The 144,179-nt window shown below is 43.2% G+C and overlaps 1 protein-coding gene across 1 annotated transcript; it reads right to left on the bottom strand.

Moving 5' to 3' along the window:
• Nucleotides 1-45,714: 45,714 nt before the first annotated feature.
• Nucleotides 45,715-129,554, bottom strand: ABCB7 (ATP binding cassette subfamily B member 7). The gene is made up of 16 exons (XM_090059711.1): nucleotides 129,359-129,554; nucleotides 102,625-102,702; nucleotides 99,705-99,791; nucleotides 92,148-92,267; nucleotides 77,933-78,065; nucleotides 77,187-77,455; nucleotides 74,843-74,931; nucleotides 74,660-74,747; nucleotides 73,492-73,666; nucleotides 71,934-72,091; nucleotides 71,256-71,419; nucleotides 69,800-69,929; nucleotides 69,167-69,338; nucleotides 58,023-58,126; nucleotides 56,315-56,422; nucleotides 45,715-50,060 (listed from the first exon to the last, which is right to left on the bottom strand). Exons 1-16 carry the CDS (start codon nucleotides 129,521-129,523, stop codon nucleotides 49,842-49,844), a joined length of 2,259 nt encoding a protein of 752 aa, XP_089915837.1. The 5' UTR covers nucleotides 129,524-129,554; the 3' UTR covers nucleotides 45,715-49,841.
• Nucleotides 129,555-144,179: the final 14,625 nt, after the last annotated feature.

The raw sequence follows: 144,179 nt of genomic DNA, 5'->3' as shown, positions 1-144,179 counted from the left end.
GTACAGAGAAGCTATGTAACCAGGAGCCCAAGGTCACAGAAGTCAGTGTTACAACTAAGACTGAAATTCATAAGTTTCTGGCTCCTGTGTTCAGACCACTAATTCTATAAACCTCATTTCAAACCACCTTACATTTTCTCCCTGCTCTGCTTTTTCCATGTTTTATCAAAAGGCCAATGCCTGTCTTGCTCCACCAATTACACCAGCTTTCAATGCCTACTTCTCTTGGGCTAAGTACATAATCAAAAAGTCTGAGGTTGAATCAGTTCAATCTTCACAGGTGTCTGAGTTGCATAGATTGAACTGATAAGCAAGTGAACAGACACTCACTTTTGATTCTGGAAATACAGCCGCATGCCTGCAGTGGGCCAGGCCAGAAGCTGGAGGGTACTATAGCATGCAACCCTGCTCAGCTGCAGCACACAGCTTGGGTGAAAGCTAGCCTGCCCACCCTCTGAGGGTGGGGTTTGCAGAGTAGGTCCAAAGTACCTTGGGATGCTGGGGGATTGTGAGTTAACTTGAATGTGGAGGGGATCAAAGACAGCAGTTCAATAAACGAATTTAACCTAAATCAGTTAAGTCTGATACTATATTAATCCAAGTTTATCTTAAACTGGTTTTGGCCATTTTGAAAGTGGTTCATGTGCACTGAACTTTTGTTGCGTTAGAGTTGAACCAATTTCTGATCACTTATACTGGTTTGTCTGTAATTTCTGTCCCTAGCCTTGGAGGCATTTCTCTTGCGATTCTCCAAGAAATTGCTACTGAGGTGGGTGATGGAGAGGTGGTAGAGCTCCCAGTCAAAATGCACACAAAGCCATCACTTCACCTCTACTGAACTTTCACCTCTTGCTGTAGCATATGCTGAAAACTGCAAATTGGATAGTAATCTGTGATCACTGACCAGTTACTCTCTATTATACATATGGAAGAAAGAACTAACTTAATATATTTATAGAATTTTTCATATTTTTTGTACATTGTCATTATGTTTGTTACCCCAACCCAACCTGTTTGCTTGTTTCACCTAACCACAATCATGTCTTTTGTATTACTGTTTTCTATTCTATTTGGTGCTGGTTTTTATACTTCACTCATTACTGCAGTATTGGAGCACCTTCCAGCCTATATTCAACAATGTAGTTAATGTCCGTCATGTGCTGCTTGTTCTTTCATGCTCTCCCTAGGGAGAAGTATGTGCAATAAAGTCTTTTGTCTGAGATTTTTATAAGTATGTTTACACAGCACCTAGTGTTACAGAGCCATGTCTGTGTCCAACAGTAATATAAACAATTAACATTTGCATTAGGTTAGGTTTATGCTACCTTGCACAGTAGAGACAATGCTAAAAAAAGGTACCCTCCATTTGGAGCAGGTGATAGGAAGCTTCGGTCCTCAGTTCCTGAGGAAATGTATTAATCCAGTCCTGGGCTCACCCAAGAAAATGCTTCCCCTGACACACATGAACCTCAACATAGAACGTTCCTTTGTGCCAGAAGAAGGAAGTTACTAACAGAGGCCTTATTCTGGAGCTCTATGAGATCTTGCTGACATCCTGAGCCCAGATACCATAAGCCTAGACTACGCCTATATAATACACAGCACTGAGTGGACATATCCCACGTGAACTCCACATGTGCTAGCTCCAGAACTGACCATAGTATAATCACATTAGTGCAGTGTAGCACCAAGGCAAATTTGATCTGCTAACAAGTCTGTGTGTATTGCCATGCTAAAGCAACTACTTCCATTTCCAAAATAGCACGTGCAGAGCTAGCTCAGGTATCACTGTATGACTCGGTGGTCTACTGTCATAACATAATCCAAGCTCCTTGAAAGTAAAGGACTAAGACCACTTGGACTGATTTAATATTCTACAGGAAAGTCAATAAAGAGATGCTGGGGAGCCCTGTGGCATCAAAGACTAAGTTTCTTAAGTGTTACAACCCAGATGCACTGAACTGTTGTAGACCATCTGAAAGGTGATGAAGGCATGAATAAGTGAGACCACGTCAGCATTCACCAGGATGGGACAGAGGCTCCTAGCCAACCGGAGATGATGACAAATGCTGCTTGGAGGTGTTGCTATGGAGAGCATTACATCAGTGAGGCATCCAACAGTACTCCCAACCAGATAAATTTAACCAGCTGTGGGCATAGTTTCAGCCATGCCAACCAGTGCCTCAGCTGGGAATTCTTCAAAACATTCTCCTGCCCATCAGCATAAACTCTTGCTTTTGCCTGGGTTCAACTTTAACCTCGGAGGCAGAGACTGGCATATATAACATGCCTGGCACAAACTGGTTCAAACTTGTTTGTGCCTTTAAGGTGCTACTATAATATAAATGTTTAATGAACAAACAGCAGCAGCATCTTACATAAAAGCAGCAAACTCCTAACGCTGGAAGTAGGATAAGGCCTCAGTCAGTTCCCAACAACAGTTGACGACACTTAAGTTACTGAACCAAGGGCAACCCTAGAATAAATGCATGACACTAACTGGGATTAACCTGGCCCTTTGCTAAACAAAGCACATGAAAATTGAGAGATATGTATGGCACATGTAACACGTGCACACATGCACTCAGACATACACACACACACATTCAGAAAAAGAAAACCAAAATCTATCAGAAGAAATAGTAAACAGATTTGTAGCAAGTGTTACCAGTTCTGATCAGCTGATACTGCTGATGAATAATACTACTGAAACGGATAAGATCGCCCACCAACTATGATCACAGTCTTCCTGTGTCCAGAAGCCAAGATCCTTTTCAATTAATTATTAAAAATTAATTGTCAGATATCATTTTCAGCCAGCAGTTATTCTCATATATTTTCCATTTGCATGCACTCCCAACAGAACCTAACTGACTCAGCAACTGTTTCTCACTTCTATACATATCCATCCATAATGTTTTAGACCTAATCCCACCACAGAGCTCCTAAGGCAAACTCTGGAAGCAACTGCCATTTAAATAAATTCTGTGTGGATCACTCTACTGCTGTCCCTCATGCCAGACCCTTTTCATCTTCCTCAGGCATGTAGTCCTATTCAACGCAATTAAACTATTTATAACAATAAAGCCCAGAAAAGTCTGGTGCGAGAAATCCATCAAATCCTTTGCAACCATTGGTCCCTTAAAGAAGGTAAGATGTGGACATATATTTTCAAAATTACTTTTTTAATTAAAAGTTGTATCAGTTTAATGTGAGTTAAAGGAAGTTGACACATATATATATGAAGAGAAGAGGACCCCACCCATATATATTTCATTACATCACACTGAACTAGTCTGGATCTATTAAGATAGAAAGAAAGGTTTGCCCATATCTGCAGCATAGTTTCAGCTGATAGCAAGACCGTGAACTTTCCTTTAACTCACATTAAACTGATACAACTTTTAATTAAAAAAGTAATTTTGAAAATTGCTTGTGCAGTGTGTAAGGTGGTGTACAGACAGCATCTCTGATCCCTGGAGTTCTAGAGCCTTGAGTTTAATAAACTGAATTTTCAAAAAGTAAACACAGCCTTGCATCAGCATGAACTTTCTATTTTAGACAAATATTTTCCAGCTATTTCTTTTTAGCCAGGAGACAGATTTCTCACTCCAGCCCTCTGCCACATCCACACCTTACCAGAAAGCTGGACCTTATGGCAGAAAAGGGGGTCTTTTTAGTAAAAGGCTGTCAAACTACTTCTGCCCAGTACCAGCAAGATAAGCCTTGTCCTTATCAGAATAATATACACAATCCATGTTACCTAAATGTTGTACTGCACCCAGTATCATAACATTGACACAATGTTCAAATCTAGCCATACAAAAGAAAGCCCACCGGGAAACTGGTGTCTCCCTGGTTTGCGCACTCTGTGGGGACAAACTATTTCCGGGGACTTACTGCTACAAATTAAGGTTTCTATTGCTTCAGTTCTTGTATTCAGTAGGAAATAATTTAGTAGGGGGGGAAACAAAACAGAAAAAGCAACAACAACATATTTTGCTTCAGGTAGAAACCAAGCAAAAATAATTCCAGCTCAAAAAAGAAAAATTGCTACTTTTGCTCCTGTTTGTTTTGCTTTGAAAGTATTTTTAAATAAACCTTCTTAAAGACCTGTTGTACATCAAGAGTATAAAATGGATGTCTACTGAAGGAAGCATGTGGCTTCTTTGCCACTAATTTATCACAAACAATGCTCAAATAAGCATTTGGGGTAGACACTGTCTTATACATAGGAGCCAAGTACTGGGAGTTTAGGACCCATAGGTTTAATTCATATCTACATTCTGGGCAAATCACTTAATGTTGATTAAATTTGATTGCAATTTGATTCTCTTAGCTATATACTTGGGTGGAGTGGGCTGTGAAGCTTATATAATTGATCCTTATAAAAACAAATTCTTTGAAAACCTGCAATGAAATATGCTGAACTGGAAATGCCATACATTTAATTACAAATTCATTGTTAATAATGATAAACAAAACATTTATAATTTTTGTCAGATTTTTTTAAGTTTTAAAATTTTAGTGCCATCAAAATGCTCATTTTTTAGCACAGGATTATGGAAACATAAACATTTGAAGTGCTCTGCTGAGTTGGGATATTAAATACAAGCAAAGAAAGTGCTGTGAAAACCCTGGAAGATCAAATTAGACAGAGTAGTAGTATTTTAACAGTTCCAGGCTGCAGACTGACCCAAAAGGCAGTCGTCTCTTTCAGGAACATAAGCATTTTAGTATGTCGTGCTCTTTAACTAGTTAAGCCAAAGGATACTTAAGTCAATTTACCCTTTCCCAGAAGTGTATCTTCCTCCCTTCCTTTCCATTTTTACATGTGGCAGAAATATTGAGAGAACTGATGCCTGTGGGGTAAGGCTGTGCGAAGCTTCGGGTGGTAATTCAATTCAGAGGAGATTCAGCGGCCAAATCTCCAAATCTGCATTGAATCAGGGGACCAATTTAAAAGTCCGAATCAATTCAAAGCTCTCTGAAGCTTTGGCAAGGATTTGGAGAGCTTTGATGATTTTGGGCAGTCCCTGGTGGCTGCACCAGGGAGCTGCAGCCACACTGAGCTGGTAAGTACTGGGGCGGGGGGAGATGGTGGGACCATGGGGGGACTGCCAAGCTGAATCGAATCGGGACAATGATTCGAATCACAGAATCAAATCACTGTCCCCTGAATCGGGCGAATCCGAATCCAACGCGAATTTCAGCCGCTTCGCACAGGCCTACTGTGCAGTGCTCTTTGTAGTAAATGTTACTGTGTACTGTGCTGCATGCTGTTAAAAAGGGTGCAATTTGAACTCATGCAATCCTGCAAATTTTCAGTTAATCCAGTTTTTTGCTCATTCTCCAATCTACCTTTTCTGCTGCCATCATTCATTGCATTTTTAACAAATACTCATGTAAAGTTAGAACACAACCACTATATTTAACTTACTGGCAGAAGCAAACTGACTGGTGGGACCTTGAATATTCTGCAACAAGGAAATTATTTAGAACTCAAATGATATTAACATTAATGTGGTTTTTTACTGAAACAGAGTTTACAAACAATACCACATACATTCCCTACAATAGTATAATTTCTACTGTCACAAATATAGATCAATTGAGCTAAATTCTACTGCTCCATTACCAGCTCCTCTAAATGCAAATATAAATTGAATTAGAAGAAATAAATTAAAATAGTGTATTTCACACTACTATATATCTAGCTAAAGATACCATTTGTATTTGGGCCAGGAGGAGGGGGCTTAAACTCTTGTCATTTGTCAGACTACAAGGAGTTCTTTGTTGCTCTTACATCCCCTTGTTTTTCAGATTTTGCATTATTGTATAACACAGAACCTTGTGCAAGAAGAACCAAGATGTGGAATTTTTTGTTGACAAGTTGCAAGTCATCCATGAGAGCAACACCCAACATCCCATAATCATACATACATCTGAAGAATACGTATCCTGTTCTAAGGTACCCAGGTCGTAGCTGTATTGGTTTAGAGGAAAAGGCAATCAGGACTCGTAGTAGAGAGCAGATGAAAAACTCCCATTGACTTCTCTGTCAAATCCTATGAAATATGAACTTTCATTTCTATCCAAGAGAACTTTTATAATCTTTTCTCCAATGCCTGATGAAGGGTATTTGTGCTTGAAAACTTGCAATTGAAGATTTTTTTTGCAAAAATCTAGTTGGTCTAATAAAAGATATCAGCTCTACTATGAGTCCTGATTGCCTTATCCTGTTCTTATCCCTTCTCAGCAGTGCAAAGGCAGAAAAGGATCTTGAAGTCATCACTGATGCCAAGATGAACATGGGCCGGCAGTGTGGGGATGCAATCAGGAAGGCCAGCCATACCTTGTCATGCATCCACACATGTATCTCAAGCAGGTGATACTTCCCTTCTATGTGGCACTGGTCAGGCTGCAGCTGGAGTACTGCATCCAGTTCTGGGCACCACACTTCAAGAGGGATATGGACAACATGGAGAGGGTCCAGAAGAGGACCACTCACATGGTCAGGGGGCAGCAGGGCAGCCCCTATGAGGAAAGGCTACGGGACCTGAACCTGTTCAGCCTCCACAAGAAAAGGCTGAGGGGGGAATCTAGTGGCCATTTACAAACTAGTCAGGGGGGACCAGCAGGCACTGGGGAAGTCCCTGTTCCCCCAAGCACTACCAGGAGTGACTAGAAATAACGGTCACAAGCTGGCAGAGGGTAGATTCAGATTAGACATCAGGAGGCCTTACTTCACTGTCAGGGCGGCTAGGATCTGGAACCAACTTCCAAGCAAAGTGGTACTGGCTCCTACTCTGGGGGTCTTTAAGAGGAGGCTAGATGTACACCTTGCTGGGGTCCTTTGACTCCAGTACTCTTTCCTGCCATGGCAGGGGGTTGGACTCGATGATCTGCTCAGGTCCCTTCTGACCCTACAAACTATGAAACAATAATACACTCTAAACATTTCAGAAGTACACAATGTTCTATGTACATGACTTCAGCCTTTAAAACTACCACCATAAATGTTCAAAATATAAGGGCTAATAGCCCTTACAGCCTGTAAAGAAGAGGTCTTTTTCAAGATACTGAAGTACAGTTGTAAAGTAATACAGGTTTCCCTTGCTTTATGCTGTATATGTGTTCCTGGAAAATAGCACATAACTCAAATTTGCTTAAAGGGAACCCACTTTACAATGTAACAAATATGGATACGTTCCAAGCCCTCGACTGCACTGACCCCCAGACCAATTTCTACCACTTTTACAAAACAATTTTGGTACTCACCAATTGCAGATAGTACACACAAGCACAGGGTACTATCATAATGGGGATGGCAACTACAGAAATGTGTCACAGACAACGAGCAAGAAGCACGGTTCCACACAGGAGACTATATTTTGGTGCCTGTCACTCCCACAATGCACTGCACAAAGCAGCTGACTGTGGGCTTCCACCACACCCATCACATAAGAGTGAATTTACCTCACACATGATTAATTTTTGGTATAGAAAGAGTCATTGCATAAGAGTGAATTTGTACATACAGAACTCGCATTAAACCAATGGAAACTGGTACTTAAAGATGAAAAGGTTAGTTATCTTGTATCCTGAGATGCAAGCGGGATTCTGCCATGTATATTCAGCAAAAGCACAAGCCTAACATATAGCACAACATACCACATATCCTTACATCCTCTTTGATTTGAATGTCAATACATATGATACCAGTGCCAAATTCAAGTCTGACAGCAGCAAATTTTATTTATTCAGGGGCTTATTATAGCGTATAACTGGGAACATAACCCCTCCACTTTCACATTAAATTTAAGGCACTTGTACCATCATTAAGCACTTGAAATAGGAAGCCTGTACTCTACCAAGCAAAAATGGATCTACCTGTGCGCAGATGAAGCCTTTTCCATCCAACGTTGTAGAGTCAGTTCTGAGGCACATGACAGAATTTCTCTTTCCTCCACTGTCACCAACACTGAACTTCTAACCTGCCATCTCTTGTAAACAATCTTACTTGTCCTCTTCTGGGAAGTGGGGGAGGGGGAGGGAGAAGGAAGTGGGGTGGGCACAGATACCATCTTCGTACACACCTATTCTCATATCTTCCTCCAGCATTTAGAAAATGCCGGATGTTTAGTCTTGAATGCCCATTAGCATCACGGTTAAACTCAAAAACAAAAAATGGTTTTTTGGATGTTCATAGTCCTTAGGGTCGGAAGGGACCTAAACAGATCATCCGCTCCAACTGCCTGCCCCAGACAGAAACAGGTGCCCCAGCCAAATCTCTGTCCAGCCTCCTCTTAAAGACCCCCAAAGTAGGACAGAGTTTCCAACCTTCAAAGTTTCCAACCTTTTTTTTTTTTTTTGAAGAAATAATGCACAAAATATGGTACTGTATAAGCTGAGTGCTACAGTTGAGCTGTTAACCTATGCCCCTAATTTGTCCACAGCAAGCCTCTGCAGCCTCTGAAATTCACAATTATGTGTTAGGGGAGGAAAACAAAAATTAAGCATTCACCAACACCCTGATTCTGATGGAAAAAAATTCAGAGGGCCAAACTGGGGGCTTCTGGTAATAGTGATAGAACATCTACCAGGGGTTATTGCAAGATATTAGGATACTGCAGAGTTTGCTCAATACATTAATCAGAAGTCAATAATTCCACACACCAGTCACTGTTTACTGGTCAACATGCCAGTCACAAGCTAATGCTATTTGCAATTCTGTATCACCATTAATAGCTAGCTATCTTCCAGAAACAAGAGATGCTGGGGAAGGACAAAGCTAGCATCACATTCTAATGGCCATTAAGCACTTTATTCTAATCAATTTATAAAGCACAACTAAAAACGTATGCAAGTAGCACATTTCTACAAAGTTGACACCGCATAAAATTCTAAACTCGTTGTAGGGGCACAGAACTCAGCAGTGCATTAGGTCTACAATACTGAGATGAATGAATCTGTTTAATCAAAGATTTTGCCCTCTTACCAATCCTGCTAAACCATGCCTTTTCTGGAAATGAATGGGTTATGTAGGCACTCATTTAAACTCAACAAATGCAATATTTATTATAAACAAAAAAGAAAAGAGCCAGGATTCAAGCATGAAAAATAAATGAGGGATTAATATAAATTAAAGAAGCGGATGGGCATATTAAATAAGAATCATCTTACTGCAGTACAAGCTCTCAATCAAATGACAATCTAACCAGACAAATAGGACAATTAGATAGATGAAGGTTACTGGGATGGGTGAAATTATTTTTCTGTAGAGCTGCTGACCAAGGAAACTCTGTGAACTTCATCTTATGAATCAAGGAGACTAAGATTTTGTTGCTACAAAACACGTATACAGCTGTTTCAGCCAATGCATTTTTAATACATCTCATCATGCTCAACTGGATTAACTATCTGGGCTTTTTATTTTAGTTACTTTTTAGATGTTCTAGTTTTTAAATGTAGAATACTGAAACTTGGGGCTATCCACTATTTTACTGGTACTGCTACCATGTCAGCAACACATGTTGCATATGAATATTTATTTAATTATATCACAAAAATGGCATACACATCCCTACACGAAGCACTGGTTTAAAAAAAGAAGAAAAAAAAAAGACATGAGAGCTTTGCATAATACAGGCCCTTCTTTGGTAAAAGTACCCAGCTACAAACTGTAAAGCCAGGACACATTGCTCCTTACAGAAAGAGACAGCCACCACTGGGTTGTCAGGATACCAAAATTATCCCCCTAAAACTAAGTACCATTGCATCTTTCACATTCAGCAAATTCTGTCCTCCAGATCACTGGTGACACACTAAACAGAACTCCCAATTCTATCCAATCTCTGGGTGTGATCAGTTCAGGAACTATCAGCAATCAGCACACACACACACACTTCTGCCAAAAATATTCTCTCTCTCTACTTCCTTAAATTGTCTCTATGAAAGGAGACCACTCCTTGAAGTGAGCCCTGAATTTTTACCCACTTGGTTAGCAGAGACAGTCAAGAGGTTTTAAACATCCTGTTTAATACTTCACCTGCAGAATAGCATCAAGTATCCATCTGCATTGCACTGAAATGTCACCATAAGCTTTACATTCTGATTTAGGTCTATAAGCCGTGACCTTGTGGTCTTGTAGAAAATAGTGCTATCAGGTAACCATACTGACACTTCATTTGTTTCAACTTTGTCAATTCCCAGACACACCTCTTGTTTTACTGAAGCAGTTAAAGAATTCGACTATTCAGCTATTCAACAACTATGAAGGTCAGCTGTCCTCTAAACACACACACACACACCCCTTGAAAGGTTACATGCATCCTGGCTTGTTTCAAGTACCAACTACAGAGTGGAATCCCCATCAGTCACAAGGAAAAATGGCAGCTAGAACACAAATTCAGAGGAAATCTGACTGACCAAGTCAAAGGCCTGCAAATTCAGGCCAGTAGATCAGATGTTGAAGAACCTGTTCTTGATGCATGAAGCCTTTACAATTTCAGTTAAAGTACTAAAATTAAAACATTAAAAAAAAGCTTCAGCAGCACTTCTGAAGAATAAAAAAGGCTTTGGAAGCTTTAGATTTGAAGCCTCACAAGCTTCTTATAAAAAATGCAAGCTTTGAAAAAAACTTCTGAAGATTTAATATTCTTTCTTTGGGCTTTCACTGCCAATGGGCTACTGAATGCTTTAACTAATAAAAATAATTAATGCCAATAAACAGGCCTTTCAGAAAGGAACAGCTCCTCTTCCCCATCACAGGTTGAAGTCATTCACTTGTATACTATGCAAGAAACAAGATCTGTGGCATTTTTATTCTCTGCTTTTCACAATTTTGCACTATAATTCATTAAAAAGTTCTCCTGGGAAAAAACCTGCTAGGGAGGGAACAGGAATTTGCCTTCTTCCAAGTTTGTGGATTCAAATGCAGCTGTGATGCACAGTATGACCACTACCAACAAGAACACACTGTAGTTTGTACTGATCAGGATCTTATGGGCTACATTTTCAAAAGAGCTGAAGGTCCCACTTAATCAATGACAGATTTTTCTTAAGTGCTCAAGACTCAGGGTTTCTTCACCTTCTGATGGGGAAGCTGTTGTACACTGGACCTTTTTGAAAATCTGGCCATTTGATGCAGATATATATAACATGAAATGAGCTCTTTGCAAACCCTGGGTCTAGATGTCTGCATGTCCTTGTAACTAGCTCTCTCATAAGAAACACCTATCCTCTGTAGGCTTCCAACAGTCTGGAAATAATGACTTTGTGACATAAAACTCACACACGTGTAGAACTAATGAAAAGAAAGAATGAAAGCATCTCTGAATACTAATTATATTTCCAAATGCTCTGTCACTCCCTTTCCCAACATATATTGTATAACTGCAATAGTTAATATTTGAAGCTATAAAAAATATTCACAAAACACAGTAAAGACCACCATTGTAAATGTAAACACCAGCCTCACCGAGGAAGCTCCTATGCAAGATGAAAAGCACATAAAAAAGGTTCTATGTAAGAAGGGTAACAGCTTTCATAACCAAAAGTAACCCTACACCCAAACACTACATACATAACCTCAGCAGTACTAACCAATCCTAAGAAAAATTCTAGGATGCAGCTGTGAGACCAAATTTTCCAAGTCAAAGTGTAATAAGCCAAATAGGAAGCTGAAACACAAATGCTTCCACACTCCAAGAAAGTTTCTTGTACCTTTAGTCCAAAGCAGCTGGTATTGGCCACTACTGTAATGGGACACTGGACAAGACATATCATTGGCATGTTATTCCTATATCAGTTATATCCCTATATTCAAAGAACTGAAGCAACAACACAACTTAGAAACAAAACAAATCCCACACGTCTAAATTAAGAGACTTCATAACCATGCAGCTTTCTAAAACCATTTCATATAGCAGATATGCTGATACACTTTTGATAAGCAAGCAACCTAAAGACTGAAAGATCTGACACATACTGTAGATGAAAAATATCCTACAACACATTCTCTAAAAGACTACAACAGAAATATGAGACCTACTGGTCTAGAGCCTTTGCTTCCTGTCACTTATTAGACATCAATCTGCACTAAATCCACACAAATGCAACCTTACATAGACTGTATTGTGCCCATGGAATCTCAAAGCAAAATATAACCAGAACTACTCTCTAATGGTCCAAAGTGTTAGTCACCTAAAGGAGCCGTACTTCATGGTTTGTGGGAAGGCCCATTATGTATAATTTATGGGCCCAGGTTCAAAACTGTTTTATCCAAGTGACAGGTACCTCCATAACTTTCACTCCAGCTCCATGTTTGTTAGATATCAGCAAATCTAGTAACATCAGTGGGTGTGAAACTGATGATATCAACACATTTACAGGAATAGCAAACCAGCTTATTCTACCTTTGTGCAATTCTTATGCAAAATCCATGTCCGACACCTGGAAACTTGAACTAATTAATTATCCAAGGCTTGTTAAGCTTAGCCACTCTCTACAGGACAACGCAACACATTATAATAATTATTTAATATTTAAATTGCTATAGCAGCTACCAGCCCGAACATCAGGGAGCTGAGGCCCCACTGTGCGATGCATAGTGCCTATGTGGAATAGATTAGCCAAGTCTCTACTCCAAATAGCTTGCAGTCCTTACATGATGACACGCAACAAGAGCATATAGATAGGACAATGTGCCAGTGAAACAGTTTGCTTGGTTTTATGTAGTATGGCTCACTTATTCACTGCTGGCCAGTTCCCCAAAATTAAGACAGCCAAGCAGCTAACTACCTAGACTGATAATGATTAAAAAACCAACCCCAAGCTGGGATAAAAGCAGAATCTTTTTCCAGAGAACACAATCTTGAACATAACAGCTTTACTGTTTCAGAGCTATTAAACTTTCAGTTCTGATTTTCAAAATATTCTGTGATAATCCCCTCAGACTGGAAATTGTCATTACTAAGCAGCAAAGGCAACTTCACTGCATTTTGCATGCAGATTACCTACCTACTGACCTTAAGGTTTCATAGTGCTGCCAACAACTGCAATACCTGAGCACCTGCCATATAAATTAGATGGGTGATAATGATAACACAGTCCTAGTGTGCTTCATGAAACCCCTAGCTCTTCTTTTTTGGCATACAGGGATTCTGTCTGGAAAGGAGCCAGAACTGGTGGTTGGTTGACTTGTTTCCTCAGGATCTTTTTTGCTGTCCTTCTTGGGAGTATAGGATCTTTGTGGGGGAGAAGGCAAGGGGCTGTTATTTGTTGCTTGTTTGGTCCTGAGGTTTGTTTTGACTGGTTATAGGGAGTGTAGAGCAGGGGTAAGCAACATTTTTTGGCCAGAGTGCCAAAAAACCCCCCACACTATTTACTTTGGAAGGTGCTCGAGTGCTGACATACCCGAGCCCGGAGCAGCTGTTTGCAGCCTCCTGGATGCAGCCAACCCACGGAGCACAGTCTGCTTGCAGCAGGCCTTACAGCTTCCCAGCCGCCTGCTGGGAGCAGCCTGGGCTCCATGGCTGGCAGCAGCTACTTAGAGCCTGGGCTGGCGGTGGTGTGCAGAGCAAAATGGCCTTGCATGCTATGCTCAGCACACATGCCGGGGGTTGCTGACCCCTGGTGTAGAGGGTAGGTGTCAGCACTATAAATGTCATTTACACAGAAGAAGGTTTTTCAGCATTTCCTAAAAATAGCTGGATCTGGGATCAGACCACAGACTCCTATGAAAGACCATCCTAACTGCCAGTTTCCTTGCTTGGAGAATTCCATGTGTCCAGATTCTGCCTGGTTCATTTTGGACAGGCACCCACATGAACACACACCCACACAAAATTTTGCTTAGATTTCTATACAGACTTGTTTTGAAAGTAATACATGTGCACACAGGTGTGCAGTTTCCACACACGTATCTATTAGTTGTTATCTTGGGAGTGAGTATATACCCTTAGAAAGTACTGCCTTATGTTTATACACCAGTCTAGGACACTGTCTCCTTTGTGCCAATTTGTAAAAAAATAAATAAAGCCTATTGGTCAAAATCTTTTTCTTTAAATCTGAATAGACATCTCCCAGTCTTGAACTCAATAAATTAAGCACACCAGCAGAGCTACAAAAGGGCAACAAAAAACAACCTGGCGAGTTTCAGGGATGGAAGCCACTTAGGTTGGAGGAAAAGAATGAATGGTGAAGCTGACTGGTCTGCTCCCCTTCTCCATCCTCCTTTTATTTCTGTTGAGTGTAGTAACACTTGAACTGGCTCTCTTTATTTTCAGCCGGATACACGATTTGAAAGATACTGTACTACTGTGTAGGCCAACTAGGGACTCTCTTTCTTCCCTTAGAGCTTTTGGGAAAATAATTATTCACAAGAACTGCCATCATGAACTGAGAAAGCTAAATCAATGTAGCTTTGTATGGGCCATTGCCACTGCAAAGCAAATACTCAATCAAGACATGGATCAGTGAGAATTTTATCACTAGGACTCCTTAAACACATCTTTGTGTATTTTTAATATTCATCTTATCATTTGCTGAGCTGGCCGCCCCCGCTCTGACACATGCATGCAAGCACACACACCCCTTCAAGACTTCTCTTTTGAGTAGAGGTTATGGGGTTTAGCATAAGATGCATACACACAACAGAGATCCTAAATGCACCACCAGGCTTATTCCCTTTAAAAAAAAAATAAAGCACTGGTGCATAGCAGATTTATTCACTGAACAGGTTGATTTATTTAACAGACTTGACATACGTCAAACCCTGCCATGTGCTTACATAATTGTTATCCATTTAACGGGTCTGTTCTTTTGTCAAATATTTGTTTAAAAAGTGGTTCTCTGAAAATTGCTGCCTTACGCATCGTCCACATTTTTTAACACAACATATTCTTGTACGAGGCATTAGCTGAAGTGACTTTCAACTGCATCCTCCCCACCTGAGTGCTGTCATTTGCTCCCCCCACCTTAGTTCCCCCCCCCTTTTTATTTCTTTATTTTTATACCCCTTGCTAAACTAAAATATATATAACGTAGGCACAATCCACTTTCCAGCAGAGAGACTTGGCTGTCGGCACAGCGGTTACTGCATTACCACACCGCTCGAGCGAGAACAGCAGGTACCTCAAACACTGGGGACGCAAACCCGAATACCAGGATGTTGACGGCCGTGAATGGGTTGCGGGCGAGATGACCAGAGGGACCGACCAGGGGCCCCAAAAGGACGCAGCGGCGCCCCTCGACGAGGGCGAGGGCAAGGGCAGCTCGGAAAAGATACCGAGGCCCAGTCTTTTTCTGCCCGTTTGTCGAAACACGACGGGCATCGCTCCCGGCTTCCCCTACGTGCGCCTCGCTGCTCCATCCCCCCAAAACCCTCCGACAGCGACGGCGACACAACGCGGGGGGACATCCTGAGGGGGAAGCCGGCGAGCGGCAGGGGGTTTCCGTCCGCCCGTCCTTCCCCCCGGCTGGCACCGCTCCCAGACCAGGACGAGGAGGAGAGTGGCGGGTGAAGCGGCCACAACCAGCCCCCGGGCCGGCACCGGCGAGGGCCGCAGGGCCCAGGTGAGCGGGGCAGCGCCCCCCACACAGGGCCACGGCCACGCGCGGCTCCCTCAGCCCCGTCCCGCCCGCCCCCCGCAGGCACTCACCGGAGGGGCCGGGCCGGGTCGGGCCGGGGTGAACGCCGCCGCCGCCGCCGCCGCCGCCTCCTCCTCCTCCTCCGCGGCCGCCGCCTCCGCCGCGCCCCCGCCCCCGCCGCCGCCGCCGCCCGGGCGGCCGCTGCCCATCCAGGAGGCGCCTACAGCGTTGCCGCCGCCGCCGCCGCCGCTGCCATTGTTGCCGCTGCCGCCGGCCCGGCCCGGCCGCGCCTCCCCCCGCCGCGCCCCGGGAGCGCGCAATGCGCGGCCACCCGGCATAAAGGGCGCGCTCCCCCGCCGCCTCGGGAGCGCGCCTGCCACCCCGCGCACGCGCCCGCCGCCGCCGGCCGCGCCCCCCCCCCCCGCAGCCCCCCCGCGGGGCCAGGGGCGCCCCATGGCCCGGGGCAGAGCGCCGCAGCGCCCCCTGCCGGCCGCTCCCCCAGCCGCGGCCTGCTCGGCCCTCAGAGGGTGCTCCGGCACCCGCAGCCTCAGGCCCCCCACGCAGTCTCCATCTGCACCCCTTCCCACGCCCACCCGAGACCCCGCACCGCGCCGTGAGGCGTGGGGCACTTGCAGTCGACTCCCCGTGCTGCGAAGGACAGATGAGCCGGGGGAAAAAGGGCACCCCGCGTTGGCCAGGTGAACACGATCTCGGGGGTCCTGCTCAGTCGTTTACCAACACACACTGGGAGTCTACACGTGCACTTTAATGCACATTCAAGTGTCACCGAAAAATGCTGCCTTTTCCCTCTTGCTGGTTAAAAGAGGCTAACCCTCCTCTGCGAGGTACTTGAAAAAGGCACTAATACATTTAAGGCGCATTAGCAAAAACGCATTCATGAACATGTCCACGTGCCCACTGATGACTTTTCCCTAGTTCCTGGCAGATGGCCCCGTGTCCTCCTCGTACAGAGGGATTACAGACAATGCTCTTCTGGTTAGAGCAGGGGCAGGCAATTTTTTTGGGCGGAGGGCCACTTACTGAGTTTTGGCAAGCAATCGAGGGCCACATGACAGACAGCCAGGGGCAGATGAGTGTTAATTTTCTAAAATGTTTAGGGGCCCCACAGGCCAGATAGAATGGCCTGGTGGGTCACATTCTGGCCCACCCCTGGGTTAAATAGTGCCCCTCCATGAACCAAAGCAGCCAACTGTGTTAAGTTACACTAAAGCATGTGACGATATTGTGTTTTTCCCTACAACTATACATTTTTAGGTCTCTATACTTTCAATGCAAAATCATAAGCCTGGGTATAAAATTTTAAATTCAAGACTACCTACATAACAGGCAGAAGACAGGGCAGGGTGGCACTTTTAAGACTGACTTATTCAGAAAGGCATAAGCTTTTCTAGGCTACAGTTAGTTGAGGATAAAGTGCAGAATTGACATACGAAAGGAGGAGTCTTAATTATCAGCCTAACAGCTGCTTCTGTGCAGTCACACCAGCCTGTCAGAAATTGGGCCTGGAGGGACCTCTTTTTGGGTGGCCAAATATTTCATTCTCTATGCATTGGCCTTTTTGCTGAGCCTGGCAAAGGGGCAATGATGAGGATTTCTGTGATATGGACACGAGTTTGATGGAGAATTTTGGCTCAGGACAGCATACAGCTTATGTCAGCAAGGCTAGGAACAGATGTTGCATTCGTCATTGGACAAGTTGTTCCTGTAATTGTCCCGGAATAGAAATATCCCAGGATTGGCTTGTACAAACATCACCCTTTTGTTCAGGGTTTAACAAGCTGCTGAATGCACTGCTGCTTTTCTGACACTGATTTGGTGATGCAACCCCAGGATAACCGTTCAAATGCACTCTGCAATATCCCAGGATAAACTGTTAGTACTTAGCCCGTGAACCGTTTTAGAATGTATCCCAGTAGACATCTGAATGATTGCAATTTGGCCCAGGTTCAAAAAGATCATCCCAAGACGTATGCAATATCTATTTTATAGTCTGAGAACTGTGGAGCCTCAGCTTAAGAAAGAGACCTGTTGCTTGTACCTACCTCCTGCCTACCTTGTATGGTTAAAGCTGTAGACTCAGGACTTAGCTTTGTCCTTCACCAGTTGTAACATCTTGATTCAATTAAATTATTGATAGTATCAGATTCATACTGCATGAGATCTACGCATAGCATCACTGAATATGGATAGAAAGGAACCTAGAAAAAAAATGCAGAAAGAGTGTAAATCAGTGTTTCAAAAAGAAAACACAAACCTCTACACAGTAGCCACAGCTGTGGGTCTCCCATTAAGATAATTTGGATAAAAAGGGATCTGCAAAGGAAAATCCATTAGTCTACCTGCCCAAATCAGGAGGGACAACATGTTCATGAAGATAGATTTGAAACTAAATTAGGGACCTCTTGAAAATCAGGAACAGCAAATTGATGATACAATTATTATGGTACTTCTTGAAAGGGATAGGAGGGTGGGAAGAGCAAATCAGTCACTGAAGAAATGAAAGACAAGCATTATATAGAAATAGGTAGGGAGGTCAATATTTCATTTGTACAAGTCAGCTTCTATTCTGCAGTAGTGCTTTTGCAGGAGGAATTAAAGGACACATTGTCAGGTGGTTTACAATGAAAATTGAAGCTTTCCAAACATCTGTAAATGGGATAGGGGAAAGTTATCTGATAGAAATAGAAACATTGTATAGTCTTTTTTTAAGATTTAAACATTGCCTTGTGATGTTGTGAACCCAAACAAGAGCATTATGTTAATTCATGAGTGCAGACTGAAACCGACTACAAAGTGAAATCTATCAGTCTAGTTTAATTGTCTAAAGGGTATTACATGCCAAGAGTAAAAGAGGAAAGAAGTGGAAAGTACTTACTATTTTAAGACAATGTATTAATAATTAGCTAATTAAAATAAAAGACTTCTGCAATATTTTACCTTCACATGTTCATTAAAATATAAATCTGCCTCTAATGTTTAACGTGTGTCAAGTGTAAGACACTGAACTGCAATCTACTTTGTTCCCATGCAGATAGATTTCTAATTTACCTGCTTATGTTAGGCCAACATTTCCTAACCTTTGTAGGCTCAGTGGCACCCCTTGTTAGACTCAAAGCACCCTTTGGAAAATACCAGCTCTTAGTTTTCATTCCTTTCTTGACTACAGAAAATAATAGAGCAATTTTTCTGTTGCAAAGAATTCAGAAAGACCACAGAAGGCAAGACTGTTTTTGATGCTATAAAATCCTATTTGAAAGTTCCAGGTTTATCTTGATAACCACATGTACATACTCACACATCTACCAGTGCTAATAATGCACAACACTCTTTAAAATATTTCACAATCTTCCAGTTGAGAATCACTGGGTTAGGAAGTACCTTAGGTAGTAAGTGCAAGGACACACGGGTGTCACACCAGTGCCTGCCACTGCAGTAGCAGGGAACTTGTTTATTTATATATGCTCAGATAATCCTAGGAAGAGGACCTGTGCTACAAACAAAGGCAGGATAGTAGTAAAGCAATAGCACTATTAATCTGTATGGTACTCATTGTCTTCAGAATGCTCTGGAAATCATTCAACCTCTATTATCTTTATCAAGTTGGGAAATATTATCATTTGTTACTTGCTTCTGGTAGCAGCAGCCAGGATATGCCAAATGCTGTACATACATAAAAATGACTCATTTGCTATCCTGCAAACCCACATTCAAAATGTTTTCTCCATTTGTAGAAATGATGTCAGAAGTTGAATGATTTGACTAAGGCCACAAACCAAGTCATTCTCAGAAGCAGAATTAGGAAAATTGGAAATCCTAGCTCCCAGTCCTCGCTTCAGTTATGCCTCCCCCTATAGTATTATTGCATACATTGATCAAGAAACAGTTACTGTGGGAAGCATACATTTTAATCCCCTACACCTTGAAAATTCATAAATCAGCCATAACATGACCCTTCCCCCCACTTTTATTTCCTTGATGGAAAGATTTAAAGAAATTGAAATATGAGTACTGTAATTAATCAGGAGCACCACAGGGTCACATGAGAAAGTGACAGTGCAGCTGGTAGTACTCAGTAAAGTAAACACACATTTGGATGCGTTTGTTAGATGGCTCACTCATTTCAAAATTACATCAACTCTGGGGAGTTTTCCTCTCAGTCATGTCCCTCCTCCTGCATGCTTCTTCCACTTCTCCCCACCAACACATTCACATATATGCTACGATGCTGTGACCATCAAAGTGTTATAGAAAAGAGACAAGCAGATCTAGTAGCATCTCTGCTAGGCCACATTGCCAGCAATTTCACCCAGGTACAAAATGAGTGACACCTGCCTGGATGGCAGCACTACAGAGAAGGATCTAGGAGTCTTGGTGATTCTCAATACAAGTCTGTAGTGTGATGTAGCTGCACAAAAGGCATATGTGTTTTGGGGTTGCATTAATAGAAGCATTATATGTAGAACCTAAGACACAATACTACCTCTACTCTGCACTACTTAGGCGTCATGTAGAGTATCGTGTACAGTTCTGGACTGCACATTTTAAAAAGGACATGGAGAAGTTAGGGTCAAGAGGAGGTGACAAAAGTGATAAGAGTGCTTGGAAGGCAAGTCATATGAAGAGAGGTGGAAGGAAACGGGCACATTCAGCTGGTGGAAAAGTTGTGAAAGAAAACAGCAGTCTTCAAAATACCTGAAGGGGAAAAATACCTTTTCTCTCGTGCTGCAGAGAGCAGAATGCAGACCAAAGGCTTGAACGTTGCAGCAAAGCAGGTTTAGAGTGGATACAAGGGAAAACGTCCTCACTGTCAAACAGTGAGGCAGTGGAATAAACTACCTAGGGAAATTATGCAATCTCCATCATTGGAGGTGTTCAAGAAGAGGTTGTACAAGCACTGACTGGGCAATCTAGGCTGGGCAATCTAGGAGTAGCTATGCCTATATGCTTTACTATGAGTAAATCCCAATGCTTCCAGGCTTTGCTGGTTGACACATGGGGCCAGGAAGGAATGTTTTCCTCTCCTGTTACTATGTGTGTGAGGGGAAGGGGGCTGGAGAAGGGAGTGTTCACCTTCCTTGGAAGCATTGGGTGTTGCCTGCAGACAAAGCTAGGGATTTTGACTGGCCTGGCAATGTGTCTGCTGAGACTTAAACCCAGAGGTTCCTGGCTAGAGTGTCTTGCTCAGGGTCAGGAAGGAGTTTTAGGTCATGGTCAGAGTAGTACAGACTAGGGTGTTTTGCCTTCATTAGTTAGTGTGGGGCATGGCCCTCTTCCTTAGATCCGCTAAGCGTAATTTAACAACCCTTGTGGCAGCAGAATACTGGCCACCACAATCCCTCTGCCTCACCTGTGGCGAGTTAGGCTGCTCGGCCTCAAGGCTGTGTCAGGGTTGACTGTACAGTTTTACCAATAGGTTAGACAATAGATTTGTATCAGTTGGTCTGGATAGGGATGATCCTGCCTCTGGCTAGGGGTTGACCTCTGAAGGTCCCTTCCAGGCCTATTTTTCTATGATTCTGTGTACCACACCAAGAATGAAACACTTGTGACTGGAAACACTGGGTAGACACTAGCAAATTTGACAGGCCTACAGGATTCCTTCTGATGCATTTAACAGTGGCATTATGTATGGGAAGGTAGGTACTACAACAATCAGCAGAGCATGGCTACTGACTTGAGATTAAGACAGAGATGTGGGGAGAGCCTTCTTGCAGATAAAGAAATATGTTCGATTAAATAAACATCCTGCTTGGATCCATCTTTGAAAAAGACAGTTCAGGTATTTGTTTAAGTGGTTTCTTTTAGCAAGAGCACAAATACAAAGCTCAATGATTATCCTCACGGCTATGGATTCAGCATAATATTTGGGTTTCACTTATCTACAGGCAATTCCTCTAAGGTACTTCATTTACAATGTTACCATAATATTAACATATCAGCAGCATCTAATTCCATACAGCAGTATGAACAATCTTAAAAATTAACAGTCTGCGGACTCTGATCTTTTATATACTGCCACAAATGGATGTAAAAAGTGCAGTGACTTGCTGGAAGCACAGCTACATGCCTTAGCTGGATATTAATTTTCCAGACTGTCAAATGAGAGACTCACAGGTATGAGAACAAGGTTCTAAGAAAACTCCTCTTGGCAGGAAGAGATCAACAAAACCCTAAGCTAAGAAAGATTTCAATGCTATTTGCTGCTTTCCACTACCCTTATAACCACACTGGATGCTTTTCTGACTTTGTCAATGCCTCAGAGTTGCAATGCGCATCAAAGCCACCTTTCAGGCAGTAAGGTGCAGCAGGTCAGGCTTTTACCTCAGTCTTGGAATAGTGAAAAATATTATACTATTTTAAGTCTAGTAATTTTCTTATTCATTCAAACTTAATTGTAATTGAATGCTATGTACATGACAAAGAAGAATTAAATATGTTAAGAGGTTTAACTTCTGTGCTCACTCTAAAAGGGTGGTGGGGTTGTTGAGACTGCACTGAGTTTGCCAGCCTACTGGAATGAATTATATAGTATGGACAGATTTTTCTACATCATGGGTGTTTAAAACTGTTACAGTGACAAAACAAGGAATTTATCTATATATCCCACATATTATACATATAAAGGGAAACATCTTGGAAAAAAGCACTCAGAAGGCATGCATACATGCATGCTACAGCAGTATATATTGCATTTTTCCATATGGGTCGCTTAAAATGCAGCTATATAGGTGTGCAAGGAACCTCTGATTTCCCTTGATTCTGTATTCAGCACATATAAGTACAAGGGCAATTTTAGGTTTCTTGTACCAGGCTTGCAAACCATCAGTTTTGAAACTGCTCCTGGCAAAAAATCTTGTTCTTACCCTCACAACAGTTGAGTATGATGTAGCCTGTTGCAATATGTACAGTTTTGGCCACTCTCACATCTATGTTGCATCAGTTTCTTGCAACTGCTAAGCATCTTGTGTGAGGCGCCCTCATGTCAGGGTAGTTTCCTGACCCTTGGTGATAGATGAGAGCCAGCCTCCTTTAAAAACAACAGTGGGCACAGCTATTCATGTTACTGGGAAGGAATAAGATCCTGTTTTGTCCCAGCAGGGCAATGCCAGATCTTAATACATTGGAATCACATGCCTTGCAAGCATATCCCAACTTTATGTTAATTTACCTCCTCCTTCTTTTGGTGGACAAACTATGGGCATGAGTGATGGCCCCAGTACACTATGGAAATCCCAGTCTTCCAAAGCCAGTTATCTCAGGCATATTAGCAACATTCATGTCCCCTTCTTGACCCTCCTCCGCACCCACCAAGAAACCACAATTAGCTCACAAACCTCCACTGTAATAGTTCTCACAACTGACTTAACAACCACAAACTGCAGTCATAGAACAGGGGTGTCAAATCCACCCCATGCCCCACCCCAGCTCCAGACCACGATCATATGTTTTTTGGTACCCCTGACTAAACCAATAACAGTCGGCTGTAGCTCTCAGATGACAATAGTTACTCACTTTCTGGACTGGCATAGCTTCTCCGGTGTGCATGTCTTGGCCCTGGGGACAATATTTCACATAGTGCCATGAAGACCAGCTTCCTTATTTGGAAGTTCTGGAGTCAGTGCTGGTCATCCCAGGTCTTTGCAATAATATGATTCCAATATTGAGTGCTAGTTTGCCTGGCAGTAGAAGAGCCCACCCACATACAGTGAATGCACGGCCTGGTAGAATACAGTGAGGGTCTCCACTTTGCTGTGGTGGTACCTAGTATGAATGAGCATCTTTTTGCTTCTGCTTTTGAAAGCTCAGAAGCCACTGCTGAACTCCCTTCCGGTCTTATACTTCTTCCATCCTCATCCTGCCACAATGTTACAAGCAGACACAGCTCATCCACCTGTGCTGGGTTCTTGCCTAGGCTCTGGCTATAAGAGACTGAAGTAAAGAATGTGCACAGCCAAAAGTCTCTCTGGTGGGGTCAAAACGCTTCTGCAGCAGGGCCTAGGAAGAGCAAATGAGTTGTCCCAGTCTTTACTGACCATTGCTTAAATTGCTCAGCTTTGTGAGACACAAAGAGCTTTGGGATCAGAGGGGACTTGTGCACACGATGAAAATGTCACTGTGTGGCTTGATGGTGTCACGTTGTATATGTGCAAGAGTTTTGGGGATTTGAAAGGAGTTGGCATTATTGCAAACTGTCACAGGGAGCTATTAGACCTGACACCTTCTCACACTCAGGCTCTCATTTCTCCCCCACCGGTGTGTTTTGCCCACCATGTCTCAATGAATCTATTGGAGGCTGGAGAAAAACTATGTCCTGGGAGGGGTTCTGAGGTGTGATTTCCTCTTCGGTCCTAAATTCTTTTACTTTAACTGTCTTTCACAGAGTGCAGAGTATATTTTTTGTCTGGGGCTCCTCTGCCTTTACACCCTGGTCCATCTCTCACCCCTTGATCTTAATGGTATAGGTTGTCCTATAGGAGGCATAAATCTGTTTGTCTCGCAATACATTCCCAGTAGGCCACAATCAGGGACAGATCACAGTTCCTATCAGTCCATTGCACACAAACAAAATTATATAAACTGAAAAATAAACAAAACAACCCCAGGTATGGTAATTCATGTCCTTGGTAATCCTTCTGCTTATGTGGACCCTCTTCCCTCAGAGGACCATCATCAGTTCTACTCGTTACTCGGTCTATAGAGTCTTCAGGGTTGTCTCCACTCAACCCCTGCTCTGGATAGGGTCTTACCCCTTTTCTCTTTCTCCTTCCACTTTATTTTGCCTCCTCACCCAAATTGCAAGCTGCGGGTCACATGGGTCTTTCCACCTTGTAAAGTTCACAGTCTTTCCCGCACAATCAGACTGCCAGCCAGAGGCATCTTATTACTGTCTGCAGCAGCTCTGCAGATCATGGATGCTGTTTCAATTATGGCCCCTGCAGCCTCCTTCCCCTCGTTCTGTTACTAAGCAAGGCTCTAATTCCACTTAAAGTGGGTAGTTCTCCCTCCTGGTGTCAAGTTCTCGGTATTACTCACAATTTCTTCCCCGTCTCTGTCCTCCTCTTGTCTCTCACAGATCACCAGCTTCTTTGGATCACTGCATTCAGTGAAGAGAGCACCAATGGCTTCCTCCAGTTCACTGCAGGATGTCTGGTGCTGGCCCCGTATTTGGTTTGCCTTTGCCTTCACGTTGACACCCGGTAAGTTTTCCACCCCAGTTCTTTCCCCATTCCAGGATCAACTAGTATTCCCTTTCTTATAGGTATTTCTACCTTCCACTGGCCTGGAACTCCAGAGTCCTAAGTTTCTGCTTCCCTTTCTCAGTCTTGGGAAATGCCAGTTTTAAAGAGCCTGTGCCCACAGCAGTGGGATCTTGCAGTGGAACTTCCAGTCCCAGCTCAGCAGGGAGGCTAAGCATAGAAGCACCGAAATCTGGCTCCCTGCTACACATCACTAAACTACATCCCAGTGTAGTTTAGTTTGCAACATGGGAAATTGCAATGACCTGTCAGCTTGCCCCCGGGCTGTGGAAGAGGTGGGCAAGCTCCGCAGAAAAAAATGTCTGGGCCCCTCACCACTTCTGCCTTCAGCAGGCTCCTGCAGCTAGCAGGATGCATAGGGCCACCCAGGAATGGGCTGGCTTGCCCCTGGGGCAATGTAGGAAGGCAGCAGGAGGGTGGCCAGGTTTGCTGGTGGTGGGAGAAGGCAGCAGGGATGGTGCATGGGCTGCTGGAGCCCTGGGTGGGCTGCTAGTTGGCCAGGTACTGCCCCAGCTTGGAGGCCCCTGATCCAACACTTCCCCGAGCCCACCTGAGCTTCCAGTGCCCTGTACACCATCCCTGCCAACTTCTTCAGCCACCCAGCAAGCCCAGTCACCCTTTCACTCTGCCCCAGGGACAAGCCACCCCGTTCCTGAGTGGCCCCAACTGTCCTGCTGGCCGCAGAAGCCTGCTGAAAACAGAAGCAGGAAGGAGCCCAATCCTTTTTTGTTTTTGGTGGAGCCTGCCCATTTCTCCCATGGAAGGGGGGTGAGCTTCCAGCAGGACGAGTGGCCCCTGAGCTGTGGGGGGCCCTAGTCTTTCCCTCTGCAGCAGTGGTGCCCCCCCAGGGCCTCCTGGGTGGGCTGCTCATGGGCCAGGTGCTGCCTCAGCTCAGAGGCAGCACCCAGCCCAATCCAACTCTTCCCCAATCCCACCCACTGGAAGCCCACTGGGTGCTGCTCCCCCGGTGGGCTCAGGGAACAGTTGCATCAGGCTGGGTGCTACCTTCAAGCTGGGGCAGCACCTGGCCCATGAGCAGCCCACATGGGTGGCCTCGTAGGGTGCTGTCACCATGGAGGGAAGGATCAAGGTCCCCTGCCACTCAGGGGGTTGCTCAGCCTGCTGGCAGCTCACCCCCTGGCTCCAACAAAAAAAAAGAAAAAAAGAGAGGATCAGGCCCTTCACTGTAACATGATGTAAAAATTGAAGCAATGAGTTTCAATTAAAAACCCACCATATCAGTGTAGCAAGCATAGAGTAAAACCCTGAGGACTAAACCCCCATCATGTACATAAGTGCCCAGAAATCCTAGTACCACAGCCTAGTAACTGTGGGGTCATGCACAGCTCTGTAGCATGGACACCTGCAGGCAGACGTGACAAGTGTTAGGGTGCTTGCCCAGACTTGTGTATGCACTGCAGGCAGATACCCCGGTGATCAGAGCAGACAGCATCTCCATCAGCAGGGGGTGCTATATGTTTGTCTGACAGTCAGCTCTCTTGTTTTATGTTCTGATGTTGCTGCTGCTATAAGATGGGACTAGAAGAAAGTGAAGTCCTGTAGGCATGCGCTGAAGTTGTCCCCGGCTCTGTTCTCAAGTCAGTAGATTTCTATAAGCAGGTATTAAAACTGGTGGCAGCAGCTTCAGGGTGGCAAAAGCACTTTTGTAATGTATTGGCCATTCAGATGAGACTGGAACCTGCGTGGACTTGGCAGACTTTGAGCTATTGCTAAACATGACTGAGTGGACTGATGAGAAAGCTGCACAGTACTAGCAGTGATTTTGGAGAGCAGTGCCAAAACCTTTTATCAGCAGCCTTCCAGTGCAGATTGTGGGTCTTACAGTTAGGAAAAATAGTTACATGACTGCTGTGAGAAGGAGGGGCATATTGACCCTTTCGAAACCTCAGAAGTGGCAGCAAAGGATAGGCTAGTGTTGTTTTCTGTGTGCACTGAGGAAACGGGTTAATGGGGCTTCCCTCGCCCCACCCTGACTGGGAGTTGGCTCCTGCACGGCAGAACCTGCTGGGTCAGACGTGGAACTGGCTCCGCTGAGAGATGGCAATAGCAGGCTAGATAAAGCCATAGGTGAGATTTTGTGCAGTTATAAATATGGAAGAAGAGACTGGGGTTTCTTGAAAGTTGTCCAGAAGTTAATTCCCACCCTCTCATTGGCTTCTTCAGTCCAGATGCTGCTCTTGAACAAAAGCAGCTAGAAAAAGGGCAAAGAAGGAAAAAACCAAGAGGGGAAACACCCCAGACATAAGTTATTGACAACCTTTCTATGTAGCCATGGTCAGGTCCAGGATTTTGTAAGTGGGAGCAGTGACTGGCACTGCAGTGTTCATTGCATCCCTGCTCTTAGCTTTCCCTCTGCAACCCTAGGGGAGGGGAAGCAGCTTACAACATGGGAGTGGCAGCCTGGGACTAAGTCCCTGAATCAAGTAAGATTTCCCCCTCCCAAAATCTGCTCTCAGCACTCCATGCTCAGCAACATGTCCCCTTCCCCCCCTCCCATTCACTCCCTCCCCTGCCTGCTGCTGCCACCTCTGGCTGCCCCAGGGGCAGAGGGCTTCCAGAGCTGACCAGCTGGGAAAGGGGAGCCTGTTTGTTGCTGCCGCTTCCATCCCTGGCTGAGCCTGGCTCCCCATGCAGCCCGACTGGAGCAGGGCAGGAGCAGCTCTGGAGCTCCCCCACCTCTGGGGCAACCAGAAGCAGTGGGGATAGCAGTAGCAGTAGGCAGGGGAGGGGAGGGGATGGCATGTGCCACTGAGCATGGATGGGAGAGGAGGAGGTGAGAACAGGAGGTGTGGGGGAAGAGAATACACTTACTTGATTTGGGGACTTAAAGTCCCTGGCTGCTGCTCCCACTATGTGGTCTGAAAGAGGACCGTGACCACACCACTGCACCCCATCTCAATCCAGTCCTGCACACAGCAAGCAAGACTGTTTTCCGAGCAGGTCTCAGATCAAAAAGACGTGTGCAGGTAATATGGAGGCAAAGGCCAGTAGGGATAGAGTTCCCATGCAGAACAAAAGTAGAGCCAGGGAAACTGGGTGTGGTGCTGCAGCAGTTACTTCCATCAGCATGTCTGGAGACATCTATGGCTGTTGTTGGACTTTAACATAACTATGATCCATGGAAAAAGCCTCACTGCCAAGGGGAAGAAATTATATACTGTAGGAGTTAAATTAGTGATAATTCGTAATCAGTCCCTACAGACAACAGCACAAATCCAGCTGCCACTGGAGGTTTTTGGCTGGGAAATGGATTTGTGTTGTGGCGCCTGCTATTTTTAATGGTGTGCTCTAGTAGATTTCAGCTGAAGATGTCACAACTTGGGTGTCAAATGAACAAGTGCTCCTGGACACTATTGTGCCAGATGAGCTTAGAAGGAAGTGTGAATCCTGATGGCAGCTCATGGGGGCCTTAAAGGTGCCTCTCCCCATGTCTTCAGGATGATAGGTAAGAATTGTTTCACATGATGGCTTGGAATAAAGTTGTAGTGAGATTAAGCCATCCTGCAATACCACCCCAATGGAGAAAGGACTACTGCACTGAACTTGGACTGTTTGAACTGGCAAATGTCCACTCAGGTTTGTTATTTAGCAGATCTCTGTTTCACATCTGGACCAAAGAGGGAATCTTTGATCAGAGCAATTACTGTGACTGACCAGGAGGTGAAGGTAGCAGGAAAGAAAAAAAAGAAAGAGAAAAAAAAAATCAGCTCAGCACAGCTGGTTTCTCAACTGGGCTGAGAGGACAGGAGCTAGGGTTTGATTTGACATCAAAGAATCATAGAGAAATAGCACTGGAAGAGACTTCCAGAGGTTACCTAGTTCAACCCACTGCCTGAGGCAGGATCATCCCTATCCAAGCCATAATCTAAACTGTTCGTAAAACTGCCATCAACCCTGACACAAAAAAAAGACCTAACAATCAAACCTGCCACAGGTAAACCAAGGGAACTATGGCAGCCAATTTTCTACTTCTGTAAAAGGTTGTTAATGTATGGTCAAGATATCCCAGGTAGAGGGCCATACCTCTGCTGCAGAGGAAGGCAAATGAGAATGCAATAAAAAGTAGTAATACGCCACAAAGCCAGTCTTGAAAAAAGTAGATTTAGACTGGGGTTGACACAACCTTACGGGGTCACAAGGGGCATTTATACACGTGCTCCCAGAGCCGCTCTAATTAAAGTGTCTGGAATGTCTTGTGTATCAGTGTCCCCGTGCTGAAAAATGGCAGTGGGGCACTTTAACTAAAGCTTGAATGAGTTTTAGTTAAAGCACCTCTGCTGCCATTTTTCAGCACATGACACTGCAACTATTAATCAAGTTTGCTCTGAAGCACTGTAGAGCAGCCTTGCTGCACGTGTATGAGCAGCCAAGGGAGTCTAAACCTAAGGTGCTTCTACTGAAAGAGGAGTGACACCCAGGAGCCTAAAGTGCTCCTACTGAAGGAGACCCAAAGTGGAGCTCAGGAATGACTATCCATTGTATCAGCTACAAAAATGCTGGTGTAGAACAGCAGATTTGCCACATCAGGGAGCTTATAAAGAATGCTACTGCAATGTCTTCATGATAAAGGCAGCAGGCCAGTTGAAACACGGGAAAATGGTCATGTATGCAACAGAGTATTTTTCTGGCTGGGCATGACCGTAAAGATTGAGTACCCTTCCATCTTGCCTGTCAAGAAGTAAAAGTGCAAGCAGGAGCCCTTTAGAGTTAATGTCTTGGCCTACTAAGATGTGTGAATTCATACAAACCAACTTGAAAGGCTGACTGACCTCCAGGTAACACTAGCAGGAAATGGGTATGGGCTGGTAACTTATGACACCTTCTTAAATGGTGTAGTGGTGCAGCCATTGAAATAAAAGTATCAGGTAGTTATGGAGGCACTGAAAAAAGCAAAGTAGCATTGCAAATTGGTAACCACGCCAATCCTGCCCATTGCATGAGATTTGCTGACAACTCCAGAACACTTAAGTGAGAAAAAATGTTGTACGCCTTACAACAGTAATAGGGGAGTGTAAAGTGCACAACTAGTCTTGACTTTGCATCTGGATGACAAACCAAGCCAAAATATGGGGGGAGGGGAGAGGGAGAGAATGGGAAGTGGGGGGAGTGGCTTCACTTATAATTAGTTCAAGGGTGGGCAAAATATGGCCTGCGGGCTGGATCCGGCCCACCAGGCCATTCTATCCAGCCTGTGGGGCCCCTAAAAAATTTAGGAAAATTAATATTTATCTGCTCCTGGCTGCTTGTCAAAGATGACAGGAGCTAGGGGCAGTAGCAGCCAGTGGCAGAACTAAACAGCCAGAGCAGCAAGTTGGGGCCAGGCCCCATCCCCCCTCTCCAGCTCCCCCACCCCAAGGCCCAGCTGGAAGCCTCTGCCTAGCAGGGGCTGCTGGAGACTTCTGGCCTGGGGGTGTCTCTGGCTCCCTGCACCGAGGGAAATACAGATATGGGGCGGGGGGTAGGGAGGCAGGGGAGGACCACAGGCAATTGCCCGAGTCCTCAGGCCTGGCTGGGGTGGCTTCTGGGGTTCTGGCCCCTGGCACCATGGCCCTGTGCTCCTGCTATCCCACTTTGGGCCCTGCCATTGTTTGTCCCTGTGCATCGGTGCAGGCCACATGCTCCTGCCCAGCTGTTGCTACACTCCATGCCCCTGCTCACTGCCCCTTCCCCCCACCTGCTGCAGCCATTTCCCCTCTCCTGCCTGCTGGCCAACACCACGTGGTTCCCAGCTGCAGTGCCAGGACCGCAAAAGCAGCTGGGATGTGGTGCCAGAGCAGGGAGGGTGGAGGGGAAAGTGGTGGCAGACAGGGGGGCAGTGGTGGCAGACAGGAGGCAAGTGGCAGTGAGCAAGAGCACAGGGCCTGCATCAGTGCCCCAGGGCCAGGAGTGGCAGGAGCATGAGGCCTGGGCTTGCAGGAGTGCTTGCGGGGGCTCTGCCTGCCGGGGGGGGAGGAGAGGGCGGGGGGAGACAGGTTGTGGGCAAACCCTCCCCCACCACAACCCTCCCCAGCCACCCTCCCCCACCCACTGACAGCTCCCCACAAAACCTATACCCACCCACACCCCCATTATCTATCCACTCTCCCACAGATCTCACACACACATACCCACCTTCCTCCTCTATACCCCACATACTCACAAACCTATACCCACCCTCCCACAATATTCAAGAGTTCATTTTAAGCTAGTATACCATCACCTCTATGTACACTACACAAACACATGTAAATCAGGACAAAAGTATTTTTTTTTAAATAAAATTAATAATGTAGTATGTTTGATTTTTAGAATATAATTTGGTATTTTTCTGGTTCAGAGATGGCAAAACCCCTTGCTAAAAGGAGTAATTCAGGGGGGACAGGGGGAGGGACTTCTGGTGGCAAAGGTCAAGCGTTAGGGGATGGGACATCCGGTCCCAAGATGGCGACTGGGGGCGGGGCACTTGTCAAGGGGCGGGGCTACTCATGCAGCCCTTGGTGGCTTGCCAAAACTTGGTAAGCAGCCCTCTGCCCAAAATAAATGACCCACCCCTGCATTAGTTGCTTTATAGTAACTGTCCTGTCCTATTAGTAAGTGAAGGCTAAACCAGGGCTACTTTATACCTGAAAGAAAAAGGGCTTACGTGACCATGATTTTGCTTCCACTTACCATGGAGCAGACACACAAGTTACCACAGTGCAGCTCATACACAGTAAGTCCTGCTCTCTCCTGTGCTTTTTACTCCATGAAGTTTGTTCACCATCAGTGAAGACTAACAAGAATGTCTTTGTCATTTTTGCACATACCACCAAGCAGCAGTCAATTATCAGTTCTTTACTATGAGAAAACTTTGAGAGAGTACAACCTCATGCTTCTCTATGAAGTGATGCTCAGGGAGCAAGAAGCCTCCTGCATCAGAGGTAGGGAACATGACAAGGACAACATCCAGAAGGTGGAGGAGTAGATGAGCTACAAGTGAGCATGCCAAGCCCAGGATGCCAGAAACAGGGAAAACAATGTGCCCAACCCAGAAGGGGAGAAGGTGTGCTTATGCAACTGGAGAGAGCAGCCAGGATAAATCCTGAACTTAACCCTTTTTGGAAGGGACCTTCAGTATCAATTAAGCAGCTAAACAGCTATCCTTGCTGGTGCAAAAAGAGGTGCTACTCATCGCTTTGTAGTGTCCTGAGAACTGGTGCACAAATTAATTGAAAGAAAAAGAGAAGAGCAGACATCAAAAAGCCTTATCCAAAACCTTAGGAATGCAGGAAAGCAGCCTGAGTTCAGAACCCAGTAGGTTCTTATAGTTTGGAATCAAAGACTGGTTACAGAAGTGGGATCGCTGGCAAGTCCTTAACACCTCAATACACTAGCTGTCAGCAGTCAGTCAGTACTCCCATAACTACTGGGCCAAGGGAACCAAGCGCTGCAGTCTCAGATAATTTTGAACCAACTAAGAGTTATGTTCCCAAGGACTGAGTGCATGATTCAAAATGTAGAGCAATGCCATCATGCTATGGTGAATAGCATCTCCACCATTACATGGTGCCGTACTCTTATTTTAGCATTGTCTTATATCATGCTGTTACCTCTGATTAGAGGATGGCAGCGTGGCAACTACTAGAAAGTCAAGTTCTCCCTTCTTGTGCTAGAGTTCTTATTTGCACTGCTCTAGTAAGCAATTTAATTTCTCTAATCAGACACGACAGCACCCCAGAGGCAGATCTGGGCACTCCTGCCATTTGGGTAGCAGCAGGGCCAGCAGCACAGTGGCTGCTGTTTATGTGTTTCCTCCTAACTGTTGCCTCTTCCTTAGCTATGCTACTACAGCACTCTTCTGTCCAAGACTCATCACATCTGGCACAGGTCTACCAGTAGTGCAGGTGCGGCTTGTATGGCCTGGCTAGCATACCTCCATGAAAAAGTTGTCATTATCCATGTTTTTCCAATGGCATGGATGGATCAGTAGCTTAGCTTGACCGGGCTAGTAGGAGTACAGCTTACAACAGGAAGGCTTATTTACAAAACTCAAATCTAATTTTAGTAATCAGACACTTATAGTGGTATATAAATGGAAACCCTTTCAATGAGGCAGTTCTCATAGTATTTATAGAAAGGCCCGTTATAAATAGTTAACCTGCAACACTGGGATAAAGCTCAGTTTACTGATTTCTGAGCGAGGCTGCAACTTCCCCGAGCGCTGGCCTCAAGAATCTGTGGAATTCAGTCCCCTTTGGCTCCCCTCTCCCCCATGCTTAATGCAGGTCACAGCTACTTAAATCTCACTGAATCAAGCTACTTAACCAAGGTGAGCAATAAGAGTCCTGGATTGGTTCAGAATTCAAGTCACGGTCTTCATTGTCTTAGGTGGCTTTTCTTTCTTTTTTTTTTGGTTTTACTTGAAAGCCTGATGTTCATACAGAGGTTGAATGAGGTGCAGAAAAGCTCAAATGTCTCTGCTGTACATTTCAAGATGAAGAACCCATTTATCTGTCATGCCTTGAATGTGCCCATGCCTAATTGAAGAGAGGCATACACCTTTTTGATTCCTGCTACAGATTTTCCTCCAGAATCCCAGTTCATTAGCTACAGAAACTGTGGTTTCACTTGTGTGCACTAGCCAATAAGCTTCACATTAGTAATTCCCACTATAGTCTATAACTAAGGGCTCATTTATGGAAAACAAGGGGAGAGTAAACAACATGGTCTTTTGTCTGATTTAAGATTACAATCCTGACAGTACAGTTTACACCCTCAGCCTTATAGTTTTATGTTAAAGTATCATCAGATATTACCACATTTTTAAATTACTATTAGTGACACTAAATACTGCAGTGCACAGTGCCAGATGGCTAGTATTCAGAATAAAAATAATTCAAGGCCCATATTAGAAAGGCTCAGTGAGACTAACAGGATACATTCATCCTGCTTCCCTAATGCACATAGTTAAAACATTAGCAGACTTAAAATATGACTTTCCACTTTAGAAGTAAAATAGCATATTGTAGAAATTATTTATAAATTCAAATCAATTTTAGTGCTATTTGTGTGTTTCTAGGATCCTGCCATAATAGAAGAGCAAATATTCTTTCACTCTTTGGAAGGTTATTTTGCCTGTTAGCCTCAAGTAAAGAAAACGTAATGCATTAGGAACAGAAGCAAAAAACCGTTTAAAGATATTTTTATTGGTGCAAGATACATACACACACACACATTATATATATAGATATAGATATATATATAGAAAGAATATAGAGAGAGATGTGTGTGTGTGTGTGTGTGAGTGTGTAAAAAAAAAACAAAAAAAACAAACAAAAAAAAAAAAAACCCAACAGCTTGAGTCCTAAACTTAACCAGATGGAAACGTGCCTACAAAGAATTGGATCCAATTCAGAAGAGACTGACAGCCAATAGATGAGCCAATTTAGACCAACATATGCCAAAAATGGTCAGTCATGTTATCTTATGTGCAACTCCACTGAGGCACATGCCAACTCTATCCAAACAACTTTAAGTATTTTTTTGGAAGACAGGATTTTACACATACTTAAAGATTCATAACAATGCTTGATTTTTTTGAAAACATTCCACTTAGTTTCAGCATTTTCACAGAAGAAGGTTTTCTTTTTTCAAGAATGGTAAATCCTCTCTTATGGACTCTTAACTATATAAATACTTTTCAATCCATCAAAGGCTTTTAAAAAAAATAAATCATACTTTAGTGACAATCCCCAATTTATTTTAATGTCTAATACAAGAAAAGCTGTGCACTTGTACAAATCAATTTAATGTCCTACTTAAAAAGAAATGTTTATTTCTGAAAGCCTTGAAAACAGAAAGAAGCACTAGTGAGATAATGGTTAGTATAGTTTAAGTACGCTTATGGGCTCACCAAAAACCAGAGGCCAATGTCAGAAATAAAGGTCACTCAAGAGGAACGATCCAGAGCAGAACACATGATTTCTTTACATAATTAATACCTAATCAAGAGACCATGTTTACTTTGGAGTCAAATATTACTTCCCACACTTGCTAAGGTATATTAGCAGGCATCCTGTTCATTGTCTTAACCCTCTTTAATGACCACACTCCCTCTGAGTGCAGGACTTGCATATTTATTTTCCTCTTGTGGCATCTAATCTGAAGCATGCTAGCTAAAAAATGAGATGCCAATTCAGTCATTAGTCCATCCCGACAGCACAGGATTGTTCCGAGTGTATTTTCCAATATTTTTGTAGTCTAGATTTCAGCATGATCTGCACCGTAAGTCAAACCACGTTAAGGAACTCTGTTAACATCTCAGCTAATCCCTTAACTTTACAAACTTGGTTTTCAACTAAAAACATAATTTGGATTTAAGTTGCTTGATAAAGCTTGACTACAGCTTGTGCAAGATGGTTTCTAATCTGGTGGAAAAGCAAGAAAACACTAAACAATTCTAGCAGGTCATCATCTTCTTTGCAGCAACTTGAAAAACAATGATAAAAGTTAATGTCCAAGTTTGCTTTCTTTTGTATGGTTTTCATATGTATAGAATGAATTGCAGCTGTTCCTCCCAAAAAGGGACCTTGGAAAGCTGCTTCTCTCTAGGGTGTGTCTACCCAGTATAATATAGTGTCACATAGATGTTTCTGTGCTAGCTGTGGGCACTAACATGCAGTCTTTTGCTTGGAGGAAGGTTAGCATCATTACAATTACAAACAAGTTTTCAGGCTTTGCTGCTTGAGTGGCTGAAATCCAGGCTCTGCTTAGCTTTTGCCCCAGTTGCTCTTATTCAGCAGAGTTCAGCAATTTCAGGAGCACTTGTAATAATAGAGCTACCTGTTGTCCTGTTTGCCTTTAAAAGCGCCTCATTGTTTGCTATCCTGCAGGAAGCATAGCCTTTCCTGTAGCAGTGAAAATGTTCCTATTTGCTACCACTTTGAGGCTGATGAACCTGCTGTCATTGGCTACATTTGCAACCAGTCAGCAAAACATTTTTTTCTACAGCTTCTGTGTAGCTGTTTCTGTTTAATCTAGAAAGGTCTGATGCTGCATTTGTAGGGATATCGTTAGTGGGGCTTGACCAGCCCGCGTGAGTAAGATGGTGCTGGCTATGCAAGAAGTCACTGAGGGCAGTCCATTCCACTAAGGACCCTGCATTTGGTCACAGAACATGTACGTACAGCGAGTAGTCTTCTCTCTTTCTGGTACAGTGGAACACACCTGGTTGCTCTGGCATTGAACAGATGTTCCTCTTGGTTTAAGTCACATTCAAAATTGCTCATTTGCTACATTGACACTGTATCCCCAGGATGTGGGATAGCTACTTGATAGAATTGGTGTAGACTAGGCAACATTCAATGGTTTGCACACTTCGGTGATCATAAGCTCAATATTTGTTTGTGATGGCATATTGTATTGATGGAGCTCAAGATGGTTCTCATGACCATTACCATGTTGGATTGTGTTGACTTACTGGCACCCCAGAACGTGGCATTTCTGTTTTTTCTTTGTGCGCTAAATATTATTTACTGTGAGAACACTCACCTTGTTTGTGTAAAAGCCAGGTCAGGCAGTGGCATTTTGCAGACTGAAGGTCTTGCACAGTGAGATGACAGATGGGTCAGAGCCTCTGCTTGCCTGCAATATTGGCACTATTTCCAGTTTAAGCAATGTTTATTAAAAAGGGCGTGACCCATATTGAAGGATTGTCACTGGAACTTCTTTTTTCAATCGCGAGGCTGTCCATTGGTATTCAACTGCCATACTGATTGCTTTGGTCATATTTAAGTACTTACTCACTGGGAAAGACTGGGTGGAAGTTGTTGTCTTCCACTCAATTCTTCCTACCAGGTTACACAGGTGAACCAGTTTCCTTTCATTGGTCATCTCTTCTTTTCAATTCCAAGATAATGTTGAAATGTTGAATAACATTTTTGAATGTGCCTCAAGAAAAGCCTCAAATAGTTTTGTAGCTGTCGAGAAGGTAATGACTCATGTTTAACATACTGTTGGGTGCTCTGGTAATCATTCTGGCTCTTTCAGTCGTAAATGGCCAAATACTTTGGGACCATGGCTGCTGCACATCCCTTGATGGACTGCTTCTCTACTGTTAAAATCAACAGGGGAAAATGTACTTCACATATATTTTGTGCACACATTCTCTGGCTTGGAGCCTCTGCCTAACATTCACACAGGTTGGTTACTATTACAGGATTTCTGTACGGCCACAGGGGAAAGTGATACAATCCATTATTCTGCCCACAATGATCCTCATGATGATACAAACTACCAGATTGCAAACGCAAGTTAATCAAACCACTCAGTTGCAGGTCCAGTAAAATATCCCGATTCCCTTAAGCAATATCTGTTTATCTATACTTAAAGCAACTGGCTGAAAAATTGATTCTGTAGGCCATGGGGCAGTTCAAACTTCCCCACTCAAGCTTCACAAGTAACTCCACTGCCAGAGATCAGAGGGTACCATCAGGCAGGTCTGTATGTCCTTCCAGACTTTGACATGAGACTACTAGTGGGCAGCTACCTCTGGTGGTTGCAGGCATCTGGGGTCTGGGTCAACATTTATTAGGCATTGATCTATTTGTAGATGTGTCCAATCATTAGGTAGAAGCGTCTGGTCATTTCTGCAGTTTTGACCCATATATTTCTATGATGAAAGGCTCATTGGTCCTGTCTAGTCTGTCACAGAGCCACTCCAGGAGCACTGCAGGGAAGAAGGCTGTGCCTGCTCTGTGTACACTACCCCTAGATAGATGCGATGCAGCCAGCTTGTCATGGTGCAGGCTAGGCACCAAGAACACACACTCAAAAGAGTTATACTGCACTTGTTTCAAAGTGTAGTGCATATGGAAGGGGGGTTGTGAACTTCACTGTATCCTTCTCTAAGCACAGTCCTTTGTCAGCATAGGCATGAACATTATCCTGATAGTCTCCTGAGCTGTCCACTCCTTGCATAATTATTTTATGCATGCCCTTGTGCGCCTCTAGTTATGGGAACTGACATGCCTTAACCATGTTAACCCAATGGGTCTGAGATGCACAGACTGAGCAACCTAAGTTACAATTGGCAATATATTCAGTAAGGCATTCCACCTCCACCTTCCTCCTGCTCTTCCTTTGCTTATACAGTAAAGCACAGAGACCACACTACATACACATGTTCAATATTCATGATGGCAGCGTACAAAAGAAGTTTTTATTAGCGTAAGCTACGGAACAGGTGCATTATTCACATGTGAAATATATATATAGGCCATCCCACACGATAAAGGATAATGCTTTATCAACCCAATGTTATTGTGTATGCTATGACATATAATTTACAGGGTGTTGGGATAAAAGATACATTCAGGATTGCAAGGTGCTCATATGCTATGTAACATAAATCACCAAGTAGCTCAGATAGACACAGGTGCTTTATTACCATCAGTCCAAGAGTACAGGACACAAAGGAAACCTTCCTTAAAAAAAATTTCTAAAAATCTAAAGGGAGTTTTTAGTGCAAAATGCGTTACGAGTCTAATATCTTATGGACGTTTTTAACTCCTTGACCCGCAAGAACAGAATTAAAACAACACCAAGTGCTTTTAAAAATTGCATTCTAAAACTCATTCCTGACTGCACTAACTCTTGTCCATCTTAAGACTCAACCAGCTGTAATTTGGGGCTAATATTTTACAGAAAGATCTCTTTGGCAAACTGCTTCCAATATTTTGGTTGTTTGGAATTGCTCAGGGGCTAGAATGGAGAAATGAATGCCAGAGAGATGGGCTAGCAAGCAAAGGCTGGTGAAGCGGTCAAAACAGCTTATTTAAATAAATGGAGGCATGTTGTTCTAAAATTAATTAAAACAGATACAACAGCCACAGACGCATTTGAGCAAGATTGACACTTGGCAAAAAATGTGGTCTTCTATGCAAAATTAATTGTCATGGGGGTCACAGCTTTAGCAAAATGATTTTTTCCTTACAATAAAATAATTGTGTGGTTACAACTGATATATGCACACACACAACAATTGGCCATTCTGATGCTGCCACTTCAGTAATATGATCCTATATGGAAAGGCTGCTGAAAATTAGGTGCCTGTAAAGCCCTAACAATGGATAAAACTTAGCATACAAGCACTGAGAAAGCTTCAATAATTAGCTGCCTCATATTTCAAGGTATCTGCCTGCCCAAAATGGAGAAGGCAGACAGCATGGCATAGCTCATTGAGCAGCATTTCAAAAAATACAGCTCTCTTCACAAGTGCAGAGTCTGCAACATGAGAAGTAGAAACCTCAGACAGAGCCCCTATTGTCCAGTGTCCCTTCACAGCCAGGTCACCTTAAGTAAATTTTGAAAGAGAGCATTTTTCCATAGAAGGCTAGGCAGAATGAGCCCTGGGAAAGAAGCTCATAGCATTTTTTGCAAGTTTATAGTGAGGAAACTTTTCAGGGAGAATTACTACTGTCCAGGTACAGAGAGGGAGAGAAAAACTAACAAAAACAAAAACAGGAGGCAGAGTAAATGCAGACAGAGCAACCATCTTACCAAATGCAGTAGCCTCAAGGCAAACCCACCACTGATCGTGTCAAACAGATAGAACTAAATACAAACATGGGAGCCTGTGCTCTGTTTAAAACCTGTAAAACTCAGTTAAAAAAATGCAAGAAAAGTTTTACAATCTTTTGAGCTATTAACCTTCAAATTAATATTGGTATCTTTGCAGTTATAGATCAAATTAAGCAAAGCAAATGAGGATGAAGAAAGCACCGGGTAATGTGGGGCCCCTGCAAGATCCTCTGGGCAATCTGGTGGTTGCACCAGAGGAGAAAGCAGACCTCTCTAACCAATTCTTCACCTCTGTTTCCTTGGGCAGGGACTGGGACTTCCCCACCGTGATGCAAGACTGACTCGAGGGGAACGTCTCCAGACCTCAGGTTGGGGAGGACCGGGTTAGAGAGCTTCTGGAGGGGCTGGACGTGTTCAAGTCAGTGGGTCCAGATGCTCTCCACCCCAGAGTGTTGAGGCAGCTAGCAGGAGTTATTGCAGGGCCCTTGGCATGACTTTACGAGTGCTTGTGGTGCTCAGGCCAGGTGCCGGATGACTGGAAGATAGCCAATGTCCCCATCTTTAAAAAAGGGAGGACCCGGGCAACTATAGGCTCATCAGTCTTACCTCAATCCTAGGGAAACTCTTTGAGAAGATCATCATGGAGCACATCTGTGATGGGCCGGCCTCAGAGATGATGCTCAAGGGCAACCAGCATGGTTTCATTAGGCGCAGGTCATGTCAGACCAACCTGATTGCCTTTTATGATCAGGTCACAAAAGCCTTGGATTCAGGTGTCGCCATGGACATAGTCTTTCTGGACTTCAGCAAGGCCTTTGACACCACTTCTCACCCCATCCTTATTAAAAAACTAGACGACTGTGGCATTGATGCCTACACAGTCAGATGGATTGCAGATTGGCTGAAGGGTCGCACTCAGAGGTGGCGGTGGACGGGTCATATTCGACCTGGGGAGAAGTGGGCAGCGGAGTCTCCCAGGGCTCGGTCCTTGGGCCTGCGCTGTTCAATCTCTTTATCAGCGATTTGGATGACAGGGTGAAAAGCAACCTGTTTAAATTTGCTGATGATACCAAAATTTGGGGTGAGGTGAGCACGCTAGTAGGGAGGGAAAGACAGCAACAAGACCTGGATAGGTTACAGGGGTGGGCTAACAAAAACAGGATACGCTTCAATACTGACAAGTGCAGGGTGCTGCACTCGGGCAGCAGTAACCAGCAGCACACTTATAAGATGGGAAACTCCCTTCTTGAGAGCACGGAGGCAGAAAGGGATCTTGGAGTCATTACTGACTCCAAGATGAACATGGACCGACAATGCGAGGTCACGGTTGGCAGGGCTAACCGCACCTTGTCATGCATCCACAGATGCATCTCAAGCAGGGCCAAGGAGATGATCCTCCCCCTCTACGCGATACTGGTCAGGCCACAGCTGGAGTACTGCGTCCAGTTCTGGGCGCCGCACTTCAGGAGGGATGTGAACAGCATTGAGAGGGTCCAGAGGGGGGCCACCCGCATGATCCAGGGACAACAGGGCAGATCCTACAATGAGAGACTGCGGGACCTGAACCTGTTCAGCCTTCACAAGAGAAGGCTGAGGGGGGACCTGGTGACCGTCTATAAACGCACCAGGAGGGACCAGAAGGGTTTGGGAGAGACCTTGTTTCCCCTAGCACCCCCTGGCATAACAAGGAATAACGGCCACAAGTTGTTGGAGAGGAGGTTTAGATCAGACATCCGTAAGAACTACTTCACGGTCAGGGCGGCGAGGATCTGGAACCAACTTCCAAGGGAAGTGGTGCTGGCTCCTACCCTGGGGGTCTTTAAGAGGAGGCTTGATGCCTACCTACCTGGGATCATTTGAACCCAGTTTTTCTCCTGCCCAGGCAGGGGGTTGGAGTTGAAGATCTACAAGGTCCCTTCCAACCCGACTTTTATGATTCTATGAAGCTTGATGTTGATTTTCAAATAGAAATGAGCTTTTGACTTGTTCTCCTTTAATGTTTAATAAATAGCAGGTGAAGAGGGATTAACTGTATGCATCTTAGCTTTGCATTTTTTATGTGGCAATACTGCATCCAAACAATTTATGAAATACTAGGCATTGTCACAATTTCTTAACAGTTTGTCAACAGAATTTAGACACACTACATTAAAAGGACTTGAATTTTGAAATTGATTCAGATGTTGAGTTTGTTCTATCAGGATACTAGATTTTTAAGAGCGCCCCCTCAAGTGCCACTTTCATAAATAGAAAAGGCCCTGGAGATTCCTGTTTGTGCTCAGATTGTGCACTTGCAGCCAAAAGGCCAACCACAAATATGCACCTTTTTGCCATTCTCCCATTTTTCTGCACATGGTCCTGCTCACAGCCTTTTCAGCATCAACTCTGCTATTACAATCAGTGTATTGGTGCTGATACTCCTGAAAAAATGGGGAGCTTCTCTTAGATTTATGAAGTAGCAAACACATACATATACTGCAGTATGAAACATTCCCTTTTAAACATCTTAAGTAAGATGTTACAGTCCTGTACCTGGGCTTTCAAATCTTGCCACCAATTAAAATCATGACAGGTCTAGATACATGAAGGTTAGGTTTGCACCACATAAAGCAGGATGTAACTAAGGTCTGAAAAATGCCTTAGTCTCAACCCCCCCACAACCAACCAATCCTAAAAAACCCACCCTAAAAACCAAATCTTATCATTCTTGAACTACATAGCATTTTCCAGTATCAATGAGGCATGGCATTACCTACCTGTTTTAAAACCCTGCAAGTGTTTGTTACCAGCCACTCATTACAAAATCTGACTTCAGATTATATAAAAAACATCCTCCTGATTTTTCCTTTGACTATGCAGCTGCTATGAAAAGCCATTAAGTTCTTCAAATTATTGACTAAAGGAAATCTACACATTCCCATACTAATGCATGAAAAATAGGCAAACATACATTTTCACTGTTGTTATAAAGCTACTTATTTGATTTTTTTATAAAACGAGCTATGCATTGACCTGCAATAGGGTCTTAAACACAATTACCATCAAGACTGATCTTCATATTCCATTTTCCTTAACTATCTGAAAATGAAAGACTGTCTTTTCACCATGTACTTTTTCAAAATGTTTATTAATGCTACCACAAGGCCAGTAAAATCTTCACATTACACTTCCAGAACACTTGACAATACATTTCAAGGCTGCAACACAAGCTGATGTACAGAGTGTACAACCTTGTTTTTTCCATAATGGAAGTACAACTCCCCTGCAGCATGCCCAGGATATTAGAGCTAATAGCTTTACGGGGCACATGTTCAATTGGGGTGACATAAGTAGTTTACTTGACAAACTTAGAGCAAAGTACTAAAAACTAGAAATGGATGTGTGAGGAGCTACAATCCTACTGTTGTTCTGCTTTAAGCCAAAACAAACAAAAAAAGTTGTTCCTCCATGCCTCTCTCCCTTTTCTTTTATCACATTTTAAAGGTGCTATGCAGTTTGGTACAACTGAGTGTCTCTGGTTTGGAGACCCAGCGCTGGCTGTATCACAGTTAAGACTAAGACCCAGTTCTTTGTGAGAGCTTGTACACGATCTCTGGAAACAAGAGATTTCTGTAAGGGCTCAAACAAGTCCTACTAGTCTCCAACTCAGGGCTCACAAACATCCATTCATGACCTGCACAGGCCTCGTCTTGAAGACCATTTGGAAAGTGCTGGTGAAGCTCTGACTAGCACAGAAGGCAGCCCCCTCCTTGCTGGGCAGCCCAGACAGCAATATGCAGGCTTTCCATTTGTTTTCAGTTGCAAATAAAACACTGACCAAGACAGGGTCTCGTCTTCCATACAGGGCCTTGCAGTAGATGTTTGCCCCTCTCTCTGCTGGGCTCTGTTGGACCATACAAGCTATCAGAGCCTACAATAACCAATCACCTGTTGTTTAAATGGACAAACTTAGCTGGAAGATCCTCATCTCTAGAATTAAGGCAGACCCTGTTGTCTTTCTGAGCAAAAGACTGTTTTGTTTTTGGAGATTATTGCCAGACTGTCTAAGATATGATTTAGTGGTTATCCCTCCACTGTTGAAATTGGTCAGCACATTACATTATTCATAGATGCTACGGTCAGAAGGGACCTCAACAGATAATATTGAGTCTGACCCCCTGCCTAGGCAGATGACCCTAGCCAGGTGCCTGTCCAGCCTTCTCTCAAAGACCCCCAAGGTAGGGGAGAGCACCACCTCCCTTGGAAGCCCAGTCCAGATTCTGGCCACCCTCACCGGGAAGAAATTTTTCCTGGTATCTAGCCTAAATCTGCTCTGTCAGTTTGGGACCATTGTTCCTTGTTCAAATCTCTCTCAACTATGGTCTAACCAATGCTGCACAGAGGGGAAGTATCACCACCTTGGTTCTGTTTGGCATGCATCTGCTGATACATGATAGTGTGGTTAGCTTCACTGATGATTGTCACACTGAAGACTCATGTGCATCTTGGAGTCCACTATGGACTGGTTGCCCTGCTGCATCATTTTTCCTGCTGGACTCCCACAGATATGGTCCTTCATAATCTTTTCAAAGACCTTTCCAAAGATGAGGTAACAGTACATTACATGAAGCTGTTTCTTCTTTAACATCATTCGGGGCTGAGGCATATGTGGATCTTAAAAAAAAAAAAAAAAATTTGCAAAGTTTTTTTGTTATCTTACATGAGCACAATGAAAGAAGTGATGAATTACTGCCAGTGATCAGAACATCAGTATTATAAGCTTCTCGGTGCTGTATATTTTGCCATCATATTTTGGTGGCACTTTGTGGTAGGCCTTCACATAGTCGTCCTGCTGACTGTACTTCGTAGCTTTTGTAAGGAAAATTCCTACTCCTCTGCAAAACACTGGACCTTTCTAACAGCAAGCAACAAAGATACAGACTGTCAGACTCCTAGGGAAATCTGCGTGCACAGCCTCAATCATAACCTCCAGCAGAATGGGTAAGAAAAAACAAGAGTGTGTGGACTTTCAGAAGCTCCACTGGACCAAAACGCCACCTGATGAATTGAATGTGAAGGACACTGGGTTTTTTCCACTGGGGAATAGGAGCCAATCAACAAAGCACCAAGCTGTCACTCCTGAGACCACTGTTTAAATGCAGATGGGATTCTAAATGAGAAGAGTGTGGTAACCTCAAAACAATCCTTAATTTATGTAAAAATCCACCAGTTTATGATCTTTAATTACTGTTTTCTTTGCTGCACACATGCAACTCAAATTACAATTAATGAAAGATACGTGCACATGTGGAGAGAGAAAAAAAAAATTGTCCTATTTGCACTCATTCCCTAAAAACATTCAATGGCAGCATTTTGTCAGTCAGCATCTATAGAACATTCCTGCATAATATCATTAAGAGTGAAAGATGTGGAAAATGAAGCTCTAGAAACAACAGCTGGAGGTTCCTATCAGACTCAAATAGGAAACAATCTGTTCCAGGATATCTCTTTCACTCCAGTAATACAGCACTCCCTACAATACAATGGTTAAACACCCTAGCTATATAATGATGTGCTAACATGAGCTACAGCTACTGCAGTTTAAATGAGCCCCATATATTGCATCAGTAAAACTATCACAAGTTGGGTTGCATTAAATGTCCTTCACACTTCTGGTTTCAAAAGGAAATACTAAAATTACAGAGACTGAAATTTAGTTTCAGGAATGAGTTGAGTTATTCCACTACAATGGCTCCTGTAAACTATACAAGTGAGTGCTGGGGATAAGATGGGGCGGGGAAGACTATTGTATCAGCATGTAAGAAATAACTACAAGCAATATTTTAAACTAAAGACATTTAAGCTTTATGAAGAACATGAAAAAGCTTTAATACCATGTAGATAATCTGAATACTCTTCAAATGTGTTTTTGGAGCTAAACAAATATTTATCACCTTTCTAATAATAACCAAGAGTGTGTTTGGGGCAGGAGGGGTGGGGAACTAGAATTTGGGCATATAATATGAATTTATCTTCCTCTGATTGATCATCTGAAGTTTGATTGCCTAATGCTAACCCAAAGCACTATAATTTGTTATCAACTTCACTGACACTAGTAAGCACTGCAAACAATTACTTTTGCTACGAAACAATTCAATGCTTTTTGGTTTGGGTGGATACAGAGCGATATTCCCATAGCTGCTATTAAAATCATCACTATTATTCTGTGCATGTGACTGACAAAATATCTGTTTCCCCTGAGAACTGCTGTAAAACTGGAAGAGTCATTTCAACAGGACACCCATTTCTATTCACAAAGAGATAAATCCTTTATTTAGTAATAATTATCTATACACAGCTTAACAACGGAGTCATGGTAAGAAACCTCTCCAGCTGAATGTTTACACAACATGATTTTAACTGGTGTTTTTTTGGACACTTGTTGCCTTTACTGTACAATTTACATTCCTATCCTGAAAAGAAACCTTGACATAATTTAAAATCTAGATTTCATGAATTGTATATATCATAAGTGTTGATCCATAACTGTGCAGCCAGGGGCAACACTATCAAGGCATCTGCAGTAGAGACTTCTACTTTCACCTTTGTAAAAGCCTTGGTAAAAGCCTTGGGTTTGCAAACTCATACTAGAATAGTAGCTCAAGCCATTTTCTTTATTTATCCTTATATGCTTTTTCACAAGTCCCCCGCTCCCACCCCCCAGAATTAAGAATACATACCTAAATTTGAAACGTTTACAGCTGTTAAGGACAATATTCAGTGAAGCAGCAGCTGTTTTAAACTAAAGACCCATCTCAAATAAATATACATGTACAGAAGTAATGAGAGGTTGAAGTTCTTCCAGGAACAAGAAAATGTAAATAAAGATTTAATCCAGGCTTCACTACAACATAATTAATTTTACTGAACTGGTTTAATTTGGACCAGAAGCATGTCACTGGTCAAAGAGACTTCCAAGCATTATGGAAAAATTACAGTTCAGAAAGAGTGAGGTAATATATTCTGGATTTTAGCAGAATTTCCCCTCTGCAGTCTCAGAAGTTGGTGCCTCTCTACTTTTATTCAAGTCCTCCAAAGCTATGATTCTCTAGGTTGGCATGTACATTAAAATGTTTGCATCGACTGGTCTAGCAGAAGCTGTGGTATATGAACACAAGCCAAATCTTAACATAGCCAGAGCCAAAATTTTACCTTCTAAGTGAACAAGAGGTTCACTAGGTGAAGAGCTACTACTAGTCTGATGATGCCTGCTGATAGGACAAGATGTCCTACTTGTAATTTTGGTCCCACACTTGTTTGTTACCACAATGCAAAATAGGGGCAACTGCAAAACTAAGTCCATCTGTAACCCTTCATTTCCAACAACTGGATCCGCTATCTGAGGAGGTGCTTCCTCTTCAACTACAGGAAGAGACACATGACATGGAAAAATTATCATCTTATTACTAAATTACAGAAACTTCCTTCCATCTTCTATGTCCTGCTGCCCTCTTCTAAAGTTACAGTAGCGATGTGTAAAGCGAACCAAGGAATCAGACAAAGAGGCAGGATGAACATTCAAATACAAATGCAAATAGTACTGCAATGTTTATCTGGAGTCTGCAACATGGAAAAGTTTGACACCTCAAAAGAGGAGAAACACTGCCCAAAAGGTCATTTCAGTTCTACAGCCAAAGGTTGTTTCCTACACACCTTTTTTGAGCAGTTATTTACATTATGGAAAGACCTTTAATTAACCCTCACTCTGCCCTCACCTCATTAGTTTTAATCAGTGATGACACACACAAGCATTTATTGTTGAGATAAAATCTTTAGAAGGTGCCAACCAGCACAATTCTGCATCAAACCCTTGAAAAAAATTAGCTGTGTTCATGTTACTTAAGGCTGAAAAAAGATCTTCCCTCTCCTGCAACAGTAATGACATTCACTGTATAGTACATGCAAAAACCAAAAAAACCTTACAGTAATTAACTGCATAAACTTTACTTCTCCATTTACTCAGCTGCAAAAGCATGTTTCCTACATCATAATATTCCAGCATTGAAATCTGTATTGCTTTCAAGTCACCTGTAACACCAGAGTAGTGTTAGATCTTTCATTCAGCAACAACTACAGTTGATAAGTCAGGCAACAGGTGGGCGACTCTCCATTGAGAAAAACATATCTTGATATTTTGCATTGTTCATGTAGCACTAAATTTCTAAAACTTGCAATGCTCAAGTAACGTGTCAAAGGAAACCATGTTTAAGATTGAAATGCTACTAAACGCAACTTTCGTATGCCACTTGGCATATACAGCAGTAGATAAAAAGAAATTCATTCAACTGCATTTTTCTTTCAATAATAAAGGAAAAAAAATTGATTTAGGAAAAGGAGGAGAAAAGGCTCCAAAGTGGCTTTTATCAGCATTTTGCTAACTGTTTTTGGCAGTTAAAGATGATACTATTTTTGGGGTCGCTGTGCTGTTGTGAAAAATTTAAGAGAGGCGTATTCAATTAGGGAAAATAAAAGGAAGACCCTAAACAGAAATAATTCTGAACTGTCACCAGAGACTAGCAAGATTTTATTTTGCCTTAAAACTACAAATTATGAATGCCATAAAAAATCCTTGCACTGTGACATACTTTTTTACAATCATTCTTAATTGGGGGGTTACTGGCATGGATTACTTTATCCTTACACAATTAAAGAGAACAACAGACTAGCAACAATGAAAGAAATTTAAAGCTCAACTTCTAATTTAAATTGACACATTTTCATCAATAGCTGATGATAAATTCAGCTGAATTAAAAGATACTACACCCCTGCCTGCCCCCCAACAAATTCAATTTGTAGTCCAATCTTCAGAGATATTCACTGATTAGAGTGCTTCACTTTCCAAAATGTCAGTCCTATGGCATCCTGCATCTGATTTTTCAGAGGAACTTAGGTTCCCAGTTACTTCAGAAGGCAAATGGGACCTGAGCATCCAGAATTAGTGAAAATTCCTGAAACCTTTGGCTTTTGTCTTGTCCTTTCACTTACTTTATTTCATTTGGAAGCAAACAGAATAGCAAATAAATGTTTCAGTTCACTAAAAATAACTGTCAAGACTTGACCACAACGTTCAAGTGCACATCTCCAGCAATTAATACCACAACTAAGGACAAGTTTACACATGAAGGTTTACCAGCATAATTATACTCTTCTGGTTATACTGATATAACTCCAACTAGTGACATAAGTGAACCAAAATTGCATCTTTTTCTGGAGTAAGAAAGTCTATGCAATACATTATACCAGAATAACTATGGCAGTGTAATTATGCTGGCACATTTCCCCATGGCAATATCTTAGGACCTATAACCAGAGGCCAACAAAATCCTACAAGTTGCATGGGGATCTGAAATTTTTCAGCACAGGTGTAGACCTTGGGTTTAGAAGCCCACTGGAGCAATTGGCAGAACAACATTTAGGTCCATTTCTCATACACTTGTGCAAATGATTAAATGCATCGCTCCTTCACACGCTGGTTTCACTTGTCCATGTCTGAAATTAAGTTGATGACTGCATTCTCTTTAGGTATTCTAGCGGATGCCAAGGACACAGACTCTTGAACTACACATTTGGCAGGTAAATAGTGGAGAAGCTTTATAATTCTAATATTTTGCTTTACAACATTTATTGATAAATGAAATCAACATTATAGTTTCTTAATGTAGACTTGCATCCAGTTCTTAAAAATACATTTAGCTCACCTTTAAAAGGAATGCTTTGATGTTTTATAGAGGGGCAAGTACAAAAGCTATTTTGGAGGAGTAAGCGGAGTGGTTCCAGTTTTGACTCTGCAATCAGAGGTTGTTGTTTTTTTGGGTTTTTTTTGCTTTGTTGATTTTTAAAAAAGAAGCAAATTATTCCAAACCAGACAGACATTTAAGAACTTAAATTACACCTTATTCATTAGTGAATATATTCAAGTTAACTGAATTACATTAAAAATATAAAACATTGTTACCAACCATCAATGATGAAAAATAATATAGGCTAAGAACAAGCCTGTGTACCACTTAATAATACATCTTCGGGAGTCCAATCTTTGCCATGTGAAACAGTAGAAGTCATCTGACAAATAGTTGTCAGTGAAATGTACAAATGTCTGAAACTGCCATAAAAATATACATTGTTAATTAGCAATAAGTTGAGATTTCAAAAAAAGTTCAGCTCTTGAAGATCTTAATAAATATTAGAGATTCTCAAAAAATGTGGAAATAAAATCCTTTGGTTAACATTATGCTTCACTGAGAAACTGTAAAAATAAAACAAAACCAGGAACTGTATGAATTATTTGATTTTTAAAACAAGAGCTGTGCTTCAGTGCAATATTAAAGTTGCCATTTAGCCTGTTGTAGAAAATTATTCCTGCACCCCATTTAGCATGAGCAGTTTCCGCAGCCTTTCACACTATTGATAATTTCTTCTTGTAGTTTCTTCCTTTCCTCCTCTTTGGACATATGGTTATTTTGCTTTTCCCATTTCTGGTTATTATTGCTAGTCTGTATTCTGCTGCTCTGTGTGTGCCACATTTCATAGTAGAGACTGTTGGGACTGGTGAGAAGATCAAAATGGCTACCACGTTCAGCAACTTTACCCTGTAAAATATAAAGTTAGAGATTAAATCTTACCAGATCTACTGAGCATAAGGACAGCATGGCCCAGAGTCTTAGTGTGGTTCCTGGCAATCCCCATCTTTAATAAAGGGGTGGCAGGAGTGCAGAGCTCAGGTGGGTAGGCTGTGGGTGGGAGGGAGGGTGGGAGGGGTATAGGGACCCCCCCACCACACACTTCCTCAAATGGCGTGAATCCCTTGCTGACAGCAGCAGTAGGCAGGGGTGCTTGTGCCCTGTGCTGACACCTAGCAACATGGGGCCCTGTCCACTGCTGCACATGGGGGCAAGGAATGCAGCCTGCCTTTATCGTGGGGGCTCTGCACAGTGCAGCACGCCTGCAGCTCCCACACTCATGCAGCACCAGGGGAAGCCTCATCCTGGAACCGGCTGCCTTTGCTGTCCCCTGCTGTGCAGGTCCCAGGACTCTGTGGGGAAGCAGGATGTGGCAGAATGCCACCTCTGTCTCTCCCCAAAAACTCTGCTATGTGCAGACATCCCTCTCTCAAGTGACACTAAGTTGTAACCTGAGCTGGATACATTCCTGAGGGAGGGGGGAAACCTGTTCCCTCGGCCTATGTGACTGCCATCACATATTTGGGTGAGGGGCTTACGCTCCCTATTGTTCTAAGCAATGCCAACCTGACTGGGAAGGGGCTAGAGACCCTGCCAGTCTACCTGGCAACCAGTGATACATTTCAAATTAGTTGGCTGGCAGCCAGCCAACAGGTGCTGGCCTCCATTGGACCAGGTAAATGAGGTCATAAGGTCTATATAAAGTTAAGGACTGCCCAGGAGAAGGGGCAGTAGCCATGATGAAAACTCAGAGAGAGAAGAGCTGGACCATCTGAAACTTGCTCTCTCTCTTGAAAAAAACTCATGATCAATGAACTGTCTACCTCCAGAGGGAATCTCCACCTGCCTCCAGATAATACTTGTGAGTAAGCTACTTGAGATCTAGCTAGATATATAGCTTGCAGTAACTCAGATACGTGATCAAAGGCTACCCAGCCATACCAGTTTGCTCTATGAGATTTCTGATATTGCTCAACCCTGTACCCTATTTCAAACCTACTCCTTGTAACCAATAAAGTTCTCCTTTGTACCTAGTGTGGGAGACTTATTGGGAGTGGGTCTAGATTATGCCTTGGGGTCCCCTTGGTTCGGCTGACTAAGGGAGACCACTATTTGTGCTTCAGGCTTGCATTTCCCAGGGGGTACAGAGCCAGGATCACTCCAGACCCTAGGTGGTGGTGGCGTTACCCAGACTAGCAGGTGTGCTCCAGGAAGGGGGTTGGCCAGATGTGAGGTGCCCCCAGGGAGGCACTTGGAGCCTGGAAAGTGGTTGGGTACAGTGAGGTGGGTGGCTCAGCACAGGAGCACTCCCTACTGACCCGCCACACAGGGCTCCCTCCAGTCCTGGCAGAGTGCTGGGACTTGTGCAGCAGGAGGCAGAAAAGGTAGTTGGCTCCAGCATGGGGCTTCCCCTGGTGCTGCATCAGTATTAGAGCTGCAGGTGCGCTGCGCGGAGCCTCCACAATAAGGGTGGGCTGGGCAGGCTGAATTCCTTGCCCCCATGTGCACCACTGGACAGAGCCTCACACATCCAGGTGCCAGCAAGGGGCACACGTGCCCCTGACCACTGCTGCTCTTTGCAGTAGAGGGTTTGAGGGGGCCCCCCACACACTCCTACCCTCTCACACCCGTACTCTGCCCCCCACAACTGCCCCACATATACACACCCGCTCAACAATCCCTAGGGCCCCCCCACCAGTTAATCATACACACACCTCCAACCCCCCCACAACACACTATACCAAGGTAAGACTTTATTTTTGAGTTATTTTTGAGTTCTATATACAGTATACAAACACAAGTCATGACAAATATTTTGTGCAATAAAATTAAAATATATTATAGTAGATATATTTGACTTTCAGTGTGTTTGGTTTTTTTTCTGGTTTTAAGATGGCAGTCCTTCCCTCCAAAAGGAGTATTTCCAGGGGGACAAGAGGAGGGACTTTCGGTGGCAAAGGTCAGGGGGTAGGGGTGGGACTTCCAGTCCCAATATGATGACCGGGGGGTAAGGCAATTGTAAAGGGGCAGGGCTACCAATGCAGCCCTCAACAGCTCACCAAAACTTGTTAAGCAGCCCTCCAGCTGAATTAATTGCCTGTTTAACTGTGTTAAACAGTTCTGGAGTGCTCTCTAGTTCTGAAAACTGAATTCTGACCAGGGTCTCAGTGTGAAAAAACTTAAAACTTGCCTGCCTGCCAAGTTTAAAATACTACTAACATGCTATTTAAAATGGGTTAGTGCTACATACAACTGCTAGGTGTTGTTACTAGTATTCCTGTAGAGTATAGCCCACGTGAATGTGCCAGAATGAGTACGTCATATATATTGGCTTAGCTTAAGTTGATTAGGAACAGTTTTAACTTAAAAGCCACTCTTAAGCCTCAAATCAAAATACCTACAGAGAGATCCGTAGTTAAGCCAGAATTAACATGATCAAGTTAAACTGGTGAACTCGTATGTTTAAAACTCCCCAGTTCGTGACTGCACTTTCCAAAGCAGTATTGAGACCATACAGCATCTAGCTGCATCCTGTATTCAATGTGGGTTAGAAAACTGTCTTATGAATTGTCTCTACTAAAAACTACAGACAACCACGCTACCTTTTTTTAATAGAGAACTGTGTAAGAGACATACTTACACTTGCTTCAAAAGAAAAGGATGCATTTGTTTTCTCTTGCTGTTCTTACAAGTCATTTTGGGAAAAATTGGCATTTATATGCACAACTGCATAGATTTTGTATTAGTTCCAAACTCTGATCTACAGTTAAATTTACCTCCTTGTGACAGCTGCTAATGAACATGCTGGGAAACAAAATTGGGTCTTGTCACTTTTATTACTTCTCATGCTGGCAAAATGTTAACAAAGATGCACTTTGCCAACTTAACTATGGAATTTTGTAAAATTCCAAGTGATTAATTTAGAGAGTTCACTCTGCTGGGCTCTGGAAACAAAACTGTTTCAAGGAACCTTTTCAGTCCTTGAAAACAATTCCATCTTCTTCACCTAGCTTTGAAGCACTGACCTCAATATCATTAATAAGGGGCTTGTCCACTTACTGGTGCAAGAGTTATTTTGATTTTGAATACATGAGAAAAATGCTATACCTGTGAAATTATACAGCTACTTTTGCTTTGTGATGTACATATTGTTTCCCAGTCCCTCCACCACTCTTGATGCTTCTTTAACTGGCTCTCCTAATAGCCTAAAGGGTACAGCAGGGGTAAACAAGCACCTTTCACAGAGCAAGAAGTAACAAGGCTTCATGAGCCAGCCAGCTGGCAGGGCAGGATGCATCTTACTGTCTGACTGAGCATATCATTGGGTAGAAAGCAACACATCTTATGAACCTGAGCTTCAAAGCTGTTCTGCTGTTACTACGTTACTGGTTTAATTTTGTGCATCTTTAAATTCAACAATTCAAAACACTGTGCTGTCTTGAACTGTATTATAATGTCTTGTATGGGTTTTACATACATAATAAATCTAAAGAAAATAAAAGTACAATTATAAAAAACGTCCCGACCAAGAAATATATACTATTTAAATGTTTAACAAAAGCTGCAAGTGGCAGGAAATTTAGGCTATTTAATTTCATCTCTTTTGTCTCTTCCATGTGAAGCACAGGTGATACTCAGATACCATTGCTCTGAAAATTCCTTTAAGAAAGTCCTGCATCACCATTTGTTGTACCCACCCAAAATCCTGTCTGCTTTTCTTCTAGCTATATTTCAGTCAAGATTTCTAGGATTATGAGCACAAGAGTAGCAATTAAAGAGAACTAATTACACAGTGTTAAATTTAAGATCCATAACATGTAAGCTAAAGTAATTAAGATTGATGAACTTACCAACCTTTAAAAAAAAAAAGAAAAAATTTAAAACTAATTTAACTCCATTCCCAAGATTTAACAGAAAGGAGGTGAACTTAGAACAGACAGCATGAGGTGATACCTAAACAGTGATATAAATCAATCAAGTTCTGAAAGGTCTTCCTTGGGAGGAAAGGGGAGAAAGACAAGTAAGGATAGTTACAATTTTCTAGAGCTACAGTAGAAAACGGTGCTCAGATTCCTAACATAATTAGATTGAATAATCCTGCAACAATTTATCTGCAGGCACACCAAAGCATGCTGTCCTCTCTTCTATTGAGAGAGAAACGATGGATATTTGGAAAATGGCCACTCACTGGTAAAAATGAAGTATAATAAAGGTGTGCATATTGGGAATGCACACTGACAGGAATCCATAATAAAATAAGGAAAAAATGTGCAACACCCTAAACCAGTGGTGCTCAACCTTTTGGCCCCACAGACCACATGGGCAGTGCCAGGTCCATACTGGGCTGGTGGGCCCAATTTGGCAAATGGGGTGGATATAGAAAGGCCCAACTGATCTGCAGAGATTTGTGGAGGGCTGTGGCCCAGTGCTGACCCAGCTGCATAGGGGGCATGAGGCATGGCTTTGGAACTTGGCAGCAGGGGAGAGATGGTAGTGTGGTCATATTTACCCGAATAGAAGACAAGGTCCGCCCCTGTTCCCCACCCCCTCCCCCACAATCAGTAAGAGGGAAAAAGCCCCACATTTTATATTTGCATACAAGAAAACCCTATTAAATACACTGGTGCCTGCACTCAGTAATGGAAACAAACTATGAAGATGATTAAATGCAGCCAACACCAAGTATGACTATAAAACACATCTCATATTGGACACACATGCTGATGGGAACCTACCACAAAGAGCGATTAGCACAGCCCATCTGGATAAGACGCGGGCAGTGCGCACTGAGCACAGTGCCCCTCAGTGCTGACTTTTACAAATTATGGTGAGCCACTACAATGGATACGTACTCACTTCCTCTTCACTCCCACAGCTGAGCTGTGACTTTCTTTCGCATTTCTTCACCAGCCCTAAACATCTGGCAAACATCACCAAACAGGGCCTCAAGCGGTTTACACAGAATCCCTCTGTTGCCCCCTCACTCAGCTTGTTGCATATGATTAGTGTGGTCCCATGCTCTGGAGGCGAAGCTGGACCAGTTCACCCTGCACCTCATCTGCATACACATTTTTGGAGGATCCCAGGACCTGTGACAAGAACCCCCTGGTTCCAGTCATAAGTGGGAGGCTAATTAGCTCATGGATCTTCTGTAGGAGATATTTGGAGTACACATAAATGTGCTGAGCTATGGGGTCACCATGGCTTGAAATCCTGCGGACTCTGCTGGGGCCCAGCCCAATGAACTATATGACATGACAAAGGGGTTACCTTACCCTTTCCCAGATTTATTTTCCCTGCTGTAGCAGTAGGAGGGGGACAAATTCAAGGCAAACCTCCTATACCTGGAAAATTGTAACAAATGTATTAAATTTTCCATATATAGAATTGAATTACTGGGGGGTTGTCTTGTATGCAGAGCAATCTTATATTCAAGTAAATATGACAATCACCACTCCTTCTCCACTGCCAAATTTCCTGACTTTAGGAACTCTGTGGACCAGATGCCATAGCTCTGCAGGCTGCATTTGGCCTTCAGGTTGGGGGTTGAGCACCCCTGCCCTAAACCAAGACCAGACCATCCCAGAAAACCGTGTAACCCATTTAAAAATACATGCAGTTAAAACACAACGCACACACATGCATGCACATGTATGCATATATATTTTGCCACTGATAAACTGTAGTTGTTGCAAAGGGAGCTATATCAGCATTTCTCAAATTGTGGGTTGCAACCCAAAATGGGTTGCAAGAATACACAAGAGTCATAAACAAACTTTAAAAATAGATTCTACTTTAAAGGAGAAAAGCATGGGAAACCATAGGTTTTCCCTTGCAGGCTAGTAGAATTCCAGCCTGCAAGGGGCTACTTGGAGCCCACCCCCATGCTCAGCACACACCCACCCCTGCCTCACACACTGGGGGTTGGGGGCAGAGAGTTGGGAGTGAGGGGCGCCAGGCGGATCAGGGGGCTGCTTTCTACTTAATCTATTTACTGGCTCAGGACTGGTCATCGATCTTTACAAATGGGTTCTGGTACAAAAAACATTAAGAACCACTGATCTATATAAAGACAGAGTTGTGCTGGATTTTCACACACACATACCAAATCACTAACAGACACAGACATATCAAAGTACAACTTCAGAAGATGATGATCTCACCTGATTCAGGACAATGATTTCATCTGCATCCACTACAGTTGACAATCTGTGGGCAATGAAAACAGATGTTCTGTGCTTCACCATGTCCCTCATGGCATTCAGAATGTTCTGCAAGATAAAAAGTGCCGGTGTATGTGTGCGCACATATATTGTATCCATTTAAGAGGAACTAAAATCAGGTCATTTAATATGTCAAACAATGCAGGAGAAAGCATTCAGTAGTGCCAAAGCCCCCAAAAGAGAACTATGAAATTTATGGAAGATGACAGAGAGAGCCAAGAAATAAGACATGACTAATTCTTTACAATTCCAAGGGAAGCCAAGAGGGGTTCAATTCACAGAGGAGCAAGGGGATGAAGGAACTGAGGTGTTTGATTGGATTCAAAAAAACTTTTGTATTTTGGCTGAGTAAAAAACTGTGTTGCTAGCAGTGACAAAAAAGTGAGTACGTTTAACTGGCTCACAGGCTAGTAAATAAAAGCTAAGTCTTGGCAAACGGGAAACTAGCATCCTCAAAATTAGAACAGCTCTGAAATAGATTTCATATCTACACCACACAACTACTTTTTCACTTTCCAGAACATATTCATCAAGCACAAAGAGTGCTTTTTAGGAGGTTGGATGTTGACTGCACAAGCTGAGATTTACATTTTGCCATCCTTAAAGAAAGCTCGCCTTTGTCAAAAAACACATTTTGACTATATGATACACATTTCTATAACGAACTCATTTTATTTGCTACCTTTAAAGTAGAGCTGTTTTCGGCAAACTTTCAGCTTTGTCTGGAAAACTTGTAATAAATATAGCAAAATGAAGAGGGAGAGAAAATAAAGCAGTACTCTCCAGAAGTATGCTACAAATAATTAAGTCACTAGTCCAAAAAAACAGCTTACTCCAGACAGGTGGATTATTTTATTTTTATGATACTCTGTAAAGAGAAGTAGCCGCAACTGTAAAATACAAGCAATGCAGAGATCAGAGGTCAGTAAGTATGCCAAATACTATGCACAAGTAGAGACAATCTGCAAAAATGCACTTAGCTCTAGTTTTAGGTGAGGAGGTTAATTCATGAAATTACTCTTAGTGCTGAGATTTTTGTATTGAATGCAAAGATGTGGTTATGAAATCTGATGCAGTTGCTGTGGTAGTGTCATGACATCTGTGTCACAACATCCTGATGTTTCACAGCCCTTCCCGTGAAATGAATATAAATTAATATGAGCACTGCAGGTTATACATACCTGACTTGCATCCCAGCAAGATGTTCCACAGCAAAACAAAAGGTTTTCTGTTTTTCATTATATTAGTCATTTACCTGATTTATTTTTAATAAATGCTAAAGGCAACCAAATGCCTCCATATAAAGTGGACACTAGGCTTTCTACTTCACAAGTACATAAGGCTATTACAAATGATGTAGGATTACTGCTGCAACAAGGTGTCACAATGTAAAACAGGAAATCAGTTCAGCTATAGGCCTGACATTCCTGACTCTCACTCAAGGTAGGCTGGGGAACAGCATCTCAGCCCTTAGCCTTCATTTGGAGGAATTCACCACTCTACACTGACAATACCAGGAAGTGGCATTAGAGAACAGTAGTCAGAAAAAAGCTACGTGATAGGAACTTTTCTAAGGAAGTTGAAGGGTGGCAAAAATAGATGCAATAATGGAAGTGAAAAGCCTTTAATGTTCTTGACCCTACTTTACCTCTTCTGTAATAGAATCTAAAGATGATGTTGCTTCATCATACAATATGATAGGAGGATTCTTTAGCATTGCTCTTGCAATGGCAACTCGCTGCTTTTCTCCTCCTGAACAAGAGAAAAAACAAGTTATTTTTGCTTTAATCACCAGTACATGATATCCTAACATGACACTGTCCGCCTCCTACACCAAGAGTTAGCTGCTGGAAAATAGGGGTGCCATCTTAAATGAGGGAAGAAAGAGAGCAGAGATCCTGCAGGAGCTAGATTACCAGTCAAACTGGGTGGGCACCCAGCAGAGCCTGCAGTCAGCTGAGAACAGATCCTGGAGCAGCAGAACTGCCTAGCCCAGGGGCAGGCAAAATATGGCCCATGGGCCAAATCCAGCACACCAAGCCATTCTATCTGGCTCATATGGCCCCTAAAATTAGAAAATTAATACTTATGTGCTCCTGGCTGCCTGTCAAAGATAGCAGGAGCCAAGGGCAATAGGACAGGGCAAGCAGGCAGCAGGACCCAGTGACAAGGCCCTCCTGGCCCGGCCCTGCCCCACCCCTCCCGTCCCACCCCCTACCCCACCCAGAAGCCGCCGTCTAGCAGAGCCTTCTGGCCTGGAACCATGGGGCTGTTCCAGCCTCCCTGCACCGGAACAAAATACAGATAAGAACACGAAGCACTGGGGGGGGTGGGCAAGGAGGCAGGGGAGGACCGCAGACAATCGCCCCAGTCCTCGGGGCCAGGCCGGCTCCTCCCAAGTCCTGTGGTTGCAGCCATGCAGTTGGCAGCCACATGGTGCCAGAGTCCCGCTGCAGCATGGGGGGTGGGAGTGAGCGGGTGCGTGGTATCCTGGGGACAGCGCCAGTGGGGCCCAGAGCAACGTGGCAGGCTGAGCTGTGCCAGCAGGGAGAGGGAGGAGACAGCTCGGTTCCATAGAACCTGTGACGGCTGAGACCCTGCACTTCTGCCACCCTGCTCTGGGGCCTGCTGGCGCTGGCCCCACACTTATACTGAGCTCTCGCTGCACTCCTGCGCACTCGCTCATGGCCATCCCTCTTCTCCCCCAGCCCATGGTACAGGTGGGGACCAATATGCACAACCCCAATCCTGCATGCCCTGGGCTGAGCAGCACTAGCACGGGACAACACAGGGCAAAAGTGGCTCTTCCCACTCCTGCTACTGGTGCTTCCAGTACTGATGCAGGTGCCCAGAGCCTGCACAGGGCTGCACATCGTCATTGCCGCTTCTGGGTCGCCCCACAGGGCAGTGGTGGCAATGCAGAACAGACACAGGGCAGCCCCATGTGGGCTCTAAGTGGCTGCACCAGGAAACGCCGGCAGCAGGATGGGGAGGGGCCACTTGTGCCCTTTGCTGAGCAGCAGTTTCTCTCCCATGCCACCGCTGCTGAGCCCAGCACCAGATTTGGGCTCACCCGTCCAGGCTGAGGAGCAGTGGCAGCAGCAGCTGGGCAGAAACTGTTGCTCAGCACAGGGGAAAGCAGTCCCTCCCCCTTGTCGCCACTAGGCAGTTTTTGGTGCGGTCTCCCGGAGCGTGGGCCTTCGTGCAGCTCCGTTACCACTGCCCCTGGGTTGCCCAGAGCAGCAGCGGTGACAGTGTAGAGCTGCTACAGGGCGGCTCAGAAGTGGAGGTGAGGGAGCCGTAGGGCAGCCCAGCATGACATGCTCTGGGTAGCTGCACCAAAAACTACCCAGTGGCAGCAAGGGCAGCGGGGTGGGCCTGCTTTCCCTAATGCAGGGCAACAGTTTCTGCCCAGCTGCTGCTGCTGAGCCCGGATGGGCGAGCCCAGAGCCAGTGCAGGGTGCGGCTGCGCACACTGGTCCCCACTGCTACCACATGCCCAGGACTGGTGGGATGTGCCACAGCTGGGCAGTGTGGGGTGAAGGGTGGGCTAGGGCTGACTGGCTCAGGGAGGCACGTGCAGGGGGGCTCCCACGCACACCCCACAAACCTCAGAGCCACACACTCCCCACATGCACACAATCACAAACTCCACAAATACCGTATCCACACGCACTGGGGGAAACCCGTTCACTGCTTTGTGCACACACACCTCACCACACATGCACACACACAATCCCCAGCCACCCTCCCCCTCCACACACACTACAGGCCCCACAAACCCCACAGCCACCCACCCATACCCTCCACAACATACAGGAGTAAGACTGCATTTTGAGCTATTATGCAATCACTTCTACATATACAGCACAACCACACAAATCAGGACAAAAATATACATATTTTTAAATTAAATTAAAATATATTATGGGTGTCTGATTTTTAGTGTGTACACACACACACGGGAAAAAAATTGTATCTATCTACATAAAAAATTTCTCTCATTCCAAGATGGGAATCTCTCTCTTCCAGAGGCAAGAGCAAGGACTTCTGGTCCCAGGATAGTGACCAGGGTGGGACGCTTGTCAAGGTGCGGGGCTACTCTTGCAGCCCTCAACACCTCACCAAAACTTGGTAAGTGGCCCTCAACCCAAAATAATTGCCTGCCCCTGGCCCAGCCAGTCTTCTCCTCACTGTCTAGTTGGGCCTTCACCAGACTTGCAAAGTACTAGTGGCTAAGCTGAACTACTTGCCCCTTCTTCTGTTCTCAAGCTACGTGGGCAGACAGCACTCATCCAACAACTAGGGCATTCACATAAAAGACACAGGTTTTTGCTCACCCGTAGCTGCCTGTGTTGTCCCTGAAAAAAATACCATACTTACTGCCTTCCAAAAACATGGTACATGTCCTATGGAGAGGGGTATGATATGCAAGAAAATACAATGTTTACCTTAAAAGCAGACATATGCCTTTGCCTAGTAATTACATATTCTACACTGAAAAGGATCACAGCTGCATTACAAGATAGCTCCACCTGTGGGGCTCATCAAAATCCTGAAGTTCACAGAACAGTAAAGTCCATTTGATGCTGTGATTACACCTGGAATTTCTTCTGCTACCATTAACTGCCTTGCTGGACAGTGGCACCAGAAGTATCATCTCAAGGTAAAACGAAAATTAGCTTTCATGTTACCTTAATCTCAAGTCAGTCAGGATTTCAATTCTCAACTCAGTATTGAAGTTGAAGAGGAAGTAGTAACCTTCTCAGACTATTTACCAGGGGCCATGTTATTCAAGTAAAATGAAATTATGCCCAGCATCACTTTAATTGGTCCTTTCCTTTTTTTTTTTTTAACAACATCTTTTATTTAAATCAACAGACCTAAAATGGTTTATAAAAAGAGCTAAGGACCCTCACTTATTTTATTTGCAAAGGGTTTAGGGGGAAGGTCAGACAGACCAGGAACCATGCCAAGAACAGAAGCTATGCCTCCTGATAGCCAGTCCAATGCCCTATTGAGTGGATCATACTAGCCTGACTCCACACATATCCTCTAATATAACATTTCATGTCTGCTAGAGGTGCACTGATACCTTGGTCTGATACCGGATCGACACCAAGATAAAGAAAACTGACTATCGGAAATCAGCCTGATGCGGTCGATAATGCGGCTGATAAATGCCCCTTGCATGCATGTAGCTGTAGCGCAGCACATAGGCAGTGATGAGCACAGCCTGGCAGCTTGGAGAGCTGCATGCAGCTGGTAAGTCTCTTGTGGGGAGGGCAGAGGGGGAGGGAGAGGGAAAGGGTGTAGCAGTGAGGGAGAAAGTGGGGCTGGGGCGGGCAGGGGACGGGACAGAGCCACAGCTTGTCTGGGGGGTGGGAGAAGGAGGGGCGGCTCATGCTGCTGCGCACACACTGGGAAGGCATGGGAGCGGAGGGCGTGTGCACCTCAAGTCCAGCCCAGCCCCCACCGGGAAGAGTGCTGCGCAATCATGGCCCCAGCCAGCCCCGATCCAGGGACACATCCCCCCCTGCCTCCCAGGGTGCATGCAGTGGCAGGAGCCACCCTCCCCCCTCGCCCTCCAGACAAGCTGCGGCTCTGTCCTGCACTCTGCCCTGGCTAGGCAGTGCCTACCCCAGTGCCTATCCCAGCCCCACTCCCTCCAGCACTGTAGGGACCTTGATCTGTACTCCCCACGCAACCCTGCCCTTCCCCACCCCAACTTCCACCACAACAATCTTACCAGCCAGACACTGCTTTTCAACTTGCTGGGCTGTGTATTAGAAATCAGATCAGTATCAGCTGATATGCCACCTTAGAAATTGGCTATTGGTATCGGCCCCAAAAATCTCTATTGGTGCACTCTTAATGCCTGCAATTATCCTACACCTTGCAAACAAACACTCTCCTCATCCCCACATCTATCCTCAAAACTAATTTCTGCATAGCCTTTCTTAGCCTTTTCTCAAGTGCTCTCCACTGTAACAAATGACATAAATACAATTCTAAAGTGACCACAGATGCTGGAAGTTCTCATACAGCCATCATTCCATCATGCCCCTTCTCTCCCCACTCAAAAAACAAATCCCCAATCTTTTTTGGTTCTACTGTCAAATACATTGCTATGTTGATATGATCTTTACTTGTTGTGCAATCTGTGTAGATATTGGAATGCAAATTCCTTGAAGCGGGGCCTCTGCCTTGTTTTATTCCTGTAAATGCAGGACAGCTACATCTCACACAGCCATCACTTCCACCCGGTCTCTTCCCTGTCTCCTCTTCCATAAAACAATCCTCTACACCCCTCCACATTGTTTGTAGGCAAAATATTTAAACTAGTTTATAGAATACAGTGAAGCTTGCACTGAGCACTACCTACAACAGATAACTTTTTGCAACTGTTTTAAGAGTTTACTTTAAATGCAGTACAAAGTTTCTTAGATCAATCTCTCCCAAGCTTTAGAAGCCAATTTAAAACAAAAATATCCCAGAACTTTTTAACTTTCACACTTTGAGTGATTTACAAGTTTCATAGTCAAGAAAATGGTTGAGTTTCAAAATTGACAGTGGAAGCAATTCACATTTATTTGTCTTCATCAGTTGTAGTCCAAACTTTACATAGATTCTCTTTAATACCATCAACATGCTGGGTGACTTGCTACGCTTAGCAAAAAAAGACGCTTTTTTCCCCCCCCAAACCACTTAAAGAGAATAATCATCTCATTTTAGTGTGAGCTTTAAAAGTGACCCTGGTAAAGATGACCAACAAACAGAAATGTTACTACTGGCCCAAGATCCTACTTTTACATCTTTTTTTTTTTTTTTTTTTTTAATGTCTAGCATTAAAAATATAACTGTCTGATAAGCCCTGTGCTTGAAAAGCATGCAGTGATCCTATAAATGCACAGCCTTTCCTGAGGCAGGTGGTTTACAAGGCATACTGCAGCTTCAAATTTTCCTCTATGCACAATCCAGCAAAAAACTGTGTTTAATGACTGCTTTTAATTGCTTTACTTTTACAAAATGAAAACATGCTCTATTACATATTTATATCAATACTTTAAAATTTATATTGTTAAAAGTAGGCCAAAACAGCTCAATTTTAATTATTCACTTTCCATAAAAACCTTAAATTTTTAAAATGTTTATTTCTCATTAATCATTTGATTCAGTGCTTACTTGAACTTTTAATTAATAAAAATTCCATTTTAATAAATACTTTCTTCTTGTACCTTTCATTTGGTATTAGGCTAGTAAGAGGAATCACCATCAAGAAGTATCTTTAATTGTTCCTTCACATAATATTAGATTTATTACACAAAATAGTAATACTTTTCTGTACCTGTCCTCTTCAGAGAAGTACAGATAAAGTATTTCTACATTTTCATATACATAATTAACCGACAGATTTCAGTGGAATAAGTTTTGTTCGTATTAAGCTTATACTTTCGTATTAAGCTTATACTTCCTAGCTACTCATAAAAAGTTTTAAAAAATCTGAGACAAAGGTGCTGACTTGCTATAAATGGACATACCAGACTATTACAATGTTTAGCACTGGATTACTTGAATAGAATTGCTTAATACAGTAAGCTGGCTGTCACAGGGTGATGGCACAATATGGCCCCGAAGGGGAAAAGGAGAACCCCGGGACCCGAAATAAGACTGGGGAGAGAAGGGGAGAAGGAAAGAAAACAATAAGCTCCTTACCTGCAGCCGACAACACGGGAAAGCTGGAAGCGGCGGCGGGATCCACGCGGCTGATTAGGCGCATCTCTTTCAAACTACAGCCAGCTGCGATCAATAATGAGAGGAGCTGGCGCGGAGGGATAAAGAGCACCCCGGGACACGGAGGTGGGGAGGAGAGCTGGAGACCAGCCAGGAGGGGAGAAAACCCCAAAGCCTCACTCTCTTCCCCGACAGTGGGGAAGATAATGCCTGGGGAGAAGTGGCGGATGCCCGGGCTGGCAACTGCGGAGCTGGGCATAAGGATCTGAAGACAGAACCTGATGCGAGGAGCCACCCCAAAGAAAGGGGGATGGAGGAAGACCCGGCTATCGAGGTGGGACCAGCACGGGTTTGGGGAGAGCACCCAGAGTCTGTCCCAGCAGGGATCCAAACCACCAGCAGCAAGAAGGGCTGCAGAGTCCTGGACCTTGCCAGGTGGAATCACTTGGCGAGGGACCGGGTGCAGAGGGGAACCAGGGTGGCTGGCAGCAGTCCTGAGCGGCTGTTAAAGAACTGCAGAACCCAGCCATATGGGTGCTGCAGAGAGAATTATGTAAGGAGAGGACTGTCTCTGGGACAGGGGTCCCAAACTTTGATTTTTAGCCCGGGAAGCAGATGGGTAGCATTTTCTTTTGAGTTTTGCTGAGTGGCCCACGGTAAAAGGGGCAGGGAGGAACCTTAGAAGGATTCCTTAACAGGCAGGATCGGGAGTCAGGACAAGCCCACGGATTCGCCCAGTTACATGTGGGCATCGGAAGGCAAGGGTCGGCCCCAGGAATCACCGACAACTCAGCGTGGCTGGGTACTAGGGTGAGGTGTAGGGGAGGACAGAGCCTCGCATAAGACCATCACCCCAAGAGTCCCAACGCCGGATAAACTAAAGTAGGCGGCCCCTCCAATGAAGTTCAAGCAAAGTCGTGGCAGGCGAGATAGGGGCAGGAACTACATCTAAGACCTATCCGGAATAGACAATTCCAGGGACGAAGTGACATGCAAGCCCCTACGCCAGAGGCCGAGCAGCACAAGACCTAATGTTCGAGGCCTGCCGGTTACATTGGCATTTTGCACCCAGGTAAGAGAAGAAGAGCATCGGAGTAAGGACCCTGGACTTCAGAAAAGCAGACTTTGACTCCTTCGGGGAACTTATGGGCAGGATCTCCTAGGAGCCCAGTTTGAGGTGGGGGGAAGGGATCCTTGAGAGCTGGTTGTATTTTAAAGAAACCTTACTGAGGGTGCAGGAACAAATAAGCCCGATGTGCAGGAAGACTAGTAAGTATGGCAGAAGACCAGCTTGGCTTAGCAGGGAACTCTTCAGTGAGCTTACGCAAAAATGAAGCTTACAAGAAGTGGAAACTTAGACAAACGACTAGGGAACAATATAAGATCATTGCCTAGTCATGCAGGGATGGAACTGGGAAGGCCAAAGTGCAACTGGAGGTATGAAGGGTAACAAGAAGGGTTTCTACAAGTATATCAGCAACAAAAGGAAAACCATGGAAAGTGTGGGTCCCTTACTGAATGAGGGAGGCACCTAGATGCTGAGGGAACTGGGCTTATTTAGTCTGTAGAACAGATTGAGGGGGGACTTAATAAGAGTCTTCACCTATCTGGAAGAGTGGTAATAAAGAAGATGGAGCTAGATGACATAACATGGAGCAATGGTCTCAAGTTGCAGCAAGGGAAGTTTAGGTTAGATATTAAGAAAACCTCTCTTACCAAGAAGGTGGTAAAACACTGGAACAGGTTGCCTAAAAAAGTGGTGGAATCTCTATCCTTGGGGGTTTATAAGACCAGGCTAGAAGAAGCCTTGGCTGGGATAATCTAACTGGGGATGGCCTTGCTTTGAGCAAGGGGTTGAACTAGACCTCCTGAGGTCCCTTCAACCCTAATTTTCTATAATTTTAAGACCCTGTTCGTTATTTGCAGTTTAAAAAAATCATTTGACCCGCCTCAACAAGTTTAAAACGTATGAGGGTGCAAAACTATTTCCAATGAGAAGTTCTGCCACATCTGCCATCTGGTAGACCAGTGTTTCTGGCAATCCATTGTTTTTATCCACCCCCAACCAGGTTTATTTTTAGTATCAGCAGTAAGGGGATCCAGCCATTCTTTTCCTGAACCAACCTTTATGAACAACTATACCCAACACCCCACTTCTTTCATTAGGAAAGTGAAATATCTGGATTTCAAAGAAGTCACTGGAATACAGAAAGTCCTCCCTATTTCTCCCCATTAGTTTTCCCATTAACAAAGATGCCTTGGAAAAAAAACCTCAAGTGGAAAGGACTGCATGTAGTTCTGGCTCCCTAAAAATACATGAGTGAACTTACTGTCTGAAGCTCATAAATGAATGAAAACAAGGATGTGGGGAATGAGTGACTGGCTTCTATTTATTTCACTATCCAGAAGAAAGCATGAGGCTTCAAAATCATTACTTCAACAGCACTCTAATGAAGCCAGAGAGTAAAACTAGCTATTTTTATTTGTCTACATTTGTAGATAAATGCAAGGCCATTAAGTAAAACAGGATATAGCATTTGTAGTTGTAAAGAGGTCTACCTTTATATTTGTCAAGATACAAAGGGAGTTTAAGATACTAAAACCAGGGGTGCACCAATAGAGATTTTGGGGGCTGATACCGATAGCCGATTTTTAATGAGCCATATTGGCCAATACCAATCCGATTTCGATATGCAGCCCTGCAGCGTGGAGAACAGAGTCCAGCTGGTAAGTCTGTTGCGGGGGAAGTGGTGGGGGGAGGGTACAGGCTTGGGGAGCAGATCACAGCCCCCACAGTTAGAGGAAGGGAGTGGGACTGGTGCTGGGGCAGATGCTGCTCAGCCAGGGTGGAGCAGAGCATGGGACAGAGTTGTGGCTCATCTAGGGGGAACAGGGGGTGGGAGCAGCTCTCACCACTGCACGCACCCTGGGAGGGCACGTGCCCTGGGATGTGCGCAGGGGTTGGGGTGGGCTGCTGCTGTGGACTGAGGCTGGGGCTACACCGGGCTCTTTCCAGCCGTGGGGAAGGGAGGCTGGGCCAGGCCGTGCTTGGGGCGGGTGGTGGTGGCACTGGAAGAGGTGTTACAATGAATTTTGGAGTGGCTGAAGCCCCCCCCCCCCCACAACACCCCCTCTCAGCACTGCTGCTGCCCTCCTCGAGCACAACTTCAGCCCAGAACCCCCCAGGCACTGGGAAGAGCCCAGCGCAGGCCTGGCCCCAGCCCGCAGCGGCAGCCTGATCTGCCCCATGCGCAGATCTTGGGGCACATGCCCCCCCTTGTGCGCTGCCAGGGAGTGCACAATGGCAGGAGCTGCCCCCCCTCCCTAAGCCCCCGGATGAACCATGGCTCCATCCTATGTCCCACCCCACCTTGGCTAGGCAGCATCTGCCCCAGCCCCACTCCCTCTAACAGTGGGGGCTCGATCTGCTCCCCACCCACAACTGGACCTGGCTGCACTCCACACTACCGGGCTGCACTCCTGGCCAGCTGCATGCATGAATGCGGCACTTACTGTCCACATCACTTGGCCACATCAGACAAAAAAAGCTGATTGCTGATGCTTTCAATTTTCTTCATACTGGTGCTGATCTGATATGGGACTGTTGTATTGGTGCACCTCTAATTAAAACTGCAGAATCCCCTCTGCTTTTTGCACTTCTCTTTGTGGGTTTTATGTTTCAGTTAGATAGCACCCAATGCTCAGAGGTACTCAGCCTACGTAGTTTCATCCAAAGTCAACATGATGTACAATTTCAGACGTCACAAATTAGTGGACACTTCTGAAAAGTACTGGACTAAGCTCCTCACACCATGGCCTACATACAATCAAGATACATTTTACATGGCTAAATCTGCTATTCATGCCAGTGTTAAATGCATCTTAACTGCTTTGCTAATAATCTAGGAAATTCAGACCATAATTTAATAAGTAGTAAATTTTAGACCTTTTTTTGGTTTGACACCAAAAGCCTAGACAAATGGAAGTCAGAAGAACATCATATTTCATCCCAATTTTTAATGCAGTTTTTTTTCCCCTCAATACCTTGTGCTTTGCATGTCAGTGTGATAGTCACAGTGACAGTAAAAGAAGAACTGTGTAAAGCAGGGGTTCTCAAACTGTGGGTTGCGACCCCACCAGGGGGTTGTGAGCAACTTAAAAAGGGGCTGCAAACTTCCCAGGGGGTGCAGGGAAATGGCGACGGCGTGATGGATGGCAGCAGCAGCTGCTGCATGCGAGCTCCCCATCCCCCAATGCCACTATCCAGCACTCGGGGTCACGGTATCACAAAGTTTGAGAACCCTGGTGTAAAAGGTTTCATCAACTTTCGCAAAAGTTCAGTCCAGGAAGTCTAAAGGCCTGAGAGATAAGAACTACTATTCTCCCATCCTTGTGAAGCACTGAGGTAAACTGAGGCAGCACAACTATGCTTCTCAGCCTGGGTGTTGCCAAATTGAAATGCCATGGAGCTGTTCCTCGATGCTCAAAAAAGGTTGAGAATCACTTTTACGAACACAGCCTTCACACCATGCAGCTACTCTTCAAAATCCATTTGTTTCTGCAACCTTTCCAGCAAGTGAGTCACACTTTTATATTAGAGTCTATTAGATTAAAAAGGGAGGTTAAACGCACACTTTGTGGAAAAAAAAGGGAGGGAAAAAAAAAAAAATCTTTCCTTCCTTGGTTTAGAACTACCCATTTTAAACTTATCAACTTAAACTTTAAAATGAAATATACAAGAAGCTCAAGTTCACCACTCAGCTTTCCATTCAAAATGGGAAGGACGTCTTACTTTAAGAAATGTTATACTGTTAGGCTAACCAGTATGGCAAAGACTTTTTCTTTATAACTTATTTTCTTTTAACAAGCATCTCAAGAACAAATGTTCATATCATTTCTACTTAAAGAAAAAGAATTAAAAAATTAAGTGCGTTAAAATACATGACAAAGCTGGCTTAGTATTTCATGTTGTGACAATGAAAGATGACATGTAAACAATACCTTCAGCTTGAATCTAGCAGAAGTGATAAAAAGAACGAGTGACATTTATGAACCTACCTGAGAGCTTGAGTCCTCGTTCACCAACTTGTGTGTTGTAGCCATTGGGCATTCGGAGGATAGCATCATGGATCCCTGCCAACTTTGCTACTTCATATACCTCCTCTGCTGACGCATCAATATTGCCATATAAGAGATTGTAGTAGATGGTATTATGAAAGAGAACTGCATCCTACAATTGGGAAGTGCAAACATGAAACCATGATTGATACTTTACAGGTTGAGCATAGAAATAGAAAATGATTGCCAAATAGTTTATATTCTGCCACCAGGCTTTCAGGCAATAATATTTTGAGGAAAGTACAAAGAGATACTGTGAACACTTTGAACAGCTTTTATATACTTTTTAGCAATTATTTTGATTAAAAATATTTATAACACATGACCTAATTCTGCTGCCTGGAAATGGCTTTAGAATAAGGTATTGCATGAGAAACTCATTTCCAAGAGCAATCAAGATATCCTCCCAGGAATCTGAGCTTTACTTGATGTTTCAGATACAAAAGTTACATTTCCTGAAATAAGGAAGTACAGTAGCTTTCATACGAAGTCTGATAATATCACTGTGCTTGACTTTCATTCAAACCATATTATCAGGATAACAAAACTTTTAAGTGTATTAAGACATTTTACCTGAGGCACAACTCCTATAGCTTTCCTAAGGCTTTCCAAACTGACATCTTTAATATTCTGACCAGCAACATAAATATTTCCTTTCAGCGGCTCATAGAAGCGAAACAACAGCCTCACTATTGTGCTTTTCCTAAAATGGAGAGAGTTGAAAACAAAGGTTAAATTCTTATTTTAACATTTACAAGTTTCAAATGAATATAATGTCTTCACAGGAAAAAGTAATTAAAAAAAGAATAAAAATTGGGATTTAAAAAAAAATTCCAGCACATCCCCAAATAAAGGTTAACCTCAATAGAAATTCGACAGAAGTTGAGAAAAATATTGGTCATACTGTCTGTGTTACAGAAAGCAATTTTAAATAGCCATAGGAGACAAAACACTGTTTGTAACAATATGTGCTATTGACATTAGATCAGAAATTAGTGACATTAGATCAGAAATTAGTGATAAAGAATGGGAGACCATCTAGAAGAATGGATTTTACACATCCATCTGCACAAGTCAAAAATATTTTTAAAAGGCTATATCAATGATATCTCACCCCACTTAAAATTAAATGCATTTCTGGTGCAGGAACAGACAAGCATTCGAGGGAGTGCAGTCATTTGTGAGGATTCTACCATATCTGATGTATGCGGCCCAGAATCAAACTGCTCTGGAAAAAGGTTGGAGACACAGTAAGGGAAACAACAGAATTCCAACTATCAGATAAGCCCCAGCCCTTCTTACTGAACTTTCCTGAGAACGGTATAACATATAGAAGTCATAGGGAATTGATCACTCATCTTCCAGTATCTGTAAAAATCAGTTACAAAAGCCTGGAAGAAAACAGTGACAATCCGAAAATTACCCAGTGGTTTGAAATAGTTTGGGAAGTTTTAGTAATGGAAAAAATGTCCTACCAAGTCAGTGTTATTTGGGGAAGAAAGAAAAAAAAGAGGTGCTTACTTAAAAATTTGGTGCGAGTTCTCAGAATCTGCTGAAAAAGCAATTTCACTGGCCTCCAAACCAGAAAATTTGAGAATTTTTTTTGAATACTGAATGAGAGCATAAAGTTCTATGAGCTAGCAGTTAAGAACAAATTTGTAGCGAATTTGAAATCTAAAACACAGAGATAAGTAGAAAAGTGAGCTTTGTATTGTGTGGAGTTCTGAGGAATAAGAGGGCAAATTATGAAGCAGTTTACATATAGAGATGAAAAAACACAAAAGGTTAACATTGACTGAAACATCAAGGAACTGTCAGTGACCGAAGAAAAGAACATAAGACCAAAACTTCTCTACAGACACTGACTTGGGTTATGGGATGGAAGATAAATATTTGTCTTTATGTATATAGGGGATTTCATGCATCTTTAAATGTTAAATTTGTTATGAAATAAATTGCATTTGTTAATAAATAAAGTTTTAAAAAAATCCAGACAGTGATACGGAATGTGCACAGTCCATTTACCCACCCTGATCCACTACCTCCTACAATTGCCACTTTCTTTCCTGCAGGGATTTCAAAAGACACTCCATTAAGGACTTTGTGCCCCTCCACATATTCAAAATGCACGTTATCAAAGGCAATGGTAGCAGTCTGTGGTGTGAGCTGTAGGGGTTGAGCCAGTCCTCTGTCCTATTAAAAAAAAAAAAGTGTGCCTCTTTACACACTGCCTGGAACATACTCTAAAACAACTTAACAAGTTCAACAGAATTTATTGCGTTCCTCCTCCCCACAAAAAGAAAGAAGGCAAACTAGCTTGATCAAATTAAGAATTAATTATCTTTTTCAGACACAAAGAGGCGATTTATTCCTCCTGCGAGCAAGGTAAAAAAATTCTACTGTACCATTCAGCTTCTAGGGAACTTATTTTCATAATAAATCCTGCATCATGAATTACAAGTAGATATTCAAATAAAATGCCTGAAAAAGTAAATGCAACTCCGTGGATTAACATTTTCTTATGCTAAAAAGAACCTGAAGGATAAAAACAGGCACTACTGTGTTAAATACACTGAACAAGAAGGAACAGAGCATCTCCTTGTACAAGAAAAACTGACTCTGAAAAGTATGAGAAGATAGAGGGAGAATATTACCAGAAAATAACTGTATTTGGTAAATTTAAAAAAGTACTTTTTAAATCACTTACTTTTATTCTTGTGTCTACACTGAGCAGTGTAAACAAGGTATTCATGTCTATGAGCGCTTGCCTTGTCTCTCTGTACACTGTCCCCAAAAAGTTAAGGGGTAGAGAAAGCTGAAATAACAGTCCATTCACCATTACTAGATCCCCAACTGTCAAGTTCCCTTAAAACAAGAGGGGAAGGGAGAAGAGAGAAAGAATTTGCTGAATGAAGTATCTTAAGTGTGGCCTATATAAATATTAAAGCTCTTGGTGTTGGAAAGCAAAGGTTAGGCTTGACTTCACTTTTTAAACAGGAGACTATCCTTTAACACCATGAAAGAATAATTCTTGGAGAATAAGAATCTGTCCACTGAGGTGCCAGGCAGATCACTTGTGCAGACTGATAAAGAAGATTTACTGCCTGAAAACAGAGGCAAGCACATATTATCAAATTCACAGGAAATACCAGATCAGGAAGTTCTCCAACCCTGTGAAAGGAAAGAAATGAAAGCATCCAAAGGGCCTTAGAAGCGTGGGTAAGAAATAACAGTAAACTCAACATGGCAAAAGGCGGCTATGACACACTTGGTCTAACGGAAACCCATAGCTGTCCCTTAAAGGCAATTCTGTGATTGCTCCTTGCTGCTTCACTTTAGTTTTGTTTATTTAAAACAGGACCATTTTGATGCTATTTTAATCTCCAGGATTTTGAAAGCTATTCTGATCTATCCCATAGATGAGTGACAATTAGTGAGGTAGTTTAGAGTTAAGGGATTCAAGTCAGTGAAGGAAAATTAAACAAGAAGCTTTAGCAGAAGTCTATTAGATTAGGAAGTCTTCCAATACAAATGATGGTGTTTCACCGCTAGCATAGTATCAAACTAGGTACAATAAAGCACTGAAGTATAGGATAAGTTACAAAAAACAAAATGTGGATATAATTAAAGGACACAACCTGCACAGGTGTGTAAGTGCAAGATAATCCAGCCGGAGGGTCCCTACCATATAGAAGTACACAAGACAACACGTCTTTTTCTGTCTACTTGCCAGATTTTAGTTGAATATTTACTACTCACTAACTGGTTTTAGAAATGTCTCCTATGCCTACTGTTGCTGCCCCCCTCCAACTGTAGATACAGTGGTAAGAAATGACCAGACAAATGCTGGTAATAAACCGTGATAGGTATCAGCCAATCCAAAAAAATATAAAACAAATGGTATAAAAAGAAGTAAAAATCACTATTATTTTGTCAAAAATCAAAACCCAAGAGAAGGATGAAACGAAGCAACAAAACAAAATGCCTGCAGTCCAGTATTATGTATAGAATAGTATCATTCTTGTGTTTTTCCATGTCTACATTTTTATACTGTTAAGTTTGTTTGGCTGTGGACTAAGACAGCCCAGGGTAAGCAACATTAAAAAATGTGATTTTTTTTCCTCCAGCAAACAAAACTAGAACCAAAAACCAGCTCCCCAAAGAAAGGTGTTTCTTAGGTGATAATATTCAGCTAAACTGTATGTTTCGTTACAAATGGTCAGGTAAACTGGTGTCTGTATTTAGTTCAGAATGAGATCAATTACCTGCAACAATTCCCTGGCTAGCAAGCACCATGACGGCTGTTAAGCCAATGCTGAATATAGTGTTCTGACCAAAATTCAGGAGAGCTAATGTAGAGGTAGTCTTCAGTGAGGCATTTTCATAGGTCTTCAAAAATCCATCATATTGCTGGGCTTCATATCTTTCATTATTGAAATACTATAAAGTGAATAAAGGTAGAAAGCAGTGAATTCCATAATACACTAGACTCAGTGGGGGTTTTTATACTAATTATAAGATTCCGATTTGTGAGACACAAATAATGAGGCTCAGCCAAAAGAGCCCAGGGCATCACCCTGGGGAGTATGGCTAGAACACCTGCAGCTGTGGGGAAACAGAGGGTATGGGGATCCCTACCAAACCACTCTGCAGGAAACCAGGCATTTGCCTTTTCTATTGCTTTTGCTAGTTGTGTCTAATAAATATCAAGGCTTGTTTCTTCAGGCTGCTCTTGATGTGAACTGCTAGAAAGTACACCAGGAAAATTAGAAGCACCTAGCTGCCAGATCAGAAAAACAGTCCTGCATTGGCTTATGCCAGAAGAAATTTTTTCAATCAAAATTGTAATTTTTTTTCTGCTAAACTTTTGCAGAAATTGATGGCACAGGTCCCTGTGCTTACCAGGTAAAGCTTCCCACTTGTCACTGGTAAGCAGGTATTTCACTGAAAATGATTTTTCACACCACCCAATTTAGCCCAGATTATTGGTTTTGAGGTTTAAGCTTTATATCATATTGATCCGAATGGGTCGCCACATAGGATTTCAGTTCTCTGCTTCACTGTAGCACTACTCAAACCACTCTTTTACTTTCATCAGTTGAGAAATGAGCTTGGGTCTCCAAGCTGCAATACGCAAGTAGCTCTCAAAACTGTAGGCATTTCAAACCATGTAGATTTTACCATTCATAAGCAGGATACTGTTTTGACTGCAAATAAAAAAGTAAAATGGAGCTGGGATATCAAAAAGCAGATGATACTGTAAGAATAAAGCAAACGGAAAAAAACCCTACATTGAGTTGCTTAAGATTGGTTTAAACATTTAAGTCATACAGATAAACAAATGGACCTACCCTAAACTCGCTGAGTATACAGGGATTTAAATTGATAATTAAATCTTTCATGATGTTAACCAGCAGGAAAAAAGGACCTTACCTTCACAGTTTCATAGTTCAATAACGAGTCAATTGCAGCATTGCCTGCATCATTGTCAGCTTTGTTCATTTCTATTCTAAATTTAGTCCTGTAAAACAAAGGCTTGCATAGTCAAAAGGTACTGGTTGAGGTGACAAGAATAATTAATCCATGAAACCTGAACAATTGTAGATAGCACCTTACCTCCACTGTGTAATTCCTATTGTGAATGCTATGTAAGCTCCTAGTGTTCCCAGAGTTACCAATGCAAACTCTGCACCACATTTATAATACTGAAAGGGGAAAAAAAAACAAAACAAAACCAACAAAACTTAGAACACTATTATTTCAAAATTTTAACACTAGGGTATGAGAGAGACAGCGACAGAGCGAGCAAGTCCCTACCCTGAATAGTTTATAAAATCAATAACAGGCATAAATCTAAGCACAGCAATGGACAGTAATGATGACTGGCAAAAGAAAGAGTGGTAACAGGAAAATAACTCAACAAGACCTAATGCACTCTGATGAGTGAAGAAGGGCATCCAAAAACTTCTTAAGCATTAAAAGTAAATAAAATGGCTTTGCTTGCAGAGATCTTAGGAGGACAGGACAGCCAGGAAGAAGGATATGAATAAGGATTGCAATGTCCTTACAAACCAACTAAAAAAAAAAAAAAAAAATCACTACTTTCCCACAGTGCTTCTTTGGTGAACAGCATAAGAAAAGTAGAGTAGAAGATTGAGAGAAGCAGACAGATAAGGCTGGGGTGATAAGCAAGATGAATATAAATAATTATGACAGCCATAAGAGAAGTTTGCCACTTAGTGAATTTACCCAAATCCAAGACAAATAAATTTAAGACTAGCCCCAAAATTACATTCTAGAAATGGAAAATATATACATATTGTAATTTCCATGTCTATAAGCTAATTATTGGAAGGTTGTTTTAAATTTGTTCTCTACACCACTAGTGCAGCAGGGTTAGCAACAGCAGGAGAACAGGTCTGTCCCCACCACCTGCCTCTCCCTGTGGTGCTTGAACTGCCTGCCACCTGCCCCTCCAATTGCACCCCTCTGATGTGTCCCCTGCTTGCCTCCCACTGACACTTGCCCTCCCTCTTACATGCCCTGGGCAGGTCTGTGCCCCCTGATGCCTGCCTCTCCTGATGGTGCCTAGATCTCTTGACACCTGTCCTTCCCTTCCTCACCTGCCCCCGTGCTACTCCTCCCTATAGCTCCCCTCCCCTACTTATGTTTCTCTTACTGCTCTGGATCCTGCTGGGGTCCCACTTCAGCCAGGATCAGAGAGTGCAGAGCACGTGTTGCCTCTGGCTCCAGCCCAGCCATGCAGCAGTTGCTGTACAGTGGCAGTTTCATCCCCGATCCCAAAGCTGGGGCCAAAGCTGCCAGTGGATAGGTGGGCTGGAGCCAGGGGCATCACATGCTCTGTGCTTTCTGCCCCCAGCCGGAGCAGGGCCTCCAGCAGAAGCCAGTGCTGCATGGGGAAGGTGATAGGGGGCAAAGAGGCAGGTGGGAAACAGAAAGCTAAAGGGGCAATAGGGAGGAAAGGAAGTGGCAGAGCAACAGGTAGGCTTGGAGACCCCAGACTAAGAGTTAGTCACTGCCCCTCCATACCCTGTTTGTTTCTGAATCTAAGACAATGGGGGGCAGACACACAGACCCTATCTTAGATTCAAGTAAATATGGTCAGTTACAAGAATATTGTTAAGAAAAGAAGAATACCAATAATCAAATATTCATGTGATAATCCAAAATAAGGGGCAATGAAAATACCATTGAAGGAGCTAGCTAAACAAACTTCCTCCCTTTTAATTTTATCTAGTTCTACCTCTGAGATACACAAGCATACTTACATTTTAATTGTTAACACGAATTACCAACACACATCCTTAACCTTATAAGATGGTAAACTTAAATTTACTAAAAAACGTTGTTAAAAGAAAATCTAAAAATGTGCAGGTCTGAAGAAGCTTGCTTTTCAGATTACTTTTAATTTAAAATTTTAGTGAAATTAAATGCAGTAAAGGGGTATAGTCCATTAAAAAGCCAGGAACAAAAAAATAAAACAAAACAAACAATATAATATTCATGTGGAAATACTCCACAAATTGTTTTTACAACTTAAAACTATAAAACATTAATTTCATTAAAAAAAGTTGCAGAGACTATTTCCCTGTATTTGCCTAGTTTCATCTCCTTCTTCAATTTTATAAATCTGATATCACTTTAAATAAGTCACTTTACTCTTCTGTCTTAGCTTTTCCCCATAAAGCAGGAGAGAGAAAATAAAATTTGAAACTTGTAATGTAAACATGACTGTAAAAACTAAACGTTGAAGCTACGTTTTGTACCTGAAGTTATTTAAAAGCTTTTAAAAAGTCTGAGCAGGCACAAGTTGAAATTCGGAGTGTATTTGCTTTCACTGACACCAGTCTGCAAATACAGAGCAAGCTGTTGCAAGAAACTCATCATTCTTCCCAATTCTGTATTATTCATGCATTCTGATTCTGTAAAAATAACTTACCAAAATTCCGCTGACAAGCACCACTTCAAATGTGGTGGGTCCCAGGTTAAATACTAAAGCACTTAGAACGAAACTGATGCCCCTTGTTCCTCTGTCAATAGCTTTTGAAAGAGCTCCTGTTTGCCTGTTTAGGTGGAACCCCAAATCCAGGTTATGCAGATGGAGAAAGACATTCTTTGCAATCCTTCTGATGGAATTTTGGGCTACTTTTCCAAATACTGCATTTCGAGCTTCATTAAATAAGGCAGCCCCAACTCTTGAAATACCATCTAAAAAGGGATTTAAGAGAAATTAAAAAGTTATTTCTCTCATTTCCAAAAAAGCCCCCCAAAAACTTGATGCATAAATACAGAGTAAAACCTTATTCTGTCATATTTATAACATTTTTCTTCTTCTCAGGATAATTTATACTTCACTGCTACACAGGCCTCACGTACATCTTTTATTTAAAAATGTTAATTCAATTTTTACTTGAGACTCGATTACACATCCAGAAGTGAGTAAAGTCTATAGGATAATTTATTACTGGAGATTATTTCTATATGCGTCATTTTAGTCCTCAGGTGGGACAAGAGAATTTAATTCACAGAATGTTAGTAATGAAAATCAATACAGACTAGGAAAAATAACAAAAACGGCCATACAAAATGCTTAGCAGAGGAAAAATGAAGTCAGGAGCTACAATCTTCCAAACCCTTAGTGAAAAAAGTTAAACACCTGTTGACAGATTAAAGAATCACACTTACAGCCAATCAGAACAGCTGTTGCCATGGTTGCAACTGTATTTGATGCATCATTTAGGTTCAGAATGTTTCCAGACATCTGGTTGAGGTTGTCTACTGCATATTTAAACATGAAGGGAACCAGTATATTCATGGTCTAAAAGCATAAAAACAGCAATTACTCAGGATATGCTAAAATGTTTATTTATGGAGTATAAATATTTCCCCTAAATTAACCACAATTATTATATTTGGTTATTAACCACTTAAGTGACAGTGGGATGGCTTTCCTTATTCCAAAAATAACAATCTCTGCACTAGGAAATGTGTACTGCCAGAGTAGCAGGGTTAGTTTATACCTTGCTCCTTTTAAATATCAGTTTTCATCCAAATTAAATGGCTCGCTGTAAAAAACACTTCCGATTCACTCCGAAGACTCATTGAAGTGATGGCAAAACTGGGAGATATAAGGTAGCAAGACAATTCATGGCATATTTATGGCATCATTAAGACTAAGTACAGACAGTCAAAAAGCCCAAGGCTGAATTGATTCAATCTTCCCAAATTAGTTTAAACTGCGTAGATTGAACCGATAAGCAAGTGAACAGACATTAATTTTTGATTCCGGAAATGCAGCCACTTGCTTGCAGTGGCCCACACCAGAAGCCAACGGGTGCTAGAGCACACCTCCCAGCTCAGCTGGAGCAGGCAGCTTGAAAGGGAGGGAATCTGGGACAAGCTCAATAAACTTATTTAACCTAAATCAGCTAAGTCTGATACTACATCCATCCAGGTTTATCTTAAATTGGTTTCAGACATTTTGTAAGTGGCTTATGTACACTGAATGTCTGCCGTGTTACAGATTTGAACCAGTTTCTGATCACTTATGCCAGTTTGTGCATAATTGCTGTCCCTAGCCTAAAACATTAGACACTATTGGCTGTGAACATTTCAGTTACAGAAATGGTCAGTCTGGATGACAACTGGCAAGGGTGCCAATTTGCTAACTTTGGACCAACTTATGAGAGGTGAACACCTGAAATTTCCATTGACTTCAAGGAAAATTGGCAAGCACTCCCATTCCTCTGACAGGCCCTACATCTCTTCTAGCAGTAACTGTTGCTTCATGTGTACAGGCTTCCCTTGCTTTATGCGGTAGATGCGTTCCTGAAAAACTGTGTATAACTCAAATTTGCATAAAGGGAACCCACTTTACAAGATAACAGATATGGATATGTTTCAAGACCTCGACTGCATCAGTAGCAGGTAAGTCTGCTACGGTGTGAGAAAGAGTCCCACGGCTCCAAAGCACAGGGGCTAAACAAAGGCTCGGTGACCCCAGGTCCACAGCCCCAAAAAGCCCGGCAGAAATCTCCCTTACCCAGGTGTTTCTGGGGGGGAGGGGCAGGGAGCTCCATCGCAGGTATAAAGACGAGCCGGGAACAGGCAAGAGCGGGGACCGCAGAACAGGAAGGAGGAGGAGGAGCGAGGCGACATACGCTGCAGGGAACCCTGAGAGCCACGTGGAGAGCCAGTAGGAAACTATTGCAGAGAGTAAGCCCCACTGAGGGAACTTAGAGCAAAGACTGCTGACCCGGCAGGGCTCAGAACTGTTTGTTTCCACACAGGGAGGTGGTGGAGCCCAGCAAAGTTTTGTACTGTAATATCCCTAATAGAAGGGCACAATAGATTTTGTGGTACCGTAAAGCATGTAAAAGTGGCACATGCCAAAAATGGTGTCACAGATGGACCTAATGTGCTAAAGGGAATCGTGGCAACCTCAACAAGAGGCTCAGAGAGAGTCACCAAAGAGGGGAAAGGGGCAGAAAAGAGGGACTGACCTCACGAAAGTCAATTTGGTTTGCTCTTGGCTAAAAGCAGCCGGAACAATAACTCAGGCCAGGAGTGCCTGTTTTGTGTTCTTAGTTTCCTGGGTGTTTTTTTTTTTTTTTTTTTGATTGGAACCGAGGTCATGTTGAAAGACCAACTGGCTGATCAGAACGGAAGAGGGTGTAGGGGTGGCGGAGCCTCAGGAATGTAGGACCTTCATTGGACGACGGTGAGACTACTAATAGGACTACACTACAGGTACTGAACCAACTCCTTTAAGAGTCTGGTCCAGGGGCAGGGGGAAATGGGGCCTCAACCTGCCCCCTCCCCCCCACCATGGTGAGGGCAGAACTGGGGCTGGGGCCTAGCCCCACCCCACAGCAACAGCCTGTAGCAGCAGAAGCTGTACCCCCTAGCCCAGCTATGCAATGCCTGCCCCAGCTCCACCCCCACTCCCTCCCTCACCACCAGCAAGTGAGCAGATTGAGGCCCCAGTCACTGCAGTACCTGCTTCTGCCTGTGCCCTGTGCTCCTTCCCTCACCACTGGGGCCTTGATCTGCCCCCACAGCCCTTTCCTCTCCCCCCATAAACTTACCTATTGCAGATCACATAAGAGTGAATTTACCTGGCATATAATGAATTTTGGGTACAAAAAAGGCAATCACATAAGAGTGAAGTCACATATACAGAATCCACTTAAAAGCGAGGAAAACCTGTCCAGTGCTTTCCACTGGGCACATCTACACGTGATGCTACAACACCATGGCAATGTGCCACAGCGATGTAGCGTCCATGGGCAAAAATCATGATGCTGCCGCTATACTATTGTAGCAACGTGCTCCTTCAGTATAGTGCATTGCTATGGTGACATACTGGCTCAAAATAATCATGTTGAGCTGTCATTTAGTACTCCCAAAAGGAAGTACTAAATGACTGCGTCATAACAACAGCACCTTAGGGGGGTGCTTAGGGGGTGTGGACATGCTCACTGTTACAGTAATTTACAGCTACTAATCTTTTTACACATTTTGGCTATATAGTTCTGTACAGAGTATAACAGACTCCCATTCTACAGAGTGCTATGAATTATTGCAACAATGTGAACTTTCATACAGCAGTTCCAATCACACACTCCACCTTATCACACATGATATATCACTGAATATTATATGAAGAGAGAACAGTGGCATTTCTTGTATTTTAGGAAGAAGAACTCTGACCAAGGAATAAGATTTGTTCTTTAACCTGCAAACATTAGATGCTGTAACACCCCAAAAATTTTGTAAGATTTAAGAAAACATAAAAATCCCAAATCTTATTAATGACATTATTATAAAATACATTTATACCAGCTATAAAGAATTTACTGTCAACACAACTAATTTTAGCTCCAACTAACAGAAGTATTCAGCAATTTAAATTACTTTTGGAAATGAAGACGATATGGGGTAAATAAGGGATACAAGTTTCTTAGCAAACGAACAGGTGTTTTAAGACTTAATATCTCTAAAGCACAGCAAGGAAAGGTACTTTTACAAAGAATTAACTTTGTATAGATGCTCTGCTACTAGAAAAGCAGATAGTTTATAAAAAATAATCCTATAGGGAGATTACCTATGAACCTTCAATGAATTGTCAGGATTTACAAACAAAACTTTAAAATATTTTTCCAATGACAATTTTTTGCTCTTGGCACCCAGGGTTGTTACTATTTGAAATCTAACAGCACCTGGAGAAGCCAGTGAGGATTGAGACTCTAGTGTTAGGGGAGCAAATCAAAGATTACTCAAGTTTGCAGTGAGAAATGCTGAAGATCTCACTGATGTGAAAGCTTGAAAACAAGTTATAAAGTGGGGAAAACAGACTGGAGTTTCAAACTTTTATAGTACTGAAAATGCTTTGCAGAGGGGATGACAGGCACTTATGCGCTAAAGGGACAGGAGCTTTTGCAATGCCTGCTTTGAAATCAGTTTAAGGGATTTAAAAAAAATCTAAATTATTGTATACTTGAACTTATTTGTTTACTTAAAGTATTTTGCCCAGAACTAAAACTGTACAAGTTAGAAGGGAATTATCCCTTCTCTCTACTTTGCCATGCTCATCCCAAGAACTATCGTCTAAAAGTATGACCCAGAAGAGATAATCCCATAGAAGAGAATGACACCAACTGCAGAAACTTCCTTAGCCTGATGAAGGGTTTTTGAACCCGAAAGCTTGCTTAATAAGTGTTTTCCAGCTATTTAAGTTGGTTTAATAAAAGGTATCAGATTCACCCAAAGAATTGTCTGCCAACGGCATCTAGATGCATTCATTTTTGGAGAATTCATTGCTAAGTTCTGACAGAAGGCCTGATCCTTTAGATCTTATTCAGGATAAGCTCCTACAGAAGTTTATCCCAAATAAGTAATGCAAGATAAGACCCAAGTCAGCAACTCTCCTTCCTTCCCTCCCCATTAGCTTGTGAAAATAGTGACAAAGCTTCAACTGGTATGCAGAAAACCTCAGCAACATCCCCCAAATATACTGACAGGCAATTTCAAAAGTGTGTAGTAAATGAAGAACAGGCCATTCTTGTTAAAAAATAAAACATTAAGAACACCCTGAGGAATTGGAGATGCAACATCAAAATTCTGAAGCTTTAAAAAGACAGATGCACTCAGTTTTGGAATCTAAATTTTTCCATATACCCTTCAGATTACAAAAAAAAGTCTACTTCTCCCTTGGGAGTTATTTGTCCTGAAACTCAATTTCCTGTAGTATTTTGTTTTTAATAAGGAAGACTACAGTACAATCTGTATTACAGTGATGACCAACACTGGAAAATGCTGGTTTTCCTGGGAGAGCGTGCTCAGTAGAAAATAAATGTATTGTAATGCAGATTGTCCTGATTTACTACAGATTCTCACAAAACCCTCTTGAGGGATTTTACTTTTCAAGCAGCTACACTGTATGATATATTTTAAAAGTACACTTAAAATAATATCTGTAGTTCTGTTACTAAAGAAATGAGTTGTATTCCTTACACTGCAGTTCTCAACTTTCAATTAATTTAACTGGCAACACTCTACAGTTTTGTAGGAATGTCTCCTTTCACACCAACATAATTCTACCCAAAAGACTATTTTAATAAAATTTAAAGCTGTATCTCAGGTTACAGTTGTTCTGACTCCCTAAGGGTGAAACTTGAATAAGAATAAGGCAGCATGGTATTGCATTTCATTCATAATCAACTCAGTCTGCATTTCTGTCATTTTTTTTCATAAAGAAATGTGTTAATCTCACTAGGTTTATACCAAAAAGAGATGAGAGTTAGTTATTAAACTGGGTCTTTATGACTCAATGTGTTAAAGCCAATGAGATCAAGTTTACACAATATGAACTACATTTCAGGCTCCTACCCACTAGACGAGGGTTGTCCAACATATGGCCCACGGGCTGCCATGCAACCCGCCAAGGCATTTTCCGTGGCCCACGGTGCTGCAGTGGGAAATGAAAGTTAACTTCCTAGTGGCTGCTGAAGGGCTGGGGAAGGGACAAGGTTCCCACACACACTGCGTCAGCTTCATGTTGCCGACACGGTGTGCGTGGGAAGAGGAGTAGCCATGTGCCGCTCAGGACACGATGAGCCCAGCCAGAGCAGCAGGGGGCTCAGCAGCACTTTCCCCCGACCTGCTGTGGTCAGTCCCGAGTGGCACATGGCTCCACTGCCACCTCTGCTGGCTGGTGCCGACTCGGGTGGGTCTGTCCCATCCGGAGCAGCATGCAGCTGAAGTTGGCTTCCCACATGCTGCTGGGGACGGGAGGAGGCCGTCCCGGTTGGCACCAGCCAGCAGAAGCGGTGGCAGAGCCGTGTGCATGTGGGAAGCCAGCATGGCGGGGGCCTTGGCAGGCGGGGTCCTGGCGTGACCTCTGTGGGGCGAGGCAGCGGGAGCCGGTGTCTGCTGGACCCCGCACTCTGGGCTCGCAGCGCTGAGGCCACAGGGGCTGCGTGCGCGGGCGGCCAGGCACCACGGTGAGCGGGGCCATGCGGGCGGGCAGGGTGAGGGGCTGCGGTGCAGCAGCCTCCTCGCTCGAGCCCCCCATAGGCAGCGCTGGCTCATGGGGCTGCACTGCTCAGGGGATGGGGATGTGAAGTTATTTATTTCTCCCCTTCGGTCTCTGGGGCAATAGCTGGCTGGATGCAGAATGGGTCCCTCCTGTCCCTGCCCATCAGCAGCTACCATGAACTTTGCAGTAACAGGTAAGTGCAGTACAGCTACACAGGCAGGGTCTCTCTGGCCCAGGACAGAGGGTGTTTGAATATGGCTCTCCGGCCCACTGGGTGATAAAAAGTTCATGATCTGGCCCCACATTCAAAAAGGTTGGACACCCCTACACTAGACAAACTCAGCTAACCTTTCTAGTAGCCTATACTTCTTGGCACAGAATTCAAAGATCTGAATTAATTTATATACACTTTGGGACAAAAAGTATATACCATACTAGATATACTAGGACAGGGGTGGGCAATTATTTTGGCGGGGGGGGGGCACTTAAGTTTTGGTGAGTTGTGGAGGGCCACAGGGGTACCCCTGCCACTTGAAGGTGCTCCGCCCCCCCATTCATCATCTTGGAATGGGAAGTACTGCCCCCTAATCTCTGGCCTTTGCCATTGGAAGTCCCTCCCCTCGCCCCTGAAAGTAGTCCTTTTGGCTAGGGGGTTTACCATCTTGGAACTAGAAAAAAAAAATTACATTCCAAAAATCAAACAACATACACTAAAAGCCACGTTATCCAGCACTTTAGAAACCAGCATCCTCCATTAATCAGGATGCCAGTCGACACGGCAAAAGTGAAACCAGAAATGGCACTTCTGGTTTTGCCAAGCCCCCACAGCCCAGGGCACAGCAGCCTGCGCAGGGGTCCCACCTCCCCATCCCCCGGTACACTGACGTCAGGGAGGGACGGCAGCCTAAACAGGCAAAGATACCTATTTGGGCCTCTCAGGTAACCAGCATATTTGGTTATCTGGCACCCACCATTCCCCAGGGGTGCCAGATAACAGAGCTTTTGCTGTACATTAATTTAATTTAAAATATATATATATATTTGTCCTGATTTATACGTCTTGTGTACTGTACACAGAGGTGATTGCATAATAGCTTAACATGAAGTCTTACTTTTGTACATTGTGGGGAGGGGGGGCTGTGAGTGTGTAGGGTGGGTGGGGGGGGGTGGGGGGGTGTCGCACCAGCCCACTTGTTGCCACTTCCTTCCCAGCCTGCCGCTGCTGCCCTTCCCCGGCTGCTTCCCTTCCTTCCCACCTGCTGCCACTGATCCCCTCCAACCCCGCCTGCCACTCCTGCAGCATGCGGTTCCCAGCTGCATGGCCAGGACTGCAGAATGCAGCAGGAGTCAGCCTGGCCCCCACAGTTCCCAGATGGCTTCTGCTGCCACCAGCCCTGGCCCTGGGACACTGCACTCCTGCCCACCCATTCACTACCACTTCCCCCCTCTCCAACTGCTGCCCTTCCCCTGTCACTTCCCTTCCTTCTCCACCCGCCACTACCGCTCCCCCCACCCCCGCTGGCTTCTCTAGCAGTGCACAGTCCCTGGATGCATGGCCAGGACTGCAGGAGGCAGCAGAAGCCAGCCTGGCCTGGCCCCTCCGGTTCCCCGCTGGCTCCTGCTGTGTCATGCAGTCCTGGCCATGCAGCCAGGAACTGCATGGTGCAGGAGCCAGTCCAGCCAGCAACACATGGTTCCCAGCTGCATGGCCAGGAATGCATGGTGCAGCAGGAATCGGATAAGAACAGCGGGGACTGAGCTAGGCCAGGCTGGCTCCTGCTGCCTCCTACAGTCTCAGCATGGTGATGGTGAGGCCAGCTCCTGCTGCGCTGTCAATCCCACCCCCCTCCCTCCACCTGTTCTTATCTCAGTTTCCCTCTTGGATGGAGGGAGGGCAGGGAAACAGCTATAGGATCGCAGGCCAGAAGCCTCTGCTAGACAGAAGCTTCCAGATGGGGGTGGGACTGGGCTTCCTGCTGCTGGGTCCTGTCACTGGTTCATCCTAGGTCCTGCTGCCACTGGTGCCTTGTCATCTTTGACAGGCAGCCAGGGGCAGATAATAATTGATTTTCTAAATTTTTTTAGGGGCCCCACAGGCCACTGCTTCACAGACCAGATCCAGCCTGCAGGCCATATTTTGCTTGCCCCTTTGCTAGCAAGTTTCTTAAAATTCTCTGGACTTTAAGTTTTGCATTGCTATGACAGAGCTAAGTGCCAATGCCATGAGGAATACATGGAATACTCCTACAGATTTTACTTACAAAATTTAAATTGTTTTTTCAGTAACGTCTCAAGAGTTGCTGGCCATTATTTTAATTTTATATGTATTATCAGCATGCTTTTCACTAGGTTTTATATAGTATGATTGTTTGAGAACAATTCTGATTAGAAGACTCAAACCAAACATTCATAGAGTTATAGAATTTTTTCCTTGGTTTGAAGTAAAGCATTATGGCTGCTGACAGGCATGGAACCTTCCCCCCCCCCCCCCCCCCCCCCCCCCCGACACACACACACAACCCCCACCCCAAAAACCACTGCTTTACCAGAAGAGGAAGCACGTCAGTTTGATTTGGCTTGCCCACTCTGTATAGATCATGTGCTTCAGTGGGGCTTTTTGGTGTTTTAAAAAATAAAAATGCCGAAAAGCCATCCTGAAGCGCGTAATCTATGTAGACTTTGGGCAAGCCGGGTCAAACTGATGCAATGCCTCTTTTGGGCATGCACTGAGCTTGGTGTGGGGGTGTGCTGAGCTGAAAGTAAAGCATTGGTTTGTTTTTGGGTTTTTTTTCCATGTCCGTAAGCAGCCTGTGGTTCCAATTTGACTGGAGACGTAAGCAGCTCTGACTACTCACTGCAGTGTAGTCTCATATTTATTTTGACCCCAAGATTTGTCTGGTCAAATAAAATATTCTGGGTAGCAATACTATACTATGAAAATTAGAGATTTAAATATTTTAAAGTGATTTTATTACTTTATAGTAGCACAGCACCTCGGTCTTCAATTACAATTTCTTTAGGGCAGAAAAGTGGCACTTTGTGTCTCATTCTTTCCACTATTCATTTCTCAATTAATAATGATGGGTGAGCCACCAAGAACAAGCATATAATATGATATAAATGGTCTAAAATGAACTCATTTTTCACCAGTAATTCAGCGCAACTCAAACACAAGTTTCTGAAGAGGAGTAATTTGAAACTATAACTCAGTTTATCCTGTGCTCAGTTTTCGAGCACAAATATTACAGATTCCTTTCTTATTACAAGTGGCTTTAAAAAGAAATGATAACTATCTCAGGCCAGTAGGCCAGAAAAGTGAGGTGTCCATTAACATTACAGCACAGCTAGTTCTAGAGATACTGGTACAAATGTCTGAACTTTGCATCCCTTTGGGCATGGAAGCCCACCTACTTCTGCACTCAACTCTAATGGTGGTAATGCTGAGCAGAAATAGCATCATCCCTCGGGGAAGGAGGACTGCTGAAAAACAGGATTAGAAAGGATGGATGGAGAGATGCAAGAAGTTCCCTGGCACCTGGGGAAGAGGGGATGGTGGGGAGGACTTTGAAACTTCCCTTTTTCCACTGTGGGGAGGCCACAGGGAATTAGTATTTAAAATCGATTTTACTTCAGACTTCTCAGAAAGAAAGGAACAAAGAAAGGAGGAATGAAGGAAGATTTCTACAGATAACAAGGGTTAAAGAAATAATTAGATTAAAAAGGTAACAACAGATGATGCTCAAGTATTACTATAATTGAGCTTATATACATACCTAATTGATTAGACAGATAGATATGATCATCATGCTCTGCAAATTACCATCAGCATGCAACATTCCTCTCTTGCCCTTTTAGCCAAACAATTCCCCTCCAAAACGTATAAAATTAGCAGTCAGTCGAAATGCAGAGTGTGAAAGATTTCTCCAGGTCATGAATAATGCATATTTAGTCCATGAGCAAAAGGCCAAAAAACACTGCAGATTTGACAGAGGTGACAGGAGTTCTTGTCAAATCCATGTGTTTAATCCAGCTCCTAAGGATACTTAATGCATTGGCGATGGAGAGGGAAAACGAAGCAGCCAAAATAACTACACAGTGTAACAGAAGACAGAAATGGGAAAGGGAATGTACAGATTACATCCCCCCCATGCACATTATTCACTGTATCTAAATTTTATATTTCATGAATACCCCCTCTCCCACAGCTTTCCAGTGGCTGGAGTTTCAATAGGTTATAAATATTTAAGATACAGAATGTAAAATATATCAGGCAGACTATAAACCAAGAGTCTTCTAAGAAAAAGACTTTACTGGCCTTGAAGCAGACCCTCTCCTGTCATACTCTGTGCGGTAGCCAGTCAGGAAGAACTGCACCAAGAGCTCTATTAGTAGGAATAACCCATACCTTTTTTTTCCCCAGTGACAAACGACCTAGCTCCAAAATGGGGTAGAAGCAGAATGTAACTAGGCTTTTGAGAAGCCACAATGTAACACTGCCTTCTTAGTTCTGAAACAGAATTGCACTAAATTCCAGATCCAAACAGAAACAGAGTAAAACACCCTAAAAGTACCCCAAATAACTGGCCACAACACATAATGTATTCTAAGAATAGAAGTCCTGCAGAAGCAAGTTTATAGCGGGCAAAGTAAACTGAGTTTACAGTAAATATGATGGGAATTAGATACCTTAAATGTCTTACACTAAAAACAGCCTTAAACAATAACCTGCTAATACCCATCAAACACACAAGGACTAATCATGCGAATGAACAGGGCAAAGGGCACCACGTCAGTTCCATGTGAAAACTGCACAAGGTTTTCCCTGTACAAGGTTTAGGCAGGTTACAGATTAAGCAGCATAAACTGGTTTATTTTCCTGGAGAACAGATTTAAAGAGTGCTTTGCAGAAAAAAAAGAAACTATGAAAAACAGTTCCTGAGACAGATATGGTAGCAACAGCATGTAGTTGGAAAGAGCATCAGCAACAACAGACAGGAAACATCCACATGAGTCTTTCAACCTTTCAGCCACCATAATAAATATTCTGATGACAACTGTTGAGAACTTTGCATCAGAATGATTTTTCATTGGAAACCTCCTATTTGTCAAGAAGCATTTTGTGAAAACCTTTCAGTAGGCAGGGCTCTGACAGGATTCCTGCTGGTTCACCTGACAGGCTGCTGGAAAACCCGAGGGCCTGCAGCTCTCGTACAGTTCTGCCCCGCATATTAACCACTGACTCCAGATCTTCTACCCTTTCTGCCGCATGGCCATACCGGTATGAGACTAGCTATACTGTTTTGCTTTGAAAAACAGAATGGAAACATACCGATCTTTTCCAAAGCAGGTTTTGGAATTTTTTAATTTTGACCAGCTTCAATTCTGTTTTCATGTGACGCCAGAAACCAGTAAAACCATGCAATTAATCCAATATGATCAGTGACCAAGAAATACCCTTAGGAATACTACTGCTTTCTGTTCAGAAACAAACATGTATTGCTAACCCCATAGTCAAAAAACAGCTGTGAGACTATAGTGACCAAAAAGGAAACAAAGACCATCTTCCGTCTCTGGAAGGGAGGAAAAAAAAGCCTCAGAAGAACTGGTAAACCCAAAATTCTCTCTCTACTTGGAAGTCACTCTTACTTGTGAAAAATAGCTTCTTGTTAGTCTGCCTCAGTTTGTTTCAGATGTTGAGAAAAGCAATACAACACATTTACCCAAATCCAAGATGACTTTGAATTTAAGATATGCCCCCAATAATTACATTCTAGATGGAAAAACGTATGAATGCATTACAATTTCCCATGTCCAGAGTCTACCTTTGGAGAGGCGATCTTAAATTTGTAACCCCTCCACCTCCTACCACTGCAGCGAGGCAAGCAGTAGGACAAGGCCAGTGGGTAGCAAAGTCAATGGTAGGCCTGTGCGAATAGGGAAGTATTTGATTCGGATCTGGCTGATTCAGAGGACAGAGATTCAATTCATATATTCAGATCACTGTCCTGAATTGATTCGGCTGAATCATCTTCGGAAGATTCGGCACTGATTCAGTGGTTCAGCCATAGACTGTAATGGGAAATCACTGAAATACCTTTGACATTTTTTGGCAGATTTTGATGAAAACAGCAGGGATGGTAGCCTGCAACTGGGGGCCTTCCTGATGCTCAGGCAGGAACAGCTCACAAAAGGCACAGAAAGGCTGCAGACAGAGGCTTGTGTGTTGTTTCTATGTCCCTCCCCCAGAGCTCTGTGATTGGAAAGGGAATCATGGAAAGATTAGAGTCACTGGCCAGCTACAGATGTCAGTCTTTCGTGCCCTGCTCCCCCTCCCTCTTCTCAGTTTCTGTTCCCCTGAAAGACTGCCTTCCACATCTTTTTCTAAATCTTTTCCTAATCGATTCAGAGGCTCCAGGTTTTTTTTGGTCTCCTGATTTGATTCGGATTCAGTCTCTGAATTGGGCTGAATCTTCTCTGAATCAAATAGGCAACCGAAGCTTCACACACCCCCATCAAGTGGCTTGCCCCACTCCCCCACCGGTGCCTGCAGACCCCAGACCTGCTCCACTGCCACGTGCCCCCCCTTCTGCAGCCCAGGCTGCTTGCCCCCCTAGTATTTGCCCCTTTGTCCCCCACTCCAACACCTGCATCCCCCTGCGATTGCTGTATCACCTGGCACCTACTCCACACCTACATCCTCTACCACCACTTTAGAAACCTCATCTTAAATTCAAGTAAGTATGATACATGGAAATAGTGCAGGGAAAGGAAAGGAAAAAACCCAACAGGATCTCTTCAGTGCATCACCATTACTGTGATTTGGCACAAATGGAGCAAAGAGCAGTTTGTGAACCATATGCTGGGTGCAAACCTGGGCTTAAGAAGAAGGGCGTCTAGTACAGACCTATTTATGGTAGTAAAGCATGCTGGCCTTCATTCTCATTTTACTACATCCCAAATCACTACCTGTAGCATCGCTTAAAACAGACTGAAGGCCCTCTTGCAGAATCACGTAGAAGCAGGCTCAGGAATCTAACCTTCCACTGAGGGGGTACGTTTCTGCCACTGATGGCAAAGAATAAATCAGACTGCTTTTAAAAACAGCCCTCTTCAGAATGAATTTTTGGATTTGCTGCCTGGCATAAGGAGAGCATTCACATTAGACACACAACAAACAAAGACCTAAATTTTCATGAGTACTAGGTAAATACACCATGCAAGCACCTGTGTAATTTTATCTTCAGCCCTTCATGGCACCTAGATTTTGAGCAGATTGGGAATACTGTTTACTGGATTCAGAGGTACAAAGATGAAAAGCCAAAGAAGGTGAAGCCTCAATGGCAGCTTCTACACTGTTAGTTGGGTTATCATAAGCTTCCTGCACAACACTGAAAAAGAAAGACTATCTGTTGAGAACATACCCATACTATCCATTTAAGAGAGATTAATGGTAGGACAAAGCTGCAAGCCAAAGACTAGTTTTTCCACTTGAGCTCAAAACAAACATCTCTCTTCAAAGTACCCTCCTTTCATCACCTCTGTGGCTCTATTTTGTTTCTTCCTCCCAACTTCCATATTGTTGCTGAGTGCCAATAAGCTGATACATTATTCAACTACTTTCAGTACTGAAGCTGTTTTCTTGCCAGGACAGACTTTCTCCACAGAAAAACCCTCTAACTCCATTTGCAAGAAGCTAGCTTATCGCAGTGGAAATCTAATTTTAACTTCTATATAGTATGCTCAATTCAGTAGGTAAATAGTTTGAGATCTGGTTTCAGTGAAAGAACAAGAATGTGCTCTACAGCACCTTGCAGTCACAGAGTTTGTGTGCACTTGTTTTCCAAGGTAAAAGCATCTGTACATAAAGAGAATAACCACTTGTTCTTTTATATTACTCCTACTCTGTCCTTCCTTTAACAATATGTAGAAGTTTATTGTGAGCCTGTTTTCCTCCAAATACCTGGGAATGGGTCAACACAGAATTACTACGGGTTGGAACACAAAGGATTCTTTCAGCGACTAAAAACAAAATAAATGCAAAACCATTATTTCTGCCTTGTAACAGAGCTAAACTCTGTTCCTCTGCTTTTGACCTTTTGTTTAAATAAAGGATAGTACAGTGATTGCTAAAAACACAGGACTACACTATCTGGTACAAATGAAGCTATTTTTCCATTTTTCTTTTTCTACAGCACCAGGAATACCCCAGAGACTCCAAAAGTTTTAATAGCATCTCACAGCCAGAAAAAAAAAGAGAGACACACCTGTGCCTGAGAGCCCCTTTTCTAGCAGCTGCCCATGAACTGCACAGGGACACTAGAGTTCCACCTGACACCAGTACAACTGAGTAACAGTTCTTACCTTTGCACTTGCCAAAAATCCTAGAGATATGGCTACTCTTGCTCGTAGGTCTGGTCTATCTTTGGGCCACACGTATGATAACATCGCTTTGATAATTTTCCTGGCATCTACCTCCTTCAGCTATTATTGGAAAGGAAAAAAAGAGAGAGATACATATCTTATTAGAATATTAAAGTGAAAGAAACAAAGTATAAATCCAAGGCAAATTTCATTAAAACAAAACCAAATTTATTCAAAATGTTCAAAATCTAAACTCATTAAGAAACTGCAGTATATTGTCTTACTGCCTACAGGACTACACCCAAGACCAATAGAAGCATAAAGGAAATAAAGATATGTAAAGCACAGGAAGAATGAGGGAAAAGGTCTGCAGAGTCATAAACTCATTCTTTAATCTAAAATAAATTACTCGATAAATCCCACAAAGTCTAAGGCAGGATTATTTTTGGGACTAGGAGTTCATATTTAAACACTAGCACCTGAAAAAGAGAAAGTTACAAATCAATAATTATGCCTTTAACTAGAAGTATTATAAATCAGATGCAAGCAGAAAAAAATAAAATTGCTTTCTTAACCACCTGAGACTTACAAACTATAAACTGGCCATCATAATTTCATACCATTTGCAATAACTTCTAGACTTCTGAAGAGGGTAACATCTAGAGGCGCACTGATAATCTGTCCCATATACGACTGTCACCGATATGAGAAAAACTGAGAGCATCAGCAATTGGCTTTTTTTCCCCTGATATGGCTGATAATGTGGCTAATAAATGCCACATGCATGTGTGCAGCCACAGAGCAGCACGCAGGCGGCCAGGAATACAGCTTGGCAGCATGGAGAGCAGCCGGGTCCAGCTGATTAGTCTGTTGTGGGGGGAGGAGCAAAGGTGGAAAGTGCAGATCAAGGCCTTGGTGGTGAGGGAGGAAGCGGGAATGTGGCTGGGGTAGGGGCGGGACATGGGATGGAGCCTCCCCCAACAAGAAGAGCCCAGCGCAGCCCTAACCCCAGCCCACAATAGCAGCCCACCCTGCCCCACACAGAACTGGGGGTATATGCCCCCCTCAGCTCCCAGGGTGTATGCAGCAGCAGGAGCTGCCACCCTTCTCCCCACGCCCCCTGGACAAGCCGTGGGTCTGTCCCATGCCCTGCCCCACACCAGTTAGGCAGCACCTGCCCCTGGCCCACCCCAGCCCGACTCCCTCCCTCACTGCAGGGGCCACAATCTGCATCCCCCACAACCAGCCAGATGCCACTTTCCACACTGTGGGACTGCATATTGAAATCAGATCAGTATCGGCCCAAAAACTCTCTATCAGTGGACCCCCAGTAACATCTCTTAAATGTGTTAAGAGGTTCAGATTCAAATGATCTATTTTCCATTACCATTTTATTAGTTCTCCCAGTCCCATAGTAGAAGAACAAGGGGACATTCAATGAAACTGACATGGAACAATTTCAAATTTAATAACAGGAATACTATTTCACTCTGTGTCTGATTAGACAGTGGAATTTGTTGCCAGAGGATGTCACCAAGGCAAAGAACCTGGCAAGATTCAACAGAGCTTTGGAGTAATACAAGGAAACGTTTTGGAGTGGATATAAATCACAGAACAGGAAGTTAAGACAATTAAACCTATTAGGTGTTAAGATGATATCAAAACAGAGGTCAGCTAAGCGGCTATGGGGCAATTTACACTGCGATTTCAACTTCCTGTGAAGTATTTGCTGCTGGCCCCTGGACTAGATGGTCAACAGGTCTGATGCAGTCAGGCAATTCCTATGTTCCTATTTTTCCAAAGGTGATATTATTATACATTTCTCGTAGCCATTTAAGGAAATATGTATGTCAAATATATAAGGAGATACAAAACAAGGAAGATAAACATTTAGTCAGCTGAGATAATAAATGGAACAGTTAGTTTTTCCTAGATTGTATGTAACATGCTCCTATATTTCATCTCACAAGAAGCCATTTCAAGTACATGTAGCAGTTTGGAAGAAGTCAAGTGAAGAGTGGAAGGAAACAAAAAGCGTGTGACGAGAGATTTGGATGGATTTCAGGAAATGAGAGTTAGGAGTATTAGACTGCATTTATTAATAAAGAACATACAGGTTTCTACAGATCAGTTTCTAAGATTATAAGAACTCAAATGCATCTGTGAAATTGCTTGACAAGTTTAAATTATGAGAGTCCAAAAGCAAACTGAAATGTTTTTAAAACTTAATCATTTAAACAAGCTTCATGCCACATTTTTTCCCTAACAGAATGGCAATGAACCTTGTTCTGCCATTTCTTTCAGGACATTCTACACTGTGTAGTGGGATTCTTTCAATGCGCACACAGTGAAGTTACGGCTAAGAGCAAGAAAACTGTTCTAGTTGGCTTAATTGTGCATAAAATGTCACCATTTCATTTAACAGAAGTGGTTCTGAATTTGGGAAATCATGCATTATGAGTCCATTAAGCTAGCTCCAAAGTACATGGCTTAAATAGTTCTATAAAGTTTTTGTTTTTATTTAATATCTTCCTACCTTTCTTTCTAAACTAAGGCCAAATCCAAATCTGATATTCCAATGCAAACCCTTTTGAAAAAGTACATGAAGTTATAGGGGGATAGATTAGCAATAGAAGCAGAGAAATTTTGCTTCTTGAATTCCAAAGCAAAGTCTACTTGCTGCATTAAGTCATTAAAAATACATATCACAGTTAGGAATAATACGAACACACCGAACTGCACTGGAAAGCTACCAATAACTCATTCTTTAGTGCTGGACACCCAAGGGTAATCTTGAAAGACAGAAAGGTTATCTAAAGCTGAAGGGAGGCCAGCAACTAGCTAGTAGACTGAATTACCCATCACCCATGTGTGCTAATCTCTTCATTTCAAGCAATGCTTGGTGGAAAAGAAGTTTGCCCTTTTCAAGATGAATTTTCATTAAAAAGGAGTCCATGAAAATAGATGGATGTTTCAACATTTTCATGTTCCCCACAGTAGGGAATCTCATGTACCTTCCCCAATTTCAGGAGAAAGACATAAGTTCAATTTAAAATTCACTGTTAAAGCTAAGTTAGAACCAAAGGGGAAAAAAGTAGTTTGTTTTGAAGGGAAAAGGCTCTTAAAACAACAAGGGAAACAAATATGACAAACTTAAGCTTATAAGTGCACAGAAAAAGCAGGTTCTTTTGCGTTTCTAATCTCATCTTCAAAGACAACAAGAGTATAAAAGTTAATAAGATACTGTATGTACTGTCAACAACTGTGAATGTGTCTGAGCAGTGTAAATAAGCAGTACTCTTCACATAGCGTTTAGAAAATGGATAAGCTGATGATTCATAAGTCAGCAGTGGGTGCAAAACAACATATTTCTACTTATCCCTAGTTACACAGAAGAGAGGCATTATTTCCAGCAACATGTGCATGAATCTTTCCCTTTTAGCTATGAATATGCAGAGTCTCATAATCTAAACAGCTGGAAGAGTTTTTTCCTGAGCACCATTAACGTGTTAGAAACAGAGATCCAGGTTTTCCATTTGCAATAGAAAAACAGAGACTTTATCCTTCAAAAGGAGAAAAAAAAAAAAACACAGGAAATCACACGTTTACCCTCGCAGGCTGGCAGAGTTCCAGCCTGCAAGGAGCTGATTTGGGCTGAGGGGAGTGTGGGGGGATGGCAACTGGACAGTAGCGGGGCTGGGGAAGGCTGTGGCTCAGGAGTGATGGGCACTGACATATCAGAGCTTCCCAGTCCCTCAAAGCAGCAGGAGGGCACCTGCATCCAGGTGAGCGAAGGCAGCAGGGGGAACTCTGATTTTCTATGGTAAAAATACCAAAATCAAATGCAAAAATATATAGGTATTCAGAATTTATTTTATTATAATGACAGAGGCACTGGTAGCCTTTCAAACTGCTTTAAAATTGTAACTATAACAATAAAATATTGTGTTCAACTGACATGCAGTATTTCATTTTAATAAACACAGATTCTGGGGGTCTTAATCAGAGAATTTTGAATGTTTAAACAGAGAAAAACAGGATCCCTGGTCAAAAGAAAGTAAAAAGCTGGTGTCGTATTAACATAAAAGCTACCAGAGTTATTGGAGAGTTGTATGTTGCTATTGCCTAGTCAGACTGTATAGGAAAATTATTAGAGGACAAACCCAAAAGCAATAAAAGCTAAAAAACTAGGAAAGGCTTTGGGAGAGTTCTGAAAGGTTACAAAACCAAAAAATGCTGTGAAAGTCTTTCAGGGGTGCTGCAGCACAGGTACCCCCACCACTGCAACAGGGTGAAACTACCCTGTGTGCCCTCTGCAGAGCTGGACTGGGAAGGATTGTGGCTACTACATTAGGGTTATCTGATAAACCTAGAACATGCAGGAGCTCCCATTCTTGCCACAGACTCTCAGTTCAATCCTGCATGCTCCTCCCAGAAATAGATGTGTGCGCCTTGTTTCCAGGAAGAGCATGCAAGGTTGGATCAGGAGGGGATGTGACAAGAATGGGCACTTCTGCCTGTGTGTCTGTTTTGTTGGCTATGCTGCACACATTTTATACCTAGTATATTTTTGCTTTGCTCAAGTTTAAGAACTATTTCCATATTCTATGAAGGGGCAAAGCATTTACTTTATTTTTAAGCAAAAGTCTTAACACTCGCATGCAATGAGTATTAACTTCTGTAAACCTAGTGTGTAGGAGATTAGAATACAAACTCTGGAAAAACCACCAGAACAGCTCTCTTCTGATGACGCATACTGCATAAAAAGTTAATGCAGTCTCCATTGTGCAGATGGAAAGAAAGAGGGTCAGATACCCCTTCCAGCAGTTGCAGAGTTAGAATGCAGGCATATGTGGTCAGCTGCAGTTTTCCCTAGCCTAGAAAAATCCTCAGGTGACAGCAAGCCACATTTCCCAGACAGTCAGGGATGTTTGTGCATTGAGTGCCATCCCTAAGCTAGTTTACCAATGCACAGAAATCAGAATATCCAAAAGCCCTAATTTTAGCCCAGTTGGTTGCAACCGACAAACTGGACCCAGCTGCTTTCAGGAAGCACAGAGGTGGCCTATCTACTCCTTTGCCCAACTGTTGTGATTGATACATTGAGTCTTACTCTTGGCCTTCACTTTTAACCCACTCTGTGTAGCCTGTTGCTAATTTTTGTTATTTTCCCCAGCAACCTAATAATGAGCACTTCTCTGAGAGAGGCCAAGCTAACTATTCTTGGTGTGGTTGCATTAATCTGTAATTACCGAAATATAAGTATTCATGGAATTGTGTTTTTTCCTTTGTAAGACAAGTTACTCATTAACAAAAGAAAGTTCCTATTTAAATATTTAAGTATTTAAATGCCCTTCTAGGTCATCTTAAAAAAAAGTGCTTGCCAAAACTCTGGTTAGCACATTCCTAACCAATTTGAAGGCAGAATCCACACTCTTAATATTTCTAGCATCCTAGTAAACGGAATTTGCAACCTCTTTTCTAGACTGAACCAGTCAGTCTGGAATATAATTTCTAGGCTACTTCAAACCTGTCGGTATTTGTAGATTTCCTTCTCTGTGATTATTTACAAGAAGAAGTGTCAGGACTAAGTGTTACTAAGCTTTCACGACAAATGACATTTACATGTCCATGCATCTCAGCTGAAAAAGGTTTGCATTTCAGGAAACAGCCTATCAGCCTCCACCAGTGGTGAATTAAAATGTCAATTATAAAGGTGAGCATGTGAAATGAATTTCCATGTGAAACATACTAGGGCTGCAGCTTTTTTCCATGGAATTCTGGAGAAACAAATTTCAGGCCTTAACAAACAGTTGACTAATACAGTCAAGAAAATAAAAAAGTTATAGCACTGGAAGCAACTACAGCATATTTACTGGAGTGGCAAGGACATGGAAACTTTAGATTTCATCCTCACAGAGCATGTAAAGCCATTCTCATGCTTCATCCCCTCACAGCCTCTACATGCCACCGGTCTGTACATGCACAAATCCCTAAGGAGCAAGAGCAAGCTCATTCCCATTCAGGACTAAAGAGGTTAAGCCACACTTCCTGTACTTGTTCTCAGCTGCTCAGCGTTACACCTCGTTGATATCCAGGAAACTTGGATGAGGAAGCAATGCAATCCAAAAACAAAGGGACAAAAGATGACCCAGTTTGAGGAAAAAGGAGTAGATCATGCCAAGGGGGCTGGCAGACAGATGGGGAGGTGTGGGGGAAGAGAAAAATGGGATTACCTGGGACAATGGGATGTGAAAACATTGTCTTACTCAGCAAGAAGACTGGGACAAGGAACTCTAGAAGAATGGGACTAGGAATAGAACTCCTAAAAAGAAAGAGGGAAAAAAGGCAGGTTGGAGGGGACAAGACAGAAGGGATCAAGCTGAAAGCGTGCTAGGGAAGAAACAGGCAAAACGGTCTGTATCCTCAGCAGCACTCCCATACTGTGTTTGGTACAAGACCAAGATTCTGCATTTCCTGGCAAAGCATGCTTCATCTTCTAGCGGTGGTCTATGGAGAGAACAGCCTATCACCTTCATCAGCTATTCTGTCTGCCTAAGGGGGAAGAGGTCTGTAAGGTGGGCCTGAAGTTTCCATCCTTGCTCATGAACCACATAGCTGTCAACATGACACACATGTTTAGATTTCCTAGGTTTTTGCTAATAAACTTGTGGGGAGCCCCCCCCCACACACACACAAAAGAAAAAGCATGAAGGGTGGCAAAAGTCAAGTACTCAGATGTTACGAAATTCCAGAATTAAAGATAGTTTATGAACCTTAATTTATCCTACGTGTGCTTCACAATGCACCTATTAGTGATGTGATTACATTTTTTTTTTCTTACAGGAACCACCCCCCCCAGCTCATGAAAACCTGGCATACGATGATCACATAGCTAAAGATTACATATCAACATGCAAAATGCACAAGAGAATTAGATCCGTATGTACAACTTCATTCTATGCAGTCCTACCTTATGAGAGTTTGACTTTGCAACTTTAATAATATTCTTTCAACATGAAGGATTTTTTTTGTTCATAACTGCTAGCACACAACTGTATGCATTAACGTCTTAAGAAATTAAATCAAAGTTATAGTCAATTTATAAACTAACAAGTTTATTTTTATTCCTGTACTGAATGTAGGTGGAGTGACTGTTCCACTAACTCATATCCACAAGCAAATTCCTGCCACCTCAAATGTTGAGTCTTAGAAATGCCACTGACCAACAGAAATAAAACAACATATTAATTTATAATGAAATGTATTTATCATGAAATATGCTAAAATACCAGAGGTAGATTTCAAGTCAACATGTGACCTTTCCTTTTTTTTTTTTAAATAAAAAACTTAACTGGTAAAAAATGTATGGAGCAGTCCTAGTAATTCAAGAGCTAGTAAGCCAAAATTCACAATTAACATTATTAATTAGACTAGACTGAAGTCTAAGCTGTGAAGACAATTTGCTGTTTTTTCAGTTGCTTAAGTCTTTAAAAAGTTGAATGTGTTTTTATTTATTCAGATACTCCAAATAATACTGTCTAATCAAGCTTTTACCCCTTCCTTTGGATTTTTGTGGAGACCTCCACCTGCATGACCATGCCAACATGTTCTCTTTTCTGTATGCGGCCATTTTGGGAGATGCTGTGTGAAAAAGAAAAAAAATTATACAGTGACTACAAGAATCATATCTTAAAAAAGGTGTGCAAAAGTTAATCTCTAACTTCAATGCAACAATCATGGCAAAAGGACAGCAGCAAAGTGTTATCATAAAAGGAACGGAGATTACATTCCAAGAATAGCATCTTGCTCTTAAAGTCAGTATGAGAAGGCATCATATCCTGTAGCATAAATGTTAATGGTATCATACAGCAAAAGATAGGTGAAGGGTTATAGGAAAGAATTCTAAATTCTTTGAATACAGTTCAACACTGAAAAAAAAAAATGTAAGAAGTATCACCTTATTAGTTAGATCTATTTTCTATGCATACAGATTTAATTAGGCACATGTGAGCACCTGGACGATGTACTCACTTTAGCTTATATCTGACTTGCATTGATTTCACTCAAAACAGTTGCTTACTGAAATAAACTAAATCCATAAAAGCCAGATTTAAGCTAAATTACATGGGTGCTCACAGGGTGTGCACCAGTTTAACTAAACAGATTCTCTAAAATGACATAAATTAAATTACTACAACTTTTGTCTTCAGACAAGGTTTAACAGCAAGTGAGATGTGTTCTATTTCTTCTTGTGAAAATCAACAATTATGCTCAATTTGCTATACCTTTATAAGGTTTACAGGCAACAGCAGGAACAGGTATAACCAGAGAACATGACAAAAAAAATGGACACTGACAGGTGTAACTAAGAGGTTACGCTGGCTCACAGAGCTTTTATATGCAAGAGAAAAAAGTAATCCAGCTGGTCTTTCAGATCACAGCAAAAGATGCAATTAGAATTCACCTTTATGTACAAGCTGAACAATGTCCACCAGGTCATTTAAAGATATTTTTATAGAAGCCTAATATCAAGAAAATTACAAACAGGTTACAGCTCTCAGTGGTCACAGTTTAATTGCATATTAAATTTAACATGTAAGCTGGCAAGCTCCTAAATCACCTAGAAGCATTTTTTATTATTATTTTTCAGCTATAGTTATTCTCCCTTTATGGGTGAGAAGAAAATGCCATTCTTCCAAACCCCCTTTTCAAAATGCAACAACACTTTCAGTGAAGTGCTTAACATCACTGTGTTGCACTGGAATGCTGTGAGCAATTTAGCAAGTATAATAATGGCACTTTTTCAGAACTCTATAAATGCTTTCAAGTCAAAACATTAATCTATAACATTCTTTTGAGATAGGTGAGTTTTTTATTAAATTATTATCCCCACACTGCAGATGGAGAAACTGAGCTAAGCAGTGACTTCACCTGTAAGTGTCAGGAAAGGAAGTCAACACCAGAGGTGGGACAGAGGAAGTGACAGGGACAGTTGCCTACGCAAACTTAATTCTGTGTCCAAACTCTGCAAAAATGAGCCAGGGATTGTGTGGAAAATGGTTCAATAATGTTGTCAGAAGCTGTAACCATAATCTCTTCATCAAAAGCACAGGTTCAATCTTGACATTTAAGCATGGCAGCACAAATTTCTGGATCTCAAACTACAGGAATAATTAGATTACAAGCAGCATAAGCAATCCATTACTCCAGGAGGCAGAGCATTGCCCCCAGCTCCACACCAAAGGTTGGGGAAATCCTGCCCCAGGAGGCACTTGCAGAATACCTGGGCCATGTGCCAGGTGCAAGGATGGACTCCAGAGAAGGTCAACCAGGCCTGGCCTGTTGGTTTTCTCAGGTATTTCCAGGACAGTATATATTGCTGCTATGGTGGCACAAAAGCTGGACTTTTGGGGGCTTTCTATTAAAAATCTTCCTTATAAATGCAAATAAAAGAAGGGAAAAGAATTTATAACTCATTTATTTTTTATTATTTATCCGACTTGACTAGTTCAGGACTTACTCCACATTCAGGTCTGCTGCAAACAATGGAAGCAATAACAGTTTTCAAAAAAGGTAGCAAAAAACCCCCAAAAAAACAAACAAAAAAATCAGTAATAATAAAAGTGAGAACCATGATCAGGCTGTATTAGGGGATCTCATATACAACTATTTTGAAATGTAGCATGATTTAGTATTAGAATTCAGGAGTCCTTAACTCAAAATCTCATTTCTTTCATGTACTATATGTACTTCAATACTAAAGTTACCAAAGCACTTAAGTGTGCTAAGTCTCACAGAAAAAAAAAAAAAAGTTTGTTAAACCACTTAACAGCATTTTGAGACAGCACAAGAGCAAAAGTGAGTAAGTTAGTGTGGGTGTATGTGTGCAATAAATGCACATCCTTCCTTCCTTTCCATCTTAAAATGCTATGCATTTCTGCATCATTATTAGTATAGGAAGCTTCATAAAAATCCTCTTATGTTTACAATAAGAATTAAAAAAAGCCTCATGTGGCAGACTGGCACCCATGAGAGTGAGCAGCAAATATGCAAAGTTTCTTGATGTTCCACAAACCGAGCATATGTTTGGAGTAATAAAGGTTTACGCACAACGCGCAGCATTCCATACTTTGTCAGATATAAAATATCAGGATGAATCGGAGTGTCAGCAAGCTACAATTACATTTCTAAAAGCTTTTCCGAAAAACTCTGCATGTTGCCACTGACTTTTAGACATTCAGAAAGATTTCTCAAGGGGGGGGAAAGAATATCAGGATTTCAGCAGAGGTTCTCTCCATTTCCAGAGGCAGAAACATAACTTCCCATTTATCTCACAACACCCAGAAATGATAAAAAGGGAAATTATGCAATGGATGTAAAATATGCAACATAATTGGAAGATGCTCCAAGGGCTTGTTTCCCCCCCGCCCCCACATGCCCAAGCAGAGTGGGAGGAAAGACTGCTTAACCCTACCTTTGCAGCATCTAATAACTGCTTTGAATAGCCTCTCCCCAAACTCTGCCATGGAGCTTGCCTGAATGTCTGTAGAATCTGGAGGAAAGAAAGAGCAAATGAAAAAAAGAGCAAAAGTAAAGTAATGAAGAGTCCACATTTTATACCCAGAGAATACCAAGTTCATGAAACCATGCACAACATGGAAACAAAACAAAGACCTTCTTTGACAACTGGCCAAAGAAAATTAGATGAAAACAACTGGTGGGGAGCAGGTGTAAAATAAATTGCATCCAACCATTACAACTGCTAGAAGACAATAAACCTGTTCCCTTCCTCTGCCCAGGCTCCCACTAGGCTTCCTTTCCTTTGTATCATGAAAACCTTTAAAGTCTTTCTTCCCTCGTCTCATTTCATTTTCTCTCAGTTGGCTTTTGTATTCTTTTCAAATATTCCTCTTTGGTTCTGTTTTTTCATTATGTTGTATTCTTTTGAGGCTTATCATGTTCCCTATTTTCATTCCTTCTTTCTTCAGTCAGTACCAGGCTTGACCCAAAACACAAAGTCATGACCACAACTCAGGTCTAGAAAGCGTTATCACTGCCATCTAAGCAGGCCTACTTGCAGGTCCTTCCAGATGGGATACACAAGACCCCCACATTCATATATTCTAGTTGATCGGACTCGGTGCAGAAGTTACATACTAACGGATGCTACTGCAGAAATGGAGCATTTTATTTTCCATTCTTCAGGGCACAGACCTCTGCCTACCTTTCCTAGAGGTGTTACCATCACACAAACAGCAATTTACACTTTCACTATACTCTTCCTTTTGTTTGAGAGGATGGGCAAGCAATCAGATTTTTGGGCGGCGGCCGGGGGGGCTGGGGGCGCAGACCCATTCAGCCATTCCTCCATAGCTGTTCAGCCAGGAGACAGCTCCCAGTGGTTGAGCCTAAAATCAGTCCTTCAGATACTCCTAAACCACCCAGCTAGTATTCCATAAGCCAGTCTTTTTACAGCTCTGTTGTGTGACTGGCTGCACAGCATGCACTATATAAATCAATACAGTAGAGCAAAACAGCAACAGAACAGCTCGTCAGCCCAAGGCAAAGGACAAACGTCAAGAAAATGAACTCAGTCAAGACAAACATTTTTAACCTTAACAAACAGCAGCCTTGCCTTGTGTATATTTTCTATACTTTGCCTTAAACCTTCTGTTTGCCCTTGTCCGAAGTCATACACGGTATGTTACAAATGGCTGAATAAATACAGTGAAGCAAAACTAATTTGCTTGCCATATAATACGTCTAATTTCAACATCCTGAATACAGAATGGGATGAACTGCTGTAATAAAACAGTTTAATGATTCCTTTATTTTTAACCCACATAAAACATTTAGCATATATATGTCATAACAACAACACATGGAAAATAATTTTGGTCTCAAGGAATTTTTGCAAACATCTTCCAGCAATTCTCAGCTAGGGTGCCACAGCACCCTGGGGTACAGCGAAAATCTTTCAGGGTGTCACACAATACTAGCACAGGTAGGTAGGCAAATACATACACATGGTTCACAAGATGAACCCAGGCATTTCAAAGAGGAATTTACAGTGTCAAAAATATTCTTATCTGTTGTAGTCTTTCTGAATTCTGTCATAGAAGAATTGCTCTATTATTTTTTGTTACTCAAAAAAGAGCAAATAATTGCTTTTTTTGCAAATAAAAATGCTCTATTTTGAACAAATAATTGCTCTATTATTTTTGTTAGTCAAAAAAGAGAAAAGGCTAAGAGCTAGCACCATCTGAGGGGTGCTGCACCACGCACGTGTGCATGCACATATGCATGTGCTAGCCTATGCCAGGCAGTGTGGAGAACAGCTCCTGCAGCTCCCCACAGGTAAGTCTAGATGTGGGGGGGACAGATTGAAGCTACCATGGTGAGTGGGGGAGTGGGACTGGGGATGTTGCCCAGCCAGGACAGTGCGTGGGGCCCAGGTGAGAACACATGGCCCTGCGGCCCAGCTGGGGAGCGGGGGGGAGTTGGGGGTGGCTTGTCCATGTCACCACCCACACTGCTGCCAGGCAGTCAAGGGATGCCTTGCTATGGCTGCATAGCTGGTGCGGGGCTCCTGGCAGCGATGCCAAGCCTCCCCGGCCCGCTCTGCCCTCCTGTGCCAGGTCCCACCTGCTGGGCCTCAGAGACCTCCAAGGGAAGGACAGCAGGGTGGAGAGTCTGGAGCCCACAGCAGGCAACCTGCATCCTCTCCTGCTCATGGGCTCTGCTCCAGCTGTGCCACCCGCAAGGGGGAGACAGGCTCTGCGCTCCACTCCGGTTACAGCCGCTGCTGCCACGTCACTTGGGCACTGCTGGGGCGGGCAGGGGGCTATGGACCCTAGCCCTAGACCTGGGTCCCCTCCAGCAGGGCCGGGGGTGGGCAGTGGGCTGCAGGTCACAAGTAAGGGGCACCAGCAGGTTTGAGCAGGGTGGAGAGCTTTGGGTTGGGAGTGAGGGACACCAGCAGGGTCAGAGGCAGGGCACTGGCATAGCAAGGCTGCTCAGTATCACAAAGGAGTGAGGGGAACAGCCGCAGCTGCACCAGTGTCCTGGTGAACAAAAGGAATGGGGAGCTCTGATTTTCTATGATTAAAAAAACCCCAAACTGAACACCAAAATATACAGGTATCTAGAATGTATTTTGTTATAATAATTGAGGCACTGGGAAGCTTCCAAATTTCTTTATAATTGTAAATATAGCAATAAAGCATTGTGTTCAACTGATACTTATATGTAAAGTGGCACTTTATTTTAATTGTGAAAAAATGCAGATTTTAGAGGTTCTAATAAAAAGTTTTTTAAAATGAATCAGTGAATTTGCAATTTTTAAACGCAGAAAAACAGGATCCCTGATCACGAGCCAGGCAAGGCAATTTCCATGTATGATATGACTAAGGGTATAATTTTCAAGGACCCCTCAATTCTAACAGTTGCTATTGGATTGTAGGGGGGGAAAAATATCACAAAAGCCTATGAACACATTTAACATGACTGAAGGGCTTCAAATCAAATTTTCAGGATGGATATCCCTGTAACACGCACCACCTTTGGAGGCCTCCTCTGAAGATGCAGGAATATCTAGCCAATTCAGTCAATGCTCCAACAGAGATTTGTTTTGTTTTGTTTAAATAGAAAAAAGAAACTACTGATCTTTTTACCTATATCGGTTACCATATTTCCAGTTTCAAAAAGGAGGACACCTGTGGGGGGTGAAGGCAGGGAGGGCAGAGGGTTATGACTGGAGATGGGGGCAGTGATATGTCTGTGCCCTGCCCCACACTTCCAAGCCACAGCCCCCCAACCCCGATACTGCTTCTCCCTCTTGACTCACTATGCTGGCGCCCCTCACTCCCAACCCACAGCCCCCCCATCCTGCCAGTGCCCCTCACTCCTGACTCACAGCCCCCTACCCCTATGCAGCTCCCTGCTGCCCCCAAAGAACCTCCCCACCCCCTTCCCTTGCTCTGCTGCACCCCAGTGCTGGCAGGCACACACACAGGCATGCACACCCCCCCCCATCTGCAGCTGCCCAGGGCCTGTGCACAAAGCACGCGATGCCCCAGCCTCCAATCACCTTCCCCTACTGCTCCCTGCCCCAAGCATTTCCTTGCTGGGTCAAACCAGAAAGTGCCAGGAAAATGGAGGCAGAGCAAAAACCTGCACATTCGCTAATATTTAAAAAAAATGCCAGGATGGAGATGGGAGGACACAAAATGAAGACATATCCAGGAAAACGCAGATATATGGTAACCCTACCTGTACCTCTGGGGCCCGTGGCACACGCTGGGAAATAGGATCTGATCCCTGATCCCACCAATCACACCTCCTGCCATGCACCAAGCTGGGTCCCTGCAGCCCTGTCAGTTCCAGCACCGGGACCACACCAGAATCTTAAACTGGTTCAAGTTACCCTGCTATGTGTTTTAAGGCATGGTGGAAACCAGCCACAGAAGCGTTATGCATCTTTTATGGAATATTTTTGTGGCTGCTTTCTCATTTTGTCCTGCCATTAATTCTTTGAATGTGTGGCAGAGCTATTATTTATGGGGCGATTATGAAGTTAATCATGCCTTCATTCTAACATCTGCCATAAGCCTGATTGTCAAAAGAACTATATTCAAAATCCACATTCAGACAAAAAGCCTGTGCAGGGTGAAAATGCTAACAGTCTGTTGCCAACAATTTTGTTTAATTGTGGCTGTAGCTGCAACAGTTCTGATCCTGCTGGGAAGAAGGCCTTTTGAAGGTCCCACTGACATCCTAAAAATGTCATGTTGAGATTCTCAGTTACAACTCTGCAATGCCCTGACATGATTAAAGTGGCTTAATCTTGTCCATGAAGATGGGCCTTGTCATTGTAGGTTTTTTACTGTTCAAAAAAAAAGTATGTTACAGCCACAGCTGCAGTAGAAAGTGAGGATCTACGATTCAAATACTGGCAGATAAATCTGTTACAAGTTAAATAAATAAAAAGATTTTACAGATATAACAACCCTATGCTCTGGAAGCCCACAAATTCAAATACTTTCTATACCTACTGAAGGACTGCTTATGCCACTCTGCTAACAGCAGCAAAGGAAATCAAGCTTCTCCCATTCCCCTCCACTTCCTCCCAAGTTTAGTAAGAAAAATGCATGGGAGCAATGGAGTGAAGTCCTAAGGCAAAGATCCTTAATATTGAAAATATTATCAAAAATTGATTTTAGATGAATGAATTAGTGAATGAATAAGGTATCAAGCATACCCAGGTCTACTGAGAAAGCAGCCTTAAGAAGAACTCGCAAACCATCTACAAGGATTTAAGGTGCAAGCAGACACCTTGTCTCCCCTGTCTCCGGATGTTGTAAATCTACGTAACTCCTTACCATCCATCTTCCCATCTTCATGTCTAAGCCCTACCATCATTTGCACATCTAAGCCATGAGGATCCAAGCCATGAGGTACACAACTAGAGCCTGCTCAACTGCAACAAGGTGACTAGCTAAGCGCACTGCAGCAAAGTCTGTATGTATGGATGAGGGCCTGCAGCAAAGTCTGCCTAAACTAAGTATAAAAGGACAGTGAAGATCAGGCCCCGATGACCTCGTATGCCATCCACATCAACTCGGAAAAAAAATCACCGGCATTCCTCCCATAAGATCATTGTGTCCAGAGGCGCTGCGACTGGCCCTTATGACTGAACCTGAGCACCAGTGGATTGCCCCGTGTGTACGTGTGTGTGTGAGAATATGAATGGTTTTAGATAAAGCCTTGCTTTTCCCCACTTGATCTCGTGGGTCACTCAGTAAAGATCTTGGTTGCTGAACCTATGCATTGGTCTTTTGTCCAACAAACAGAACTGACTTTACTGGCTCCCAAGGGTTCAAACAACTGAAACAACAATGTCCATTTCCACATGTTCTCAGATGAGGGGTTTAGACTTCTGAAGCTACACAGAAAATGACCTTTGGCCAGCTATATATTACCAGCTGCCAAGGAGACTAGGAAAAAGAAAAAAGTGGTATTTCATTGGGCCAGCTGTTGATTTTCTATATTGGAGAAAACATTGGAGAAGATACCCTCACACTGGAGGACAGGAGGGTGGTCCAGGCAGATCTTGACAGGCTCATGAAATGAGCGGATGAGAGCCTGATGGTGTTTGACACCAAAAAATGCAAGGTTCTCCACCTTGGGAGGAAAAACCTATGGCATGCTTGGGAGGAAAAACCATAGGCTCGGCAGTGCTATGCTGGTTAGCACACAGATGAAAGGGACTTGGGGGTCACGACTGACCACAAGAAGAACATGAGCCTTCAATGTGATGCTGCAGCTAGTAAAATGAGCAAAACACTGGCTTGCATCCATAGATGCTTCTCAAGCAAATCCCAGGATGTTATTCTCCCACTCCACTCGGCCTTGGTGAGGCAGCTGGAGTACTGCGTCCAGTTTTGGGCCCCACAATTCAAACAGGATGTGGAGAAGCTTGAGAGGGTGCAGAGGAGAGCCACACACATGATCGGAGGTCAGGAAAATAGACCTTATGACGAGAGGCTGAGAGCCATGGGACTCTTCAGCCTGGGAAAGCACAAGCTCAGGGGTGATCTGGGGGCCACCTATAAGTTTATCGGGGTGCTCACCAGGATCTGGGGGAACGACTATTCACTAGAGCACCCCAGGTGATGACAAGATTGAACAGTCATAAACTGCTCCGTGACCGACTCAGGCTGGACATAAGGAAGAACTTCTTTACTGTCTGAGCCCCCAGGGTGGTTCAAGCACACACTCTGAACGCCTTCAAGACAAGCTTGGATGTTTATCTTGCTGGGATCCTACGATCCCTGCTGACTTCCTGCCCCTGGGGCAGGGGGCTGGACTCGATGACCCTCCGGGGTCCCTTCCAGCCCAAATGTCAATGAAATCTATGGTAGAAGATAAGATGGATCTAGGGATACCCAGCCTTTTTTATGGCTTGGTCTTTTTCCACAGAACATAGAGACATATTGATATGAACTCATTCTCCCTCAAGTGTAACACCTAATCAAGTATTAGGTAAATAAGCCATCCAATACACTCGTATAGAAGAAGAAAATCTAAATTTATGGATGAGGGCCTGGACCTACAGAAACACGTGCATTTTTTAAAGGAAAATCTGTAACAAAGCTGGAACTCTAACCCAATTTTCTTGGCTTTCAGTCCTGTACCTTATGAAAGCAACTCTTTCCCATGCTTCTCCTTGAAAAACCCATTCTCAGAAGGAAAGTCCAGGAGGACGCCACATTCTTAAAAGCAGGAAGGTCAGGAAAAAGATACCAGTATGACAGCCCGAGGAGGTGGGGTGGAAGCTTATACTGCCATGCTTTAATGCTGTACCTGCTCTGCAAAGAGATTCCATCTTCTAGTGCTATCAAGTCTCTTCTCCTGACCATCAGTAAAGGCGGCTCAGAAAGGAAAATTTGTTATTTTGTACCTTCCTTTATGATATATAGGGTGGGGGTTAGGGGTGCACCAATAGAGATTGTTGGGGCCGACCCAACAGCCAATTTTTAAGGAGGCGTACCAGCCAATACCGATTTGATTTTTAATATGCAGCCAGGCAGCTTTAAGAGCTTTGTCTGGCTGGTAAGTCTGTTGTTGTGGAAGAGGGGAGGGGGGAAGGAAGGGCATGGGGGGGTGCAGATTGAGGCCACCCATGGTGAGGGAGGGAATGGGCCAGGGGCTGCCCAGCCTGGGCAGGGCAGGGGACAGATCCATGTCTCGTCCGGGAGGTTGGGGTGCAGGGAGGGGAGTGCAGCGCCTGCCACTGCGTGCACTCCAAGAAGGCATGGGGGGCATGTGCCCCCAGATCTGCGGATGGGGCGAGGGCAGGCTCCCGCTGTGGGTTCAGGCTGGGGCTGCATCCGGGGTGGGTGGCAGCAGTGCTGGGAGGGAGCTCCGGGGGGGGGGGGGCGTGCAGCCACCCCAAAATTCACCATAGCCCCCCGGTGTCCCCCTCCCAGTGCCCCAAGTGCAGCTTGGCCCAGCCTCCACTGGGAAGAGCCCAGAGCCACCTCAGCCCCAGCCCACAGTGGCAGCCCACCCTTACCCTGCATGCAGATCCAGGGGCATGTGCCCTCCTGGGATGTGTGCAGCAGTAGCAGCTGCCCTCCTGCCCAAGCCTTCTGGATGAGCCACTTGTGGCTCTGTCCTGTGACCCACGCCACCCTAGCTGAGTAGCACCTACCCTCCCTCACCACAGGGGCCTCGATCTGCCCCTCCGCCACCCTCTGCCCCTTCCCTCCCCCAACCTTGCTCCACAACAGACTTACCAGCCAGACCTAGCTGCTCTCCAAGCCACCAGGCTGTGCTCCTGGACCCATTCATGATGCAACCGTGGACCTGCACGTGGCATTTATCAGCCACATTATTGGCCACATCAGGCAAAAAAAAGCTGATTTCCAATACAGTCAATTTTCTTTTTTTATGAAGTAAACAACCCCAGCCCCCACTAGAGCAGCACCAGTGCAATATTTGACAAGGAGGAAACATCCTCTTTAAAAAAGAGCCTTTCAAAATATTTGTCAAGAATACAAGGCCCACTTCCAGCTCAAAAATATATAGCTTCTTATACTACGATTTTTAGTTCCATGAGATTATGCTTCAGTGCACCAATTTTTTTAAATAACATAAGATGTTGTCCTTAGCAAAGTGCTTATTTTGCAATCACAGTGATTTCAATAAAAGCTCCAGGCCCGTGGGACTTCTGAATTAAGAACTAAAATATGAAACTTCAGGCTGGATACCCCAAATCCAAGTCCAGTTCTGAAAATGTGGCAATGCGACTCATATTTCATTTGCAGTTTGTGCTAGCTGATACAATGCATTTAATTCATTTTAAAAAGAGGCTAGATATCTTTCATGTTTACTGCAAATTGCAGATTCAGATTAAACTTTTGGTGTCTAATGACCTGGATTTCCTCCCGATGGTGATTTACTAGACTACTGGGTGACTGAGGGCACAGTGCCATTTCCCAGTAGACAAGTGTTTGTCACAAAAACACCTTGCCATGCATAATTAGCCACACCATTAACCTCTAAGAGATCAAGCATTAAATGGACTTTCTTTCAAGTTACTGCTGTGCAGAGCTACATTCAGAGCAAGGTCGGGAAGGGAAAAGGGAATTTTACCACTTTTTAGAGGTACATCGATATATCAGCTGCCTATTGGATTGGCATCGATAAAAAGGGAAATTTACATTAATCAGCTATCAGCTTTTTTTGGACCATTGTAGCTGATAATGTTCTCTGAAAATGCTGCCTTCTTGCCAGGGCCCTCATATGCCTGGGTTCTCTCCCATAAGTCAGGGTGATCCCAGATACACCCCTATCCCCTCACCAGAAAAGCAGCTGCTGCAGAATCCTGGGTGCTGGCCCAGTGTGGACTGGGGGTAGAGCGGGCACTGTAAAATGCAGCGAATGCTGCAGATGTAACTGGGGCTGGGAGGGGTGGGCAGAGCTGAGCTGCCTGGCCTGGCCCAGCATGATTCAACCCTCAGCCCGACTCAGCCCCCCAGTTAATATCGGTTATCAAATCAGTATCAGCCAATGTGGCTGGTTAATAATTGGCTATCAGTTTCAGCCAATAAAACCTTTATTGGTGCACCCCTACCACTTTTACCATTAGGCCACCAGGCATTAGATAAGTAAGGTATCCCTATACAAGGCTGTCAATCTGCCACCTTTCACCACAGAAACTTTGGCACAACATAGCAGGAAGTGCCATGACTCAGAAAAAAGAGCCTGCATTTTGGGCTCATCATATGAGCCCTTGTCACTGAAGAGATGTGGGCAATGTTACAATAAAGTCTTACTAGTAAAAGTTCTGAGCAGACACCTGCCAACACTATTACCGTGTTTCATATTTAGCTGCCTTTGCCAACATGTCACAACCCTTCAGTGCCCTACTATACTGTCAACAGGAACTGTAACATTCAGGTATGCATCACATGCCATCACCTGGTTCATTACTTGTGGAAAACTTGATGATATGGCACATCATAGCAGCCAACAGCAGTTGGGATACTAGCGCTTTTCTCACAGAAATGTAGGCATTTAGGTCAAGTTCTCACAATTGCCTTTATTCTATCTAACACTGTACTCTTCTTTGCATCTGTTCTCAGTTTCTGCCATGTAATTTTCAGAAATATGGATGCTGAATTAATCAGACTTCTCATGTCTTTTTTTTCCTTGGGCAACAGAGAAACTGATTCGTTCACATTTGTGGGAGCTATCACCACCACAGCAGACAGTCTGCAGCAGTGAAAATAAGAAAACCAAGGAGGAGAAGAGGGTGAAGACCGTAAATGAAAGTCAGCAGCTGCTGCAGCCACACAAACCAGCTGCAAATGACAGTGTCCCATGAAACAAGAAAAGAAAGTGGACTCAGATCATTATCTAGACCTAAAAAAACTTGCTACAGAACTCTGAATGCCAAAGGGCACATTCCCGGAACTTCATGCCAGGCTCATCCCAGCATCTCCAACGCACAGATACCAGAACTATTACATATAGTGTGTCGCAAGTATTTGGACTTAGGACCTAGCCCATTCCCATTTACCATTTTTATCAGCAACCATGGTAATGGAGCTAAATGCATGCTCATGAACCTTGCAGATAACAGTTAAGGGCAGGAGAATATCAGCAACATGGAATAGGACAGGATTAATATAGAGCAAGATGTACATAATCTTGTGGAACAGAGCAGGAAAAAAATGGAATGAAGTTTAAACCGCTTGAAAAGCAATCATGCACTTAGGAGCCAATAACAAGGAGTCAGACTAGAAGGTGGGAATGCAAAGTTTGGTGGCCACTGAAGAACACAGGGATTACAACAGGACCATAAGCAGCCATGAAAAAGGCTAACAATGATAGGGTGCATTAGGCAGGGTATGTGCAGAAGAGACAAGGAGGAACTGCTTGGTAAAATCCCTTCCAACTAGGGGTGCACCGATAGAGATTTTGGGCGCTGATACCAATAGTTGATTTTTAAGGAAGTATATTGGCAAATACTGATTTCTAGTACAGCTGCGTCCAGCTGGTAAATATGTTGTGGTGAAAGGGGAGGGAAGGGGCATGGGGCAGGGGCAGATCAAGGGCCCTCACACTGAGGGAGGAAGGGGTGCTCGGACAAACGCTGCCCAGCCAGAACAGAGCAGGCATGGGACATCTGGGGGATACTGAGGGAGAGGATGGCTGCCGCTGCTGATTCCCCCACTCATCCAGGAGTGCATGGGGGGGGGGCGATGTGCCCCCTGATCTGCGCTGGGCAGGGCAGGCTGCAGCGCTGCACTGAGGGCATGTGGCAGTAGCGCTGGAAGAGCGGCTATGGGGGGGGGCCTGCAGCCACCCCACATTTTGCCATTGTCCCCTTGTAGCCCCCATCCAGCGCTGCTGCTGCCTGCCCCAAGAGCAGCATAGCACAGCCCGTGGATCCATCCTGCCTGGCTCACACTGCACAGATCCCCTGGACAAGCCACTGGATGAGTGGTGGGCAGCAGTGGGAGCACCCCCTGCACGCACCGGACGAGCCACGACTCTGTGCCGTGCTTGCCCTAGCCCCTGCCCCTGCCCCCCTCCCTCCCTCACCTCTACTTCCAATGATCCCATTTAGATTACCATGTGCAGTTCTGGTCACCTACATTAAAAAAAAGATGAAAAACTGGAAAAGGTTTAAAGAAGGAACACTGAGATAATTAAAGGAATAGAGAGCTTTTCTTACAGAAAAAAAGATTAAAAGACACTTGGCTTGTTTAACTTAGCAAAATGGAGATTGAGAGGGGATGTGATTACCCTTTACAAGTACGTTCTTGGGTTTTATATATTAAAGGAAGGAAGAAAGCTTTTTAGGCTGAAAAACACCACCAGCACACAATTAAATGGCTACAGATAAATTTAGAATGAAAATAGGAAGATTTATAACCATCACAAAAATAAGGGACCATGAAGGATTTTATTTTCCACCTCTGTGAAAGCAACTGGCTTCTGGGATAAGGATGTTTTGCCTTCTTCCAAAATGCTGGAACACTGATCACAATTACAGCTGGTTTAAAAAAACCACAAACCCCAACACAAACAAAACAAAACAAAACAGGGGTGGTGCCCTGATGTTTCTGCAAGTGCTTAGAAAATGCAGAGGTTCCTGACTAAAAGGTCTCCTCTTCTGCCTAGGGTCAAACCAACCACTACACATGGGTTCAGAATAGAATTTTCCTCTGGGCAGATTCTGGGGAGTTTGTCTTCCTCTGTTAGGCAAGACATGGTCTCTGTAACAGGGTGGTCTGTACCTTTAAGAGGGAACGGTGAGCCGTGTTGAGAGGGCTCAGCTGCAGGGCATTTGGATAGGTAGGGGGTGTCCTCCTCGCAGTTTTAAAAAGCTCCCAGAAGGACAAGCAAGATGGGAGGAAGTGAATGAATTAAACTACCTACTAACAGAGCAGGCTAGGCTGCTGTGCTGGAAACCAGAACCAAAGAGCTCCTCTAGTGCCTGGGATGAGGTGCAAAGGTTTGGTTTTGTTTGTTTGCTTATGTGTTATTTAAGGACTGTGTGATTTTGGAGGACTGATGAAAAGCTCCTCAAGGAGTAAAGCCTGCCTGCAAAACCCAGCAGGCAAGACAACCTGCTTGGAGTCTTCTTCCTAGAGTCCTCTGAACTTATATTTACCAGTTTCTTCCGCATCGCAGCAGTGGCAGGGCACTGATATTGCCTCTGTCCCCCCCGACTGGCCTATGGTATGTTATAGGGTCATCTTGGTGTTTTGGGTAATGTGTCATATAGTTGTTGCCAAGTGTCTGAACAGGTGATTTTTTTGAAGATTCCTTGAATTAATGAATGTCTGTGGGAACATGTGGGGACAGCACTCAATGGCCCAGGATGCCCCTTTCCAAATGTAGATTGCTAATATGGGAGGAATGGATAGCAACTGTGGTCTGCAAGCTTCTGATGGTGGAATGCTGTCAGTCAGTGGGCAATGAGGTTGTGTTGGAAAAAAAAAATCAGTGGTGTGCAAAGTCATCAGGAGTCTCCTACCTGCAGGAAACAAGATGACTCAGTTTGCTATAAAGGGTTTCCCTTAGTTGTGATGGGGCAATAGACTGTGGCCACACTACGTTACCGTCACATACAGAGAAGAGGGCAAAAAGTAAGCTGTGCACATGTTGGTGGATCACCATGGACATTTCACTGACACGGGGTACTCAGACAAGATCCAACTGTAGGAATACGGAATTCTGAAGAACACAAAAGGGGTATTTACTTCTGACTATTCACATTTGTGGAGCTGTCATGTGACTGTAATTCTCAAGGACTCTACCTATCCTTTGCTTCTCCAGCTTGAGATGTCATCTTCCAGGCACCTAGCCTGCTATAGGGAAAGACTTTACTGCCTGAAGATCTGCAGGGTGATGGGCAGCAGCTCTTTAGAAAAGGACCTGGGGGTTACAGTGGACAATAAGCTAAATATGAGTCAGCATTGTGCCCTTGTTGCAAAGAAGGCTAATGGCATCCTGGGCTGCATTGGTAGGAGTGTTGCTAGCAGGTCAAGGGAAGGGATTATTCCCCTCTATTCAGCACTGGTGAGGCCACATCTAGACTACTGTGTTCAGTTTTGGGTCCCCCACTACAGAAAGGATGTGGATAAATTGGGGAGTCCAGTGGAGGACAACAAAAATAGTTAGGGGACTGGGGGATGTGACTTATGAGGAAGGACTGAGGGAACTGGGCTTATTTAGTCTAGAGAAGAGGAGACTGAGGGGATTTAATAGCAACCTTCAACTACCTGAAGAGGGGTTTGAAAGAGGATGGAGCTGGACTGTTCTCAGTGGTGGCAGATGACAGAACAAGGAGAAATCATCTCAAGTTGCAGCAAGGGAAGTTTAGGTTAGATATTGGGGAAAACCCTCTCACCAAGAAGGTAGTAAAACACTAGAACAGGTTACCTAGGGAGGTTGTGGAATCTCCATCCTTGGAGGTTTTTACGACCTGGCTAGATAAAGCTTTGGCTGGGATGATCTAGCTGGGGATAGTCCTGTTTTGAGCACGGGGTTGGACTAGATGACCACTCGAAGTCCCTTTCAACTCTAATTTTCTATGATTCTATGATCATAGAGTATGCATTTGGCAAATAAAGGGCCACTGGAAATGTCTTATGCTTAGCTTGGAATTCAGGGAGCTAAATATTTCTATTATTATGTAAAAGACAACATGTAGTTGTATTTGTGAGGAAATGCTGTCTGCAGGGTGGCAGGAGGAAAATGGCAAGTCTGCTGATTCTGAGCAGCCTGACACAAGGGCAATTAACATAACCAGCAGGAACTCAGGGTCTTGTCAAAAGGACTTCAAAATTGAGTACAGACACATGTAGGGCTGTATTGCACGGTGCAATTCTGTTATGGAGACTAGGCCACAAAACAGGTGATACAAAATATAAGCAAAAAAGGTTTACCACTTTCAATCTTGATTTTTTTTTTTTTGTGTGTGTGACTGCTTATTAAAAGCAAGAGCTAAAAAAAGTTGAGACAAAAGCACATAAACAATAAAACAAAAACAAAACAAAGTATTATATTTATGCACAGAAACATAGACCTTATCACACATTTCACATTGCAGCTGGGATGTCAAGATAATGCAGGAGAACCTGAGAAGAACTGAAGTCTATTTTCTGCTTTTTACTGTTCAACCTTCCAGTAATTTATATAGTTTTTCTGTCTACAATTTCCAATGTGAACTTTGAAAGGAACCTCTAAGCATACCTCTCAACTCCTGCAGATTCACTGTAAGACAATTTTCCTCAGTTGCAATGCTGTTACTCTTTTCAAATCATACACTACTTTACCCGTTTTACATTTCTTTTAGGCCAAATAATCTTTTTAGTATTGATTTTGTTTCTGATGCAAGTAGGATGCACTGGGACTGGGAATTATCCCAAACTCCCTGAAGACTGCATTATTCTTTACTTGGATTGCTCCTCCAAGCCCACCAGCCATGCCAGCTCATCCAATATGCTGGTTTTCTGCATTAATATCCAGCGATCCTAAGTCAAACAGCAGCTCTGGCAGGATGCACCCACGTCAACACCAATCATGGTGATAGTCTGATCACAGTTCCATACTATGCCATGCAAATAAGAGACTTAAAAGTTATTATTTACATTGTTGTTTTTTTTCCCCACTTAGATGTACCCCATGGCTGTGTCCAAAATGAAAATTAACATCTAGTCACTCTGCTTTGGAAGAAGCAGGCCTCAGTCAACTACTGGAGAGAGAAAGTTGGCCGTATTAATCTGAAGTCAGGCAAAAGGCACAACAGGGTGACACCTTAAAGATGACTTACTATCTATGGTGTCACCCTGCCCTGCCTTCTGTCTGACTTCAGATTAATGCAGCTAACTCTCTCTCTCTCCAGTAGCTGACCAAGGTCTGCTTCTTCCAAAGCAGAGTGACTAGGAGATGTTAATTTTCATTTTGGACACAGCCAATGGATACATCTAAGTGAAATACGGAGGGGAGAATGGACATATGAATTGTATTACTGTTGTACCCAAGTGTTCAAATTGCAACAGAACCCCACCATACAAAACATAAGTACACTGCCCTGCCTCGGATCACACTCTAGAGACAAACAGTTCAAGTTAAAAGATATGGATTATAACACAAATGTAAAATGATAAGGAAGATGACAGGCAAAAAGTAGTTCCACCATACTAAAGACATTTGTTTTTAACCTTGCCTTTATTTCCACACATATAACATAGAAGCTTTTCTTCCACTTGTATTTATTATAGTTAAAAATTCTCTCAAAGAAACAGTTACAGTGTAGGTTCTTGCCATGTTTAACAAAGCAGAGCTATGCTGGTATAGCATGTGGTAGTCTTACACTGACAGAGTGTTCCTAATAGAAAAAGCATTAGAAAGAAAACTGCTTAGTTTGAACTGTTCATTTATTTTTTGCCTTCCTATTCCATCTCCTATTTGAGGTTAGTAGGTTTGTCAGAAAAGTGTATTTACTTCTGATGCCTTCAACAACCTTGAAGCAGACCCAAGTGTGATGGCTACACTTGTTTTAAAGTAATAAAAGAGGAGTGACAGCTCTGAAACATGCATTAATAAAGAGGTAGAAGAATAAGCATCAGAACAGAATTTTGGATTAAACATTTGTCCCTTACCACCTTCTCAGGGCCACAGGTTCAGCAGTTGATCCTTGAATAAGTGTGGACTACTTAAAAGGGGTAAGGAAAGGAAGAATGGAAGCCTCGCAGTATTACTCTGCGCATTGCACAGGTGATAACTGTCTAGTACAAGGCAACCTGTAAACTTTTGTAACATACCATGTTTTACCACACTGTTTTCATTAACTACAAATTCATTCCCAAATCACTGAAGAGCAGAGAGTTTAGGACAAGGGTAGGTAAAGATTCATTGCTTATGAAATTTAAAATATCCATTTTAATTTACATTGCACCAATTGAAACCTTTAAAAAGAAAATTAAGAGAGAAAATGATAACAAGCCCATGCAAAATCTAACCATATTGAAATGTATTCAAATAAACAAATAAGTAGCATTTGTTTGCTGCCAGAATTTTTAAAAAAGTCAAGTGACCACACTAATTCAAGTCACTAGCTAGACACTAGAAATTAACTTCTTTTTGTTACTCTACACAATCAGCAGACTATAATTTATCATTACCAATCAGAAACAACCAACCTTTCTATATGAAAAAAGTATAAATGGGGAAAAAAAATATTTAAACCACTGCACTGTTTAGGACCATGTTATTCCTTATTCATTTCTCACTTTAGAACTTTTTCCTGTTTAGAATCTTCTAAAGCTATTACTTTTTTTTTACACTGTTCAAAAGGACACAACAACTGCTTCACACTGATTAATTATTTTTGCATTTTTTTAACACAAAAAATAGAAACACGTGAATACTGAAAGGATTTTGGAACAGTGGGAAATATTAAATTAATTAACAAATAAGTCCTTATCCTACAATCAACATAGTAAGGTAGGTTAAGGGCCACATTTTTAAATCAACTCTAAATGTCTCATACAAGTTAAAAAAATAAGACCCCATCATCATTTGAAGCTATTTTTTTTTTTTTTTTGTCATTTCAGTTATGTCAGTTCTGGTCATTTACCCAGCTAAGGAAGTAATAAGATAAAACCTCTATTTCAGCTGGTGACGGAACTTTGTCTGTCACAGGCATTTAATCAGAACCAACAGTAATGAAAAGGGAATCATAAATAATGTACTTCTACAAGAAATACTGGCTTACCATGATTATTGGCCTGCAATAGTTTTACAAGGAAAGCTCATTCATCTCAACTTTGAGTTGAGCGCCTGTCATTTTTTAGAAATACTCTTGCAACTCTAATTTACTTTAAAATTCTGCAACCTACAGATAGTTTCGATTGTTCCAAGCTTATTTCTGAACGAAAAAAGGTACCATCTCATCTAATGGAGTATTTCACCAAAGCCACTCCTAACTGATGACAGGAATTTTGAGTTCTACATCATTAATGCAACTCCTGCAAATAGATACCAGTTAATGATTGCTACAACTGTCTTCAGGTAATAACAAAAATGCTACCAACTATTTTCTGAGCAGAAGAGGGAGGCTTCCTTGCCACTGTTTTTTCACCAAAAATACATTTTCACTAAAGATTTTGCCATCAAGTTCCAAGGGAATAGGACAAACTGTCAGGGATTTAAAAGTGGTTAGATACTTAGATGTTATAAAATGCTGTACATTTTAAATATAAAAGCAGTGGCAACCCCCTACACGCACCCCCTAACCGGCCATGCTGACCACTTAGGCGATAGGCAGGGGGAACGAGACTGGCTGTGGGGGACTGACTGGTCACTGGGGGGGCATATGCCCCCTGTGACTGAGGTAGCACCAGTCACCCATGTACAGAAAAAGGAAGAGAAGAATAATGTAAAAAAATTGTTGGGAAGGAGAGAAGAATGGAAAATGTGGCCAAAAGAAGCATGGGAGGGAGAGGTGAGGAGAAAGAGAAAAAAAAAAAAAAGAGCAAGTCAAATAAAAAAAGTGAGTACACTCCTAACCAATTTTAAACAAAATGCCTGGAGGTTATTCATGCTTGATAGTTTTAAAAATATTCAAAGTAAAATAAACAAAAATATATGTATTATCACTTAAGTATTAAAAAACTAGCCATGCAATAGACATTCAACACATGGACAGCTAATATAAGAACTGCACCACTTAACAACAGAACACTAGAACAGAGGTTCCCGAACTTTTTCTTTTTGTGTACCCCCTTCCAGATTTACCACTGCCCATGTACTAGGGCTGTGCGAAATTTCAGCAGCCGTTTTGTTTCGGAGGTGTTTTGTGCTGTTTCGGCGCCTGAAACACTGAATAAAAACAGAAAGTTCTGAAACAGCTCCGAAATGAACTGGAAGGCTCTGAAATTACCAAAATTCTCCAAAACACTTCTGAATTTCAGAGCCGGGCTTGCAGGGAAAGAAAAAATTAAGGACAGGGAGGGGAAAAAGAGGAGGAAGACTGCTCTGATACTGACATCTAGATCCTAGTTAGATTCCCCAGCTCTCTGATCGCTTCCCCCAGCTCCTCCTGAGAGGTGCGGGCCACCCAGATCCACACACAAGGTTTCAGCAGGCTGTTGCTGGAGGCTGGGGCCAGCAGTAGCTGCTCACCACAGCCTGTGCTGAGCATCAGGAAGACTGTGGTGCTGCCACCGGCCCCAGCCTGCAGCAGCAGCCTGCTGGAAACCAGCACGCAGATCTGGGAGCTGCACCCTCTGGGAAGAGCTGGGGAATCAAACTGGGGGCTGGGGGATCCCTGCCACGTGACCTGGGTCTGCAGGGAGCAGAGATCTGCACCAGAGTCTCCTCGCCACCACTGCGTGCCCCACATCTCTGGGGCAGTGCGAGGCAGGCAGCGGCTGCAAGGAGACCCTGGCATGTATCTCTCCTCCCTGCAGAGTCAAGTCGTGCAGCAAGGACCAGCAGGCTTACTCGCCGCTCTGTGCTGCTTCCCCACCCTGCAACCCAGCATGACAGAGATCAGAGATCCGCGTGGGGGAGATATGTTAGGGGGGACAGGCACTGGGAGCATAGGCCGGGGAAGTGGCAAACGGGGTATGACAGGCCAGATAGGCAGGGCCAGGCTTCCTGCCCCCCTGCCATTTACCACTCTCCCCTCTGCTGCTGCTTTCCCTGATGTATGCACGGAGGGCCGTGGCCCTCCCACTACCCCGGATGAGCCACCCACTGCCCTGTCCTTTGCCCCACTGGGGCCCCAAGCCCCCAACCCCTGCCCAGCTGGGTAGATCTGTTTGACACTTCCCTTGCATCCCATTCAAAGCAGATTAGGAGGCTCTGCCAAATCGCTGAAACAGATTTGACCGAAACAAAACAGGACAGTTATCCAAAACCCCAAAACGAATCACTGTCTTCTGAAATGTCCAAATCCAAAACTAAATTGAAACACATCTGTTTTGCACAGCCCTATCATGTACCCCTACCAGCATACAGTTTATATTTTAACCCCTTAAATGCCAATTATTATTATAATAAAATTAAATCTGCCATTACACAATTTCTCCCGCGTGCTCCCCAGAAATGTCTTGCATACCCCCAGGGCCAGATGTACTACAGTTTGGGACCCCCCTGCTCTAAAAGATTTAGATTTTGCTGATATCATAGCTTTACATGCTCACTGGCTGAGCTACAAAGATTTAAGGACTAGGCAAGTATTATAAAAAACCATCAGCAGAGATCTCTGTTTTTGGTTTGATTAAGGAATACGTGGATTTTTCCCTTTAACAGAGAAACTAGAGGATTTTCTTCTTTAAGTGAGTTTCCCCTTGCAGGTTGGCAGAGTTCCAGGGGGCTGTGGGGAACGGGACACAGAGGATGCCATATTTTTTAAATTTAAATCTGATTTTTTTTTTTACTTGTGTTTTTTATTTGTTTTTGTTAAGATGCCTTAAAAAACATAACCTATATAAAGATAGTTTTAATGTAAGATATGTTAGAGTTCAAAGGTATAATCATGGAATAGGGATTATAACTTCTAATTATATACTATTTGAGACAATATATTCATGTAACCTTGTTAGAAAAGTTTTATAAATAAGTCAGAACAGGCCACAGGCTATATTAGGGTCCAATCTTATGGGGTTCCCAGAGGTACAGGTGCACCAATAGATCAGGCCATATTGTATCGGCACCAATAAAAGGAAAATTTACATCACCAGCAATCAGTTTTTTTGTGCCAATGTGGCCAATAATGTCACAGATAAATGCCACATGCATGTGAGCAGCCGCAGCGTGCATATGGCCAGGAATGCAGTCCAGCAGCTTGGAGAGCAGCATCTGGACAGTAAGTTGGGGGGGGCGGCATGGGGGAGGGAAGGGCAGTGGGGCAGACTGTGGCGCCGCTGAGAGGGAGGGAGTGGGGTTGGGGCAAGCGCTACCCAGCCAGGGTGGGACAAGGAACAGGATGGAGCTGCAGGAGGCTTGTCCGGGGGGGAAGGCAGGAGGCTCCTGCAGCTCCATCCTGTTCCTTGCCCCACCCTGGTGTGTTTCAGGCCCCAGATTGGTGTGCAAGGGGAAGGCAGGCTTGGGGCCATGAGCTGTGCTTAGAGCAGGCAAGGGCAGGCTCAGCTGCGTGGGTCAAGCAGGAGTGGTGGAGGTAGTAGCAGGGGTGTGTGTATGAGAAAGCGAGCAAGAGTGAGAGACATGTGAAGAGGTGGTACTCCAGGTAGAAGCAGCCAGAGTCGGGCCTGGAACCACCCTGCCCACGGTAGAGCAGTCAGTGCATCGGGAGACAGGCCTGGAGGGGAAGGGGCTTGCTCAGCCACAGGCAGGCCCAGCCCAGCCCCTGAGCCCAGGTCAAGGGTTTCCCCAAAAAGGGCATGGGGACTACTGGGGCCTAGGCACAGGCGCAAGGAGCAGAACAGCAGAAGCCAGCACTGCTCAGAGCCACAAAGCAGAGGGGTGGATAGCCCAACTGGACCCACATCTTGGTACAGGGAGGGAGCTAGTGGGGGGCAGAAAAGGGCTGCGGGTCAGGAGTGACGGGTACTGGAAAAGCTGAGGGAACATGAGCGGGGGCAGGGCACTGGCATATCAGTCTTGCTTAGTAAGGGTGTGTGAAACGGGCAGTATTTGATTTGGCTTCAGCTTGAATTGGGGGGGACAGCGATTTGATTTGTTGATTCGGATCACTGTCCTGATTCAATTCAGCCGCATCCAAATCTGAAGATTCAATGCTGATTCGGAGAATCAGTGATTTGGCCACAGACACAGCTTTAAATATTTTTTCTACATACCGTGAGGTACCAGGCACGGCTCGTGAACACTGCGATGCTGGGGCAGATGAAGCATCCCACAGGAGCACAGGGAGGCCTCTCAGGTGCTCCAGTGGCAGACCCCCCTCCCACCCCGCACCTCCCCAGCTCAGCGATTGGCCATGAGGAGAGCCCGGGTGCCCCCAAAGACCCAGGAGGTACTAGCCGTTGTGCTTTGGGTGAAGGTGGAGGGGGGTCCGTTGCTGAACATGCTGGGGAATCCCCCGCATTCCTGTTGGATCCCCAGCATTCACAAGCCACCTGGTACCATGAGGTATGTAGAAAAAACATTTAAAGCTGTATCTATGTCAGAATCATTGAATCTCTCCAAATCAATTCAATTTGGAGAGATTAAAGGGTCTCCGGATTCGATTCGGAGACTCAACCACCAAATCGGTCTGAATCTCTGCCGAATCAAATCAGCGACTGAAGCTTTGTACAGCCCTACTGCTCAGCACCACAAAGCAGTGAGAAGGACAGTCGCAGCTGGACCCAAGTCCTGGTGAGTGAAGGGAACAGGGGACGCTCCGATTTTTGTATGATAAAAAAACAAAATCAAATATCAAAATATATAGCTATATAGAATTTATTTTATTATTATGATTGAGGCACTGGTAGGCTTCCAAATTGCTTTGAAGTTGTAACATATCAATAAAACACTGAGTTCAACTGATGCATATATATATATAGTGGCATTTCATTTTAATCGTGGAAAAACACAGATTTGGGGGTTTTTAATGAAAGAATTTTGGATGCATCAGGGAAGTTGGGATTTTTAAAACAGAGAAAACCAGGATCCCTGACTATCAGTCAGGGAAAAGAAATCTAACAAGAACCATAATAAGTCAAACCAAAGCAAGACTTTGGCTAGCTCCTCATTTTCTTTTGCTTTCTGATTTTTATAATGAGGCATTAACATGCAAACCAATTGGAACATCCAACAGAAAAAAAATGCTGCAAACTGGTACAATTTGAGCTGTGTTGATCAGCTTCAAGGTGCAGCTCAAAAGAACAAATTACAAATATTCAATTCAAGTGTTATGTCCATCCTTTTCCAGCAGAGGACTGGTATGACCAGTGGGTGCTAGGACCCTGCTGCTGCTACTGCTAGTCTCACTGCAGCATGGAAAGAGGGTGCCTGTAACTAGTGTTTGTCCCAACCCATGTCCACAGGCCAGATTCAGCCCGTCGGCAGTAGGTTCCCAACACATACACTAAAGATATCTAGGGGTGCACTGATAGAGATTTTTTGGGAAAATACCAATGGCTAATTTTTAGCAAGTGATATTGGCTGATACCGATCTGATTCCAATATGCAGCCAGGCAGCTTGGAGAGCAGTGTCCAGCTGGTAAGTCTATTGTGTGTGTGGGGGGGTACTGATCGAGACGCCAGTGGTGGTGAGGTAGGGAGGGGGGCTGGGGCAGGGGTAAGCACTACACAGTCAGGGTGGGGCACGGGATGAAGCCATGAGTGCTCATTTGGTGGTTGCAGGGGAGGGAGTGGCTCCTGCTGCTGCACGCACCCCAAGAGGACATGGGGGGGAGTGGGTACCCCCAGATCTGTGTGCAGGGCAAGAGCAGGCTGCTGCTGTAGGCTGGGGCCAGGGCGCCGCCAAGCTCTTCTCAGCGGGAGACTGGGCTGGGGTTGAGCTTGGGGCAGGCAGTGACGGCACTGGGAGGGGGGTTATGGCCACCCACCCGGAGCTCAACCCAACCCATCCCCTTGCCAGGAAGAGCTGAGTGCCACTCCCTGCCCCAGCCCACAGCGGCAGCCTGCCCTCGCCCGGCGCACAGATCCGGGGGCACATGGCCCCATGCCCTCCCAGGGTATGTGCAGCGGTGGGCTCCCTGTACTCCCCCACTCCCTCCCTCACTGCTGGGGCCTCAATTGCGCCCCCCCCGCTTCCCTCACAACAGACTCACCAGATGGACCCAGCTGCTCTCCACACCACCAGGCTGTGCTCTTAGCTGCCTACATGCTGAGCTGCGGCTGTGTGCTCACACATGGCATTTATCACATTATTGGCCACATTAGCCAAAGAAAGCCATTGCCAACACAGTCAGTTTTCCTTATATTGGTGCCAATCTGATATGGGACCAATATATCAGCACACTTCTAAAGATATCCAAATTGCTTAGAAAAATAATAAGTTTTACATTTAATTAGTTTATAACTAGGCTCAAAATATATCAGGATCTAACTACCCTGTGTCTCTACTGTCATCCAGAAAAGATGGTAAATATATTTAGCGTGTGTGTTAAGAATTAGGAGCTTCTGCCATGGCAGATATGCTACTGAGTAGCTGGAGTAACACAAAGGGTCCAATTGAAAGACTCCCTCCAAACACTTACTTAGAGGGGTGTAAACCTTGCTGTACTTAATAGGAGAAATAAAAAAAAGAACAGCCAGAAGAGACAAGGGATGTAAAACCTGGTTTATACATGATACATCACCCGACAGTGCAGGAAAGAGTCACACAGACTTAACTGGGCGAAAGATAGATTTCAGATACTTGGTTCAGACTTAATTGAAACGTTCTTCAAAGGATGTAAATTTCAAATCGCAGTATATCATACTTACTAGAACAAACATGCTATACTGATCCATATTTTAAAATAATATGCCAACATAGATAAATATATAATATATCACATCTATATTTAAAGACCCTACTGCTACAAATACACATTAAGAACTTTAACTAAAGTCAGAACTTGCCACTTAAATAATTTTGAGGGAGGGCTGGGGGGGGAAAATATGTTCCTCACTGCTGGGATTTTTCCCAGCAACAGAAATCAGTTTCGTGTTGGAAAACTAAAAAAATTGTTTTGTGTAGGCTGAGCCTGAACTGAAATATTTTGGTTTGCTGAACTGATCCAAACATGAACTTGTTTACAGAGGTGCAGTACCTCATGGGAGCTGTACTTCCAAGTACTTTCTGCTCCTCATCAACCTAATTCAGTGGCTGGACTTCATAGTTTCATAATTTCACAGAAGTAGGGACAGAGGGGACATGAGCAGATCATCTAGTCCACCCCCCCTGCCCTCGGCAGGAATGAATACAGGGCTCTTATGACCCCTACTAAGTTTAAGCTCAAATGACCACAGCTAGGTAGTTATCAAGCCTCATTTTAAAGACCCCTAAGGTAGGATGCAGCACTACTTCCCTTAGAAGCTGGTTCCAGATCCTGGCCACCCTGACCATGAAGTAGTGCTTTCTGATGTCTAGCCTGAACCTACACTCAAACTGCTTCTGGATGTTGTTCCTTGTTACTCTGGGAGGTGCTCAGGGGAACAGGGTCTCACCCAATCCCCTCTGGTCCTCCTTGGTAAGTTTATAACAGGCCACAAGATCCCCCCTCAGCCTTCTCTTTTGGAGGCTGAACAGGTTCAGGTCCCGTAGCCTCTCCTTGTTGGGCCTGCCCTGCCTTGATCATGCTAGTGTTCCTCCTCTGGACCCTTTCCATGCTGTTCACATCCCTCCTGAAGTGCAGCACCCAGAACTGGACACAGTACTCCAACTGTGGCCTGACCAGTGTCGCATAGAAGAGGGGGGATCACCTCCTTGTCATGCATCCACAGATGCAACACAAGCAGGTCCAAGGTGCAGTTAGCTTTGCTGACCGCATCCTCACATTGGCGGCCCATCTTCATTTTGGAATCAATAATGACTCTAAGATCTCTTTCTGCCACTGTGAAAACATTTGTGTTAGAAGTGGGATTTGAACCCAGGCCTCCATACAGAGATCAGAACACCCATCCACAACGGCAACTAAGCCCTGAATCTGGCACCTTAAACCACTCAGCCAACTTAAATAAATGTAAGTACAGCACCCTTGATGCAATCTCCTTTCTGACACAGCCATACAAATCTTGAGAGTAGTAATCAAGTGAAGGAGATTAACTCAATGACCACTCAGAACACTTCATTCAAAAATTATTTTTGATATTTTGACTTCTTATTCAATTCAGGATGGAAACAAATACCAACGTAATTTTTGTATCAGGTGGAAATTCCATTTTTTGCTTTCAATTGGAGTTGAGCAAATTTGCCCCTTAATTCAGTTAAAAACCATGGTTCAATTTCTACACTGAATCCAAACTGCATTTCGTAATGAGCAAAACTATCATCTGACTGGAATTGTATTTGCGTAAGGAAATTAGCTAACAGTTTTGCTGTCAAGTCACTTACAAGTTTTGTATCTTTTAACAGAAAGAATTGCAAAAGCACTTTTATTTCTATAGTTACTGCAGTTGCTAGCGAATTTAAATATCCTACACTGCAGTGAAAAAAATCAGAAGTCAAGTATACTTAATGTCAGAGAACTAGATTATTAATAATTTTTCAGCCAAAATTTACATCAACCTTTATGATCATTTACTTTAATAATAGTATCTTAAAATCAGGACCACTGTTTTTGGAATTACAGTACTAATCTCAACTGCATTACAACAGTCCATGGAAAAATACACCATTAATCACTATAAGGAATAAAAAATGTCAAGAAAAAGGCAAAGAGTAAAAGAAATGAAAACTGAAAATGATACGTAATAAACACTCTGGTAAACATCTTGCTGAATACATTTCACCATTTTTAGTGAAAAAACACTAAAGGCGTTCTACATCTAGTCAAACATGATGATTATTTAAAAGAATTTTGCTGACGCTTATATCAATAAATATTTTCTACTGTTCAACACGCCCAGGCAATTTTACACACCAAACTTGACCGCTTTAACAAAATACAACAAAAAATAGGCAAAATTATATTGTCTTAGACTACAGTGGATGAGGTTGGGGATGGCAGCAGCAGATACTTCCTACCCTGAGGCATAGGCTTCCTAGCCAGAGTGAAAAGAATTATTTGCATTTCAAAATATACATCCCTAGCTTTGACCCCAACTCTCTACATTTTGAAATGTATTGTTCTCCTTGGCATACACTGATTTTCAAACCCCTGTCAGTTAAAATGTACTGGTTAACACCCTTCAAATACAACCCATTTTTTTGTCATCTGTACAAGACTTATGAAGAAAAACCCAACCTCTGAGGTTACTGAGTTCCACGCTCATTTAAGGCATCGGCCCAGCGCTTCCCCAGAACACCTCAAAAGAAAAGCAGCATCATGCATTTCAGCAGGGGCCAACCTTTTCAGCAGGCATGTCATAATGTAGCCTTGCACCCTCCCTGAGGATCACTCCAAATCTCCTTCCCCTGACCTACCTGCAGTTCAGCTTTCTGCTCCTTATCTCACCTGGACCTCTGGTGACTCTGGAGCCACCTTCCCACCCTTCATCCACTCATCTCTGGGCCATCTGTGGGTAGCATCTGCCAGCTCCGCAGACTCATTCGGGGTTGATGGGCTATGCTCCTTGCCCCACCCCGGAGCACTGATTACCAACCTCTGCCCCTCGCTCCTCTCCCTGCTTTTGCTGTCCCAAGACCTCTGCAGGCCATGTGTCTCCTTCTAACATCAGAGGAAACTAGAGGTTTGTGTGCTATGTTTCCCTATGCATATCCGATAGGCCTGCCTGACCTTCTGCCCCCGATACTACTGCCCTGCCTTGTGCCCCCCAATCCCTCCCCACCTCGCCTTAGGCCCACCCAATCCCGCCCTGTCCCAACCAACCCAAAAGTGGGTCACAAAACTGAACAAAACTTTCAAAACGGGTTCTCCTTTCAAGGAGAAAAACGTGGGAACCTCTTGCAGAGGGGGTACCCAGGGGGCAGGGACTGCCCACAAATGGGCCCCGGTACAAAAGAGGTGGAGACCCACCGCCCGGAACAAGGCGCCCACCCCCCGTGTCAGCGCCCGAACCCGTCGCCCGCGCACCTGGTCAGTCCGTGGAGGCGCCCGGCCCCGCCGCCGCCCGCCGTCTACCCAGCAGTGAACGCCAGCAGCCGCCCCCGCCGCCGGCCACAGCACAGAAGCAGTCAGCAGCCGCCGCCGGCGTAGCGCCGCCGCCGCCAGGCTCGGCGGGGACCTCAGCAGCGCCATCTTGGCTGCGGGCCGCGGGGGGTTGTGGGACGGTGGCGCGGGCCGGAAGCGGGGCCAGAGCAGGGGCGGGGCCTGAGGCAGTCCTGGCAATGGAGACCCGCGAGTGGCGCGATCGGAGGGCGTCTCCCGCCTCCCACGTTTGGGCGGGTCTGTGGGAGGCCGCGCAGCAGCTGCAGGAGTGTCCAGCCCTCGCCTGGGCTACGTGAGCCCGGCTTAACCTGTGTTGTCAGGGGCTCCACCCTAACTGGTCCCGCCTAGGGCAGAGGTGCGGGAGGCCGGCGGGGCTCCGCCGCCCTCAAAAGGGCCATTGCAATGTCCGGGATTATTCAGAAGGAAATTTGTTCGCATCACGGGAAGGGTTGTCGTGCCCCTTAAACCCAGGGTGCCTCCACCCCGGAGGAGGCCGCCCAGTTCCGGACTGCCCCCCCCTCCCCCCAGAAAGGATAGAAAAGGGCAACGGGAAGGATTGGCGGTGTGGAGGGTAGAGTGGGCCACCCTCCTGGAGTGCCCCGGCGTCTCCAGGAATTGGAGAGAAATCTCCAGGAGGCTGCTGAGAGCCACTGGGAGATAAATGCCAGGGCGCTCGAAAATAAAAAGATGAAGCCAGAAGGGAACAGCAGCGCCTGAGTGAGGGACAAACATAAGAGGGATGGGGGTGAGGAGGGGAACGCACGTTGAATCTGATTTATGCAGTTGTCCAAAAGGTTTTTAAAATGTAATAGTCACATGCATTTGCCTTCCCCATGTCAAGCCACGAACGTCATGACGTCATGCGAAACCTCGGGGAATAGATTCAAACAGAGTCGGCATCCCTAACGGAGGGGCATAAACATGAGAAACTAAAGAGGCAAGGCCTATTCAGCTTGGAAGAGATACTCGGGGAGGACATGACCAGAGTTTACAAAACACTAACTGGTGAAAAGAAAGTCAGTAGGGATTTATTATTGGCTTGCTCTCACCGTATAAGATTTGGAGTTACAAGTCGAAACTGGTCAGTAGTAAGTTTAAACCTAGCAGAAGGAAGTTCTTTTTCACCTGGTGCGTCAGTGAAGTGGGGAACTTGTCGCCACCGGGGTGCTGGAAGCTGATTCCAAAAGAGATTGGATACATTCTTGGAGGAAAGTGGGTGTTGAGCGTGGGAGTTAAGGGAGTAGCTGCTGAACTAGAACCTCCTTGATCTTAAAAGCTGGAGGTTGCAAGAGAGAGGAACAGTGGGGAAAAAAACCCTGGTCATACCCAGGCCATTCTCCCTCTCAGCATCCAGTCTCTGCCCCTGTGTGACAAAAGAGACTGGGTAAGATGGACCTACGGTCTGATCCAGTAACTGGCAATTCTCATGTTCTCCCCTCTGCTTGAATAAAAAAAAGGGGCTCTGTCTTGACTCAAGAGGCCTGGCTATGAAAGTCCAGAATATGCATTGAGAAATGTGGGCTGCATCCCAATAAAGGGGTAGTTCCTTCTGCACAGAAATAACTCTGCATTCAAGAGGCCTGGAGAACTCCTTGGGCAAGTGACAGTGTGATCAGCTCAACTATTGTTCGTCTGACATCAACTCCACATGGTAAAAATATAGTCCCCAATTAAACAGTAGTTTGAAAGTAGGAACTAGGCTGTGGATTACAATGGTGCATGTCCTCTCAGCTGATTGTCAGGCAGAGCCACGATGAAGCTGTAACTGTGGCATTTTTAATCACCCGAAGATCTCTTCAAAGCTACCAGACCTTGACTGCGGCTGCTGCTGCCTTGAAGGAGAGTGGTGAGCTCAGTTAGGGAGACAGCCTGACAGCATACAAAAGACAGAGAAAGGCCTGGCTTAAAACTGATTTTAATGAGGCAGGTTTTACTAAGCTGAACCATGACATTTAACTTTACTTCAACCAGGATTCATTTCAAACAATATAGGTGACGTTTCTGTCACTAATCAGTCTTCATTATAACTGATTTTGGCAGCACTTAGGTCTGAACCCTGCCACCTAGTGGAAACTTACTGACACAGGTCTTCTGGCAATTGACTAAAACAAAACCGCTGTGCTATGCTGGTTTGCGCTGCTCTGGAGTCTTTCAAGTGGTGACCAAAAATCACTTGCCAAACACAGATTGTTCAAGACACATACAACCCCAGTGAAATAATGGTATTATTACAGCCCTATGTAATCTGAACAAGAGAAGAATAAGAGGTTACTTGAAGCTCAGTCAAGCACTAAGTCTGGCGGGATCTGCAACATAATTTTGGAGAGCCATTGAAGTTAGAGATGGAAAAATTGTATTGAATCATTCTTGTCTTTATAGAGTTTTTTCTCCACAAAGCACTTTCTAATATTTTTTCTCATCTAATCGGATCTATCGTTAAAATTCCAATGCAAGTGAGCTGGTCCTGTAAGGAATACATGTGTATACATATTGCTTATATGGATTACAGGTAGCTGTTTTGATTGAAACCCTCAAAACAGAGTTATATCTTTCACTCAGAGATGACTGTGAGAAGCAATTAAAAGGGTTACATATTAACATCTTAGTTTACAGATAACTAAGTGGAGACCATGATAATAGCCTATGCTGTACACTGTAGGAAGAGGGGAAAAATCTGGTAATACAAGAGGAGATGACAAGAAGAAATGAGCTGAAATTAAACATGGGAAAAGTAAGGATGAATATCAGAAAACATTTTTCTCAAATCAGTATAACAGACAGGAGAATAACACTGGAACTCACTTCATCTGGGATTTTTTTTTATATTAAACTTGAGAAAGCACTAGCAATTCTCCTGTACTGGACAATTCAGCAGTGGGTGTACAGGCTGTTTTGTTTTTTAGGGGAAAAAATGTAATCTTAATTTTCACATTGTATTGGCATGACCAAAATCTATAGCTCTACATTTTCTGTAAGTTAATTTAATTTATATGAATCTATTTTAAGGGAATTAATGTATATAATCTTTACAATTTTGCCCTCATCTCCTTTTCTGTTTTCCTTTTCTGTTTCTTTTCTCCTCTTCCTTATGTTCTTAGTTCAGTTTCCCAATTCTGGTCTTCTATCCACTTGTTCCTCACCTCGACCTTTTAACTTACTCGCAGTTATAACTTGTATTCGTGTACCATCTCATTTTGTTAGTTACTGCAGAAACATGCAAAGAGAGGTCTGCACTGCAGAGTTTTGTTGGCATAACTATGTTGACTAGGTGCGCAAAATAAAAAATCGCACAGTCTAGATGATTTAGGTATGCTGACAGAAACCGTCTAGGTCCACCTTTGCCAACATAGTGCTTCTGTTGATATGGCTTATATTGTCCAGCAGGTGGTGTGGCTACAATGGCCCATATAAGCTCTTTCTGTCAGCACACAAAGGCAAGGTTGAGAAGAACATGCTGCATCTCCACCAGGGGGCCTTGCTGGCCTACAGAAACAGATTGCTATACCAGCAGAGACTTGTCAAGTGCAAGCAAGTCCAAAGACAATCCAAACCCCGAAGAACATTTATGTCACAGTGGGATATCAGAAGAAAAACTCCACCATGAGTGCTAATTTAGACCTCATTCCCTCGGTCACATTGCCTCCTAGTGCCCATGCTGTGCTAATTAGATAAGAAGATGGATTTGCTGATTTAGCTGGGCTGAGAATTGCAAAAGGGGTCAACCTCATCACTTCTTGGTGACTACCTTTCCTTTGATTTTTCTCTAACAGAATGAGGGGCAATATGGAAATCATGTCAAATTGTAAAAGCATGAATTAAACCCAACAGAGTTTAATCCATAAATACAGCCTCTACGCTACACCCTAGAGTATAACCCAGCCACTCGCTTCCACTCTCAGAAATGCCAACTCCCTAAGATAAGACAATGTAGCTGCCTTAGAGGGCTGCTGAGCATATGCCCAGAGTCTCTCCTAGGCTCTCTGCCTTGGATGCGCTTACTAACATGAATCAACTAAAGCAGTGTTTATATGGCAACTTATGCTCCAGAGAGAAGTGTGCGGGAAAATGCGAAAGTGCATTTGGAAGGTCAGGAAAAGGAAAGTCCTAGCAAAAGTTTTCCAAACAAGGCGGATGATATGGAGGCTTGGTCTATGTGAATGGTGTGGATTTTATACAGTGTAGACCCTGCATGGGAATGAGTTTGTTACAAATTCTTTTTATTAGTTCATCCCTTCTATTTACAACTAGTCTGTCTCCATACTTAAATATAAAGAGTTCTTGTACCAGCAGTGAGGAGAATTGGTAACTTTAGATCAAGGTTATGTCTTTCCTGGTACACCTTACAACCCTCCAATTCTGCGTCTTAATTTAAACAAACTGACATCTACTAAATGTTCTTGCCCTCCTTCCACAGAAGAAAACCTATAGAGAAACCCTGAAGAATTTTCCAATTTTCTTTCAGGATAAGGTTCACTTTTTAAGCATCATAGTCCCTTAATAAAGAGAAGAGAAAGCTAAACTACATTTCAACAGGATATGAAAGCTCTCTACTATTATTTTCTCAAATCTGTATGTTTTCTGTTTCCTAAGGTTGGCAGCTCTGGCCTCATTTAGACCCTCAGATTTTGACAGCTCTGCACACAGATACATGAAATGTCTTAGCAGTTTAAGTAAAATAAAACCATACCTCTAAAAATTCATCAGTGTTATGCTCACTGGAGATTTCTGCAGTGGTAGAGAAGTACTTGAACTGAAATGTGTATGGATGTGAAATCCTGAGATTTGCATATAAAATATCAAGATCATGAAAATGCACAAATTGTAAAGGTTAAAGCTGTGATTTAGGATGAAAGCAGAGGCGTCAGACATATTACAAGTTTTATCAGTTGTGAATGGGGAATTTCTGTTCATAAATAGCATTAAAGGGTAGAAAAAATATGATGTTGAATTTTTTCAAAATCCCCTCTTTTCAAAGATGTTTAACAGTATTATGATAGGGTGATAAGCCTATTATGAGACAAATTTAATTCTTTCAGCTATAAAAATATAGAATTTTTCAGAAAAAAAAATTATGTAGATTTAACAGTACAAAATATTTTCCCAAGTAGAACTAGTATTGAAATTAGGGCAAAGACTGAATCCTTTAGATCCAGTGGTAACTTTGGAACCTTAAATGATTGCAGAAGTCAGGCTACTTGAAAGTGCCTCTACAGTTATGGGAATTGAATACTAATCAGGAATTAGGATGGGAGGGTAAAGAATACAGAGAATACTCTACTCAAACTCAAACTGCAATCCTCAAATCCTTCAGAATCCTAGAATATTTGAATCTTCTCTTCAGAAATATGACAACAGGCATTACAACTGGCGTTACTAGGCTTCATCATTAATACTCATTAAGATTACTGAAGATGCTTCATACCTCCCAGAGCTTTAGACTTTTGTCAGTGCGCTTAAAATACGTATGGATGTGAACTACTATTAACTAGCCGCTTATGAAATCCATAAAGCAACATTGCATCTGTTCATATTTGGAAAGTTTTCAACCGTCAAATTTGGGCTTACTACAGAAATGATTGAGTCAACTATGACTTGTGTTATGCAGGTCAGACTGAGTGGTCGCAATTATCCTTTACAGCAGTAAATCTGTGAATACACCAACTGAAACAATAGAAACATTTTAATGAAAGTGTAAGAAATATAGAGTATAATAATCAAGGAGGGAAAGGAATTGTATAGTGAAGTACATGAGGCAAAGATGAGGAATGATGGGATGAACTTAGAATGGAAAAATTGAAGTGAGTTAAGAAGAAAAAAAACCTTGCAATGAAATATAATAGGCTAGAGATTAGAAAACTGTGGGGCCACCACCCTGACTTGGGGCTGTTAGAATTAGGTTGGGCAAATCACTAGGAAATTTGCTGAAAGAATAAATCCTTCACTGGGCATGATGGCTAGCATTATTTATATACATTTGTGAAATTTTACCAATCCTCGGATCTCACCATTAAGAACTGAATTATTTGGTGCAATTCAGAAGGAGAAGCTACTTAAAGTTACTAGAATTATAATTAGTGCAGCTGAATCTCAACTTTAAACCCTGTAGGATTATTGTGACTACAAATAATTTTTAGGGGACTCTGCTTTAAAAGCCATAATCTTTGCTGCCTGAGCCAGCCTGCCACTATATTTTACAAATTTTGTTCTGCTATTTGGATTTATTTGGAACATAATAGGTTATAGTAGAGATTTTCATTGGTTTCAGACTTCAAGGTCTGATTTACTACATAGTTTTAAACAATGTATTTTGTAAAAGTAAATTATATTTTACATTTTCCACCATTCCCATGACAAACAACTTGATCATAATAAGAATACTCAATGCCATGACTTTTTAAACTAAAATTGTTACTTTTGTGTTTATCACTATTGAAATAGGAATAATATCTCCCTCTATCACAGGAGTATTGCATGGATAATATTCCTTAATGATTTTTTGCCACGGCTTTTCCTATGGCAAACAGCCTTATTCATTATACAGTTATCATATTTGTTTGTCTCTAGTCCCTTGTGTATCATAAATCATTTATATTAACATATCACAGTACTATAAAACCTTGCATAATCTAAACGAGAATCTCAACACCTGTATAAAGGACGCTCTTTGCTTTTATCTCCCCAGTTAACCAGCAGTGACTGATTTGCAGTGCCTCTATATTTTGAATACCCTACTTGAGATACCTTAAATGTAGCTGATTTTCAGAGAATGATAAATATTTATCCTCTGAAAAAATCAGACCCTTTTAAGGAGGGTGCCTCAAACAGCTTCACAAAAAATGAAATGCCTTAAATTAGTCTTTTTTTTTTTTTATTTAGGCCTCTATGTTTTTCAATGCTGCTTGTAGAAATTATGAGGGAAAGCTGATTTCACAGATAAATAGTATGTAGAATGTGATCAGCAACATGGTATTGTTTATGTGGCTGCTGATTGTTTCAGTCTGTCTAGGAGAGCACTGACGACCAATTTGATGACTGTTCCTGAAGGTTTTTTGAGCCTGCTATATTTACTAGGCAGTTGGTGAAAAGGGCTTATAAAGTAATGCTGTAAGTTTTACTCAGAGAGGGGACAGATTGTTTACTTACACTTTCCTGGTGTTATTTTTGAACAGAGGATTTTTTTTTACCATAAAAGTAAAATAAAAGCAGCTATCGATAATTTAAATTAATAGTGCAGGATGGTGATTTGTATTCAAATGCAGTACAGTATTTGAATCTAAAAATACAGTTAGCTCTTTATTTGCTGGCAGTGGCAAATCCAGTCAACAGTGGTAAACTAAAAGACATGATTACACCACACTTCAATAGAAATGGAACGTGTAAATCAGTATTTTCCTATACAGCTGCAGATTTACACATGGGGATACACTGAAAACATTCAGGCTATTCATTTTGCTTTACTATAGACAGAAAATTTGTTATCTGATTCATAAGGGCTCTACTACTGCAACACACACTAACATGACTGTATCTTCAAAGATGTAGTTGATCTCTCTATTTTTTCTACCAGCATAAGAATAGATTTTAAAGCATAGACCTACAGGAAAAAAATAGACTCAGGAAGCCTTTTGCATGAATTAGCAGCACTAGAAGGCAAATTCCTTTAATTGTTACAGGGAATTCAGTAGGGCTGGTGACTCTAGAATGCCTGATGAAAGCTCTTAATAAAGATTAATTCCTACACTGATCCAAAACCCAGTGAAGGAATGGAGAGGAAGGATTTTCTTGGCACTGGCTAAGACAGTCATTGGAATGCTTGGTCCTTGGAGCAGCAAGAAAATAGCTCTGGCACAGAGTTTCTGTTGTCAGGCTCCCAGAATGTCCCTGGGGTCAGGAGCTCTTATCTTTGTAAATTTAGCAGGGGATTCACAGAAATCCCTGGCATTTTTTGGGTAAAAGGAAAAAGCTGGCTCCAAGACAGCAGTCCACAAAACCCACTGAAGTTAGGGATAAGGGACTAGAAATGATGAGATTTTATATCTAAAGCCAGATAAAAGAGTGGGCTTAGTTTTACTTCATTCCAATGCATTCAAGGAATAGTCTGGAGGATGCAAAGAACAGTGAAGTAAAAACATTGTTGTTATAACTCCACCTGGAGCTACACAATAGAATTTGGCACAGTGCTACTCATCCTTTGGGCTGTATTGACAATGAAACAGCTACTTTTGTATGCTTCTATTATCTATGGATGAATCGCCAGCCATATACTGTCTTTCTCACCAAGGTATTTTGCTTTACCCACTGCTCATATGCAAATACATCTGGAATGCAATGTAGCACCTGCTGACCAGCTCAAAGAAATATCACACAACAGTTTAGGGCAAGATCTGAAGCAAAATATGTATCTGTAAAAGGAAAGTACAATGGGAACATAAGGTGGCAGAAAGCATCTAGCTGGGTGTATCTACAAGTGATATTGATGCACTGTAAGCTTACTGTGCAGTAAGCGTTTCCTGGGAGTGCATCTACATGTGCACCTGTTTGGAGCAAATTTGCTTCTGATGGGAGCAATTCATAGCAGGGCTACTTGTGCCTTGTTCTGCCCCACTACAGCTACTTTAGGCTACCCTGGGTGCAAGCCCCAGATCAGCAGGGAGCACCGGAGTCAGGCATAGGCTCTGAGTGGGGCAGGGGGTACCTGTTTCCCAGCCCTGCGCTCCAGGGCTGGGAAAATATCTCCTCCCCTGCAGCTGTTTTCCCAGCTCCCTGCCCTGATCAGCCAGTGGGGGTAGGGAGCTGAGAAACAGCTGCAGGGGAGGGGATACTTTCACAGCCCCCTGCCTGGCAGCTGACAGAAAGCCCCCGGCTGGGTGGGAGCTGGCAGCAAACCTCTGGCTGGGCAGGGAATCCCCATCTGGCTGGGGGATCACTGCCAGCTCCCTCACTGGTGGGACAGCTCCTGCCCAGTCCCTGCCTGAATGGGGAAGCAAGAGGTCTTCTGTCCCTGTGCTGCTCAGCTTCCTACTCCTCTGGGGAGCCAGGAGCCCTGCAGCACTGGGATGGGAGTGGCAGAGAGGGACCTGGTCCTTACACTGGTTGGCTCCTAGGGAGAGCTGGGAGCTGAGCAGCCCCAGAACTGGGCCCTCTGTTGGTATGGCTGACTGGGAGCAAATTCGCTCCTGGTCAGCATCTACATAAGCCCTACTTGTGCAGTAACTACTGAACAGTTAATCTAGTATCTGTATTTACTTGTACTAGCTAACTGCGCAGTAGACTAATTTACTGTTCAGTAGTTGCTGCTTATAGCCATATGGTGACACTTTAAGGTGCAGTATATTGGTATGATTTGAGATTTAAGACTAGAACTGGGCAAAGACTACAAAATGGGATTTGAAAACATTTGTGCACATAATTCTAGTAAACCCACTTTAACAGCATCCATGACCTATTATGAAACCCTGTTTTTAAACATTTATATAGGTAAGGTGTTGTTCACACAAATATTCAAGGAAAACTCATATTTACATAAGTATGTGGTCTTATGACTAGCTAGAAAAAATATGCTTTTCCAATCAGGGACCAGAAACTATATAGGCTGTGACTGTTCACCAAGCATACAGTTTGAATAATGACTATCAAACACCAAATGAATGCTTGCAAACAATATACAATCTGAAAATTATTTTCATAAATTGTTGAGCGATTTTAAATGTTGAACAAATTCAATAAAATACTGTGGTTTGCCTCTGGTTGTTCTGTGAGAAGAAAGCCCTAAATGTTTCTAATGAACTGATTGCTGTTAATGGCTGTAATCAATGCTAGGTTTTAATTCTCACCAGAAAATGTTCTTTTACCCCCACACACTCCCCTATATCTGAATGGTTCACTTCAGTATGAAAATGCCATTATTTCCCACAAACTGCAGCTATAAAACTGCTCAAAAACCCCTCTACCTCTATAAGGAGAGAGCAGTCAATTTTGATGTCAAGGTTACTATGGCATACATGAAGATTATATGCAAACACTGCACTCTCAAATGGAGACCTTTTACTTTTCTTCTTTTTTCATTTGTTTTTTTTCCTTAACCTAAATATGAAAATAATTGTAAACCGAAAGCATTTTTGTTTTTTGTGTATGGAAACATAATCAGAAAAAATAACTGTTTCAGAAGCTATGCAGTGTTGGGAAAGAGAGTTAATATGATTGTATTTTTTGCCTGTGGCATCAATGGATTTGTTTTCCTTTCTCTTCGTGAATCCTCCCTTCTGTGTTGGCTACCTTGGTCCCCTTTCATTGAATATTGTGTCTTACCCTCAAGGAAGTAGAGGTACTAACCTTTGTCATAAAGCAGGCAGTAAAATTCAGCTTTGCTGGAAAGAATTCCTGGCTATGACTGTAATACAGTCCAATTAATGGCTTGGAATTTAGGAGTCTCATCATTTAATTAACAATATGAATTCAGAGAGCAGTGACTGTGATATTGCACAATTCACAAGGGCTTGGAATTTACAAGTCTCAGCAATTAATATAAAACAGGGAGGAGATATCAACTGACCTGATTATCTAGTCTGAATTTTAAGAAGAGAGATTCAAATACATGAATTTATGAGATACATGAAGATATTTCTTTTAGAAACAGTGTGATGCTGAAGGTACTACAGTCTAACAGCCTGAAATTCCTGTAGTACACGCAGGACCCCCTTTCTGTTTTTACTTACAATTCAGAGGCGGGCAATTATTTTGGGTGGAGGGCCGCTTACTGAGTTTTGGCAAGCCATCGAGGGCCGCATGACAGGCAGCTAGGGGCAGATAAATATTAATTTTCTAAATTTTTAGGGGCCCCACGGGTCAGATAGAATGGCCTGGCGGGCTGCATCCAGCCCAGGGGCCACATTTTGCTCACCCTTGACTTACATGGACTTAACAGTGACTTGAACTTCAACAGAAATACCCCTGATTTCTATCAAATATAAGACCTAATTCTGCTTTGAATCTTTGACCACAGACCTCTCCCTGCCCATAGAAATCTTATAGCCATGAAAGGTCATGTGACTGGAGGCAGGACTGAGTGCAGGGGACAAGTAATGGCAGTCTAATGTGACAGCAGTCCCTGAGAATGTGTCCCCTAATGGAATTGAAAGAAAGCCAGGAGTGCCAGCAGTACAAGATCGATGTTGCGTAAGGCAGATTCATAATAGTAAGAGAGGTCTCATAACCTACTTCAGACCACTCTCCCTTGAAGGAAAACATGACAAGTGTACTAAATTGTCCATTTGTGCTGGTTTTTGGCCTGCTTCACCTTCTATTGAAGTCAGTGACAAACTTTCCACTCATTGACTTCAACAGGAACAGGATTGGGTGCTTAGTTTGGGCCAAGAAAGCAACCAGCTAACTCATTTAACTGATGTTATTATAATTTATTTGCATTCTGATAGCACCCGGAAATTTGAATTAGGAATCAAGTTTCTGCTGTGCTAGAACCTTAGATAAACTCTGTCTAGTTCCTGTCCTGATCATTTTGCAAACTGAATTTATGATGCGTCCATCTCCCATAGCTCAGGAAACAGACAGAGGGCGAAGGACAAGGTACAGCAACGTTATCATATTAAATGGCAGAGACTTGGTTGGGCTGGGTTGGTTGGGAACACTTGTCACACTGTGTTGTCATTACGCGTGGTTCCTATTTATTTAAGAGTTATCATACTTCAAGCAAATGAACAGAATGCATTACTTTTCACTCTAGCTCAATGGTGCCCAAACATTTGCACCTGTGGACCAGATGCACAATGCTCTGTTGGTCTGCAGGCTGTATCTGGCTGGTAGACCCAATCCAGTGTGCAGAGTGGCCACTATAGGGCCCTGATCCAATGCATGGGTGGGGAGGCCTCCATCAATTCAGCCAAGGGTAGTGGTGGAAGAGGGACTTGGCCCTGATGCTGCTGCATGGGGAGGGCCCAATCCAGCTGTGTTGGGCTTGGTAATTTGGCAGTGAGGAAGAGGTGGCAGCATTAATTGCTACTGCTTCCCTGCCACCAAATTTCTGGATCTCTGGGGAGCATCATGGACTGGATGCCATAACTCTGCAGGCCAGATTTGTCCCACAGGCTGAGGGTTCAGCACCTCTGCTCTAACTCATTTTCCCTTTGGAGGGAGTCTGTGTTCTGACAGTGCCCCCCAAATCTTCATGTTCCCCTCAGCTTGAACTGGTGAAAATGGTCAAAGACCTGAACAGAACGGCCTCTGCTTTCTTAGAGCCTTCCAGTTTCCTCTGTCACAAGATCTCTTAAACTACAGATGCACATAAAGATGATAATAGCAGCAGATTTAAGAAGTATGTAGATTCCTCAAATTGTTGCATCAGTTATAACAAGAAGCAGCACGGATTCAATTGATTCAGAAGCCTCACTACACAAATATACTGGGAATATGCCAAAACCTTAGCAGTGGGAATGCGGACTCAGGCTGAAGCTTGTAAGAAGTTGATTTGCATATCTACATTCCCTTTTTCTCTGAGTCTCCTGTAATCAAGTCCTTTGATAATTTCCAGCTGCCCACATTCACTCATGGATGCAACCCATCTGACAGCTTTTTTCTTAGGTCCCCAGGGCTGCCATTCCTTTCAAATTTTGGAAGCTTGCAGTCTCAGCATGCTATATTCCAGGTGTAGTGATCTGGCAGAGACCTATGCTTTGTATTCCTGTCTCTGGAAGTCTGCTGCACATGCTTGATATAATTTTCATCTAGGGCATATTTTCAATAGCAGCCTTTGACTGCATCTATAGAAATGCATATATGAATGTAAAGATGTAAATCCATTTCGCAGGCAAACACAGGCGCAATTTTGTAGCTGCAAATAGTTGTAGATGCGCTTTGTAAATGCAGAGATGTAACCTGGTTTGAGGCCATGGAAATTTCTATTTTGCCTCCATTTATTATCATTTTTAAAAGCATTAAATAAACCACCACAACATAAGTTTGTGTCGAGTGCTACTATGTTCTGCAAACGGTAGTGTTACTGCAGATCTGCTTCTAAGTTAAACAGATTGACAAGATAATTAAAATGTACCTAGGATTTACTTTATTTTTTTTTAATCTGTTCTCCTAACTGGCACCTTCCTACAGAATTACTGATATACATCCCTTAATTAATACTGAATCAAAATTTTGAAGTCAAATGAGGGATGTGTGTTTGTGCCTCTACATTTAAGGTGCTTCCAGTGTTTCCATTATTAACCCCTCTGTCAAAGAGTTCTTATTTTCTCTACTGAAAAAAATATCCTGCCTGAAACTTGGCACTATAGATTTGTCTCTCAAAATAAATTTATGAAAATGTGTTTGACTAGTTACAGGATACAGCTGAAAATATGATTTGGAGATGCTTATTTGGGGGATAGATCTGTCCAGAGTTCCTCCCCTGTTTTTCTGCCCCTTCCAAATATCTGCTGTCAAAGATAGGGATTGCCCAAACTCTTTCAGATGTAAAAGGCTGCCCTTTTTGGATGGCATAGTCAGTATTCGGTGACTGTTTTAGTTCAAGCCAAATGTTTTACAGGTCGATTAGCATGCCAGGATGTATGGGAGCATGTCTGTAAAGAATACCATCAAAGAGTTTTCTTTAAGGACTCAGGGGTGTAGGTTGTAGCTGTGTTGGTCTAAGGACATAGGCAGACAAGGTTCTTTGGGTGAATCTTATAGCTTTTAAAAACCCCGACGAAGGGTTTTTAAACCCAAAAGCTTGATTTTTTTCCCCCAACTATTTAAGTTGGTTTAATAAAAGATATCCTATTCATCCAAAGAACCTTGTCTTCTTTAATTATTAGAACTTATTGAAAGGTACAGTACTAAAAAACCACATAGTTTTATCTTTATACACTTAACCTTTTATGGCACAAATAATAAAACAGGCTGCCACAATTTAGGCTGAAAACGTAACAGAAAGAAAAGAATCCTAGATAGTAATGAAAGGCTGGGAGAGACGTGGAGCAGACACAGTTGCACAACACTGCCTCATCTCTCAAACTTGCAATGTTAAGTTAAAATATAAAATATTGTGTTGCAGGTTAGATACGCACGCCTATTCTTCTAGCTGACTAACTCCTTCAAAATAACTTCAGGCTTTAGCTAAAGTGGTAAGGTCTCTTAAATATTACTAAACTTTTCCTGCAACACATAAATCCTTGTTACAGGACAAAGCTTGTCAAGGAGACAGTCTGTTGGGTCTCTGAGCTACAGTTTACCTTCAATATTGGCAGTACACATTATGTTCATGAACATGAAGTATAATAACTGAAAGATATTACTCCTGTTGCAGCAATACCTTGTAATATTCTAAAAAGAAACAAACAAACCAAAAAAGCAGCCAAAATGCTTGCAGGTGAAAATGAATACATCTCTGAAAGGTACGGATTTTCATTTAATGATGAGATCCTGACAGTGACTCAGTAACCTAGGGGAGTACCTAAAAGTGAACTCGTATGTAAACATACAAAAAACTAGAACTCTTTGTTCCAAAATGATACCCTTTATTAGATCAACTGGGAAATCACAAGAAAATTGTCCTTTCCTGCAAGCTTTCGGGCTCAAAGACCCTTCATCAGGTTCTGGGAAAGGTACAGATGGTACAAAATGGTACCAAGTCCCCATAGGCAGGAAATAAACTTCATTTTTGCACAGAGGGAGCTGAAGATGGAAGGCTGTCCCTCTGGGTCCATGAGAGTGTCTTTGTGAGCTGTGCTGAGTAGCTCTTCGA

Source organism: Crocodylus siamensis, chromosome 8, assembly GCF_052110815.1.
Source record: "Crocodylus siamensis isolate JL-2025a chromosome 8, ASM5211081v1, whole genome shotgun sequence".
NCBI lineage: Eukaryota > Metazoa > Chordata > Crocodylia > Crocodylidae > Crocodylus > Crocodylus siamensis.
Note: the sequence above shows the minus strand (reverse complement) of the source record. Positions and strands in the feature narration are given on the sequence as shown.

Coding starts and splice junctions, on each gene's coding strand:
- ABCB7 (XM_090059711.1), bottom strand. CDS start 129,523: ATGGCGCTGCTGAGGTCCCCGCCGAGCCTGGCGGCGGCGGCGCTACGC. Junction 72,092..73,491: donor TAGCCAGGGAATTGTTGCAG/GTAATTGATCTC, acceptor TCTTGTTTTAAG/GGAACTTGACAGTTGGGGAT. Junction 69,339..69,799: donor CTATAGGAGTTGTGCCTCAG/GTAAAATGTCTT, acceptor TCCCAATTGTAG/GATGCAGTTCTCTTTCATAA.